This window comes from Chiloscyllium plagiosum, unplaced genomic scaffold (genome assembly GCF_037043375.1).
Source record: "Chiloscyllium plagiosum isolate Xiang-an unplaced genomic scaffold, Cpla_swu_hap1 HiC_scaffold_4, whole genome shotgun sequence".
Lineage (NCBI taxonomy): Eukaryota > Metazoa > Chordata > Chondrichthyes > Orectolobiformes > Hemiscylliidae > Chiloscyllium > Chiloscyllium plagiosum.
The window spans coordinates 74,938,787-75,060,682 of record NW_028270142.1 but is presented as its reverse complement, the minus strand read 5'-3'; the positions used below and the strand labels follow the sequence as shown (position 1 = coordinate 75,060,682).

The window sequence follows — 121,896 nt, the reverse complement described above, 5'->3', positions numbered from 1 at the left end:
GGCCTTCAGAACACTTGTGGTGTACCCCCTTGAAGTGTTGAGGCAGTCAATCTTGGACGCTCTGACCCCAAGCCTCACAAAGATAAAGGCAATGGAATCGGGATGGGAGGTTTCGCTGGACATTTACCAAATCCAAAGGTCTTAACCAAGTCTCTCAATTTTCCCACTGATGCTGAGCTCTTCTGCCTACTGCCATGGTCCCACCTTTCAAGGGTGCAAATGAAATTAGTGGGCGGCACGGTGGCACAGCAATTAGCACTGCTGCCTCACAGCGCCAGAGACCCGGGTTCAATTCCTGCCTCAGGCGACTGACTGTGTGGAGTTTACACGTTCTCCCTGTGTCTGCGTGGGTTTCCTCCGGGTGCTCCGGTTTCCTCCCACAGTCCAAAGATGTGCAGGTCAGGTGAATTGGCCATGCTAAATTGCCCGTAGTGTTAGGCAAGGGGTACATGTAGGGGTATGGGTGGGTTGCGCTTCGGCTGGGCGGTGTGGACTTGTTGGGCTGAAGGGCCTGTTTACACACTGTAAGTAATCTAAAGGATAAGTTCACCCTCACCCCTGAAGTTAAGAGCAGACACTTCTACGAAGAAGCATGTCTACTCAGATCCTATCCATAGCGCATGCATGTCCACAAAGTGAAGCACCATGCCTTTGAAACAATAGCCTGGTACATGCTCTTTTACCCTCAAGATCTCCAGCTGAAAAAGGGGCAAACAGGATAGCCACCTTACCAGAATTGGAGGCCAGGTGACTTAAAGACCCTTCTCTATCACTCCAGGAGGCACGTAGCTTTGTCTCCTGAAATAGTATGGGTTTCTTGCAGGAACCTCAGCGTGTACTTTCATTCCTTGAGGAGCAAGAGAATATGAAATCTGTGCTGGGCCTTCCCATTGCTGTTGACTTTGAGGCTAGCTGTGGATATCTTCATGACTGCAGTATATGCCATCACCACCAGTTAATACAATGAAACACAACTTAGTGAGCTTGGGAGAGGGACTCTTCACCCCTTCCACTCACTGAAGATGATGCAAAGGAATCCCTGGCACTGCCAGTTTACATTCTTGTCCGTTCCTAGGACCACCAATAGCTGCCAGTTAGACATGACTAGAAAGAGAGAGAATTCCACTGGCCCATAGCCAACTGGAGCCAAGCAGCACTTGGTCACTGAGACAAAGCCCTCGAGTTCCCAGATGCGAATGAGGGGGATCTTGTCCACGAGCAGCACAACTCTGCCTCATCTAACTTTTAGATTAGATTAGATTAGATTACAGTGTGGAAACAGGCCCTTCGGCCCAACAAGTCCACACCGACCCGCCGAAGCGAAACCCACCCATACCCCTACATTTACCCCTTACCTAACACTATGGGCAATTTAGTATGGCCAATTCACCTGACCCTGCACATCTTTGAACTGTGGCAGGAAACCGGAGCACCCGGAGGAAACCCACGCAGACACGGGGAGAACGTGCAAACTCCACACAGTCAGTCGCCTGAGGCGGGAATTGAACCCGGGTCTCTGGCGCTGTGAGGCAGCAGTGCTAACCACTGTGCCACCATGCCGCCCACACCCAGTCACCCGACACCCAGTCCTCCTCCAGGTCGCTGCCTCCAACCTCTGACTTCTCCCCCACATAGAATGTGGGGGTGGGTGATCTAGGGTCATTGGTTGGACATACCCTGCCTCAACCTCACCCCCAGGGTTGACAGCAGGAGGATCCTTTGCAGAGATCTCCAAGTCTTGCAATATACCAGACTCAACTAAAACATTGACTGAAATGATGGGCCTCCTGGGTGGCAGTAGTTCGGAAATCTGCTCCACTCCCAGCACCAGGCTATCTTCAATGTCTGGGAAAAAGTCCCCAGTAAGGGCAATGGTGCATGACATGAAGGCATTGGGGGGAAATCAAGGAGGTCTGCTCCTTCATCGCTATCATCCAGGGTGCCTTCAGGTTAGCTATCCCTACTGCAGTCCCCAGCCACTGCAGGTAGCATCTCGCAGCCTTCCAGTTCTTGAGGCATGTTCAAGACCTTAGTGTCCATTCCTACCTCAGCCTCTGAGGTGCCTGGCCCAATTGTGGAGGTCTGTGGGGGTGTTTCCCGTTCCCCGTCCTAGTGAGGGGGGAAAGTGTCTTCTAGGGCATGCTACTCCCTCACCATTTGTAGAGGTATTTTCAGTCGACTCTCCTGTCCCTAAGGAATTGTGCCCTTTTTGGGATAATGAGGGAACAACAAACACCTCCCCCCTAACAGTCCTCCCTTTTACTTTGTCCCTCATGGGTTTTGGGGCATGCAAGGGGGCAGGAGAATTAGATTAGATTAGATTAGATTTAGATTTAGATTTAGATTACTTACAGTGTGGAAACAGGCCCTTCGGCCCAACAAGTCCACACCGCCCCGCCGAAGCGCAACCTACCCATTCCCCTACATTTACCCCTTACCTAACACTATGGGCAATTTAGCATGGCCAATTCACCTGACCTGTACATCTTTGGACTGTGGGAGGAAACCGGAGCACCCGGAGGAAACCCACGCAGACACAGGGAGAACATGCAAACTCCACACAGTCAGTCGCCTGAGGCGGGAATTGAACCCGGGTCTCTGGCGCTGTGAGGCAGCAGTGCTAACCACTGTGCCACCGTGCCGCCCAATTAGGGGGCACCACCTGCTGACTCTCACTTTCATCATCAGTTGGGCTCCAAATCTCATACATTCCCGATGGGCCGAAGACCATTTTATTTGTAAGGAATCCTCCTCCCCATTGGCTGGGAGCCGATGATCTCAATGTCACCCAGAGAGTATTCTTGGGAGGCTGCACCCAAATGTTAGGTCTTCCTTGGGGCTTCTTCCCCTGCAGATGCTTTCAATCCATCTCATGTATGTCTGTAACCATGGTAGCTTCCTCCCAGGGGGCCAAGGGGTGTCGTGAGGGGAGTGGCGCTGCTGCCAGTTGCAGCTGCTTGGGTGCTGGCAGCAGCCTTTGAGGCAGGGCAGCTCCTCCTGAGGTACCCCACGTCCTTCTAGGCATGACACTGCACACCCTCCACTGACCAGAACACCCAGTAAGCAGCACCTTGTGCTCAACTGAGGAAGTGCCCTCTGTGACCTCCTGCTGGGCAAGTCAGATGAAAACCTATTGCTAGATGTTTTTCAGGCAGACCTTCTTCAGATAGAGCAGTAGCAGCACCACACCTGACCTCACCTTCCCAAGCTGGCTGAGGTGAGAGGAGAAGGAACTCAGATGGAATCAACAGTGGATGTTAAAAAATTACCATCTGAGCAACCACCTCCACAGAGATGAAAGGCAAGAACATCCCACCTTCTCCAGAGTAAGCTCCTTCTCCAGAGCAAGGTGCACCACCCACTCAGTCTTCAGGAAGAACTCTGCCTTTTTGTACATCTTCGATGCTGCGACAATAGTGGGGATGCCAACTCCCCTTGCCAAAGTTGCTGTACATGCCTCAATGGTCATATCAGAGTGAATACAGAGGATGCAACCACCCCTGCGTAGGAACAAATGGGCCCCACAATTGTTTTAGAGGATCTTGTGGTCACCAGCACTCACCCCTCACACAAATCACAAAGTCTTTTTCAGCTTTACCAGCCAGCACAGTCCATTAGGCTGTCATGTTCTAACCCACAGATACCAAATAACAGTTTGGCCAAAGTCCAAAAGGCAAGCTACTGGCAGAGGATATAGGCCACAGTCAGCTAGTAGTAGCAGGGAGAGGGCCCAGGCTCTGAACAGTTCTGGGTCCCAAACTCCAGGATGCAATCACTCACAAATAAATCTTTGGGCCTCAAGCAATTAGTGTCCAGACTAACTCCCCCAACTGAAGTAATAGCCCAGGCTCAATGAACAAGCCTCCCTAGCAGAAGACACAACAGAGAAGTCCAGGCTTCAGGAACGGATACTCCAAGGCACTGGTTGAGTAGAAATACAGGCCATGACTCTCCAGTCCCAGGTGCAAGTCTCTCCAGGCAAGCAGGTAGGTAGCAGAACCCAAGGACCCAATTTGCAGCAGCTTCGCCACCACTGGTGTCATAACAGTAGTTTTCAATTCACCACGTAGAAATGCAAGCCACCAGTATTCAAAGGTAGCAGCAAAGAATCCCCAGTTCAAATGCCTCCAGGCAACCAAGTCGGCTACAGTACCCAAGGTTGCAGGCTTTCATCCTCAATTAGCTTCAGCTGCCTTCAGTTGCAACAGGTGTTGTCACTTCAGCCTCAATGTTCCAATTACAACAGAGTGTAGACTCCTGATACACTGTCCTCTACAGGGAAAGCAATCACCACCACTCTATTTCCTGCCATTAATCCCATTATGTATCCAATTGGCAAGCTCACTCTGAATCCCATGTGACCTAATTTTACTAATTAGTCTACCATGTGCAACCTTGTTGAAGGCTTTACGAAAGCCCATGTAAACAACTTCTACTGCTATGCCCTCATCAACCTTTTTTTGATAACTTCCTCAGAAAACTCAACCAAGTTTGTAAGATACGATTTTCCTCACATCTATCCATAATCAATTTTTGCCTGTCTAAATGTCAATAAGTCTTATCTTTTAAAATCACCTTCAACAATTTACCCACAATCAAAGTCAGACTCACAGGTCTATAGTTTCCTGGTTTCTCCTTACAACCCTTCTGAAACAAAAGTAAAAAAATTAGCTACCTTCCAGTCATCAGGCACTTCACCTGTAGTTATAGATGATGCAAATATTTCTGCAAGAGGTCTCACAATTTCCTCTTTTACTTCCCACAACATTATCTGATCTGATTTAATGTTTCCCAGAGACTTAGTCACCTCTACATTCTCTACGACCTCCAGAACTTTGGATTATCTTTAACCTTATCTGTCAATGCTAACGCATATCTTCTCTTTGCCTTAATTTCTTTCTTAATGCTCCTACACTCTTTATATTGATTAAGAGATTCAACTGAACCATTTTGTCTATATCTTAAGTAAGATTCTTTTATTCTTGACTAGAACTCAATATCTTGAAATACATTGTTCCTTAAACTTACCAGCCTTATCTTTCATTCTACCAGGAATGTAATGCCTCTGAACTCCCATCATCACACTCTTGCAAGTGTACCACTTGTCAGACATCCTTTTACCTATGGACAGTCTACTCCAATCACCTTTTGAAAGTTCTTGTCTCATATTATTAAAATTTGCCTTACTCCAATTAAAAACTTTAATTGTTTTATGGAAAGCTTATTCCTTTCCATAACCATTTTGAAACTAATAGAATTATGATCACTAGACCCAAAGTGTTCCCACACTTTTACTTCAGTCACTTGCCCTGCCTTATTCCCCAAAAGAGGATCAAGTTTTCCTCCTTCTCTTGTAGAAACATTAAAATATTGATAAAGAAAATTTTCTTAAACATATTTGACAAATTCTTCACCACTCAAACATTTCATACTATGCAAGCCCCTACATATTTGCTCTCAATTTCCTTCTGGCCGTTGTCTGGGATGGGGGGGGGGGGGAGTGATCGTAATTGTACAATTATTGAACTTTCCTTTGTTATTTCTACCCATATATTTTCCCTGGATGACTTTCAGACATACCTTCTCCAGTTACAGCAACAATGTATTCTTTAATTAAAATGCCATTCCCGCTCCTTTATTGCCTTCTTTTCTATCCAATGTAAAACCCAGAATATTGAGTGGCCAGTCCTGTCCATCTCTTAGCCAGATTTCTGTAATAGCAATGATGTCCCAATCTCATCTTCCTAAAAGTCACCGAGTTCATCAGTCTTACCTACATGACCACTTGCATTGAAATAAATGCAATTTAGCTCTTCAGCGTTACTACATAACTCTGACACTCTTGTTGCTTATTATATAGTAGGAATAATGTAAACACAGTTAGTCCATCCTATGTTTTACTATTTGTTCATTTATTATTTGTTCATATATTATGCACATCTTGCAAGATGTGGAAAACATCTAACAATGTATTTGCTGCAGAATAAAACAGATTTTAACTTTGTTTACATTTGTGACTTTGGTTTTGGTAAGTATGACGACATAAATGGCATTTCAAATAACACAAATAATGTTATGCTTTGCTGAGTAATACATCACTGTATGGAGGTAATGCCCACCACTGTCTGGAGTTGCCCTGAAGAATGCAGCAAATCCAATAGGGATGATCATCAAATTAATCCTTGGATCAAAAGGCTGATAAGCAGCTTTACAATGGGCTATTATGTGAATGGAATTATGCTGGGTTATGCAGGTCTACCTAGAGTTAATACTGCAGGGAATCCGTAATTGCTGTCTCTTCCAAGTAAGGCATACATTTGGCCAAAACATTCAGGATTGGTCATGTGCATGGATAATTCCAAGTAAGGTATACACTTGCACAGAAACTTGTGGATAAAGAGTCTGAAGAAATTCCTTTGTTCAGCAGCACTTAGAAGATTTGCGTTGTAAGAAGGTAAGATGTTGAGCAGAGTTTCATCTTGGTCAGCTGCCAACTCTCTTGGGTAAAAATGTTTCGGGTTAGTTACAGAAATCAGGGTAGTGAAAGACAGTGATTGAGATATCAATAGACCTTAAAAAGCGAGTATTATTTGTTTAACTACTTAATAAATTAATTGCGTTTTATCAAGCTCTAAGTGTCTCCGCTATATCTTCGTCTATGCACGTACCATTGTCTCTCAGAGACGAGCAATACTAGAAGCAGTTTAGATAAGTTTAATAAGCTGTGCCTGAATCAAGATATTCTGATGGGACTTGACAGTGTAGATGCTGATAACATTTTCTCCAGTGGAAGAGACCAGAGATAGGGGACACAATTTAAAGTAAATGATCATCCACTGAAGACAAAGATAGAAGTACAATTTTTAATGTCCAAGGGTTGTTAAACTCTCATCGGAGAGCAGGTGGGAGGATCATTGAATATTTTTGAGACAGAGTTAGATTCTTCATCGACAGGGTAGTCAACAGCTATAAAGGATTCACATCAAAGTTATAACAGAATTGGGCTACAATCAGATCAGCTATGACCTTAATAAAATGGTGGGGCACGCTACAGGGACCAAATGGCTTATTCTTAATTTGTAAATATGGTTTACATGTTTTTACAAATTGTGGTGTTGCTTAACTGTAAGTCATCTATGTCAACAAGCAGATGGATAATAGATTAATAGAATGTAGGGAGCATAAGGACATTGAAAGAGTTTTAAATTATGTTAAAATTTTAAAGGGTAGAATGTGGGAGGTCAGTCTGGATTGTGTTGCTCTAGTCAAGTCCTGCAGTTTGAAGGTACCAATGAGGATTTCACCAGCAGAGCAGCTGAGGCAAAGGCAGATTCAGATGAGATTACACATATGGAAATAGGCAGCCATAATAGTGGTGCCAATATATGGTCAGTAACTCACCCTGGATCAAATATAATGCAGTCACACAATATATTAACCAATGCTGACCTTGCCCATAATTTTAAAAGATTTTCACCAAAACCTTTCAAACTTGCAAGCTCATTAATCACTTTAAACAAAATGTTCACCATCTGAACATCTTTGTTGCTATATGCAAAGATGCAATGCAGGAAAGATTCTTGTGCTTTCAACTTTATCCTCTGCTTTCTCCTAAATTTAACATACATCCTTGCAATCTTCATTGTTAAAAATGGTGAACTATCTTCACACCAGTCTACCATCTGACAATCTAAACAGTTACAATTGCAGATTTTACATTTGATTTTCTCAACATGTCATTATTTAAAAAGTATTGAAAAGTTTATTTAAGAAGTTTCAAAAGTTATTAGAATTAACATGTCACACCTTCTCCTGACTTCAATATTATCTCTAGATAATAATACACTTTATTGCCTGGAATAAAAGCATGAATAGCGGGCACTGCTGCGAAGCAATGGAGGAGGATTCTGGGAGGAGTCAGCTGACTCACCAGTGACTGCCCAGGAGCAAATAAAAGTGAGGTAAGCTATAGTGGAGTGGTCATTTTGAGAAGGGTTGCTTTGTGGTTGAAGTGCTACTGGAGGTTTAAGTTTGGGCTTTGGTGAATACCAAGCTTCAGTGAGGACAGCGATCAGCAATGAAGTAAGGCAGTTGGAGCAGGAGCAAACTACTGCTGCTGTTAACCATACACAACAGCACTAGCAAACACTCCCCCCAGGACACTGGTCCAGTCCTGCCTCATACAGACCATCCAGTTTGTACGGGCACCATTTGCCCCAGAATCAGGTTCTGATGTCCCAGGAATTTGAATCCCTCCCTCTTGTACCATCCCACATATTCATCTCCGCTATCTTGCCATTCCTACTCTGACTAGCACATAGCACTGGTAGCAATCCTGAGATTACTGCCTAACTCCTTAAATTTAGCTTGTAGGACCTCATCCCATTTTTTGTACCTATAAGCATATGATGTAATTGGGATCATGTAGATCTAGCTCCAGGGTGACCAAAGATGGGAACTCAGTATCCAGAGGTAATCAATTTTCAGGAAAGATAGATCGAAAGGAAAGGGAGGTGGGGAAGTATTGCTGGTTAAGGAGGAGATTAATACAACAGTAGGGAAGCACATTGCCTGAATGGTGTGGAATCTATATGGTGGAACTGTGGAACACAAAGGGAAAAAAAAATTCATGGGAGCTCTGTATAGACCACCGAATAGTAGTTGTGATTTTGGGGATGGCAACAGACTAGAAATTAGAGATGCGTGCAGGAAGGATACAGCAGTTATTATGGGTGACTTCAATCTGCATATTGATTGGACTAACCAAACTGGTAGCAATGTGACAGAGGAGGATGTTCTGGATTGTATGAGAGATACCTTTCTCGACCAATATGTCAAGGAACCAACTAGAGAGCAGGTCATCTAGACTGGGTATTGTGTAATGAGAGAGGATTAATTAGCAACCTTGTGAGAGATCCTTTGGGGAAGTCACCATAATATGGTTGAATTCTTCATTAAGTTGGAGAGTGGCAAGTTAAATCGGAGACTTGGGTCATGAACTTAAACAATGCTAACTTTGATGGTATGAAGCATGCATTGGCCAATATAAGCTGACCAAAGATACTTAAGAGGTTGATGCTGAATAGGAAATGGCGGACATTTAAAGAACGTATGGATGAACTTCAACAATTGTACATCCCTATCTGGTGCGACAGTAAAACAGGGAAAGGTGGCTCATCCATGGCTAACAAGGGAAGTCAGGGCTAGTGTTAAAGCCAAAAGAAGGTATATAAATTGGTCAGAAAATGCAGCAAACTGGGAGAAGTTTGAAATTCAACAGAGGACAAGGGTTTAATTCAGAAGGTGAAAATAGAATAAGCTTGCAGAAAACATAAAAACTGACTGCAAAAGCTTCAAATCGATATGTAAAGAGAAAAAGATTGGTGAAGACAAATGTAGGTCCCTTACCGTTATAATCAGTGAATTCATAATGGACAACAAACAGTTGGCAGACCAATTGGATAAATAACCCTCCATAAATGCTAAGGGACAGGGGGTCAAGCATGAAGGAGAACTGAAGGAAATAGTATTAGGGAAATTAATAGGATTAAAACCCAGTAAGTTCTCTGGGCCTGATGCTCTGCATCCCAAAGTACGAAGGAAGTAGTGTTCAGTGTTGGGAAAAATGCTGGAGTCAATTATTAAAGATGTAATAACTGAGCATTTGGAAAGCAGTGACTGGATTTGTCCAGGTCAGCATGGATTCACTAAAGGAAAACCATGTTTGACAAATCTGGAATTTTTCAGGATGTGATCAGTAGAGTGGACAAAAGTGAATCAGTGGATATTAGATTAGATTACCTACAGTGTGGAAACAGGCCCTTCGGCCCAACAAGTCCACACCGACCCGCCGAAGCGTAACCCACCCAGACCCATTCTCCTACATTTACCCCTTACCTAACACTACGGGCAATTTAGCGTGGCCAATTCACCTAACCTGCACATTTTTGGATTGTGGGAGGAAACCGGAGCACCCGGAGGAAACCCACGCAGTCACGGGGAGAATGTGCAAACTCCACACAGTCAGTCGCCTGAGGCGGGAATTGAATCCGGGTCTCTGACGCTGTGAGGCTGCAGTGCTAACCACTGTGCCACCGTGCCACCCACAAAGTCCAGATATTGTGTATCTGGACTTTCAAAAGGCTTTTGACAAGTTCCCAAATAAGAAATGAGTGAGCAAAATTAAATCAGAGATAATGTATTGACATGATGGAGAACTGCTGGCAGATAGGAAGCACAGAGTTGCAATAACTGAGTCCTTTCCAGAGTGGCAAGGAGTGATAAGTTGGGTACCGCAGGGTTCAGTATTGGAACCACAGCTGTTCAAAGTATACATTAATGATTTGCACCAAGAAACTGAATGCAGTATCTCCAAATTTGCAGATGATACTAAGCTAAGCCAGCAATGTGTCCTCTGAGGAGGATGCTAAGAGGCTGCAGTCTGTCTTGGATAGGCTGGTTGAGTAGGCAAATGCTTGGCAAATGTAATACAATTTGGATAACTGTGAGGTTATTCACTTTGTTGGCAAACACAGGAAGGCAGATCATTATGTGAATGATGACAGTTTTGGAAAAGGTGAGCTACAATGAGAGCTAGGTATCATGGTAGAACAGTCGCTGAAGGCTGGCATGCAGATGTAGCTGACAGTGAGGGAAGCCGATGGCATGCTGACCTTCATAGCGAGAGGATTTGACTTTCGGAGTAGGGACATCTTGCTGAAGTTATACCAGGTCACATCCTAGTATATTGTACAGTTTTGGTCTCCTAGTCTGAAGGAGGACATTTTTACTATTGAGGGGGTTCAGCAAGCGTTTACAAGACTGATTCCTGGAATGGCAGGAGTGGCATATGAAGAAAGACCGAATCAACTAGGCTTGTACTCACTGGAATTTAGAACAATGAGGGGGATCTCATAGAAATATATAAAATCCTCATGGGACTGGACAGGCTAGATGCTGGAAGGAAGTTCCCAATGTTGGAAAATCCAGGACTAGGGATCACAGTCTAAGAATAAGGGGTAAACCATTCAGGACTGAGATCATGAAGAATTTCTTCAGTTAGAGAGTTATAAATCTGTGGAATTCCTTACCATAGAAGGCTGTTGGCACCAATTTGTTAGACAGAGCCCTCGTGGATAAAGGCATCAAGGTGTATGAAAAGAAGGTAGGAGTGGGATACTGAAATTGCATAATCAGTTATGATCATTATTGAATGATGGTGCAGACTAAAAAGCCAAATGGCCTACTCCTGCACCTGTTTTTTATGTTTCTATCACATATCGCAAGCTTGAACTTATCTTTAGAAAGTAAACATGGAATGCAAATATTGCAATCTGATACAGACATTCTGATCACAGAGTTATACCAATTACTGTATATTATAACGCATGTACTTCCACAAATTTCACTTTATTGATTCTGCAGATCATGTCAATCCTTTTTAACTCGACCTTTGAAGTGATCCATAACGTTGAAAACACCAAAGTAGTGTCCAAGTAGAATTCCCAGTTTCACAGGAAGCAAACTATTTCAGAGGAAAAAAGATAGATTGATGATTATATGATTTTGTTATGGCAACATTTAACGAAGGAAAAAAAGGTGTAAAAAAAAAGTCCATGATTAGTTTGCCATACATTTTACCAAAACAAGAATTAAAACAGTACATAAAATGATTAGATAAGATCGTTTCAGCACAATCACTTGTTTCAATTGCAGCCAGTTCTTTAAACTTGACTTTAGTCTGATAAACATATTGGAGTTAAGGCCAAAAGAAATTTGGTTCTATCAGCTCTGGCCAGAGACCTCACTCTTTTTAAAAAGATTTTAGATGACATCAATGCCAATTTTTAGAGTCATAGAGATGTACAGCATGAATCAGCCCCTTCGGTCCAACTTATCCATGCCGACCAGATATCCCAACCCAATCTAGTCCCACCTGCCAACACCCTGCCCATATCCTTCCAAACCCTTCCTATTCATATACCCATCCAGATGCCTTTCAAGTGTTGCAAGTGTACTTGCCTCCTCTGGCAGCTCATTCCATACACATACTACTCTCTGAGTGTAAACATTGCCTCTTAGGACTCTTTCATATCTTGCCCCTCTCACCCTAAACCTATGCTCTCTAGTTCTGGACTCCCCCACCCTAGGGAAGAGACTTTGTCTATTTACCATATCCATGCCTCGCATGATTTTCTAAACCTCTAAGGTCATCCCTCAGCCTCCGACACTCCAGGGAAAACAGCCCTAGCCTATTCAACCTCTCTCTACAGCTCAAAATCTCCAACCCTGGCAACATCCTTGTAAATCTTTTCTGAACCCTTTCAAGTTTCACAATATCTTTCCAATAGAAAGGAGACCAGAAATGCACGCAATATTCCAACAGTGGCCTAACCAATGTTACAGTCGCAACATGACCACCCAACCCCTGTACTCAAAACTCTGATCAATAAAGGAAAGCATACCAAACGCCTTCTTCACTATCCTATCTACCTGTGACTCTACTTTCAAGGAGCTATGAACTTGCACTCCAAGGTCTCTTTGTTCAGCAAATGCTCCCTAGGACCTTACCATTAAGTGAATAAGTCCTGCTAAGATTTGCTTTCCCAAAATGTATCTAAATTAAAATTCATCTGCCATTTCTCAGCCCATTGGCCCATCTGATCAAGATCCTATTGTAATCTGAGGTAACCCTCTTCGTTGTCCACTACATCTCCAATTTTGGTGTCATCAGCGAACTTACTGAAAAACAACCCTCCACCACCACCCTCTGTCTTCTATCTTTGAGCTAGTTCTATATCTAAATGGCGAGTTCTCCCTGTATTCCACAAGATCTAACCTTGCTCAGCAGTCTCCCATGGGCAACCTTGTCAAATGTCTCAGTTTGCAAAACAACACAATTATCTCAGTTTGCAAAAGTTTTTACAGAGTCAAAGAAGGTGGCACTGGAAAAGCGCAGCAGGTCAGGCAGCAACTGAGGAGGACAGTTGATGTTTTGGGCATATATCCTGTTGAAAAGCTTATGCCTAAAATGTCGACTGTCCTGCTCCTCAGATGCTGTCGGATCTGCTATGCTTTGCCAGCGCCACCCTTTTCGACTCTGACTTAGAGTCATAGAGATGAACAATTTCGGGCATGAGCTCTTCATCAGGAAAGCTGATAGGGGGGGGCAAGCCACAACCTTGGTAATTATAGACCGGTGAGCCTTACATTAGTTATGGGTAAAATGTTGGAAAGGATTATAAGAGACAGGATTTATAATCATCTAGAAAGGAATAATTTGATTAGGTATAGTCAACAAGGTTTTGTGAAGGGTAGGTCGTGCCCCACAAACCTTAGAGTTCTTTGAGTAGGTGACCAAACAGGTGGATGAGAGTAAATCGGTTGATGTGGTATATATAGAATTCAGTAAAGCATTTGATAAGGTTTCCCATGGTAAGCTATTGCAGAAAATACGGAGGCATGGGATTGAGGGTGACTTAGCGGTTTGGATCAGAAATTAGCTAGCTGAATGACGACGGAGAGGGGTGCTTGATGAGAAATGTTAATTCTAGTGTTCAGTTACCTAGTGGTGTACCGCAAGGATCTGCTTTGGGTCCACTGCTGTTTGTCATTTCTATAAATAACCTCGATGAGGGCGCAGAAGGATGGGTTAGTAAATTTGTGGATGACATTAAAGTCAGTGGAGTTGAGAACAGTGTGGTAGGGAGTTGCAGGTTACAGAGGGACATAGATAAGTCGCAGAGCTGGGCTGAGAGGAGGCAAATGAGTTAATGCGGAAAAGTGTGAGGTGATTCATTTTGGAAGGAGTAACAGGAATACAGTGTACTGGGCTAATGGTAGGATTCTTGGTAGTGTGGACGTACATAGATCCCTGAAAATTGCCACCCAGGTTGATAGGGTTGTTAAGAAGGCGTACAGTTTGTTAGCTTTTATTGGTAGAGGGACTGAGTTTTGGAGCCACGAGGTCATGCTGCAGCTGTACAAAACTCTAGTGTGGCCACATTTGGAGTTTTGCATATAGTTCTGGCCTCCGCATTAGAGGAAGGAAGTGAAAACTTTTGAAAGGGTGCAAAGGAGATTTACTAGGATGTTGCCTGGTATGGAGGGAAGGTCTTCAGAGGCTGAGGGACTTGAGGCTGTTTTCATTAGAGAATAGGTTCAGAGGTGACTTCATAGAGACATTCAAGATGGTCAGAGAATTAGATAGGGTGGACCATGAGAGCCTTTTTCCTCGGGTTGTGATGGCTAGCATGAAGGGACATAGTGTTAAATTGAGGGGTGATAGATATATGACGGATGTCAGAGGTAGATTCTTTACTCAGAGTAGTAAAGGCACGGAATGCCCTGCCTGCAACAGTAGTAGACTCACCAACTTTAAAGGCATTTAAATAGTCTTTGGATAAATATATGGATGATAATGGAATTGTGTAGGTTAGATGGGCTTCAGATCAGTTTGGTAAAAACAGATCAGTTCAGGTCAGTGCAACATCGAAGGCTGAAGGGCCTGTAGTCTGCTGCATTGTTCTATGTTCCACCATGGACTCTAACAATTCTCTAAGGGACAGTAAATTCGAAAGCTAGTGAGCTGTACTGTAGAAGGTTAGGTGTCGCTGATGCATGGGAATTACACCACCTGCAAGTCACACACTATCCTGCTTTGGAAATACATTCCTACAATTTGAATATTGCTTGGTCAAAATTCTATTGCCTACACAACACTAACTGTAGCAGTTAAATAAGAGGCTTAACACCATCTTCTTGGCAATTAATAATAACATTGAAAGCTGGTCTTCCTTTCCATGAAGAAATTAAAAAAATAATTATTTTTATTTAGTTATTAGTTTGAAATTTTTGAGATACTATTATTTCTTTGTACTAATGAACATTTTTACTGAATGGAAGTGTATAACAGAAAGAAAATGAACTTTTATTCCTTGTCTATAAAATGCATGAAGTAGCCTAATAGTCATACTTTGTTTTCAGCATTATAAATTTTTTTTTGAATAAGTTAACAATGTCAAATTAGCCCCAAAACATTCACTGTAACATATTACTTGCATTTCCATTCATAATAAATTATCTTTCGACTTCCTTACAGCTTCTTTATATTTTTGTATGCATTCACACTCAACTGTAAAATCTACCTGCAATGTTGGCAGATGGGAATTATGTTAATAACAATGTGATGCTTTTTCTTATAATTGGTCAAAGTAGTGTTCAAAAATACAATGTTTCACTATTACAGAAATTTCTTCTGTAATGTGATGGCTGCAACCCTGTGTTATAGAAAAATTGCACTTTACAAAGTGCTTAAAGCGTTGGTGTGATAGTCATGTTACCTCCAACACACGTTTAAAGTTTGATCTGTGGAAACAGCATCCTAAATTCGTCAATCACATTACAGCGAATTTGTATTGACGAAACACACATTATAACAGAATGACCTATATATTTGTTTGTCACGCAGGATTTTTCTTCTACATGTAGGTTCATTGTATAAAACACAGTTGTTTAATAGAGATTTATTACATCCAAGACAAAAGACAATATAAAAAGTTTTACAATACAGACAGAGATAAATTATACTTACTTCTTAATAGCAAACATAAAATATAGACTTCTTGGCATCACAAGTAGTACTTGATCCCGTAAAATGGCATCTGTAATCTTTTTAGCAGCATAATTCACATCCAATATAGGAAGGAGGTGTGGCCACCTGTATAGAAATTAAATATAAATTGAGGTAAAAACCTGAGTTTGATTGCTTGCAATGTGTCCAACAATAAATTACATGTGGTTTGAACAGTTAGAAATGTCAGCCTCTTAAAATCGCTAACACAAATTTTCTCCAACGTTTTTCTTCAGGTCCTCCCTGTTAACAGTTAGACTTAAAAATAATCATAATAGCAACTGTCTGCTGTTTGCAATATCTGTAATAAATATCTGATTGTACTAGATCATAAATTTTCATTCAATGCAATGAAGGCTTCTCAGCACTTTCATTGGAATTGTGTCAGCCATGGCTTAGGTGATGACACATTCACTGCTAAAAGACAAGGCTCTGGCTTCAAGTACCAATCCAAGAATTGAAACTAAAAAATAAAACAAGGCTGATCCCCATGTGCAGTACTAAACATGCACCAGACTGTCAGAGTCTTTTAACGAAACATTAACCTGAAGCCCCATCTGCCTGCATAGATGGATCTGACAAAAAAAAACCCATAAAGAGGAGCAGGGAAGTTATCTTCAGTGTCCTAACACTTAGCCCTCAAACAACATTTAAAAATTTTTTTTTATAATAAGCATTTACTGTTTATGGGAGTTTGCTCTGTGCCAACTTTATAGCAATGATTAAAAGAGCCTAGAACAGGAAGCTGAACTGATTCTCAACGAGATTTTCAATCGAATCATCGAGTCCTTACAGTGCATACAGAGGCCATTTGACTCTCTGGTTCTGCACTGACCCTCCAAATTACATCCTACTCAATCCTCCATATTTATCACGGCCAATCCATCTTTGGACTGTGTGAAGCAATTGGGAGAAAGTGAGGACGACAGATACAGATGATCAGTCAACATATGTGGTGCTGGAAAAGCACAGCCAATCTGGCAGCATTCAAGAAGCAGGAGAGTCAACGTTTCAAGCATAAGCTCTTCATCAAGAGCTGACCAGCTATACTTTTCCAGCACCACACGTTTTGACGGTGGGAAGCAATTGGGACACCTGGTGGAAGCCCATGCAAACATGAGTTGAATGTGCAAGCTCCACACAGATAGTCACCTAAGGTTGGAATTGAATCCAGGTCCCTAGTACTGAGGCAGCAGCGTTAACCACAATGCCACTACAGGAGCACCAACGAGGCAAGCGGATTTACAGTAAACAAATAACTTGTCTATATGTTGTTTTGGACTGTTTCGAATACAAAGTCAGAAAAGGATTTTCCGAATGTTTTACCATTCTTGGTCCAGTTTTTGTCTGCTTTGGCATGTCTCTTGTGTAGGCAAGAGGGGCACAGGGGTTTGGGGGACAGTCATAATGCACCAGGAGTGTGTGAAGCAGGGTTGATGGAAGATTGGATTATTTTCTGACTGTAATTTTCATTTGATAACCATTTTTAAACTTTCAATTGCATATAAAAATGAACATATTGTTGACTGCCTTTAGAATCTCGAAAACCTCAAGCTCATCTTCATGCCAAACCTCCTTTCCTTTCACCTTACTCAAGGACAATAAATCATTCTAGCACGCTGTATTCCACTCATCAACACACCTGATGTTCTTGGTATTCCCTCAAAAGGCCAAAGTTCCTCTAGACCTATAAATGGACAGCGAAGCGGGTTATCTCAGATTACAACATGATCTTGACCAGATGGGCCAATGGGCAAAGAAGTGGCAGGTGGAGTTAAATTCAGATAAATGCGAGGTGCTGCATTTTGGGAAAGCAATTCTTAGCAGGACTTATACACTTAATGGTAAGGTCCTAGGGAGTGTTGCTGAACAAAGAGATCTTGGAATGCACATTCATAGCTCCTTGAAAGTGGAGTCGCAGGTAGGTAGGATAGTGAAATCGGCGTTTGGTATACTTTCCTTTATTGGTCAGAGTATTGAGTACAGAAGTTGGGAGGTCATGTTGCAGCTGAACAGGACATTGGTTAGGCCACTGTTGGAATATTGCATGCAGTTCTGGCCTCCTTGCTATCGGAAAGATGTTGTGAAACTTGAAAGGGTTCAGAAAAGATTTACAAGGAAGTTGTTAGGGTTGGAGGATTTGAGCTACAGGGAGAGGCTGAACAGGCTGGGGCTGTTTTCCCTAGAGCGTTGGAGGCTGAAAGCTGGCCTTATAGAGGTTTATACAATTATGAGGGGCATGGATAGGGTAAATAGATAAAGCCCTTCCTGAAGAAGGGCTTATGCCCGAAACGTCGATTCTCCTGTTCCCTGGATGCTGCCTGACCTGCTGTGCTTTTCCAGCAACACATTTTCAGCTCTGATCTCCAGCATCTGCAGACCTCACTTTCTCCCCTAAATAGATAAAGTCTTTCCCCTGGGTTCAGGGAGTCCAGAAATAGATAGCATAGGTTTAGGGTGAGAGGAGAAAGATATAAAAAAAGACCGAAGGGGCAACTTTTTCACGCAGAGGGTGGTACGTGTATGGAATGAGCTGCCAAAGGAAGTGGTGGAGGCTGGTACAATTGCAACATTTAAGAGGCATATGGATGGGTATATGAATAGGAAGGGTTTGGAGGGATATGGGCCGGGTGCTGGCAGGTGGGACTAGATTGGGTTGGGATAGCTTGTCGGCATGGGTGGGTTGGACCGAAAGGTCTGTTTCCATGCTGTACATCTCTATGACTATCTCTGCGCACTCTACCTTCCTCCAATTTTGACCCTACATACATTCCAATTTCCTTCACCTCTCTACTGATGACTCTGCATTTAGTTGCTGACAGCACACATTCTTGGAACTCCCTCCCTAAAGCTCCACATTTAATTCCTCTCAAAATTTCTTCCTTAAAATCTACCATTGCCAAACATTTGGTCGCTTGTCCTTATGTCTCCTTATGTGCTTCAGTGCCAACTTTGTCTGATAACATTCATCTGAAGTATCTTGGGATGTTTCAAAGAGTTGAAAGTTGATATATCAAACGCAAGCTGTTGTAATGCTCCTATTATGAAGGCACTGGGATGAACTTTTCAAGATTGGGGAAAAAAAAGCAATAATGTTTTTATTGATAAGGATATCAAAGAATAGACAAAGAATTGTAAATACATTTGACAAATTAATTACTTACAGTGTGGAAACAGGCCCTTCGGCCCAACAAGTCCACACCGACCCTCCGAAGAGCAACCCATTCCCCTACATCTACCCCTTCACCTAACACTACGGGCAATTTAGCATGTCTAATTCACCTAGCCTGCACATCTTTAGTGCTGTGGGAGGAAACCGGAACACCCGGAGGAAAACCACACAGACACGGGGAGAATGTGCAAACTCCATACAGACAGTTAGTGGGCGGCACGGTGGCACAGTGGTTAGCACTGCTGCCTCACAGCGCCAGAGACCCGGGTTCAGTTCCCGCCTCAGGCGACTGACTGTGTGGAGTTTGCACGTTCTCCCCGTGTCTGCGTGGGTTTCCTCCGGGTGCTCTGGTTTCCTCCCACAGTCCAAAGATGTGCAGGTCAGGTGAATTGGCCACGCTAAATTGCCCGTAGTATTAGGTAAGGGGTACATGTAGGGGTACATGTAGGGGTATGGGTGGGTTGCGCTTCGGCGGGGCGGTGTGGACTTGTTGGGCCGAAGGGCCCGTTTCTACACTGTAAATAATCTAATCTAAAAAAGTTGCCCGAGGTGGGATTTGAACCCGGGTCTCTGGCGCTGGGAGGCAGCAGTGCTAACCACCCGGCCCAAATCCCTCCAAACCCTTCCTATTCATATACCCATCCAAACGCCTCTTAAAGTTCAGCTATTATCTGATTTATTGGCATACTCCTGTTCCTGCAACTGGGATGTAATATTAATTTGAATATGAAGTTTAAATACTATTAGAGCAGCCCTTTCTCTATGGATCTATAGAACACTCATTTAAACAGAAAAAAAGTACTGCAATCTTAATCTTATGACTTTGGCTCTTAGTTGTTGGAGCTAATTTCCTGGAATTCCAGGAGCAATAATTCCTGCTTTATAAGCTGTTACATTGTTTTGGAACTTTGGGGAGAAAAAAAATCAAAACAAGAGCATCTTTAAAAGGAGGAAGGGAGACCAAGGCAGAGACCACGTGGTCAGTGTAGGAGAGAGACAAAGAAACTTGCATTGCTGAGTGACTCTGCACAGAGTGAGTGAATCTGCACAGCTACTGCCTTTGCTGTTTGAGTTCAAGTATTTCTGGACATCGGAGCATCTCTAAGAAAAATTAACAAACAGCGAAAATCACAGCTGACCTTGAAGAAACCTTTGTGGGAGAACTCACAGCACAGGAACACATAATTGCATGGTTTTTAAGTGTAACTTGGCTTTTTTGTTGTATGTCTACAATCGTGAGTAGAGTGGGTTATTTTTGATTTTATTGAGATCAGTCTCTGGATTAAAATTTAAAAATGGAAAATACAGGTACTAAGTTAACCTCGAACAGTGTTTTTTTTAAATTTCAGAGTCTGTAGATTGTTAAGGTGCAAATATGGCCTTTAGTACAGTGGCGTACTCTTCCCCTCAGATATGGAACATTAGGGAGAGTTTCCATGTTCTTGACGATTATGTCTGCAGTAAGTGTGCTTGGTTGCAAATTCTATCACATTGCATGGATTGGTTGGAGCAAAGCAATGAGGAATTTACAGGAGGTATGATGGATGGCAGTTAAAGGAAGGGGGAAAAACCTCAGGTAGATGGGTTGCCTCCAGGAAAGGTAGGAGAGGCAGGCAGGTCATGCAGAAGTCTCCCGTGGCTATCTCCACCTCAAACAAGTACAGAGGAACCTCAATTATCCAAAGGACACAGGCGTGCAGTATTTTGCTTGGTTAATCGCATTCCGGACAACATAGTTTAGCGGAGCATTGGGATATTGCGATCTTACTGGATAATTCGATAATCAGATAATCAAATTCCCGATAATCGAGGTTCCTCTGTAGGCTGTTTTGGAAAATCTACGGCGTGTTGGACTTTCATGGAAATAGTGCACAAACAGTCAAGTATTTGGTACCGAGACTGGCTCTAATGTAAAAAGAGGTACATCAAGTTCCAAGCGATCGATTGTGATAGGGGAGTTTCTAGTCAGAGGCACAGACGGACATTTCTGTGGCCCACAGTGAAAAATTAGAATGGCGTGTTGGCTCCCTGGTGCCAGGAACAAGGATATCTCGGAAAGGGTGCAGAATATTCTCAAAGGGTAGTGGGACCAGCAGGAGTTCATTTTACACATTGGAACTAACAATGTTGGAAGGAAAAAGGATGAGAATCTCAAGGGAGAACACAGGAAGTTAGGCAGGAATTTAAAATTAGGTCCTCGAGGGTTAGTGAGGGTAGGAATAAGAGGATATAGCAGATGAATGCGTGGCTGAGGAGCTGGTGCAGGGGAGAAGGGTTCACATTTTTGGATCATTGGAATCTCTTCTGGGGTAGAAGTGACTTATACAAAAAGGACAGATTGCACTGAATTGGAAGGGGACTAAAGTACTGGCAGGGAGATTTGCTAGAGCTGCTTGGGATGATTTAAACTAATAAGGTGGGGCAGGGTTATCAGTGAGATAGTGAGGAAAGAGATCAGTCTAAAACTGGTGAAATTGGGAAAAGGAACAAATCAGTCAGCCAGGGGAGGCAGGAACAAAGCAGAGAACAAGGCGGGACTGATAAATTAAACAGCATTTATTTCAACGCAAGAGCCCCAATAAGGAAAGCAGATGAACTCAGGGCATGGTGTGGAACATGGGACAGGGATATTGAATGGCAGCTGAAGGTTCCAGGATACAAATGTTACACGAAGGATAGAAAGGTGCAAGAGTAGATGGGGAATGGCGTTTCTGATAAGGGATAGCATTACGGCTGCACCGAAGGAGGATATTCTTAGGAATATGTCCAGGCAAGTAATTTGGGTGGAACTGAAAAATAAGAAAGGGATGATCACCTTATTTAAATTGGGTAATAGACACCACCCTCTCTCCTCCCCCCCCCCCCCAATAGTCAGCAGGGAATTGAGAAACAAATTTGTAAGGAGATCTCAGTTATCTGTAAGAATAATAGGGTTGTTAATGTAGGGGATTTTAACTTGTCAAATATAGTGTTAAGGGTTTACTTTTAGATTACTTACAGTGTGGAAACAGGCCCTTTTGGCCCAACAAGTCCACACCGACCCTCCGAAGAGCAACCCACCCAGACCCATTCCCCTACATTTACCCCTTCACCTAACACGATGGACAATTTAGCCAATTCACCTAACCTGCACATTTTTGGACTGTGGGAGGAAACCGGAGCATCCGGAGGAAACCTCACGCAGACACGGGGAGAATGTGCAAACTCCACACAGACAGTTGCCTGAAGCGGGAATTGAACCCAGGTCTCTGGCGCCATGAGGCAGCAGTGCTAACCACTGTGCCCATTAGATGGAGAGGAATTTGTTAAGTCTGTACAAGAAATTTTCTGATTCAGTGTATGGATGTACCTACTAGAGAAGGTGCAAAACTTGGAGGAGAAAGTGAGGTCTGCAGACGCTGGAGATCAAAGCTGAAACTTTATTGCTGGAACAGCACAGCAGGTCAGACAGCATCTAGGGAAAAGGAGATTCGACGTTTCGGGCACATGCCCTTCCTCAGGCATGTGCCCGAAACGTCGAATCTCCTTTTCCCTAGATGCTGTCTGACCTGCTGTGCTGTTCCAGCAATAAAGTTTCAGCAAGGTGCAAAACTTGACCTGCTTTTGGGAAATAAGGTAGGGCAAGTGACTGAGGTAACAGTAGGGGAGCACTTTGGAGCCAGCAACCATAATTCTGCTGGTTTTAAAGTAGTGGTGGAAAAGGATAGATCGGTTCTAAAAGTTAAAGTTGTAAATTGGAGGAAGGCCAATTTTGATGGTATGAGGCAAGAACTTTCCAAAGTTGATTTCAGGCTGATGGGAAAGGGACGACTGGAAAATAGGAAGCCTTCAAAAGTGAGATAATGAAAGTCCAGGGACAGTATGTTCCTGTTAGGGTGAAAGGCAAGCTTGGTAGGAGTAGGGAACGCTGGATGACTAAAGAAATTTAGGTTTTGGTTAAGAGAAAGAAGGAAGCATATGTCAGGTATAGACAGCAGAAGTGAATCCTCAGAAGAGTATAAAGGCAGTAGGAGTATACTTAAGAGTGAGGTCAGCAGGGCAAAAAGGGGACATGAGACAGTTTTGGCCAATAGGGTTTTAAGGAGAATCCAAAAGGATTTTATAAATACATCTAGGACAAAAAGGTAATGAGGGAGAAAACTCAACCCCTCAAAGATCAGTAAGGCAGCCTATGTGTGGAACAGCAGGAGAAGGAGGATATACAAATGGATATTTTGCATCAGTGCTTACTGTGGAGAAGGACATGGAAGATATAGAATGTGAGGAAATAAATGGTGACATTTTGAAAAATTACACCATATTACACAGGCAGTGGTGCTGGATGTCTTAAAACACAAAGATGCATAAATTCCCAGGAACTGATCAGGTGTACCCTAGAATTCTGTGGGAAGCTAGGGAAGTGATTGGTGGGCCCTTTGCGGAGATATTTGGATCATCGATAGTCACAGGTGAGGTGCCTGAAGACTGGAGATTGGGTAACATGGTGCCACTATTTAAGAAAGGTGCTAAGGACAAGCCAGGGAACTATAGACTGGTAAGCCTCCCATCAGTGATGGGCAAGTTGTTGAAGGGGATTTGAGGGACAAAATTTACATCTATTTGGATAGACAAGAAATGATTAGGGATCATCAACATGGCTTTCTTCATGGGAAAATCATGTCTCGCTAACTTGATTAAGTTTTTTGAAGAAGTAATGAATTGGATAGAGCAGTGCAAGTGATCTATATATGGCGTTCAACAAGGTTCCTCAGGGTAAACTAGTTAGCAAGGTTAGATAGCATGGATACAGGGAAACTAGCCATTTGCATGCAGAACTGGCTCAAAGGTAGAAAAGAGGGCGTTGGTGGTGGAGGGTTCCTTTTCAGACTGGAGACCTGTGACCAGTGGTGTGCTACAAGGATCGGTGCTGGGTCCACTGCTTTTCATTATTTTTACAAATATAACATGAAAGGAGGAGGTATAGTTAGTAAGTTTGCATATGACACCAACATTGGCGGTGTAGTGAACAGCAAAGAAAATCACCTCACAACAGGGTCATGGTCAGATGAGCCAATGGGCCAAGGAGCAGCTAATGGAGTTGAATTTAGATAAATTGAGGTACTGCATTTTGGAAAGCCAAATCAGGGCAGACCTTATACACTTAATAGTAAGGTCCTTGGGAGTATTGCTAAACAAAGGGACCTTGGAGTGCAGCTTCACAGAACATAGAACAAAGAAGAATACAGCGCAGTACAGGCCCTTCGGCCCTCGATGTTGCGCCGATCCAAGCCCACCTAACCTACACTAGCCCACTATCCTCCATATGCATATCCAATGCCCGCTTAAATGCCCATAATGAGGGAGAGTCCACCACTGCTACTGGCAGGGCATTCCATGAATTCATGACTCGCTGAGTAAAGAACCTACCCCTAACATCTGTCCTATACCTACCCCCCCCCCCCCTTAATTTAAAGCTATGCCCCCTTGTAATAGCTGACTCCATACGTGGAAAAAGATTCTCACTGTCGACCCTATCTAAACCCCTAATCATCTTGTACACCTCTATCAAGTCACCCCTAAACCTTCTTTTCTCCAATGAAAACAACCCCAAGTGCCTCAGCCTTTCCTCATATGATCTTCCTATCAGACCAGGCAACATCCTGATAAACCTCCTCTGCACCCGTTCCAGTGCCTCCACATCCTTCCTATAGTATGGCGACCAAAACTGCACACAATACTCCAGATGCGGCCGCACCAGAGTCTTATACAACTGCAACGTGACCTCAGTACTCCGGAACTCAATTCCTCTACCAATAAAAGCCAGTACGCCATATGCCTTCTTCACCGCACTATTTACCTGGGTGGCAACTTTCAAAGATTTGTGTACATGGACACCAAGATCTCTCTGCTCATCCACACTACCAAGTATCCGACCGTTAGCCCAGTACCCCATCTTTTTATTACTCTTACCAGAGTGAATCACCTCACACTTAGCTACATTGAACTCCATTTGCCACCTTTCTGCCCAGTTCTGCAGCTTATCTATATCCCGCTGTAATCTGCCACATCCTTCCTCACTGTCCTTGAAAGTGGAGTCGCAAGTAGATAGAATTGTGGAGAGAGCTTGTGGTCAGAGCACTGAGTATATGAGTTGGTGTGGTCATGTGGGGCTGTACAGGGACATTGGCTAGACCACTTTTGGAATATTGTGTACAATTCTGGACTCCCTGCTACAGGAAGGATGTTGCGAAACTTGAAAGGGTTTAGAAAAGATTTACAAAGAAATTGCCAGGACTGGAGGATTTGAGCTATTAGGGAAGATTGAATAAGTTGGGGCAGTTTTTTCGCTGGAACACGAAAGCGAAGGGGTGACCGTATAGAGGTTTATAAAATCATGAGGGGAATGGACAGGGTAAATAGACAAGGTCTTTTCCCTGGGTTAAGGGTGTCCAGAACTAGAGGGCATAGGTTTAGGGTGAGAGGGGAATATTTAAAAGGGACCTAAGAGGCAGGTTTTTCACACAAAGGGTGGTGTGTGTATGAAATGAGTTGCCAGAGGAAGTGGTGGAGGCTGTTACAATTATAACATTTAAAAGGCATCTGGATGGGTATATGAATAGGAAGGATTTAGAGGGAAATGGGCCAAGTGTTGGGAAATAGGGCTCGATTAATTTAGAATATCTGGGCAGCATGAATGAGTTGGATTGAAGGTTCTGTTTCCATTCTGTACATCTCTATTATTATTATTTTGACATGCTAATTTCTTTTTCTTTCATGTATAATATTAATCAATGCAACTTTTAAACTCCTTCTTCTACGGCATTTGTTATGGACTAAGCCAGACCCCTCAAAACATATTTAAGCAGATAGCCTACACGTCGCAGTTTTGCTGTTTGTTCAGCATTCCTGATGAAGGGCTTATACCCAAAACATCAATTCTCCTGCTCCTCAGATGCTGCCTGACACACTGTGCTTTTCCAGCAACACACTCTCGACTCTGATCTCCAGCATCTGCAGTACTTAATTTCTCCTATTTGTTTAGCTCAGTGTATAGTGGATAACCCCAGAGTAAATTAGCTGAGTCAACTGCCAAGTTTCACACAAACAAAATTTATTTACAAACTTATGTAACGAAACACCAAGAGCAGAAAACAGAATACCAGATAACTTATCTTCTTCAAACCCAACTTAATGATGCTGTTCTGAAAATACGTGCAACAATCCCAATACACATATCCCTGAGCACAAATAGTAAAAAAAGAATTAACAAACTAGAGCTTACAGGCTTGAAGTTAGGAGAGAGAAAAGCTTCCAGTTTCCCCTGTGACTCTAACTTAACACACTCCCACACTGAATCGAACTGCACAGCTAGAGAGCTGGCCACGCTCCCTTGACTATACCAGTTTTTGGAAAAGCGCAGCAGGTCAGGCAGCATCCAAGGAGGAGAATCGACATTTCGGGCTTGAGCCCTTCTTCAGGAATGAGGCAAGTGTGCCAAGCAGGCTAAAATAAAAGGTAGGGAGGAGGGACTTGGGGGAGGGGCGTTGGAAATGCGATAGGTGGAAGGAGGTTAAGGTGAGGGTGATAAGGTGAGGGTGATAGGCCGGAGTGGGGGTGGAGAGGTCAGGAAGATGATTGCAGGTTAGGAAGGTGGTGCTGAGTTCAAGGGTTGGGACTGAGACAAGGTGGGGGGAGGAGAAATGAGGAAACTGGAGAAATCTGAGTTCATCCCTTGTGGCTGGAGGGTTCCTAGCCCAAAGATGAGGTGCTCTTCCTCCAGCCGTCGTGTTGCTATGTTCTGGCGACGGAGGAGTCCAAAGACCTGCATGTCCTTGGTGGAGTGGGAGGGGGAGTTGAAGTGTTGAGCCACGGGGTGGTTGAGTTGATTGGTCCGGGTGTCCCAGAGGTGTTCTCTGAAACATTCCGCAAGTGGGCGGCCTGTCTCCCCAATATAGAGGCGGCCACATTGGGTGCAGATGTAGTATATGATGTGTATGGAGGTGCAGGTGAATTTGTGGCGGATATGGAAGGATCCCTTGGGGCCTTGGAGAGAAATAAGGGGGGAGGTGTGGGCGCAAGTTTTGCTTTTCTTGCGGTTGCAGGGGAAGGTGCCAGGGGTGGAGGTTGGGTTGGTGGGGTGTGTGGACCTGACGAGGGAGTCACGGAGGGAGTGGTCTTTTCGGAACGCTGATAGGGGAGGGGAGGGAAATATATCCCTGGTGGTGGGGACCGTACCCATATCCAAATGGACCCACCACCAGGGATATATTTCCCTCCCCTCCCCTATCAGCGTTCCGAAAAGACCACTCCCTCCGTGACTCCTTCGTCAGGTCCACACCCCCCACCAACCCAACCTCAACTCCCGGCACCTTCTCCCGCAACCGCAAGAAATACAAAACTTGCACCCACACCTCCCCCCTTACTTCCCTCCAAAGCCCCAAGGAATCCTTCCATATCCGCCACAAATTCACCTGCACCTGCACACACATCATTTACTGCATCGGCTGCACCCGATGTGGCCTCCTCTATATTGGGGAGACAGGCCGCCTACTTGCGGAATGTTTCAGAGAACACCTCTGGGATACCCGGACCAACCAACCCAACCCTTGGCTCAACACTTCAACTCCCCCTCCCACTCCATCAAGGACATGCAGGTCGTTGGACTCCTCCATTGCCAGACCAGAGTAACACGACAGTTGGAGGAAGAGCGCCTCATCTTCCGCCTAGGAACCCTCCAACCACAAGGGATGAACTCAGATTTCTCCAGTTACCTCATTTCCCCGCCCCCCCATCTTGTCTCAGTCCCAACCCTCGAACTCATCACCACTTTCCTAACCTGCAATCTTCTTCCTGACCTCTGCGCCCCACTCCCACTCCGGCCTATCACCCTCACCTTAACTTCCTTCCACCTATTGCACTCCCATTGCCCCTCTCCCAAGTCCCTCCTTCCTACCTTTTATCTTAGCCTGCTTGGCACACTTTCCTCATTCCTGAAGAAGGGATCATGCCCGAAACGGCGATTCTCCTGCTCCTTGGATGCTGACTGACCTGCTGCGCTTTTCCAGCAACACATTTTCAGCTCTGATCTCCAGCATCTGCAGTCCTCACTTTCTCCTATACCAGTTTTTCAAAAGACCTTTCAAGCTTTTGGTTTGAAGCATTATCTCTTAGCGTAAACAACAAGACCCCAATGAACCATTCAAACTTCAGACACGTTGGAGCCTGGCCAATTGCCCCACCTTTCTGAAACAAACCTCAAGGGCAAAGTAATCTTATACAAGACCAGCACTGTGACACATTATTGACTTTATTGATGACACTGGTTTCTTAGTTTTTTTGCCATACTTGCTACGAATATCTTCAGTTTGCAATCTCCTTGAAATGATTCTTGGCTTGAGCATTTAGAATCGTCATATGCATCAGTAGTCAGTGTACTTTTACTTGGCAGAATTCAGACTCATTAGTTAAGCTGACAAATATTAAATTATCTTGGAAAGAATAATTATTAGAATGCTACAACAACACCTATTTGAAATCATGTCATGCTGTTCAAGCTTGAATAAATAAATTTGCACATATACCATAGTAAATTTAGTGAATTAATGTGTACATACTTAGTTTTACAGCCATCAAACATTCCAGTGTTTATGAAGTATGGGCAAACGATCGTAGTCCTTACACCGTTTTTCCCTGAAACTAGCAATTCTAGTGCAACAGACTCTGCAAAACCAACCGCTGCAAATTTGCTTGCACAATAATCTGTAAAAGAAGAACAACGTCCATTCACCAAAAATACGTGGGAACTAGTTTGACAGAAGTCAACAGAATGAAATTTGCTGTAAATAGCTTAGCATTTAGTTTCCCTGGCTGAATTGGTTGAACATAGAGTGCATAAATACTTTTTATATGCAAAATACATGTTTTTTTTAAATAAACAAAACTTATGCCCTTCCCTTTGTTCCCTCAGGTTTAATATCTCAGAAAAAGCAGATGACAGTTATAGAAACTAACTTTGCTTGCAAGTCAATATGCATAATATGTAATGAAAACAGACGTTTCTGTTATCTCAGCAAAACAAAAATTAAAAGATGCTTGAAGGGAGGTAGTGGGCTGGCGGAAGTGTTACTAGACAACTAACCCAGAAACTTGGGTTAAGACCTGGGGGTGCATGGACTTAATTCCCATTATGATGGTGTGTGGAATTTAAATTCAGTTCATAAATCTGGACCCAACCATTGTTGATTGTCAGGTACACTAATATTCTTTAAAGGGGAGAAGTTGGTTCCCTAATATCTTTGAAAGGAAGAAGCTGTGACTCCAGATTCTCAATGATTTTGACTGTCTAGGTGTACCTAACACTTTGTGGAAACCTAGGCAAGTGATTGCCAAACCCCTTGCTGAGATATCTGTATCATCGATAGGCACGGGTGATGTGATGGAAGACTGGATGTTAGGTAACACGGTGCCATTACTTTAAAAAGGTGATAAGTAGTAGTCAGAGAACTGTAGACTAGGGAGCCTATCTGGAGGGGATTCTAAGGGACAGGATTTACATGTATTTGGAAAGGCAAGGGCTGATTAGGCATAGTCAACATGACTTTGTGCATGGGAAATAGCATCTCAGTAACTTGATTTGAGTTTTTGGAAGAGGTGACGAATAGGATTGATGAAAAAAGAGTGGTGGATATTGTCTATTTGGACTTCAGTAAGGCATTCGACAAAGTTGCGCCTGGTAGACTCTTTAACCAGGTTAGATCACATGGAATACAGGGAGAACGATGCAATTTTCTATCCAAGTGACTCTAAGGTGGGAGATACAGGGTGGTGGTGAAGGGTTGTTTTCTGGATTGCGGATCTGTGACCAGTAGTCTGCCGCAAAAATCAGTGTTAGGTCATCTTCTTTTGGTCATAAATTATTTGGATGCAAATGTAGGAGGTATGGTTAATAATTTTGCAGATGACATCAAGATTGGTGGTATAGTGGACAGCGAAGAAGGTTGCTTCAGATTACAAGGGACCTTGATCAGATGGGCTGAGGAGTTTAATCTAGATAAAGGTGGGGTGCTACATTTTGGTAGGGCAAATTAAGACAGATCATATACACTTAATGGTAAGGTTGTGGCGAATGAAGCTGAACAAAGAGACTTTGGAGTTCCAAGTTCATAGTTCCTTGGAAGTGGAGTCGCAAGTAGATAGGGTCGTGAAGGTGGCATGTTTGCCTTTATTGGTCAGTGCATTGAGTATAGGAGTTGGGAGGTCACATTGTGGCTTTATGGGACATTGGTTATCCCACTTTTGGAATATTGCATTCAATTCTGGTCTCTCTGCTATATGAAAGATGTTGTGAAACTCGCAAGGGTTCAGAAAAGCTTTGCAAAAATGTTGCCAGGATTGGAGGGTATGAGCTTTAGGGAGAGGCTGAATAGGTTGGGGCTGTTTTCCCTGGAGGCTAAGGGATGACCTGATAGAATTTTATAAAATCATGAGGAGCATGGATAGGATGAATAGTCACGGTCTTTTCCCCAGGGTAAGGGAGCCCAAAACTAGAGGGCACAGGTTTAAAGTGAGAGGGGAAAGATTTAAAAGGACCTAAGGGGTAACTTTATTATGCAGAGAGTGGTGTGTGTGTGCATATAGAATGAACTACCAGAGTAAGTGGAGGAGGCTGGTACAATTCCAACATTAAAAAGGCATTTGGATGGGGGTATGAATCAGAAGGATTTAGAGGGATATGGGCCAAATGCTGGCAAATGGGTCTAGATTAAGTTAGGATGTATCAAGGGTGGCAAGGACACAGAATGTTCTCTTGGGGGAGACTTACAAGTCCAACACCAGGAGTGACTCAGTTGCAGCACCAGTGACTAAATTGGCTGAATCTTAACAAATATAGCTGCTAGCATGGTTCTGCAGCAGTTGGCGAGGGATCCTGTAAGAGGTAAATTCTATTTGACTTCGTTCCCACCAAATCATCTACTAAGATCTGTCCGTGATAGTACGCACAGGAGTGACTGCTGCACAATTATGAAGATCTCACAATCTTAAGACCATAAGACATAGGAGTGGAAGTAAGGCCATTCGGCCCATCGCGTCCACTCCGCCATTCAATTATGGCTGATGGGCATTTCAACTCCAGTTACCCGCATTCTCCCTGTAGCCCTTAATTCCTTGTGACATCAAGAATTTATCAATCTCTGCCTTGAAGACATTTAGCATCCCGGCCTCCACTGCACTCTGCGACAATGAATTCCACAGTCTTGTTGAATTCTGAGGTTGTGACAAAATACATTGATGAAGGTAGAGCAGTGGATGTGGTTTACATGGATTTTAGCAAACGTTTGATAAGGTTGATAAAGTAACAATGCATGGGATATAGGGAACTTTGGCTGTCTGGATACAGAATTGTCTGGCCCATAGAAGACAGAGGGTGGTAGTTGATGGAAAGTATTCAGCCTGGAGCTTGGTGACCAGTGGTGTTTCACAGCAATCTGTTCTGGGACCTCTGCTCTTTGTGATTTTTATAAATAACTTGGATGAGGAAGTGGAAGAGTGGGTTAGTACTTTTGCCGATGACAAAGGTTGGAGGAGTGGGGGATTGTGGGGTTGGCTGTTGTAGGTTGCAACGGGACACTGACCAGATGCAGAGCTGGGTTGAGAAGTGGCAGATCGAGTTCAACCTGGAGATGTGTGAAGTGATTCATTTTGGAAGATCAAATTTGAGTGCAAATTACAGAGTTAAAGGCAGGATTCTTGGCAGTGTGAAAGAACAGAGGGATCGTGGGGTCCATATCATTATTTCCCTCAAAACTGCCACACAAATTGATGGGTTAAGAAGGCATATAGTGTGTTGGCTTTCATCGGCAGGGGGAATTAAGTGTAAGAGCTGCAAGGTTATGCTGCAGCTCTATAAAGCCCTGGTTAGACTACACTTGGAATGTTGTGTTCAGTTCCGATCGCCTCATTAAAGGAAGGATGTGGAAGCTTTAGAGAGGGTCAGAAGAGATTTACAAGGATGCTGCGTGAACTGGAGGGCTTGTCTTATGAAGAAAGGTTGAGGGAGCTAGGCTTTTCTCATTGGAATGAAGGAGGATGAGAGGTGACTTGATAGAGGTGGACAAGATGATGAAAGGCAGAGATAGAGTGGATGGCTAGAGATGTTTTCCCAGGGTTATTACAAGCAGGCATGATTTTAAGGTGATTGGAGGAAGATATAGGGGAAGTGTCAGAGGTGGGTTCTTTACACAGTGTGGTGGGTGCATGGAATGCACGGTCAGCAGTGGTAGTGGAGTCAGATACATTAGGGACGTTTAAGCGATTCTTGGATAGGTGCATGGATAATAGTAAAATGTGGGGTATGTAGGTTAGTTTGATGTTAGTGTAGGATAAAAGGTCAGCACAACATCGAGGGCTGAAGGGCCCTTACTTTGATGGACTGTTCTATGTTCTATAAAGCCCTGTCTTATACTGATATGCCGGATGGCATCTTCAAAACTGGACATCCATGAGGCATAAGGCATACCTACACTAGGTACACCATCCAGGAACAACACTAGACATCCCTTCAAATCCCTACAAAATGAGGTTTCAATGTGGTGAAGTAATATGAAACATTTTGAATCGTGGACACAGCATGCATGCAACAAAGAGTTAAGTGATCCCACAACTAACATATTAGACACCAAAACTCTGCAGTCCTGTTATTCAGTTCCTCATCTCGTTACAGCCTAGTGAAAACTTGGACAAAAGATTTGAACACCAGAACTGCCTTGGTGTTTCCTACATATCTACAGCCATGATAGAGAAAATGGGCTCAGAATGAGGTGTCAAAGGAGCCTTGGTGAGTCGCTGCAGTGCATCTTAGTAGAGGATACACACTGCAACCACCCTGTGCATTGATGATGAAAGGAGCCAATGTTGAAGGTAATGGATGGATGCCAGTCAATTGGATTGCATTGCTTGGAGTGTTGATGGAGCTGTGCTCATTCAGCCAGCAGATTACTCCATCACACTCATGACTTGTCATTGTAAACTGTGGACAGGATTTGGAGAGTTGCTCCCACATAATTCCAGTCTGTGACATCCTCTTGAGCTACAGTTTTTAAGATGGTTGGTCCAGATCAGCTTCTGGTCAATGGTAACTATTCCAAATGATGATAGTGATGTTTCCGCGAATGGAAATGGTACTGAATGTCAAGATGGCTGTGGTTAGACTCTCTCTTATTGGAAATTGTTATTTCCAAGCACTTGTTCATCATAAATGCCACTTGTCACTTATCAACCCAAGACCTGCTGTTCAGGTCTTGCTGCACAGGGACAACAACAGCGTCAGTATCTGGGGAGTCATGAATAGTTCTGGACATTTTGCAATAATCATCAAGCATCCCCATTTGTGACTTTACGATGGAAGATTATTGATGAAGCAACTCAAGATGGTTTAGCCTAGGGCACTACTGAGGAGCAATCATAAACGGCTTCCTCCCTGTTGGATATGACTCAAACTAGTGGAGAGTTGTCCTCTAATTCCCTTTAAATCCAATTTTGTTAGAACTCTTGGATGTCACACCTGGTCAAATAATGTCTTGATGAAAACGGCAGTCATTCTTTCCTCAGTTCTAGCGTTCAACTCTTTTGTCCAAGTTTTCACTAGACTGTGATGAGATGAGGAGCTGAGTGACTGGACTGCAGAGCTTAAATATCTGATATGTTAGCTGTGGGATCACTTAACTGTTTGTAGAACACCAGTCCCTCAAGGTAATAGAGATAAGTGGATAAAATGGTTAAGGTGGCATATGATTTATTAGCCTTGATTAGCTGAGGCAGAGAATTTAAAAGCAGAGAGGTTATGCTGGAACTTTTTATTTGTTTGTGAGAAGTAGACATTGTTAATTGGCTAGGATTTATTGCCTGTCCCTAGTTGCCTTGAAAACCGTGGTGACAGGTTTTCTTGAATTGCTGTAACCCACCCGCTGTGGGTTGATTCACAAGGCCATAAGGGTAGGAATTTCAGGATTCTGGCCTAGCAACATGATGGAAAGGGGATATATTTCGAAGTCAGGATGGTGACCATCTTGGAGGGGAACTTGCAAGTGGTGGTGCTCCCATGTATCTGCTACTGTTGTCCTACTAGATGGAAATGGTCTTGGGTTTAGAAGGTGGTATCTGAGGATCTTTGGTGAATTTTTACTATGCATCTTGTAGATTGTACACATTGCTACTACTTAGCATCAGTGGTGAAAGGATCAAACTGGCTGCTTTCTCCTGAATGGTGCTGAAAATGTATTGCTGGAAAAGCGCAGCAGGTCAGGCAGCATCCAAGGAACAGGAGAATCGACATTCCTGAAGAAGGGCTTATGCCCGAAACGTTGATTCTCCTGCTCCTTGGATGTGCCTGACCTGCTGCGCTTTTCCAGCAACACATTTTCAGCTCTGATCTCCAGCATCTGCAGTCCTCACTTTCTCCTCGAAGATTTTGTCCTGAATGGTATCAGGTTTCTGTGCTGCACCATCCAGGCAAATGGGGAGCATTCCATCACAGTCCTGACTTGTGCCCTGCAGATGGTGGACAAGGTTTGGGGAGTCAGGGAGTTAAATTACTCCATGTTGAATTTCTAGCCTCTGACCTACTCTTGTAGCTGCTGTATTTATATGGCAAATCCAGTTGAATTTCTGGTCAATGGCAATCCCAAGGATGTTGATAGTGAGGGAGCCCATGATGGGAACACCATTGAATGTCAAAGAGCGGTAGTTAGACTGTCTTATTGTTGATGTTCATCACCTGGCTTTAGTGTGACTCTTAGCCCAAGTCTAGATATTGTCCAGAAAGTGTTATGAACATGAACTGCTTCAGTATGAGGAGCCAGAAATGGATTTGTGCATTGCACATTGAACATCTCCACTTCTGACCTTGATGAATGGAAGGTTACTTATGAAGCAACTGAAGGTTATTAGGCCTTAGATACCTGCAGAAATGACCTGGAGTTAGATAAGCTATCTCCAACAACCATGATCATCTTCCTCTGTGTCAGATATGACTTCAACTAGGGGAGAGTTTGCTCCCGAATAATGAATGATTCCAGTTCTGCTTGGGTTCCTCGATGTCACACTCATTCGAATGCAGCCTTGATGTCAAGGACTACCACTCCTACCTCTCTTCTGGAATTCAGTTGTTTCGTCCATGTTTGAACGAAGACTGTAATGAGGTCAGGAGCTGAGTGGCCCTGGCTGAATTCAAACTGGGCATCACTGAGAACGTTATTACTGAGTAGGTGCTGCCTAATACCACTGTTGATGACACCTTCCATCATTTAATTAATGATTAAGAGAAGACTGAGAGGGTGATACTGGCTAGGTTGGATTTGTTCTGCTTTTTATGTATCAAACATACCTGGGCAATTTTCCACATTGTTAGATAAATGCCAATGTTCTAACTGTAGAGGAAGAGCTTGGCTAGTGGAGCAGCAATTTCTGGAGCACAAGTCTTCAGTACTATTGCCATCATGTTGTCAGGGCCCATGGTCTTTGCAGAATGCAGTACTTCCAATTGTTTCTTGTTGTCCTTTAGAGTGAATCAAATTGGCTGACAACTGGTATCTTGGCATTTCTGGCTGAAGATCGCTGCGAATGCTTCAGCCTTATCTTTTGCATTGTCGTGTTGAGCTCTTCCATCACTGAAGATGGAGATATTTGTGGAGCCTCCTCCTCCTCCAGTGAGTTGTTTAAATGTCCACCACCATTCACGAATGGATGCTGCAGTACTGCAGAGTTTAGATCTAATTTTTTGATCGTGGGCTCATTTGACTCAGTCATTTGCTGCTTATAAAGTGTAGCATGTAAGTAGTTCTGTTCAGTAACTTTATCAGGTTGACACCTCATTTTTAAATATGCCAGGGATTGCTCCTGGGATCTGCTCCTGCACTTTCCATTGAACCATGCTGGATGGTAACGGTTAAATGGGGAATACATTGAGCTATGAAGTTGAAGATTGAGCTAGAGTACAGTCTTGAGTTGCTACATCTGTTCAAAATCCATCCCATTTAGCATAGTGACAGTGCCACACAAAATGAATATGAAGGTTGAATTTCATCTCCACTGCGTGGAGGTCACTCTTACCGACATGATCATGGACAGATGCATCTGCAGTTGGTAGACTGGCAAGGATGAGGTCAGCTATGTTTTTCCCTCTTGTTGTTTCCTTCACCAGCTGTCACAGACCCATCCAAGCAGCTATCTCCTTTGGAACCTGATAAGCTTGATTAGTAGTGCTGCTGCCAAGCCACTCCTGGAGGAGTATTGATTCACCAGGGGAGGAAGGATAGTACATGGTAACCAGGAGGTTTCCTTGCCCATGTTTAACCTGAAGCCATAAAATGTCCTGGGTTCCAAAGTCAATACTAAGGCATCTCGGTTCAACTTCCTCCTGACTCTGCGGCCAACTCTGCTAGTTCTGTCCTGCCGTTGGGGCAAGACATGTTGAGGGATGGTGGTCTCTGGGACATTTGTCTGTAAGCTATGGTTCAGAGAGTATGGCTGACTGTTACTTGTCTAGTCTGTGAGCCAGCTCTGCCAATTTTGGCACTAGCACCCAGATATTAGGAAATAGAACTTTGCAGGGTCAACAGGGCTGTTTCTGCCAATGCCTTTACTGGTACCTTAGTCGATGCCAGGTGAATTGTCCAGTTTCATTCTTTTTTGAGACTTAAAGCGATTAATACAACCGAATGGCTTGCTAGGCCATTTCAGAGGGCAGCTGAGAGTCAACTGCATTGCTGTTAGTCTGGAGACCAGGTGAGGATGGCAGATTTCGTTCCCTGAAGGATATTAGTAAGCTGATGGGTTTTTCCGACAATTGACAATGGTTTTGTGGTCGCCAGGAGACTCTTAATTCCAGATATTTTAAAATAAAATTCAAATTCTACCATTTGCCATGATAGGATTTGAACCCAAGACAATTGTTGAGTTTCTGAATTAATAGTCCAGAGTTAAAAAAACTAGACCGTCACCTCCTGTGTAAAACATTGGTTCAGCCACAGCTAGGGTATTGCGTGACTTCTAGAATCCATATTATAGAAGGGATGTGAGAGCACTGGAGAGAGTGTGCAGAGGGGACTTACCATTATGCTGTCTGGGCTAGAGAGTTTCAGTTACAAAGATAAATTGGATAGACTGAGGCTGTTTTCCTTAGAACAGAGGAGATTTGAGAAGGTACATGATTGGGATGTGTAAAATTATGATTGTGTATAGATAGGCTAGACAGGAAGAGGTTCTCCCCTTGATGGAAGGATCAATAACCAAGGAAATAGATTTAAAGGTAAGAGATAGAAGATTTAGAGGTGATGTGATGAAAACCTTTTAGCTAGAGGATGGTAGGAATCTGGAACTCATTGCCTGTAAAGGTGGTAGAGGAAGAAACACTCATAACAATCAATATTTAGATGTGCACTTGCAATACCAAGGTATACAAGGCTACAGGCAAAATGCTGGAAAATGGGATCAGAATAGTTAGGCAGTTAGTTTTGGCCAATATTGATGCAATGGATCAAAGGGGCTCTTTCTGTGATACAGATCTCTAATGACTCTGACTTGCATCAAGCATTCGTGAAAAATACCTGCACACAGTGCATGTTTTTGGATTTAAAAATGTTTCTCATTATTAACATATGCAGTAGTTTTTTGTAGAGCAATTAGAATTGTTAGATGCCACCTAAAGAAAATCTCCACCAATGTCTAGGCAGTTATGATTAGATTAGGTTAGATTCCCTACAGTATGGAAACAGGCACTTCGGCCCAACAAGTCCACACCGACCCTCTGAAGAGTAATCCCCCCAGACCCATTCCCCATATTTACCCCTGACTAATGCGCCTAACACTATGGGCAATTTAGCATGGCCAATTCACCTGACCTGCACATCTTTGGACTGTGGGAGGAAACCGGAGCACCCGGAGGAAACCCATACAGACACGGAGAGAATGTGCAAACTCCACATGGACAGTCGCCCAAGGTGGGAATCGAACCCAGGTCCCTGGCGCTGTGAGGGAGCAGTGCTAACCACTGAGCCATGATCCCCGTGAGGTAAAGAGAGAATGCTAATTCCTTACTGTTGATTGCAAAACCTAGCCCTGTGTATATTGCATAATGCATGTATAAATTCCATATACATTCAAGGAAAGAGCTTTTTGTTCATTTTTTTGAACTTAATATAAAACTAACATAGAAAACAACAGCAATTTGTAGCTAAGTATAGCCTGAAGCATTGTACACCATACTTCATCTAAATATGATGAGCATTGAAAATTTCTAGAAACCACAGAAGCTATTCTTACCCGCCAATCCATTGACTGGGAACAGTCCTGCTGTGCTGGCAATGCTAACCAGATGGCCGTGGTTGCTGGCTATCATGGCAGGCAGGAAAGCTTTATAGGTCTAAAAACAGATAATCCACAGAATTACCAATTTGACTATAACTGATGGCATGTTGTTTTTCACTTGAAACCGCAAGTACTACTACTAAAAAATAAGACAACATTTTTGACAATTTCACTGGCAATTCAACTCTCTCCCTCACCGCTCCCTCCCTGTATAGCAAATTTTCCCTGATTACTCACATTCATTGCTTGTAAATGAAATAAACCAAAGATCTTTAATGAAAATAAAGGAATAAAAATTGTTGACAGATACCGAATGCAAGAATCCACTAAAAACATGAATAAAATTGAAAGCCAGCAATTACATCTCAGACATTTTGTATCAGTTTTTAAGCATACCGTACTCATAATACATCGAAGGTAAAACAATGCAATAAATCCAGTGCTAATTTTATTGCCATTTTTGCACTGACAATGTTCAATGCTATTCAGGTCAAAAATCTGAATTTCAGAAGGCATTCAATAAGATGACATGAGGTTATTAAATGCAATTAGGGCTGATGGTATTGGGTACAACATTTAGCATGGTTTGGAGATCGGTTAATGAATAGAAAATGGAATAGGAATAACTGGATCACTTGTGGGATGCCAGGTTGTAAACATAGGTTTACATTGCATTTCAGGGAGCCAGAAGAACTAGTATTTGGCCTTCAGCTGCAAAACAATGGCTTAGATTCGGGAAGCAAGTGAATAAAGCTCAGCAAGCCTGACAGCATCTGTAGAGAGAAATCAGAGTTAAAATTTCGAGTTCATCAGAACATCTGATGTGTAGTGAGAAACAGACGGTGATCTAGAATAGGTAGGTGGTTATTTTTGACCGATACAGACATCAGATACAGACAAAGGGTTTTTTCTATATTACAGATAGGTCAAGTGACAGCAGATGGAATATAATATATTAGATTAGATTAGATTAGATTAGATTAGATTAGATTACTTACAGTGTGGAAACAGGCCCTTCGGCCCAACAAGTCCACACCGCCCCGCCGAAGCGCAACCCACCCATAACCCTACATTTACCCCTTACCTAACACTACAGACAATTTAGCATGGCCAATTCACCTGATCTGCACATCTTTGGACTGTGGGAGGAAACCGGAGCACCCGGAGGAAACCCATGCAGACACGGGGAGAACATGCAAACTCCACACAGTCAGTCGCCTGAGGCGGGAATTGAACCCGGGTCTCTGGCGCTGTGAGGCAGCAGTGCTAACCACTGTGCGACCGTGCCGCCCACAAAGAGACATCTTGATAGAAAGAATGTTGTACATGTACAATGTACACCTATAATTAAGACTCTACAATACTGACTTACATCAAGGCATAAGGTTATGGGCCATATACTGAAAAATGGGATTAGAATAACTGTATATCTTTTGACTGTGGAAGTAAACTGGAGCATATGGAGGAAACCCATGCAGACATGGGGAAATGTGCAAACTCCACACACAGTTGCCAGAGGGTGGAATCAAACACAGGTCCCTGTACTGTGGGGTAGCAACGCTAACCACTGAGACACCGTGCTGCTCCATTTGAATGGTAACACTGGCACAGTTGTTAACACAGCTTTTAGATTGTTAAATGCATTCTGACACTTTTCTGTCCCCTGAAATTTCTGCATTTCAACAGGTCAGTCAGTGCAGCAGTTACACTGCTAAACTTTGGTACAAATTTTCAATAAAAACACTCAGTCCCAGGAACCATGGTACTTCCCTTTTCATCAATGGTATGGGAAATTCCTCAATAACCTGCTTTCACATCCCATCAAGCCATTAGTTCACGTCCAAAGACATGGTCCAGGAATGTGACGTGGGTTTTTGTGAACTCACTTTTAGCCAGGTCTATCACCAAGCCTGCCTCCTGAAATGGATTGAATAATTCAGCTAGATGCACCAAATGACCCTTCCACATTTGACTAAAAACCACCAGATCGTCTAAGTACACCACATAATTTGGAAATCCTGACATGACCTTATTTTGAAATGTGTCTGGCGCATTTTTCAAATGGCATGACTTTAAACTGGTACAGGAGAAAGTGAGGCCTGCAGATGCTGGAGATCAGAGATGGAAATGTGTTGCTGGAAAAGCGCAGCAGGTCAGGCAGCATCTAGGGAACAGGAGAATCGACGTTTCGGGCATCCTGAAGAAGGGCTAATGCCCAAAATGTCGATTCTCCTGTTCCCTAGATGCTGCCTGACCTGCTGCGTTTTTCCAGCAACACATTTCCATCTTTAAACTGGTACAGTCCATTTGGTGTTACAAAGATGTAAATTTCCTTTGCTCTTTCTGCCATGATTCTCTGAGTAAGTTCAACATGGAAATATAAGTTGTTTGTGCCACCATCTCAACACAGTCTTCCAATGTGGAATAGGATATAAATCAGTTTTTAAAACTGCATTGACTTCGCGGTTGCCCACACATAATCACTGGGTACCATCTAGTTTTAGCACCATTCGCTGCAACTCACTTAGATTAGATTTTTTAGATTAGATTAGATTACAGTGTGGAAACAGGCCCTTCGGCCCAACAAGTCCACACCGACCCGCCGAAGCGAAACCCACCCATACCCCTACATTTACCCCTTACCTAACACTATGGGCAATTTAGTATGGCCAATTCACCTGACCCTGCACATCTTTGGACTGTGGGAGGAAACCGGAGCACCCGGAGGAAACCCACGCAGACACGGGGAGAACGTGCAAACTCCACACAGTCAGTCGCCTGAGGCGGGAATTGAACCCGGGTCTCTGGCGCTGTGAGGCAGCAGTGCTAACCACTGTGCCACCGTGCCGCCCACAAATTCAATAATTACATCTTGGAATATGCTTTCAATTTTTTTTTTGAACCTGTGCTGATTTTAAAAGATGAAGTCCAAAAGAAGATTGCATAATTGGAACAGCATTTCCTAAATGTACATCATGCATAATGAAATTAGTACTTCCTAGATATTTCCCACATAACCTCGTGTGATATTAACTCTTTCAGTTCCTTGATTTTCTTCTGGAATGTAACTCAATAATTTATCCCAATTTTTGAGAAGTTCCTCATTGAACAATTTAATTTGAGGAATGTCCCATTTAAGATCATCTGAACTTGGTTTTTCACTGTATTGTAACCAGTAACAGTCTCCTTTTGCTTTCTTTCCCTATCAAAATACTTTTTAAGCATACTCACATTACACACACAGAATTTATTTCTATCTAGTATTCCATTAAATAATTCAGCTTGCTTAATTTCCTTTTGATTTAATAAGGCCCACTAAACCTTCCTTTTAAAGGGGCGGCACGGTGGCACTGTAGTTAGCACTGCTGCCTCACAGTACCAGGGATCCAGATTCGATTCCAGCCTTGGGTGACTGTCTGTGTGGTGTTTGCACATTCTCCCAGCGTCTGCGTGGGTTTCCTCCCAGTGCTCTGGTTTCCTCCCACAGTCCAAAGATGTGCCGATCAGATGAATTGTCCATACTAAATTGCCCATAGTGTTAGGTGTATTAGTCAGACAGAAATGGGTCTGGGTGGGTTACTCTTCAGAGGGTTGGTGTGGACTTGTTGGACGGAAGGGCCTGTTTCCACATTGTAGGGAATCTAATCTAATTCACCCACTACAAGAAGTAATACTAATACTTTATCTCCACACACAAAATCATGAAATTTTGATTTCTTGTCTGCTTCCTGTTACATCACATGCTGTGCTACCTTCAAATATGATCTAGCCAACTCACCCACTCTATTTAAACTTTCCCTCAAATTTGACATAGTCCAAACATGTGGTCTCTCAACTCACCAAGTTCTCCTTAATTTCAGTGGTCTTCTCAACTCACATTCCTGATGAAGGCTTATGTAGGTCAGGCAGCATCCTGTTCCTCAGATGTTGCCTGACTGGCTGTTCTTTTCCAGTACACTTTGATTCTCTCCACATGCCCAGAAACTAATTCAAATGGACTGAATGTAGCTGATTCATTTAGTGCATCCTTAATTGCAAAAAGTACAAGTAGAATTTCTTTATCCCAATCCTCTGGATAGTCTTGACTATACACCCTCAACATTGTCTTTAAAGTTTGATGTCATTGTTCTATCACTCTCTTTGTTTCTGAATGAACTTGAATGATTTTATTCCCAAGCTATCCATAAATTCCTTGAATAGATTTGAAGTAAAATTTGATTCTTGAGTCAATTGTATTGCTGTTAGTAGTCCATTTACTAGAATCTGGTAAAAGAAATGTTGATTAACTCTTCCACGATCCTTTTAGCCATGACACTGCGCAATGGTATGGCCTCTGGAAATCTGGTAGACATATTCATTATGATCAATAGATACTGATTCCCACTTTTTGTTCTAGGCAGAGGTCCTACACAATAATTTAAGAATCTTGTAAAAGCTTCTTCAAATGCGGGAATAGGTATTAAGGATGGTTTTATCACTGCCTCAGGTTTTTAAATTATCAGACATATATGACATGTCTGGCAAAATTCAACCACATGCAGTCCAAGCCTAAAAAGTATTTTTCTGTAATTGGAGTTGAGTTTTCCCTACTCCCAAATAACTCCTACTGGTACTTCATATGCTACTCACAATACCTCCTTTCTATTACTCACCATTAATATAACTTGATGAACTTCTGCCCTATTTTCATTTGCTTATGTGATGGTCTCCATTTCCTCGTCAAGACTTCATTTAATATTCTGGGTTGCACTCAGATTCTTATTCTGTGTAAGCTGTTTGATAAAACTGCTTCAGTTTTTCATCCTTCTGTTATAATTCAGCCAGCTTCTCTGAACTAAAAATATCCACTTTGTCCTCCACCTGTTCTAGTTTTCCTCCAAACATTTGATCAAACGTAATCTCTGATAATTGAACTTCAACTTCCTTATCTTTGCTCCTTAATTTTTCTTCCTGCTTCAACCCGTGGCTTTGTGACCTTATTACCACATAGTCCCGAAAACCTCCGGGATATACTTCCTGTAACACATCAATTACCCAATTTTCCACTAGCTTTTCAACCACAGTAGGCATCGCTCCCACCTGTGATCTACTTGTGATATTGTTACCAAGGAAAAACTGTATTACCAGAAATGAGAATTTCTCTATTACTCCGACCATCACTTCACAACTTTTCACCGGACTCTCGAATCTCACTTAGAACATAGAACAGTACAGCACAGAAGAGGCCCTTCAGCCCACAATGTTGTGCCGACCACTGATCCTCATGTATGCACCCTCAAATTTATGTGACCATATGCATGTCCAGTAGTCGCTTAAATGTCCCCAATGACCCTGCCTCCACAACTGCTGTTGGCAACGCATTCCATGCTCTCACAACTCTCTTGTGTAAAGAACCCGCCTCTGACATTCCCTCTACACTTACCTCCAATCAGCTTAAAACTATGACCCCTCGTGTTAGTCATTTCTGCCCTGGGAAATAGTCTCTAGCTATCGACTCTATCTATGCCTCTCATTATCTTGTATACCTCAATTAGGTCCCCTCTTCTCCTCCTTTTCTCCAATGAAAAAAGTACGAGCTCAGTCAACCTCTCTTCGTAAGATAAGCCCTCCAGTCCAGGCAGCATCCTGGTAAACCTCCTCTGAACCCTCTCCAAAGCATCCACATCTTTCTTATAATAGGGCGACCAGAACTGGACGCAGTATTCCAAGTGCGGTCTAACCAAAGTTTTATAGAGCTGCAACAAGATCTCACGACTCTTAAACTCAATCCTCCTGTTAATGAAAGCCAAAACACCATATGCTTTCTTAACAACCCTGTCCACTTGGGTGGCCATTTTAAGGGATCTATGTACCTGCTCACCAAGATCCCTCTGTTCCTCCACACTGCCAAGAATCCTATCCTTAATCCTGTACTCAGCTTTCCAATTCGACCTTCCAAAATGCATCACCTCGCATTTATCCAGGTTGAACTCCATCTGCCACCTCTCAGCCCATCTCTGCATCCTGTCAATATCCCACTGCAGCCTACAACAGCCCTCTATACTGTCAACGACACTTCCAACCTGAGTCATCTGCAAACTTGCTGACCCATCCTTCAATCCCCTCATCCAAGTCATTAATAAAAATTACAAACATTAGAGGCCCAAGGACAGAGCTGTGTGGAACACCACTCACTACAGACTTCCAGGCAGAATATTTTCCTTCTACTACCACTCGCTGTCTTCTGTTGGCCAGCCAATTCTGTATCCTGTATCCCATTCCTCCTGACCTTGTGAATGAGCCTACCATGGGGAACCTTATCAAATGCCTTGCTGAAGTCCATATACACCACATCCACAGCTCAATCCTCATCAACTTCTCTAGTCACATCCTCAAAGAACTTGATAAGGTTTGTGAGGCATGACCTGCTCCTCACAAAGCCGTGTTGACTGCATTTAATCAAGCCATGCTCTTCCAGATGGTCATAAATCCTATCCCTCAGAATCCTTTCTAACACCTTGCAGACAACAGACGTGAGACTTACTGGTCTGTAATTGCTGGGGATTTCCCTATTTCCTTCCTGAAGAGAGGAATTACATTTGCCTCTCTCCAGGCCTCAGGTACGACTCCAGTGGACAGCGAGGATGCAAAGATCTTCGCAAGTGGCGAAGCAATTGCCTTTCTCTTTTCCCAAAGCAGCCGAGGACAAATCTGGTCTGGGCATGGTGACTTGTCAATCTTAATGTTTGACAAAATTTTCAGCACAACAGCTTCCTCTATCTCTATCCATTCCAGCATGCACACCTGCTCTTCAAAGATTTCATTCACTACAAAGTTCGTTTCTTTCGTAAAGACAGAAGCAAAAACTCATTTAGGGCTTCCCCTACCTCCTCAGACTCCACACACAAATTCCCTATGCTATCCCTGATCGGCCCTACTCTTTCTTTGACCATTCTCTTATTCCTGGCATAAGTGTAAAATGCCTTTGTGTTCTCCCTAATCCGTTCTGCCAAGCCTTTCTTGTGTCCCCTCCTGGCTCTCCTCAGCCATTTTTGAGCTCCTTCCTCGCCTGCCCGTAATCCTCTCGAGCTGAGCTTGACCCTAGCTTCCTCCACCTTATGTAAGCTACCTTTTTCCTTCTGACGAGAAGCTCCACCACTCTCGTCATCCAAGGTTCCTTTATCTTACCACTTCTTGCCTGTCTCAGAGGGACATATTTATTCATCACTTGCAACAACTGTTCCTTAAATAGTCTCCACATCTCTATAGTGTCTTTACCATGGAACAATTGCTCCCAATCCATGCTTCCTAACTCATGTCTAATCGCATCATAGTTTCCTCTTCCCCAATTAAATATCCTCCCATATTGCCTAATCCTCCCCTTCTCCATAGCTATGTAGAATGTGAGGCAGTTGTGGTCACTATCACTAAAATGCTCTCCCACCACAAGATCTGATACCTTCCCCGGCTCGTTTCCGAGCACCAAGTCTAGAATGGCCTCTCCCCTCGTCGGCCTGTCAACGTACTGAGTTAGGAAACTTAATATAATGGAACACTCCTCTTCTCACCACATTACCACTGTTTCTGGTAATTAGCCTTCTGAATCACACATCTCTTCATTTCTCACCAAAGGCTGACTTGTTCCCGAATCTCTTAAAATTTTAACTTTTTCCAACTTTTCCTCTGGGCATACACGAGTAAACCATAACCACATAAGTTCTTTAAAAGAGATCTGGCACTTCCTTCTTCACCAACCCCTGATCAAGCTGTACATTGTTTTGCAGCTGTTTAGCTTCCACTGTGCTTTCCATTAGATTAGATTAGATTACAGTGTGGAAACAGGCCCTTCGGCCCAACAAGTCCACACCGACCCGCCGAAGCGAAACCCACCCATACCCCTACATTTACCCCTTACCTAACACTACGGGCAATTTAGTATGGCCAATTCACCTGACCCTGCACATCTTTGTGATGTGGGAGGAAACCGGAGCACCCGGAGGAAACCCACGCAGACACGGGGAGAACGTGCAAACTCCACACAGTCAGTCGCCTGAGTCGGGAATTGAACCCGGGTCTCTGGCGCTGTGAGGCAGCAGTGCTAACCACTGTGCCACCGTGCCGCCCCATTACCACCAACAAAATTTACCGGCTTATCCTATTATCCCAATCCATCTTCCCATTGCATATTTTCTAAACTACCAACACTGCGACTTCAAACGGCTTACTTTATCACAGTGAAAACACCTGAGCTTTTTTACTTCTGTTTTTCCCTCATGCATTTCCTTTTTAACTCGGGGTAAACCATCTTTACTATCGTCACTAAGATCTCTTTTTCCCTTACCACTTGAAGATGTCTCTTTTCCACGATTCGTATCCCTCACAGATTGAAACTGCTATTGGAAGCCAAACTTTGATTTATGAACCAACCCAATCATCCACCATCTCCGCTGCTAATCTTGCAATCTTAATTCTTTGCTCTTCCACATTCACTACTTCAGGAAGTGAATTTTTTGAACTCCTTCAAAATAGTAGCCTCTCTCAGAGCATCATATGTTTGATCCATGTTATCCAACTGTCAAAGTTACTTTATTTGATTCTTTCCAATTCTATGTACATCTGACCAGGTCTCCTCCTTAGATTTTGAAAGCGTTGTCTGTAGGCTTCTGGCATTAGTTCATATGTGAGGTGTTGCATTTTGGAAAGGCAATTCAGGGCAGGACTTATCCAATTAATGGTAAGATCTTGGGAGCAGTTGCTGAATAGAGAACTTGGAGTGCAGGTTCATAGTTTCTTGAAAGTGGAGTCATTGGTAGATATTCTAGTAAAGGCAGCATTTGGTATTCTTTCATTTATTGGTCAGAGCATTGAGTATAGGAGTTGGGAGGTCATGTTGCGGCTGTACTAGACATTGATTAGACCAATGTGTTGGAATATTGTGTGCAATTCTGGTCTCCCTCCTATAGGAAGGATGTTGCAAAACTCGAAAGGGCTCAGTAAAGATTTACAAGGATGTTGCCAGGGTTGGAGAGTTTGAGCTGTCGGGAGGGGCTGAATAAGCTGGGATTGTTTTCCCTGGAGCATTGGAGGCAGAGGTGTGACCTTAGAGGGTTATAAAATCATGAGGGCTATGGATAGAGTAAATGGAATGGGGGAGTCCAGAACTAATGGGCATAGGTTTAGGCTGAGAGGGGGAAGATATGAAAGGGGCCTTAGAGGCAACGTTTTCACACAGAGGGTGGTGCATATATGGAATGAGCTGCCAGAGGAAATGGTGGAGGCTAGTGTAATCGCAACATTTAAAAGGCATCTGAATGGGAAGGCATATGAATAGGAAGGATTTAGAGGGATATGGGACTAGGTTCATCTAGGATATCTGGTCAGCATGGATGAGTTGGACCAAAAGGTCTCTTTCTGTGCTGTACATCTCTATGACGCAAGATGTACGCATGATGGCTTTTTTCATCTCATCATACTCTTCTGATAGTGATGCAAACACCTCACTAGCTCTGGATCAACAATACCCACATGGTCAGTGGCCATTTCATTTGTTTAGCCACTTTCTCAAATCAAATGAAAAAGGTTTCTTCATCCTTTTTGAACTTAGGTAACACTTGGACATATTTAAACAGATTCCCACGAGGCTTTTGGCTACAATGGGATTGTTCTCCCTCAGTGCGATCATCAGTACTCCTAACTTTCATCTCTCCCTCCACAATTTTGAGGCAACTTTGAGTTTTCAGTTCTAGCCTCCCAAGTTCAAAAATTGTCTTTCTCCCTTTCTTTTGCAAGCGCCTTCCTTTTCTTTTTTTTTCCCCACTGGCTAGTGCTATTCTGTCTTTCTACTTTTGTTCTGCTATCAATCGCAATTCAAACTTTCTCATCTCAGTTTCTCTTTTTCTTTTGCCTCTAATTCAAGCTGCTTCATTTGCAATTGAATTTTAGCCATTACCAAAGATTCCAATGGCATTTCTGGCAAGCACGTTGAGCTATATTTGCACTCAAAGGCAACCCCAACTCCGGCTAATGTCAATTCCTAAAGCTATGTCTTGTTTTTGTAAAACTCCCAATGTGACTTCAACTCCAAGGAAACTCTTAGTGACCGAAAGAGCCACTTCTACACAAGGCCTACCCTATTTCAACTAATTGAATTAATTGAAAGAGAACTCAAGTGTTTTGCTATAGCAGGGAGGCATGTATAGCAGCTTCCAAACCAAAACAGCTACTGAAAGTTAATCTAAAATCTTTGATTGGTGGGAACTTGCCCTCACCCTTTCAAGCTGCTTCTTTGGCTCCAACTTTGAAAACAAAACCTCAAGGCCTCACAAGCTGTTTATTTTATTATGTACATTTTAAAGACATTATATTCTTAGGCTAGTATCATTATCATCAAAGAAGGAAGGTTAATATAAATGATTAGATTAGATTAGATTACAGTGTGGAAACAGGCCCTTCGGCCCAACAAGTCCACACCGACCCGCCGAAGCGAAACCCACCCATACCCCTACATTTACCTAACACTACGGGCAATTTAGCATGGCCAATTCACCTGACTCTGCACATCTTTGGACTGTGGGAGGAAACCGGAGCACCCGGAGGAAACCCACGCAGACACGGGGAGAACGTGCAAACTCCACACAGTCAGTCGCCTGAGGCGGGAATTGAACCCGGGTCTCTGGCGCTGCGAGGCAGCAGTGCTAACCACTGTGCCACCGTGCCGCCCATAACCAAAGACATTAATAATTAGCCATACATTCAACATGACAAACAGCTTCCAAAAATTAACACAAACTGGCAGGTTGCCAACCTTGAAATGTGCATAGGATACATGAATTAGAGCTGGAAATAGCAACCTTGAATTTAACCCTTCCGTTAAGCACATGTGAAAAAGAAAATCAACTATCAAATAATACACGTTAACTGCAGAATTTAACATTGATTAATTAACTCAAAGTTAAGAAAGATCTGGATTCTTAGGCACAAATATGCTTTTGTCCAGTGTGTTGAATCTAAGTATTTTGAAAATAATTGAGCTTGGCGGAATAAAAATTCTTAATAGACTTTAAAAAAGCAGTTAATAAAATTGTGAATAATTATAATTCAGAGTGACTGCAAATGTAATAAGGAGCCACTGTGGGATTGATGGACTGAATATCTTCTGCCTGAAATTGCTTCCATGTAACTAAGAACATTTATACTTATAAATCTAAGAAAAAACAAAACTCATTCATTTTTCTTATCTCCCTCTTTTTGGGGGAAGAGGGAATATATTTTTAATATCGCTGAATAGTAATACTGAGGAGAGAAAGTGAGGACTGCAGATGCTGGAGATCAGAGCTGAAAATGTGTTGCTAGAAAAGCGCAGCAGGTCAGGCAGCATCCAAGGAGCAGGAGAATCGACATTTCGGGCATGAGCCCTTCTTCAGGAATGAGAAAAGTGTGTCCAGCAGGCTAAGATAAAAGGGAGGGAGGAGGGACTTCGGGGAGGGGTGTTGGAAATGCGATAGGTGGAAGGAAGTTAAGGTGAGGGTGATAGTGGAGAGGTCAGGAAGAAGATTGCAGGTTAGGAAGGTGGTGCTGAGTTCGAGGGTTGGGACTGAGACAAGGTGGGGGGGGGGGGGAGGGGAAATGAGGTAACTGGAGAAATCGGAGTTCATCCCTTGTGGTTGGAGGGTTCCTAGGCGGAAGATAAGGCGCCTCTTCCTCCAGCCGTCGTGTTACTATGGCCTGGCAATGGAGGAGTCCAAGGACCTGCATGTCCTTGGTGGAGTGGGAGGGGGAGTTGACGTGTTGAGCCACGGGGTGGTTGGGTTGGTTAGTCCGGGTGTCCCAGATGTGTTCTCTGAAACGTTCCGCAAGTAGGCGGCCTGTCTCCCCAATATAGAGGAGGCCACATCGGGTGCAGCGGATGCAGCAAATGATGTGTGTGGAGGTGCAAGTGAATTTGTGGCGGATATGGAAGGATCCCTTGGGGCCTTGGGGAGGGAAATATATCCCTGGTGGTGGGGTCTGTTTGGAGGTGGCGGAAATGACGACGGATGATACGATGTATATGGAGGTTGGTGGGGTGGTAGGTGAGTACCAGTGGGGTTCTGTCCTGGTGGCGGTTGGAGGGGCGGGGCTCAAGCGTGGAGGAGCGGGAAGTGGAGGAGATGCAGTGGAGACCATCGTCAATCACATCTGGGGGGGAATTGCGGTCTTTGAAGAAAGAGGCCATCTGGGTTGCTCGGTATTGGAACTGGTCCTCCCGGGAGCAGATGCAGTGGAGATGAAGGAATTGGGAGTATGGGATAGCGTTTTTACAGGGGGCATGGTGGGAGGAGGTGTAGTCTAGGTAGCTGAGGGAGTCGGTCGGTTTATAGTAAATGTCCGTGTTGATTTGCTCACCCGAGATAGAAATGGAGGGGTCTTGGAAGGGGAGGAAGGAGTCTGAGACGGTCCAGGTAAATTTGAGGTCGGGTGGAAGGTGTTGGTAAAGTGGATGAACTGTTCAACCTCCTCATGGGAGCACGAGGCAGCGCTGATACGGTCATCGATGTAGCGGAGGAAAAGGTGGGTGGTGGTGCCAGTGTAGCTGCGGAAGATGGACTGTTCCACATATCCTACGAAGAGGCAGGCATAGCTGGCGCCCATGGCTACTGCTTTGGTTTGGAAAGAGAAGTTGTTCAGGGTGAGGACCAGTTCAGTCAGTCGAAGGAGGGTGTCAGTGGAAGGGTACTGGTTGGTACGACGGGAAAGGAAGAAGCGGAAAGCTTTGAGGCCTTCGTGATGAGGGATGGAGGTGTATAGGGACTGTGTCCACTGTAAAGATAAGGCGTTGGGGACTGGGGAAACAAAAATCATGAAGGAGGTGGAGGGCGTGGGTGGTGTCCCGAACATAGGTGGGGAGTTCTTGGACTAAGGTGGACAGTACCGTGTCGAGGTATGCAGAGATGAGTTCAGTGGGGCAGGAGCAGGCTGAGACAATGGGTCGGCCAGGGCAGTCAGGTTTGTGGATTTTGGGCAGGAGGTAGAACCGGCGGTTGTGGGACTATGAGATTGGAGGCGTTGGATGGGAGATCCCCTGAGGTGATGAGGTTATGGATGGTCTGGGAGATGATGGTTTGGTGGTGCTGGTGGGGTCATGGTCAAGGGGGCAGTAGGTGTCCGCGAGCTGGCGTTTAGCCTCAGCGGTGCAAAGGTCGGTGCGCCAAACTACCACCGCGCCTCCCTTGTCTGCCGGTTTGATAGTGAGGTTGGGGTTGGAACGAAGGGAGTGGAGGGCTGCATGTTCCGAAGGTGAGAGGTTGGAGTGGGTGAGAGGGATGGAGAGGTTGAGGCGTTTAATGTCGCGGCGGCAGTTGGCTATGAAGAGATCGAGGGTGGGTAAGAGGCCAGCACGGGGTGTCCAGGTGGATGGGGTGTGTAGGAGTCAGGAGAAGAGGTCGTCAGAAGGTGGGCGAGAATCCTGGTTGAAGAAGTAGGCGCGGAGGCGAAGGCGGCGGAAGAATTGTTCAATGTCTCGCCGCGTGTTGAACCCGTTAATCCGAGAGCGTAGGGGAATGAAGGTGAGGCCTCTGCTGAGGACTGATCTTTCATCCTCAGAGAGGGGTAGTTCTGGAGGGATGGTGAAAACTCGGCGGGGCTGGCAGTTCGGACCTGGTGTGGGGTTGGAGCTGGGAGTGATACTGAATAGTAATACTGAGGCCCATTCTAGTATCCTGGTGTCATGGATTCAAATCCCATCACAGCTGATGGAATTTAAATCCAAATAAATACAAATCTAAAATCAAAATTAATGGTGACCATGAAACTCTTATCGATTGGATAGAAATCCATTGGAATGTACTTCAGGAAAGAAAATCTGCAATCCTTACCCAGTCTGGACAAGATGTGATTCAGACCCTCAGCAATGTGGTTGATATTAAAGTCCTTCTGAAATGGTCTACTCAGTTCAAGGGTAAATAAGACAGGAACGAATGCTGATCCTGTTGGTGAGGTTCAGGTCCTCATGAAAAAAAAAATCCCTTCAAGAGGCTATATTCTATTTTAGACAAATTATTTTTGACAATGTAAATTACAATTCCACACCTGGAATGTCAATTCCAAAATTGTTATTCACAGTTAGGAAATGCGTAGGCAAATTAAAATGACTTGTTAAAAACTAGCTGATTTGGAATCCAACATGGCGGTGATCTAGGAAGATCACCACAGTGTAAGTGGGACAAAGTTTTAACTCGCTCTACCCAGACCAGTGTGATATCCTGGGACTCCAGAAAGGCTGTGGAGTCCCAGGAAACTGTCAGAGAGCAACTTACCTTGGTTTTCGCCATCCGGGAATGCCGAAGAAGGGAGGAGATACATCCGAGGCCGGGTCCGCGGTCCAGCCTGCAGGATCCTCGGACTCTATTTCCTACCAGGTCCTGGTAAAGGAGTTCGCGAAATCTCGCGAGAGGTTGGGCAAGCAGATAGAGGAGAAGCTGGCTCTGATCTCTATCATGTTGCAGAAGCATGAACAGCAGCTGGGAGACCTGGAGAAAAGGACGGATGAGATAGAACACAGGGTCGTAGTGGTACAAGCTGATACCGACTTGTCCAAGAATAGGATCTAGATGCAGGTCTGTAATTTGCTTGACCAGGTTGATGATCTTGAGAACAGTGGCAGAAGAAAAAATATTTGGATTGTTGGTCTGCCGGAGGGTAAAGGAGCTGAACCACTGGTGGAATTTATTGAGGACTGGTTGCTGAAATTCCTTAACTTGGAGACTGGAATGAGAAGTTTGAAATTGAGAGGGCTCACCGGGTCATGGTGCGGAGGTCAGGTCTGGACCAACATCCTCGTCCTAGCTTGGTGCAGTTTCGTCACTATAAAGTGAAGGATAGAATCATGGAAGCTTCCAGAATCCAGGGGAAGGATCCAAAGAACCTAGTCTACAAGGGCTCTAAGATCATGTTCTTCCAGGACTTCTCAGCAGCAGTGATCCGGAAAAGAAAATCCGGTGATGGCATCAAGAAAAGACTGAGGGAGCTTGGGATCCACTACTCTGAGGTATCAGACTGGATTTGTCCATCTCTTTGACACATCGGAGAAAGCAAGAGATCAATTTTGAGTCCCAGCATATCATTATACGGATAGATTTTAATTGTCTTATGGATCCCACGAAGACAGGTTGCCCAAAGGCCCTGCGATGCCCTCTGTGCAAACTAAACAATTAATGGATGTGTGTGTGGAGTTAGGGTTGGTGGACGTGTAGAGGCAGCTCCACCCTACAGGCAGGGATTTTATGTTTTTTTCTAATGCCACACAGATGTCACACCAGGATTGATTTTCTTTTCTGACTCCAATGGCAACCCTGGAATTGGTGGCATTCTGTATGATTGGTAATATTAATATTACCATCTCCGATCATGCTCCAGTGTACCTGTTAGTTAACATTAAGGACGCTATAGTGGGCCTATAAGAGGTGCAAGAGGCTGTGAAACAGCTTCAGAGTGAAAGGCGCCCAGTCCCGATGGACTTCCCAGCAAATTCTATAAGGAATTCATATGCATTTTGTTAGGCCTGATGCGCAAAATGTTCAATGACACATACATCGCTCACCATCTGTAAGAGTGCCCAATATTTCACTTATTCTTAGGAAAGGGAAGGTCCCGAAGAACTGTGCTTCTTACAGGCCTATTTTACTCTTAAATGTTGATTTTAAAATCCTAAGATTCTTGCGTTAAGGCTGGAGGCTAAGTTACCTTCTATTGTTAAAGAGGACCAGACAGGCTTCATAAAGGGTCACAGATCCTCCAATAACGTTAGAAGGCTGTTTAACAACAGTCAATACAGGGATTGATGATTTCTCTAGATGTAGAGAAGGCATTTGACTGAGTGGAGTGGCTGTAACTTTGTTATACTCTAGAGTGGTTTGGCTTGGGCGAAACCTTTATAACATGGGTAAAAGTTCTCTGCAGTGACCCTCTCGTTGCAGTCATCACCAATGGGGTACGATCAAGCAATTTTAGTATTTTTAGTATTTAGTATTTTAACGAGCAGTTGACAGGGCTGTCCCCTTTCGCCATTGCTTTTTACATTGGTGATTGAACTGTTGGTGGAGGCCATTCGTGGGGATTCCAATGTATCAGCTCCAGAGATGGGGACAAATTACATAAGATTTCATTGTATGTGGACGATGTCCTTTTTTTGTCAAATACAGCAGTTTCTCTGCCTCACCCGATACAATGCATCAACTCATTTGGCACCTTTTCGGGGTACAAGTTTAATTTTGCAAAACCAAGGCTATGCCTATGGGTGCATACAAAGGTGCTAGGTCTTAAGTGGTCACGGGGGGGGATATATATTTGGGCATAGTGATCCCTCCAGTTCTTGATCAGTTGCTTAAAGCTACTTTTATTCAATTATTCAACAAAATCAAACAAGACCTTCAAAGATGGGAGGCGCTTCTGGTTTCATGGTTAGGTCAGATACCTCTTATTAAGATGAACATTTTCCCCTGTTTGTTGTACCCTATATGGATGTTTCCCCAGTTTTCGATAAGCAAATGTTCAGGAGACTGAACGGCTGGTTCATTTCTTTTATTTAGCATCTTAAGTGGGCTCTTATTACATTAGTTGCACTGCAATTGCCTCACAGACGTGGGGACGTTGATCCCCCAGACATTAAAAACTACCAACCAGGCTCGCTTTTATCTTACGTGAGTGATGGGCTTGTGGGGACCCTATTCCAATATGGCTAGATATCGAAACATCTCGGGTAAAGTGTCCCCTTACTAGTTTTCTGTTTTTGGACAAAATGAGTACAGTTAAGGAATATTGCCATAGCCCAATAGTTATCAATACTGTTAAAGCATGGAGGGAAGTTTGGTAGAGGGAACAATATTGGCAAAACACCTTTCCTTACACCTATAGTAGGTATGCCAGGTTTTCAAGCTGGATTCAGGATTCAAACATTGGGCGGCTAGGGCTGTCGTGCATGGGTGATTTATCTGAGGGGGACACAATGATGTCTTTTGATCAGTTAGTGCGGAAATATGAGCTATCTAGCAGGGACCTCTTTAGTTTTTTTTCAAGTTAGGGATTTTATTCAAAAAGAGACTATAGTTTTCACAGATCCCTACAAAATCTGACAGAGAGGAGGGCGCTCAGTGCTAAGCGTACACTTTCTGTCAGCAGTTTATATCATCAGTTTGGGGGGGGGGGGGGGCAGCCCCTCAGATGAGCTCCATTGACTTTGCAGGGTGTGGGAGAGTGAGCTAGGCGTGGGAAGGTATTTGGGAAAACGCAAGAAAGATATAAATTTGCAATAGGACTCATGCTTTACAGTTGAAGATTCTCCACAGGGTCCACTTGGCTACGGATCATTTGTCAAAGTTTAAACAAGGGGTATCTTCAACTTGCCCCAAGTGTAAAGTTAGTACGGGCATGTTTACCCATTGTCTCTGGTCCTGTGGTAGGCTTCAAACATACTGTAGTGCTGTGGCAGGTGCAAAGGAAGGGGATGTTGGGTGTAAAGGTGGAGAAGGACTCTCTCTCTTCTTCTTGGCCTGCCCGGTGTATTGTCTGGATTAGTGGTGCTGGAAAAGCACAGCAGTTCAGGCAGCATCCGAGGAGCAGTAAAATCGACTATTCCTGATGAAGGGCCTTTGACAAAACGTCGATTTCACTGCTCCTCGAATGCTGCCTGAACTGCTGTGCTTTTCCAGCACCACTAATCCAGGATCTGGTTTCCGCATCTGCAGTCATTGTTTTTACCCAGTGTATTGTCTGTAGATGCGCATAAGAAAAGCTTTTCAACATCCTCACTTTCTGAGCAAGAAAAAATATCTTGTGAGGTTGGATGCCCAAAAATCCCCCGGACCTGTCGGGTTGGCGTAAGATTGCTATGGAGCACATTCCCCATGGATTTGTTTTACAAGTATGGTACACCACAAAACCGAGAGTTTCTATAAGACATGGTGGCCCTTTTTGGAATACCTGGACACAGATTTGTCTGCCACAACAATAAGGGCTTTTATATAACTGTAACGATTGTGTTTTACGAGTCCAATATCCAGAGAGGGGGACCTGCGAACGTGTGAGAAAATTGATGTTCTCAACATTCAGAAGTTAGTGTTTTGTTTTGCTGAGCTAATATTATTTATTAGTTTGTTGTTAGTTATTATTTATTTAGTTAAGTAGTTAGTTGGGTTTTTTTTTACACTTTTTATATATTTATACATTTGTACACGAGGGCAGTTTGGGTTTTAAAATTTTTTTTGGTGTTCTTTCTTTGTATTGTTTTGATTGTTTTGTATTTGTTGTAATATTAAAAAATCTACTTTTCAATAAAAATGTAGTTTAAAAACTAGCTGAATTAAAAATAACTTTCTGGATTGTTTTCAATATTTGGTGTTGAAATTGCTAAGTTGTTCTAATTCTGCTAAAGCATTTGCTTAAATATGACACATCCCATCTTATTTAGGATTAGAAACAGGAACCAATGCGGATTTGCAGATATACTTAAACTGCTGAGTTCCTATTCAGTTATTCAGTGCAAAGGACAAAATGAAAAGTCATAAACCTCCAACAAAATGAGAAAGGAGGAGGCAAAATTAAACAGGGCTTTTTGTTGATTTATTTTAGGATTTAAAGAAAATTTAAAGAAAATATATTTAAACAAAAGGAATACATTAAAAGTTATTTGACACTAAAATAATCCAAATTATTCACATTTGCAAAATGTAATCTCAGTAATAATTATACTTTAATACTGTAAAATGCTTTCTCTTCCGAAGCAATGCTTTCATAATTTTTAAATTAAAGTATGGAATGAACATCGAGCAGAACCTTTACAAAAGACTTAACAGTTTTCCGCATGTTCTTTAAGTTCAAAACAAAATCTATAAAACAAGTAATACAGTAATACAGAAGTAATACAGAAGTAATATACTGAAGGTAGAGGAAATTTCACATTCAAAAAACAGAATATGCTGGAAATACCTTATGGATCTGCAGACAGAGAGAGCAAAAGAGAGAAAGAAAGAAGAGAGAATAGAGAGAGAAAACCATTTGAAAGGTCCTGCCAAACATTCAAGTAGATTGGATACATATTTGGTGACATCTACATTTACCAAGTCACGTTTTGCTTTATTATTCTATATGTAATTCAATTCTAGCGAAAAATCTAAAAAAAAAATCATTGGCCATTTATAACAAAGGTTGAAAATGAGAGAAATCACAGCTAAGCATCGTGAACAATCACTGGTTACTTTTTACTGATAATTGAAGTATAATTTGCTAGATATTTATATAACTATAAAGAAGCCTGTGTACTGTGGATTTCCTTGGTTCTGCAATGGCACTGATTTTGTAGATTCAAAGGGCTATGGGGTTTAGAACATAGAACATAGAAGAATACAGCGCAGTACAGGCCCTTTGGCCCTCGATGTTGCGCCGATCCAAGCCCACCTAACCTATACTAACCCACTATCCTCCATATACCTATCCAATGCCCGCTTAAATGCCCATAAAGAGGGAGAGTCCATCACTGCTGCTGGCAGGGCATTCCATGAACTTACGACTCGCTGAGTGAAGAACCTACCCCTAACTTCAGTCCTATATCTACCCCCCCTTAATTTAAAGCTATGCCCCCTTGTAATACCCGACTCCATACGCGGGAAAAGGTTCACACTGTCAACCCTATCTAACCCCCTAATCATCTTGTACACCTCAATCAAGTCACCCCTAAACCTTCTTTTCTCTAATGAAAACAGCATCGACTGACATCGACAAGCTGCAGACATGAACATTATGAAGTGGATATTACAATATGCAGTGCAGTGGCTACTGAATCTGTGTCTTCGAAAAAACAGATGTTAACATATGACACGAGCCTTCATATTGTTTCTTCTTGTGTGTGGTCTTGAAGGTGACTTTGGGGGGGGCTAAGACCCAGTAATGCAACATACATTTAAAAGTGATCTGAAAGGAGATCATTGTCAGTTATCTTGAGTACAGAGGTGCTCATCACCGCTGAGGGAAGATATGACTTTTTGAAACAGAAACTACTGACTTACATCTGCTGTTTTATTGTTTTTCAGCAGACAAACTGTTTTAATTGATAGATTTTGCTTTGAACGGAGGTCTAATTACACTCATTTTGGTCACTTGGGGTTGTCTACTGAAAATGAAAGGGAAGGGCACTCTAAAGGGTACTGATGGCAAATGAAATTACAAAGGACCGCAACAAGAAATATGGCTTTTACTGTGCCCCACTAAGACAAACTAACGTGTGCAAGAATGCACCCTTCCTTTTGAAGGAGACATACATGTTCAATCGGGTATCTGTTATTGCCTCTTACTATGCTAGTACCAGAACGGGTTTATCAATAGTACCAGGGTCAAAAGAGAGAGAGAAGGGTGCCATGGCTCATGGTCTGACAAAAATGATACAAGATCTTCAGAAAATATTGTCTGTGCTGCAACCCTCTTTGGAAATTATTACATTGGGAGAAAGGCCAATTTGTAAGTGAGTGTTCAGAAAGAAACAATGGCATTATCAAGAATACATATTAAACCATTTTTGTTTAATTGACATATTTGAAATCATTATTGCTAAACAAATTTCTAATAACAATAGTTGAAGCACAGCGGATGCTAGAAATCGAGAACTCTGGCAGGATTTGGGGAGACAGAAACCGTTCTAAAGAGTCATACTAGACTCAAAATGATTCTCTCTCCACAGATGCTGCTAGACCCGCTGAGTTTCTCCAGCATTTTCCTTTGGTTTTAAAACATTTCACTTTGGTTACATCATGTGAAGAGGGATTTCCTAATAACATGAAAAATTTTAATGTCAGAAACAGCTCAAACAAATTCAAGGATTTTCAAAGGAGGTTAGAGAGCTGAATATGTAAAGAAAATTAAGAGAAGTTTCTGGGAGTTTCAACAAAGATATCAGAAACAGTAGAGATGACTTAGATCCAAACAAAGATCTTTTTGTTCCAGTGTGGTATCAAGCCAAATATTAAAAATGCTTAGGAGTGTGATGGCAGTGGAAACTGCTTTGTATCTGCAAACAACTGGCAACATACGCTTGCATACAACATAACCAGAGCCTTAACTGAGGGGACAGATGTGAAAATCACTGTTGAAAGCTTGGGGATCTATTCCATTTTCAGTAATGTCTGCTATGTCCTTGCTCCACTCCTTTCTTTACTAATCTGGCCAAACAATGAAATGAAATGCCAAGGATGTATTTTTTAATCTCACTTTATTGAAATCCACTATCGGTAGTTCTCCTATAACACACATTTATTAAATGTGATTTAGCTGTAACATGATATGCGAATTGCAGCCTTTTTTTTGTGAAGCAAACACCCATTCGCTGTTACGTGATTCCATGCCTGGCACTACCTGAACAACAAAACCAAGCCTCAAGATCCTCTGTCTGCAAAATGCAGTATGTCCAGCTAAAACAGGAATGTAGTCAGCTCTGCAAGCCTTAAAACTTATTGCGAAAATGGGAATTGTAATGTACACTTAGAAAGAACTTTATTTCAAACCCAGGGAGAATCTTGAGGAAGACTGGACTTCCGCATTGGAACACTGGTCAGTCGGCTTGCACGCTTTCTGGTGACGAGCTTCTGGTGAAAGGTACAGTGCTGCAGTCAGTGATTTTGGTGTTAAACTGTTAAATTTACTGTTTTATTTCATTCAAATATATGATTTAAAGATTTACTTAGACTGTGCTATCATTTATGTTAGGCTAACTACTATTTTAATCTAGACTTTTACTGATAGTGGTTTGCCATAACCCAGTTTTTCCCACAGATCTCATTACTTTTATTGTGCAATTTTCTAAACACTGCACCACACGGGTCCGCAACTATTATAGGAGAGCTACCTGTGGTATTAGGGTTTACCAGCTTGCTGAGTTCTAATTCAAATCGTCCATTAATAAGTTAACAGTACTGAAATGCTTACCCAAAAATGTGCAAGGCTGTTCACTTCCATAGTTTTCTCCAGCAAGGCATCTGGTGATTCCATAAATTTTTTTCCAGTAACAATACCTGCATTGTTTATCAAGATGCTGACATCTCCAACCTCTTTTTTCACCTGACAAAAGACAAGCACATTAAATAGCAACACATACACCAACTCTTCACCTTCATCGGTATTACATAAATGAGCATTGTCTTGTACATATTAGAATTATTCCACTGTTCACTTATATTCTAATTTATGAAGCTGTAAGTAGATTACTTAGCTCTAAATATATTACCTTATATACTCTAAATCAGAAATATAAAATAGGAAATAAAACCCTTCCTCAACAGCCTATCATCTTGGATGCACGTAACATAGAACATAGAACAAAACAGCATAGGAACCGGCCCTTCCGCCCATGATATTGTGCCGAACAAGACACCAAATTAAATTAATCCCTTAAGTCCATATCCCTCCTTTCCTTGCATATTCAATGCGCTTATCTAAAAGTCCCTTAAAAAGTTCCACCACCACCCTTGGCATGCCACACTCCTACCACTGTGTTAATAAAATCTACACCCTCTCAGTGTAATGCATGCTCTCTAGTTTTAGACATTACAACTCTGGGAAAAAGTTTGACTGTCAACTCCATCTATGCATCTCATAATCTTAGAGACTTCTTTAGAGTCTCCTCTCAGCCTCTGCCACTCCAGAGAAAATAACCTGAGTTATTCTAGCATTGGTGTAATCTGAATGCACACCAACTTGAACTGATCGATTGAGCTTCATAACTGCTGGTTCATCTTGAAACATCATCTTTTGGGGATGATCTAGCACAATTCTCCAGAACAGTAGTATCAGTAGTCTTGTGGATTCAAAATTATTCCAGATTTACCCAGATTAATATCTAACCCTAGCCTTGAAACCCTACTCCTAGTTTTATTTTCTACACTAACCTTAACAACTGGATTTGTTAAAATTCCATAAAACCTTTCATTCCATATAATTAAATCAGACCCACAGCAATGTTAACAGCCTAACATGCAATTTGGAATGAGCAATGAACGCTGTTTAGTCAAGAACACATACACATCACATGAATAAAAAAAACTGATAAGCAATGAATAATCCATTCCTATTAATACCTTGAAAACATTGATCAAATCACCTCCATTGTCTGAACTGCACGGAACACAATCCCAGTTTATGCAATCATTCTTAATCATTTACCCTTGAAATTTAGGTATCTGTTAAACTTAAGTTGCACCATCTTGAAGACTAATATATCTTTAAAGTGTGGTGCCCAGAACTGTGCTCAAAATTAAAGATGACATTTAACTAAAGTTTTGTATAACTAATGGACAGGTTCCACCCTCTCATATTCTAGTCCTCTAGAGCGGCACAGTGTCTCAGTGGTTAGCATTGCTGCCTCAGGACACCAGGGTCCCAGGTTAGATTCCAGTCTTGGGTGACTGTTCGTGTGGAGTTTGCACATTCTCCCTGTGTGTGTGTAAGGTTTCCTCCCACAGTCCAAAGATGTGCAGGTCAGGTGAATTGGCCATGCTAAATTGCCCATGCTAAATTGCCCATAGTGTTAGGTGCTTTAGTCAGAGGGAAAATCGGTCTGGGTGGGTTTCTCTTCGGAGGGTCGGTGTGGATTTGTTGGGCCGATGGGCCTGTTTCCACACTGTAGGTAATCTAATCTAACAGCCAAATATGCCAGTGATTATTTTCTGAATATTTTCTGTACCTATTCACGGCACATTAATCACCTGTGACCCCAAGTCCCTTTGGACTACTACGGTTTCTAGATTATCATTTAGAAAGGATCCTCCTCTACATTTCTTTAAGTTCAAAGTGGACTTTACATTCAACTATTTTGAAATTCACTTGTCACACTCTTGTCCATTCACTTCATCAACATTGTCATTTTGTGTTTCGTCACCTCCTCAAAGAACTCAATAAGATTTGTGAGGCATGACGTGCCACTCACAAAGGCATGCTGACTGCCTTTAATCACACTATGCTTTTGCAAATAGTCATAAACCCATCCCTCAGTTCTTTCCAAAACCTTGCTGACCACAGACGTAAGACTGACTGGTCTGTCATTGCCAGGGATTTCCCTATTCCCCTTTTTGAAAAGAGGGACAACATTCGCCTCCCTCTAATCCTCCGGTATGACTCCCGTGCAGAGTGAGGAAGCAAAGATCTTCGCCAGCTTAGCAACCTCCTTTCTCACTTCCCAGAGCAACCTAAAATAAATCTGTCTGGCTTTGGGGACATATCAATCTTAATGTCTGATTAGCAATGCTATACCCTCTCCTCTTTCTCTCCCCTCCTTGTTCTTTTTAAATGTTGAATTGTAGTATTTCTCTCTTTGGAGACAGTATAGGAAATTCCCCATACTCTTCAGGACTTGAAGAAAGGTTACACCAGAAGCATTGACTTCTCCACCTCCTCATGCTGACTGGCTTACTGTGTTCTCCCAGTTTCCTGCTTGTCTACCTTATTACTCAGCCCATGTCCCAAAGTCAGTCAAACAATTCCTATAGATTCTCCAACTATTCCTTCCATGTGGGAGTAAAAATCACTAGATTGTTGATGTACACCACCCAATTAGGAAATCCCAAAATGATTTTATTGGAAATGTGACTGGCACATTTTGCATACCAAAAAGCAGGAGTTATAACTTGTGTAGTCCACTTGGTGTCACAAAATTTCCTTCCCTCTTTTGGATAAAACTACCTGCCAGTATCATCGAGTAAGTTCAACTCATAAGGAACATACGATTTGGTTCAAACACCTTCTCAAAATAGCCTTCCAAACGTGGAACAGGATATGAATCAGATTTTGTAATTGCATTGACTTTGCGATAATCCACACATAATTCTTGGATACCATGTGGTTTTGGCACCATTATTATGGATGAGCTCCATTCACTGCAACTCACTACAATTATATGATCTTTGAACATGCGATCAACCTCTTTTTGAACCTGTGCCAACTTTAAGAGTTAAGTCTATATGGGTGTTGCTTAATTGGAACAGCATTCTGTATATCTGCATCATGCATAATCAGATTAATACTTTTCAGATATTTCTCACATATGTCCCCATGTGATTTTCATAACTCTTTCAGGTCATTTCAATTTTCCTCTGCAAGATAACTCAGGAATATATCCCAATTTTTGATAACCTTTTCATTGGACAATTTAAATAGAAAATCCAATGCAGAATCATCTGAACTTAGTTCTTCACACTGTGTCGTAACAAGTCACACATTCTCCTTTAGCGTTGCTTTCCTTTCCTATCAAAACACCATGAGAGATTTTGGTTCTATCTGGAATTCTTAATAAATAGTGTTTAGATCAGAGTGGTGCTGCAAAAACACAGCAGGTCAGGCAGCATCCGAGGAGCAGGAAAATCGCGTTTTGGGCAAAAGTCCTTCATCAGGAATAGAGGCAGGGAGCCTCCAGGGTGGAGAGATAAATGGCGGGGTGGGGGTGGTGTGGGACTGGGGAGAAAGTAGCAATGAGTACAATAGGTAAATGGGGATGGGGATGGAGATGATAGGTCAGAGGGGAGGGTGGAGCGGATAGGTGGGAAGGGAGATTGGCAGGTAGGACAGGTCATGAGGACAGTGCTGAGCTGGAAGGTTGGAACTGGGGTAAGGTGGGGGGAGGGGAAATGAGTAAACTGGTGAAGTCCACATTGATGCCCTGGAGTTGAAGTGTTCCAAGGCGGAAAGATTATATTAGATTACTTACAGTGTGGAAACAGGCCCTTCAGCCCAACAAGTCCACAACGACCCGCCGAAGCGCAACCCACCCATACCCCTACATTTACCCCTTACCTAACACTACGGGCAATTTAGCATGGCCAATTCACCTGATCTGCACATCTTTGGACTGTGAGAGGAAACCGGAGCACCCGGAGGAAACCCACGCAGACACGGGGAGAACGTGCAAACTCCACACAGTCAGTCGCCTGAGGCGGGAATTGAACCCGGGTCTCTGGCGCTGTGAGGCAGCAGTGCTAACCATTGTGCCACCGTGGCGTTCTTCCTCCAGGTGTCGGGTGGTGAGGGAGCAGAGGTGGAGGCGGCCCAGGACCTCCATGCCTGCAGCAGAGTGGGAGGGGGAGTTGAAATGTTGGGTCACGGGGCGGTGGGGTTGATTGGTGCGGGTGTCCCGGAGATGTTCCCTAAAGTGCTCTGCAAGCAGGTGTTCAGTCTCCCCAATGTAGAGGGGACCGCATTGGGAGCAACGGATACAATAAAATACATTGTTGGATGTGCAGGTAAAACTTTGATGGATGTGGAAGGCTCCTTTAGGGTCTTGGATGGTGGTGAGGGAGGAGGTGTAGACGCAGGTTTTGCAATTCCTGCGGTGGCAGGGGAGGGTGTCAGGACGGGAGGGTGGGTTGTTGGGGGGGGTGGGGCATGGACCTGACCAGGTAGTCAAGAAGAGAAAGGTCTTTGCGGAAAGCGATGGGGAGGGAAATATATCTCTGGTGGTGGGGTCAGTTGAGGTGGTGAAAATGTCAGCGGATGATGCGGCTAATGCAAAGGTTGGTAGGGTGGATAGTGAGGACTGGGGGGAGGGTTCTCTCCTTGTTACGGTTGGAGGGGTGGGGTTTGAGTGAGGTGGTGCGGGATGACTACCTGGTCAGTTCCATGCCCCCCAACAACCCACCCTCCTGTCCTGGTACCCTGCCCTGCCACCGCAGGAATTGCAAAACCTGCGCCCACACCTCCTCCCTCACCACCATCCAAGGCCTCAAAGGAGCCTTCCACTTCCATCAAAGTTTCACCTGCACATCCACCAATGTCATTTATTGTATCTGTTGCTCCCAATGCGGTCTCTTCTACATTGGGGAGACTGGACGCCTCCTCGCAGAGCACTTCAGGGAACATCTCCGGGACACCCACACCAATCAACCTCACCAACCTGTGGCCCAACATTTCAATTCCCCCTCCCACTCTGCCGAGGACATGCAGGTCCTGGGTCTCCTCCACCGCCGATCCCTCACCACCCTACGCCTGGAGGATGAACGCCTCATCTTCCGCCTCAGAAAACTTCAACCCCAGGGCATCAATGTGGACTTCACCAGTTTCCTCATTTCCCCTTCCCCCACCTTACCCCAGTTCCAACCTTCCAGCTCAGCACTGTCCTCATGACCTGTCCTACCTGCCAACCTCCCTTCCCACCTTTCCGCTCCACCCTCTCCTCTGACCATTCACCTATTGTACTCTTTGCTACCTTCTCCCCTGTCCCATCCCCATTTATCTCTCCACCCTGGAGGTTCCCTGCCTCTATTCCTGATGAAGGGCTTTTGCCCGAAATGTCGATTTTCCTGCTCCTCAGATGCTGCCTGACCTGCTGTGCTTTTCCAGCATCACTCTGATCTAAACTCTGGCTTCCAGCATCTGCAGTCCTCACTTTTGCCTATTCTTAATAAATAGTTCACCTCACTAAATTTCCCTTAAATTTGATAAGGCCCATTAAACCTTGTTTTTAACAGGTTCACCCACCACTGGTAGTAATACTAACACTTTATTCCTGCTTGTGAAACTGTGAATTTTTTATCTTTTGTCTGCTTCCTGTTGCATCGCATGCTGTGCTACTTTCAAATATTGTCCTAACTCATCTGCTCTATTAGATCTTTCCCAAAAATGTGACACTGTTTGAACTCCGACTCATCAATTTCTCCTTAATTTCAGTGGTCCTCTCACTTCATATACAAAAACTAATTCAAATGGACTGAATGTAGCTTAGAGGGTGGTGGGCGTTTGGAACGCATTGCCAGCAGAAGTGGTAGAGGCAGGCACGGTAGATTCATTTAAGATGCGTCTGGACAGATGCATGAGTAGGTGGGGAGCAGAGGGGTACAGATGCTTAGGAATTGACCGACAGGTTTAGACAGTACATTTGGATCGGCTCAGGCTTGGAAGGGCCTGTTCCTGGACTGCAAATCTTCTTTGTTCTTATTCATTAGGTGCATCCTTAATAGCAAAAGTACAAATGGACATGGTCTTTCAAGTGTGACACCACTATTCTAATGCTCCCTGTGATTCTGGATGGTATGCAGTGGATTTGAATTGTTTTGTTCCTAAGCTATTTATAACATCCTTGAATAACTGATGTAAAATCTGATCTGTAATCTGATTATTTCTGAGGGTAGTCTGTATCGAGTAAAATAATTTGTGTAACTCTTCCACAATCCTTTTAGCTATGATCCTGAGTAATGTGAAAATCAAATAGACACATCCATTATGCTCAACAAATATTGATTCCTACTTTTTGTTTTAGGTAGGCATCCTGCAATAATTTAAGACTCTTGAAAATGGTTCTTTAAAGCTGAAATGGATAATAATGGTGTTGGTTTTATTGCTACCGGGAATTTCCAGCTACCTGATATGGAAGTTATGTCCGGCAAAACTCAATCACATCTTTTTGCAGTCCAAATCAATAAAAATATTTTTGCATTTTGGCTTGAGATTGCTTTACTCCCAAGTGACCTCCTATTGATAATTCACACATTATCCGCAACACCACCTTTCTATATTCCATGAATGAACATCTGCCCATTTTTCATCCACCTGAACATCTGACGGTCTCCATTTCTTTATCAAGACTTCACTTTAAGAGAGTAATATACTGGGATATATTCAGATTCTTCTTCTGTATGATTTTGGATATAACTGCTGTAATTTTTCATCTTTGTTATAATTCAGCTGATTCCTCTGAATTAAAAACATCCACTTTATTCTCCACTTGTTCTTATTCTTTTTTCCTCAACCATTTGATCAAACATAATCTCTGATAATTGAACTTCAATTCCTTACTTTTGTTTTTTGATTTTCCCCCCGTTTCCAAAGTAGTTTTGTGATTTTGTTACTACACAGTGCAGAAAAATCCCAGGATATACTTCCTTCAACATTTCGGTTGCCTGATTTTCCATTAGTGTTTCAACCACAGTAGTCACCATTCCCAAGTGTGACCTATGTTATTACCATGGATAAACTATATTTCCAGAAACAAGAATTTCTCTATTATCCCTACCAGCACGTCACCATTTTTCACTGGATTGTTCAAACTTATTATATAATGGAACACTGCTCTTCCTAGGAATTCTGTATTCCCACTCTTTCTGGCAATACTCCTTTTGAACTACACATCACCTCATCTCTCACCAAAGAATGATTCAGAGATGCCGGTGTTGGACTGGGGTGTACAAAGTTAAAAATCACACAACACCAGGTTATAGTCCAACAGGTTTAATTGGAAGCACACTAGCTTTCGGAGCGACGCTCCTTCATCAGGTAATTGTGACAATCACCTGATGAAGGAACGTTGCTCCGAAAGCTAGTGTGCTTCCAATTAAACCTGTTGGACTATAACCTGGTGTTGTGTGATTTTTAACTTTGCTCACCAAAGAATGATTTGTTCCCATATGTTTTAAAATCTTAATTTAGTTACCTGCTCCTCCTGGCATACATATATAAACCTTAGCCACACAAGTACATTCTTTAAAGAGATCTAGCACTCCCTCTCAACCAACCACTGACCAGGTTGCAAATGAATTTTGAACTTCCACTGTGCTTTCCTTTACCACTTCAACAAACCTAACTGACCTATCTTGTTTTCCCACATCTATCTTCCCAATGTTTTTTCCAAACCACCAACTATAAGTGGCCCATTTTATTCTCAGCTCCATACTTCAGTCAGCTCTTCAAAAAAAATTATGAAAGTATGAAATACCTCTTTGAATGAAACATTGTTTAAAAAAAAACTTCATAGTTGATCTGTCACTCCAATCTTAATGACAGGCACTTTCCCACCAACGAGGATAATTGCTCAATAATTGACTGATTTAAATCTGTTACCCTATTGTTTAAAAAAAAGTGAAGTGACATAAGCAACTTGTTTAATACAAAAGAACAGATTTCAAATCAAAATAAATTTGGATCCACATGGTTAGGGCAGATCACATCCATGCCGAAGGAGTGACCAACAAAGCAGCAGAGAGCAGTGTGGTAAACATTGTCTACGAAGAATTTAGCAAGACCTTTCTCAAGGTACCACTTGGTAGGTTGGTTGAATAAGGTTAAATCTCACAGGATTCCAAGGAGGACTAGCCAATTGGATACAAAATTGGCTTGACGGTAGAGGGTTGTTTTTCAGACTGGAGGCCTGTGACCAACAACGTGCCACAGGGATCGGTGCTATTCATCATTTATATAAATGATTCGAATGAGAATTTAGAAAGTAAATTTTTGGATTACATCAAGATTGATGGTATAGTGGACAGTGAAGAAGATTATTTGGGAATGCAGCAAGATCTTGAGCAATTGGGTCAGTGGGCTGAAGAATGGTCGGTGGAGATTAATTTAGATAAATGCAAGGTTTTACATTTTGGTCAGGCAAAGCAGGGCAGAAAATCAGACTTCCACAATCAATGGTAGGGCCCTGGGTAGTGTTATTGAACAAAGAGATCAAAGTACAGATTCATATCTGCTTGAAAATTAAGTAGACTGGGTGGTGAAGGCAGCTTTCAGCATGCTTGCTTTCATCGGTCAGAGCACGGAGTATAAGAGTTGGGACATCTTAATGCAGCTGTACGAGATGCTGGTGAGGCCACATTTGGAATATTGCATGCACCCCACTATGGAAAGGATATTACTAAACTAGAAAGGGCAAAGAAAAGATTTACTATGATGCTAGCTAGACTGGAAGGTTTGAGTTATAAGGAGAGGTTAGATAGGCTGGGCATTTTTTTCCTGGTGCGTAGGAGACTAAGGGGTGATCTTATAGACACAAAAGGCATACATAAAAGTAGATAGCTGACAGCTTTTCACTCCAAGGGCCAGGTTGGAGGAGGACATTCGTGTTGCAGATGTAGGGGAATCTCAAAACAAACGGCATAGCCCATAGGTTTAAGGTAGGGAGGGGACAAATACAAATGCGTATAAAGGGCAAATTTTTTCACACCAAGTCTGAGTGTCTGGAACAGGCTGCCAGGGGTAGTAGTGGAGGCGAATTAATCTCCACCGACCATTCTTCAGCCCACTGACCCAATGTTTATTATTTAAACATTTAGAGGTAATGGATGGAATAGATATGGAGGGACATGGACCAAAAACAGGCAAATGAGACTAGTTTAAATTGTGAAAACTGGGCAATATGGGTAAATTGGGCCAAAGGTTCAGTTTCCCTGCTGTAAACCTTTATGAGTGGTATGTTGTACCAGCAAAGACAAACATGGGGAAGTGGTTTAGTCAACTTGATTTAGCCAGTTTCAGTGACTTTATGCAAAAAATAATGGGCATTACAGGAGCCTAAGTTAATTCGAATTTTTTTAGATTAGATTAGATTAGATTAGATTACTTACAGTGTGGAAACAGGCCCTTCGGCCCAACAAGTCCACATCGCCCCACCGAAGCGCAACCCACCCATACCCCTACATTTACCCCTTACCTAACACTACGGGCAATTTAGTATGGCCAATTCACCTGACCTGCACATCTTTGGACTGTGGGAGGAAACCGGAGCACCCGGAGGAAACCCACGCAGACACGGGGAGAACGTGCAAACTCCACACAGTCAGTCGCCTGAGGCGGGAATTGAACCCGGGTCTCTAGCGCTGTGAGGCAGCAGTGCTAACCACTGTGCCACCGTGCCGCCCAATTTTTGATTTGATTATATCCCAATTTGTTAATCCTTATGCAATTTTATCCATCTGAACATCTGACAGTCTCCATTTCCTTATCAAGAACTTTTTTGCAAATACACACTGCTGCGACCGAGCATCGGTGGTGGAGGGAGTGGATGCTTGTGGAGGTGGTGCTAATCAATAAGTTGCTTTGTCCTGGATGGCATTGAGCTCTTGACTGTTGTTGGGACTGCACTCATTCAGGCAAATGGGGAGTAATTCATCACACCCCTGACTTGTGCCTTGTAGATAGTGAACACACTTTGAGGAGTCAGGTGGTGAGTTACTTGCCACAGTATTCCTAACTTCTGACATACCCTTGTAGCCAATGCATTTATGCAGTGAGTACAGATGAGTTTCGCGTCAATGATAACACCCAGAGTGTTGATAATGGGGGATTCAGTGATGGTAACACCGTTAAACGCCAAGGAATAGTGGTTAGATGGTCTTTTATTCGTGATAGTCATAGCCTGGTATTAGTGCGGCGCAAATGTTACTTGTCACTTGTCAGCCCAAGCCTGGGTATTGTCCTAGTCTTGTTGCATTTAAACATGGACTACTTCAGTATCTGAGGAGTTCAGAATGGTGCTGAACATTGCGCAATCAGCGAACATCCTTAGTTCTGACCTTATGATAGAGCAGAGGTCATTGATGAAACAGCTGAAGATGGTTGGGCCAAGGACACAACTCTAAGGAACTTTTCCAAAGATGTTCTGTAACGGAGATGACTGACCTCCAACAACCATACCATCTACCTCAAACTTTGCATCAAATTATCAAGTGATTCCAGTTTTGCTAGGGCTCCCTGATGCCATACTCGATCGAATGCAGCCTTGATGTCAAGGGCTATCATTCTCATCTCGCCTCTGGAATTCAGCTCTTTTGTCAGTGTTTGGACCAAACCTGCACTGAGCTGAGTAGCCCTGGCAGAATCCAAACTGGGCATCACTGAGCAGGTTATTGCTGAGCAGGTGCTGCTTGATAGCTCTGTCGATGACACCTTTGATCACTTTACTGATGATCGAGAGTAGACTGATGAGGCAGTAATTGACCAGGTGGGATTTGTCCTGCTTTTTATATACAGGAAATACTTGAACAATTTTCAATTGCCAGGTAGATGCCAGTGTTGTAACTGTACTGGAACAACTTGGCTAGGGGAATGGTAGATTCTGGAGCACAAGTCTTCAGTACTATTGTCAGAATGACCCATAGCCTTTGCACTATCCAGTTTCTCCAACTGTTTCATGGTATCACATGCAGTGAATCAAAATGGCTGAAGACTGGTATCTGTAATGCTGGCAACTGCTGGAGAAGACAGTTGGATCATCCAAATTGGTACTTCTGGCTGGAATTTGCTGTGCTCAGCCATATGTGGTGCGCTGATGTGCTGGGCTTTTCCATCATTGAAGATGGGGATATTTATGGAGCCTCCTCCTCCAGTGAGTTGTTTAATCATCCACCACCATTTGCGACTATACGTAGCGCGATTACAGATTATAGATCTGATTCGTTGGTTATGGGATCACTTAGCTCTGCCTATCACTTGCTGCTTATGCTGTTTGGCATGCAAGGCATCCTGTTTGGTGACTTCACTAGGTTGACACCTAATCTTCAGGTATGCCTGGTCCAATCTTGCACTCTCCTTTGAACCAGGGTTGATCCCCTGGCTTGATGATAATGATAGTGGGGGATAGGCTGGGCCATGAGTGCAATTCTGCTGCTGTTGATCATCCACAGCACCTCAAGGATGCCCAGTTTTGAGTTGCTAGATCTGATCAGCGTTACCATTTAGAGATCTGTCCCATTTGGCACAGTGAAGGTGCCACTCAACATGATGGACGTTATTCTCAACGTGAAAATGGGACTTCATCCCCACAAGAACTGTGCAGTGGTGACTCCTCTCGAATCTGCCACAAGCATATGCATCTGCAGCTGGCAGATCGATAAGATTGAGGTCAATTATGTTTTTCCCTCGATTGGTTCCCTCGCCACCTGCCAGAGACCCAGTCTCGCAGCTGTGTCTTTTAGGACCCGAACAGCTCAATCTGTAGCACTTCTGCCGAGCCACTCTTGGTGGTGGACATTGAAATACCCCTTGAAATACTTCCTTGAAGAAGCTCTCCTCCTCCCTATACAAGGATTTCAGTGAGTCCCTCTCTCACTACACCCCCCAGGAATCCTCTTGCATTGAAATACCCCACCCAGAATACATTTTGTGCCCTTGCCATCCTCGGTGCTTCCTCCAAGTGTTGTTCAACATGGAGGAGTAGCAATTCATCAGCTGAGGGAGGAAAGTACGTGGTAATCAACAGGAGGTTGCCCATATTTAACCTGGACCCAGAGTCAAATGTTGATGACTCCCAGAGCAACTCCCTCCTGACTGTATACCACTCTGCCAACACCTCTGCTGGTGAGATAGAACATGTCAGAGTCAAAACGTGTGGCACTGGAAAAGCTCAGCAGATCAGGCAGCATCCGAGGAGCAGGGCAGTCGATGTTACGGGCATAAGCTCTTCATCAGGAATGTGGAGGAGGAAGGGCGCTGAGAGATAAGTGGGGGTGCGGGGGAAGGTGGGATGATGATAGGTGGATGCAAGTGGGAGATAACTGTGATAGGTCGGTTAGGAGGGTGGAGTGGATAAGTAGGAAGGAAGATGGACGGCACGGTGGCAGTGGGCGCCACTGTGGCACAGTGGTTAGCACTGCTGCCTCACAGCGCCAGAGACCCGGGTTCAATTCCCGACTCAGGCGACTGACTTTGTGGAGTTTGCACATTCTCCCCGTGTCTGCGTGGGTTTCCTCCGGGTGCTCCGGTTTCCTCCCACAGTCCAAAACATGTGCAGGTCAGGTGAATTGGCCATGCTAAATTGCCTAAGAAGGGGTAAATGTAGGGGTATGGGTGGGTTGCGCTTCGGCGGGTCGGTGTGGACTTGTTGGGCCGAAGGGCCTGTTTCCACACTGTAAGTAATCAGTAAGTAATCTAATCTAAATGGACAGGTAGGGCAGTGCCGATTTGGAGGGCTGAATCCAATGAGACCGGATATATCCAGGGATAGGGATAGGGATGGGGAAGGGGATGGGGCGTCTGGGACATTGTAAGGTATGATTCCTTAAGTATGAATATGTCAGGCTGTAGTTTGACTAGTTTGTGAGACAGCTCTTCCTATTGCAGCAGTGACCCCCAGACGTCAGTGAGGAGGACTTTACAGGGTCAACAGGACTGCTTCTGCCATTGTTTTTTCCGGTGCCTTGGTCGATATGAAGTGATCGGTTTGGGTTAACTTCTTTGAGACTTTGTAGCGATTGGTACAACTGAATAGCTTGCTAGGCCATTTCAGAGGGCAATTAAGAGCCAACCACTTTGCTGTGGATGTGCAATCACATGTAGGCCAGACAGGTGAGGATGGCAGATTTCCTTCCCTCGAAGGACGTCAGTGAACCAGATGAGTTTTTCCAACAATTGACAATTATTTCAAGGTGATCAGTAGATTCTTAATTATTTTTTAAATTGAATTCAAATCCCACCATCTGTCATAGTGGGATTAAAACCCTGGTCCCCAGGACATTAGCTGAGTTTCTGGCTTAATAATATAGCTATTATACCACTAGGCCATCACCTACCCATATAGTTTCTTGATGAAAGAGTAGACCGATGAGTAGTAATTGCCTGGGTTGAACTTGTCTAGATTAGAGTGGTGCTGGAAAAGCACAGCAGGTCAGGCAGCTTCCGAGGAACAGAAAAATCAACGTTTCGGGCAATTTTGAGGACCTTTTTAGGTTACTTACTTACAGTGTGGAAACAGGCCCTTCGGCCCAACAAGTCCACACCGACCCATTTCCCTACATTTACCCCTTCAGCTAACACTACGGGTAATTTAGGAGAAAGTGAGGACTGCAGATGCTGGAGATCAGAGCTGAAAAATGTGTTGCTGGAAAAGCGCAGCAGGTCAGGCAGCATCCAAGGAGCAGGAGATTCGACATTTCGGGCATAAGCCCGTCTTCAGGAATGAGGAAGGTGCGCCAAGCAGGCTAAGATAAAAAGTAGGGAGGAGGGACTTGGGGGAGGGGCATTGGGAATGCGATAGGTGGAAGAAGGTTAAGGTGAGGGTGATAGGCCGGAGAGGGGGTGAGGGCGGCGAGGTCGGGGAGAAGATTGCAGGTCAAGAAGGCGGTGCTGAGTCAGAGGGTTGGGACTGAGATAAGGTGGGGGTAGGGGAAATGAGGAAGCTGGAGAAATCTGCATTCATCCCTTGTGGTTAGAGGGTTCCTCGGCGGAAGACGTCGTTCCTGGCTCTTCCTCCAGGCGTCGTGTTGCCATGGTCTGGCAATGGAGGAGGCCAAGGACCTGCATGTCCTTGGTGGAGTGGGAGAGGGAGTTAAAGTGTTCAGCCACGGGACAGTTGGATTGGTTGCTGCGGATGTCCCAGAGGTGTCCTCTGAAACATTCCACAAGTAGGCCACCTGTCTCCCCAATGTAGAGGAGGCCACATCGGGTGCAGCGGATGCAGTAAAGGTGAATGTGTGACGGATGTGGAAGGATCCCTTGGGGCCTTGGAGGGAAGTGAGAGGGGAGGTGTGGGCGCAAGTTTTGCATTTCTTGCAGTTGCAGGGGAAGGTGCAAGAAGTGGAGGTTGGGTTGGCGGGGGGTGTGGACCTGACGAGGGAGTCGTGGTGGGAGTGGTCTTTCCGCAACACTGATAGGGGAGGGGAGGGAAATATATCCTTGGTGGTGGGGTCTGTTTGGAGCTGGTGGAAATGACGAAGAATGATACGATGTATCTGGAGGTTGGTGCGGTGGTAGGTGAGGACCAGTGGGGTTCTGTCCTGGTGGCGATTGGAGGAACAGGGTTCAAGGGCGGAGGAGCGGGAAGTGGAGGAAATGCGTGGAGAGCATCATCAACCACGTCTGGGGGGAAATTGCGGTCTTTGAAGAAGGAGGCCATCTGGGTTGCTCAGTATTGGAATTGGTCCTCCTGGGAGCAGATGCAGCAGAGTTGAAGGAATTGGGAATATGGGATGGCATTTTTACAGGGGGCAGGGTGGGAGGAGGTGTAATCTAGGTAGCCGGGGGAGTCGGTCAGTTTATAGTAAATGTCCGTGTTGAGTTGGTCGCCCGAGATTGAAATGGAGAGGTCTCGGAAGGGGAGGGGGGAGTCTGAGACGGTCCAGGTAAATTTGAGGTCGGGGTGGAAGGTGTTAGTAAAGTGGATGAACTGTTCAACCTCCTCGTGGGAGCACGAGGTAGCGCTGATACAGTCATCGATGTAGCAGAGGAAAAGGTGGGGAATGGTGCCAGTGTAGCTGCGGAAGATGGACTGTTCCACATTTCCTATGAAGAGGCAGGCACAGCTGGGGCCCATGCGGGTGCCCATGGCTACTCCTTTGGTTTGGAGGAAGTGGGAAGATTGGAAAGAGAAGTTGTTCAGAGTTCAGTCAGTCGAAGTAGGGTGTCAGTGGAAGGGTACTGGTTGGGTTGGCGGGAAAGGAGGAAGCGGAGGGCTTTGAGGCCTTCGTGATGGGGGATGGAGGTGTACAGGGACTGGATGTCCATGGTGAAGATAAGGCGTTGGGGGCCAGGGAAACGAAAATCATGGAGGAGGTGGAGGACGTGGGTGGTGTGCCAAACGTAGGTGGGGAGTTCTTGGACTAAGGGGGACAGGACAGTGTCAAGGTATGCAGAGATGAGTTCAGTGGGGCAGGAACAGGCTGAGACAATGGGTCGGCCAGGGCAGTCAGGTTTGTGGATTTTGGGCAGGAGGTAGAAACGGGCGGTGCGGGGTTGTAGGACTATGAGGTTGGAGGCGTTGGATGGGAGATCCCCTGAGGTAATGAGGTTATGGATGGTCTGGGAGATGATGGTTTGGTAGTGGGAGGTGGGGTCATGGTCAAGGGGGCAGTAGGAGGAGGTGTCCGCGAGCTGGCGTTTAGCCTCAGCTATATAAAGATCGGTGCACCAAACTAGCACCTTGTCTGCCGGTTTGATAGTGAGGTTGGGGTTGGAGCGGAGGGAGTGGAGGGCTGCACGTTGCGAGGGTGAGAGGTTGAAGTGGGTAAGAGGGGTGGACAGGTTGAGGCGGTTAATGTCGCGGCGGCAGTTGGCTATGAAGAGATCGAGGGTGGGTAAGAGGCTAGCACGGGGTGTCCAGGTGGATGGGGCGTGTTGGAGGCGGGAGAAGGGGTCATCAGAGGGTGTGCAAGAATCTTGGTTGAAGAAGTAGGCGCAGAGGCGAAGGCGGCGGAGGAACTGTTCGATGTCTCGCCGTGTGTTGAACTCGTTAATCCCGGAGTGTAGGGGGATGAAGATGAGGCCTCTGCTGAGGACTGATCTTTCATCCTCAGAGAGGGGGAGGTCTGGAGGGATGGTGAAAATACGACAGGGCTAGGAGCTCGGACCTGGTGTGGGGCTGGAGCTGGGAGTGGGGGCGGAGTTAATTTACGGGTAATTTAGCAGGGCCAATTCACCTAACCTGCACATCTTTGGCCTCCGGAGCACCCGGAGGAAACCCACGCAGACACGGGGAGAATGTGCAAACTCCACACAGACAGTTGCCCGAGGTGGGAATTGAACCCGCGTCTCTGGCGCTGTGAGGCAGCAGTGCCATCCTCACCTGTCTGGCCTACATGTGATTGCACATTCACAGCAAAGTGGTTGGCTCTCAATTGCCCTGAAATGGCCTAGTGAGCTATTCAGTTGTACCAATCGCAATTTTGCCAGATATGTTGATTTTCCTATTCCTCGAATGCTGCCTGACCTGCTGTGCTTTTCCAGCACCACTCTAATCTAGACTCTGATCTCCAGCATCTGCAAACCTCACGTTTGCCTGTGTTGAATTTGTCCCAGTTTTGTGTGAACAAGACATAGCTGAGCAATTTTTCAGATGATCAGGCAGATGTCAGTTGTTCTAGGTGTACTTTAACAGCTTGGCTAGGGATTAGATTACAGATTACATTACAGTGTGGAAACAGGCCCTTCGGCCCAACAAGTCCACACCGACCCGCCGAAGCGAACCCACCCATACCCCTACATTTACCCCTTACCTAACACTATGGGCAATTTAGCATGGCCAATTCACCTGACCCTGCACATCTTTGGACTGTGGGAGGAAACCGGAGCACCCGGAGGAAACCCACGCAGACACGGGGAGAACGTGCAAACTCCACACAGTCAGTCGCCTGAGGCGGGATATAGTAAGTTCTGGAGGACAGTGCTTCTAGACAATGCTCTTTGAAGGATTTGAATTTTTACTTAAATTAGAATTGATAATTATGTATAAAAAGGACCTAAAGTATTTCTTAATCAAAACTCTAAATACAAAAAGGTAAAACTTAGATTTCAGAACTATCCAAAAGTCACCTTAACTGACCTTTCACCTCCTCACTCGACAATCACAGAATCCTTACATTCCAGATAGAAGCCATTTGACCCATCATGAGAAGAAACCAGAGTACATGGAGTAAACCCACACAGACACAGGGAGAACATGCAAACTCTACACAGTCAAGGCGAGGATAGAACCCAGTACCCTGACACTGAGGTAGAAGTGCTAACCACCATACCATCATGCAGCCAATGAGTTCATGATTGCACTACACTTTTCCCTCCAGGCCTATTTACTTAAATAGTGCAGCCTATCCAAACTATAACACATATGCAGAGACTGGTGGGTTAGTTAACTCAGTTGTCATTGATCATTGCATTGGCGCCACCTCGTGCTCCCGCAAGGATGTTGAGCAATTCATCAATTTCACCCACACATTCCACCCCGACCTGAAGTTCACCTGGACCAACTCTGACACCTCCCTCCACTTCCTGGACCTCTCCATCTCCATTAATGATAACAGACCTGACACTGACATTTTTTACAAACCCACCAACTCCCACAGCTACCTGGATTACACCTCTTCCCACCCTATCTCCTGCAAAAATGCCATCCCATATTCTCAATTCCTCCGTCTCTGCCCCCAGGACGACCAGTTCCACCACAGAACACGCCAGATGGCCTCCTTCTTTAGAGACCGCAATTTCCCTTTTCACGTGGTTAAAGGTGCCCTCCAACGCATCTCATCCACATCCCGCATCTCCGCCCTCAAACCCCACCCCTCCAACCATAACAAGGACAGAACCCCCCTGGTATTCACCTTCCACCCCACCACATAAACCACATCATCCGACGACATTTCCGCCATCTCCAAACGGACACCACCACCAGGGATATATTTCCCTCCCCACCCATTTCTGCTTTCGGCAAAGACCGTTCCTTCCGTGACTACCTGGTCAAGTCCACGCCTCCCCACTCCCCAACAACCCACCCTCCCTTCCTGGCATCCTCCCATGCCACCACAGGAATTGCAAAACCTGTGCCCACACCTCCTCCCTCACCTCCATCCAAGGCCCCAAAGGAGCCTTCCACATCCAAAGTTTTACCTGCACATCCAGCAATATCATTTACTGTATCCGTTGCTCCCAACGCGGTCTCCTCTACATTGGGGAGACTGGATGCCTCCTCGCAGAGCACTTTAGGGAACATCAACCCCATCGCCCTGTGGCCCAATATTTCAACTCCCCCTCCCATTCTGCTGGGGACATGCAGGTCCCATGCCTCCTCCACTGCCGCTCCCTCACCACCTGATGCCTGGAGGAAGAACGCCTCATCTTCTGCCTCGGAACACTTCAACGTCAAGGCATCAAAGTGAACTTCACCAGTTTATTCATTTCCCCTTCCCCCACCTCACTTCAGTTCCAACTTTGCAGCTCAGCACCATCCCCATGACCTTTCCTACCTGCCTATCTTCCTTTCCACCTATCCACTCCACCTTCCTCTCTGACCTATCACCTTCATCCCCATCCCCATTCACCCATTGTACTCTTTGCTACCTTGCCCCACCCTCCTCTCTGACCTATCACCTCCATCCCCACCCCCCATTCATCTACTGTACTCTTTGCTACTTTCTTCCCACCCCCACCCCCTCTCATTTATCTCTCCACTCTGCAGGCACACTGCCTCTATTCCTGATGAAGGACTTTTGCCTGAAACATCGATTTTCCTGCTCCTCAGATGCTGCCTTACCTGCTGTGCTTTTTCTGCACCACTATAATCTGGACTCTGGTTTCCAAAATCTGCAGTCCTTGTTTTTACCTAGTTGATTTTAACCCTACTGCGAATCCTCTTGCAAGGATGCCTGCATTGAAGAAGTTTCCCTCCTCTCTCTACAAGAATCTCAGTGAGTCTCTCTCTCTCACTGCAGCCCCCAGGGCATCTCCTCTGCCCTGAAGCTCTTCAACCATGTCCTGAAACAGACTTGCTACCACAGCCACATTTGCTTCCTCAGTGCCTGCCTCCGTAACCAACTCATCCCACACGGACTTCGGATTACCGTTAAACCAGCAGAGCTCGGAACCGAACCGGATAAATAGTACAGACTACAGATTCAAAAACACCAGCAACGGTTCTCCTTCCAGATCCTCCACTCCACACTCGCAACCATGTGCCGGCACCTAACCTCTCTACAAGTCAGCCCTGCCTCAGCTAAGGGCCACACACACTCAGAATTGCAAAGGACCACTCCTTTACTATATTCCAAGAAGAATTCATACTCTCAACAAACAGTATTTCAACACCATCTCAAAAATCAAAAACCGTTAAGTACAAGAAACTTTCATATACCCACCTCCATAACCAGCACTCCTCAAACATTACAGAAAATTCCCCCAGCCTCTGGAAATGGCCCCTCACAATGCCTCATGTACCACACGTGATATCACTTCTGCCCCTCGCATCATCGCTGACATCACACGCTCAGTGACTTCCGCACCCCTACTGCCGTGTTCACCACCACTTCCGTCCCCGCCAATCACCTGCATTCTGCTGACACGCCCCCCCCGCCCACAGATCCCATTGACACCACCCCCGACCCCAGAACTGAGGGGAACACGACCCCTTCTCATGACTCCACTCCCATTCCCCTACCACCACACCCACTCGTTACAGGCTCCGTCCCCACTCCCAGCTCCACACCTACACGAGGTCCTAGCTCCCAGCCCCACCAAGTTTTCCTCATTCCCCCTGACCTCCCCCGTCACTGAGGAGGAACGATCAGGCCTCAGCAAAGGCCTCACCTTTATCCCTCTCCGCCCACGCATCAATGAATTTAATAAATGCCGTGACGTTGAACACTTCTTCCGCTGCCTCCACCTCTGAGTTTACTTTTACAACCAGGACTCCCACCCACCTTCCGAGGACCCCTTTGCCCGCCTCCCACACATTCCATCCACCTGGACACCCCGTGCTGGCCTATTACCCACCCTCGATCTCTTCATTTCCAACTGCCGTCGAGACGTTAACTGTCTCAACCTGTCTACCCCCCCCACTCCAACCTCTCACCCGCATAATGCGCAGCCCTCCTTTCCCTCTCCCTCAGATAAAGGGGGTGCAGTGGTAGTTTGGCGCACTGACCTCTACACCGCTGAAGCCAGACACCAACTCAAAGACACCTCCTCCTACCGCCCCCTCGACCATGACCCCATCCCCATCACCAAACCATCATCTCCCAGACCATACAGAATCTCATCATCTCAGGAGATCTCCCACCCACAGCTTCCAACCTCATACTCCGGGAAACCCGCACCGCCTGATTCTACCTCCTTCCCAAGATCCACAAGCCTGACCATCCTGGCCGACCCATTGGTGGGGCAGGAGCATGCTGAGACAAACTCATCTCTACCTACCTCGACACTGTCCTATCCCGACCAGTCCAGGAACTCCCCACATACGTTCGAGACACCACCCACGCCCTCTACCTCCTCCAAGACTTCCATTTCCCCGGGCCTCGATGCCTCATCTTCACCACGGGTATCCAATCCCTCTACACCTCCATCTGCCATGACCAGGGCCTCCAAATCTCCATTTCTTCCTCTCCCAACGTCCCCTTCCACCGACACACTCATTTGTTTGGCTGAACAGGTCCTCACCCATAACAGTTTCTCCTTTGAATCTCCCATTTCCTCCAGACCAAAGGGGTAGCCATGGGCACCCGTATGGGCCCCAGCTATGCCTGTCTCTTTGTTGGCTATGTAGAACAGTCCATCTTCTGTAGTTACACCGGCACCACTCCCCATCTCTTCCACCACTACATTGATGACTGCATTGGTGCCACCTCGTGCTCCCGCAAGGAGGTTGGGGAATTCATCAACTTCACCAACACATTCCATCCCGACCTTAAATTCTCCTGGACTATCTCTGACACTTCCCTCCCCTTCCTGGACCTCTCCATCTCCATTAATGATGAACAACTTGACACTGACATTTGTTACAAACCCACCGACTCCCACAGCTACCTGGATTACACCTCGTCCCATCCTACCTCCTGCAAAAATGCCATCCCGTATTCCCAATTCCTCCGCCTCCGCTATATCTGCTCCCAGGCCGACCGGTTCCACCACAGAATACACCAGGATGGCCTCCTTCTTTAGAGACCACAATTTCCCTTCCCACGTCATTCACGATGCCCTCCAATGCATCTCATCCACATCCCGCACCTCCACCCTCAAACCCCACCCCTCCAACCGTAACAAGGACAGATACCCCCGGTTGCTCACCTTCGACCCTACCGACCCTCACATAAACCACATTATCCGACGACATTTCCGCCATCTCCAAACATACCCCACCACCAGGGATATATTTCCCTCCCCACCCATTTCCGCTTTCAGCAAAGACCGTTCCCTCCGTGACTACCTGGTCAGGTCCACGCCCCTCAACAACCCACCCTCCCGTCCTGGCACCCTCCTCTGCCACCGCAGGAATTGCAAAACCTGCGCCCACACCTCCTCCCTTACCTCCATCCACAAGGCCCCAAAGGAGCCTTCCACATCCATCAAAGTTTTACCTGCACATCCACCAATATCATTTATTGTATCCGTTGCGGTCTACTCTATATTGGGGAGACTGGATGCCTCCTAGCAGAGCACTTTAGGGAACATCTCCGGGACACCCGCACCAATCAACCCCACCACCCTGTGGCCCAACATTTCAACCCCCCTCCCATTCTGCCAAGGGCATGCAGGTCCTGGGCCTCCTCCACTGCCGCTCCCTCACCACCCGACACCTGGAGGAAGAACGCCTCATCTTCCGCCTTGGAACGCTTCAACCCCAGGGCATCAATGTGGACTTCATCAGTTTCCTCATTTCCCCTTCCCCCACCTCACCCCAGTTCCAACCTTCCAGCTCAGCACCGTCCCCATGACTTGTCCTATCTGTTGATCTTCCTTTCCCACCTATCCAATCCACCCTCCTCTCTGACCTATCACCTTCATCCCCACCCCTTTTCAACCTTTGTACTCTTTGCTACCTTCCCCCACCCTCCTCTCTGATCTATCACCTCCATCCCCACCCCATTCACCTACTGTACTCTTTGCTACTTTCTCCCCACCCTACCCCCCTCTCATTTATCTCTCCACTCTGCAGGCACCCTGCCTCTATGCCTGATGAAGGGCTTTTGCCCGAAACATCGATTTTCCTGCTCCTGGGATGCTGCCTGACCAGCTGTGCTTTTCCTTCACCACTCTAATCTAGACCTTGTTTTTACCCTGTTTTACAGCAGTTTTCTAATGCAGTGAGATAATTTGAGGTCAATATTTGTGTTTGCCTTTTTCAACTGCACCATTCTCCTGCGGTCTGGTTAAATTCATCACCGGTGGCCTTTAGTGAGAGGGGGCAATCTAGCGTCCGCCTCTTGACAAAAAAAAAATCAGACCCCATGTTTTGTATTTAATTCCTCTTCCTCCCAACCCTTCAGCAAACAATGTAAGTTTTCACTGCTCGAGAAGGAATGCTTGGCCGTTACCTTGTCAGCTACTTCATACACCGATGTTTGTTTGCTGCAGTCACAAATGTAGGTGTACACCCTGGAGGCTCCTTTCTCTCGGGCCTGTCGGGCAGTCTCCTTGTTGCCTTCCTCACTGATATCCCAGAGTACTAGTGTGGCGTGCAGGCGGGCGAATTCGAGAGCCAGGTGCCGCCCGATGCCACTGCCAGCTCCGCTCACGAGCACAATCTCCCCGCTCACATTCTTCCTGCGCACCGGCACCACTAACAGCACCAGTGCTTCCAGAATGTAGTACAGCGACAGAAACAACGTGACAAGCGATTCCAGAAAGAAATTCATCTTTGCGTTCTCGTTTGCTCGCAACCTGTTGCAACAGAAAGCCAACGACCTTTGCCCGACACCACCCAAAACTGACTTCGCAATTGGGCGGATTAAGATCACGTTCCTGTTTTGATGATAAATTCCATTATCGGCGCCCCAATACTGCCATCTACAGGTTTATGTGGACTGAAATCTGACATTGTGGTGTGGTGTAATAATAAGTTAACCATTTCATAAAAATATCTTTGCTGATATGGTTGCTTAATATATGATGTGATCGAAAACTAAAATATCGGGATAAAAATTGTTTTGTATCAATTTTTTGAACTGTGAATGCTTGAAATCAAAAACAAGAATAGAAAATAGAAATGTTGGAAAAACTCATCAGCTCTGCCAGATTCTGTGAATACCAAGCAGAGTTAACACTTCGGGTCCACCTTAAGTCTGCTTGGTTTACTCAGAGCTGCTGAATTTTCTTTTCAGCAATTTGATTTGAGTTCGATCTCAGCATTTGCTACAAAAAGTCAACACATATGAAGAATTGGCATGCATCAACAAAATAAGAGCAAATCACTGGATATTCCCTCTGATCTTTCCTACCTGATCTGCCATATTTAGCCTGCCACCAAAATGTTAATAGTTACCCCTACCAGTTGTGTTGAGGAAGTTCATGCGTATCATTTCAGATCTCGGATAGTTTCTCATTCATGCAAGGCCCTCAAACTTCACACAGGAACCACTACATTCCAAAGTAAGTTGCCTCAAAGGAATTAATTGCATAGTCCATCAAAATAATTAAATAATTGAAATTGCACTATTTGCATTTCAATGGTGGTCTATCATCATAACACATTCCAAGTTGCTTCATAGCAGCATAATCAGACAAAAAGTGCCATCAAGTCAAAGATAGAAATATGACTGATGACTAAAGCATTAATCAATAAGATAAAATTTAAAAAGCATTTTGAAGGAGGAGAGTATAAAAGTTGGCAAGTCATGTTGCAGCAGCAGCCTCAGAGGTTGGGGACATTGTGATAGAAGTACATAAAATCATGAGAAGCATGGATTGGTGAGTAGTCAGTCATTTTTCGCCGGGTTGCTACATCAAATAATAGGGGACATAGGTTTAAGTTGAGAAGGGGGAAAGTTTGAAGGAGATGTGCAAGGCATGTTTTTTCTATGCAAAGGGATGTAAGTGCCTGGAACACATTGCCAGGGGAGGTGACAGAAGCAGATTCAATAGCAAAGTTTTAGAAGTATTTAGGCAGACACATCAACGGGCAGTGAAAAGAAGGATATGGTCCATATGAAGGCAGACGGATTACTTTAGAATGACATCATGGTCGGCACAGTCACAGTAGGCCGACGGGCATGTTTCTGTACTGCATTGTTCAATGAAATATGAGAGTGAGTTGAAGAGTCAGAAAAGGTACAGTTGTGAATTCCAGATCTTAGGTCATAGCTAGCTAAAGATTTGTCTTTTGATTGTATGCTGGCATGTCATCAAGAAGCAAGAGTAGTCTACCACAGAAATGGAGGATGCACAGGAGGTTATGTTGATGGAATGCAGGGTTTTGGAGAATGTAGGGCCAATGGAGCTTATCGAAATAAGGAGGAGGCAAAGCCATGGGTGAATTTAAACACATGATTGAGAGTTTTACAGTTGTTGTTGGACTGGAACCAATGTGTATTAGCAAGTACAGAGATGATAATAGGTAAACAGGACTTGGGGTGAGTTGAGTTTTGGATGAGCTCATGTTTCTGGATGGTGCAAGATGATAGACTGGCCAGGAAAACATTGGAATAATCAAATTTAGACCTGGGTCATCTTATTTTTCTTTTAATTTGCTTGGAGTGAATTAGGTAAATTTTAGAAGCAATCCCTTAACAGGGACAGTTGTAGTTCTGATTTTGCTTCATTGACACAGGAGGCACAGACTTACATCAACATGTTGGGTGCCATATCAAGAGAATTCTATGACCTACATTTTCTTTTCCCAGTCATTTTAAGCTTCAATGACTGCAGTAGAGAAACCATGATAAAGACATAGGTTCTTCAAGGATTGCTGTCAGTTTGTGTTTTAAACATTTATTTTTGGGGATTTTTGCAGCAGTAGCTTTGGTCTTTCACACTTTGGTGTCAAACTTGATCTGTTGGTGTTTCTTTTCGAGTTGGGTTTTATTCCCTATTCATATAAAATTGATCATTCTGTGCAATGACTTCAACATGTGTAGTATACAGCTGTGTGATCCTGAAGTACTGTCAGAAAACTGTGTGCCGATGTCCTCACTCCCAATTTAAAAAAGACACTATGTTCATAGCTGTCATTAGCAACTCTACAGATCAAATCCCACATAGATACACCTGGTTAAGGACTGTTAAGGTTGAACTCAGGCCTCCTGCCTCAGAGATGGGTCACTACCTCTGCACAGAACAGCCATTATCTTGAGAAGTATATTTTCCCAAAAAGCTGGAAAATTTCCATCAAATAAGTGGGGCTGTAGAACAAAAATCTTAAAATTCAATCCAGTACTCATGACCATATAGTAATGACTGTATTTCTGTGCAAAGGAAGTCACTGTTTTCTAACACAATCTGCAATAGCTGTCCAACTTGGGTGAAATGTGACTGGTGAGAATAAACAGCTCAGTTGTCATTAGCTTCAAAATTAATATTGTGTCCAAATTTTGCATAGAGCTGGACATTAAGATCTGATAACACCTGTTGAATTGGCTTCATGCTACCAGTGCCCTCCATCTTGTAGATGTTTTTCTTATCAGTGTGTTCAGAGACATAATTACACGCTTTTGTAGCAAGTGGGACTTGAACCCAGCCCTCCTGCCTCAGAGATAGGATCAGTATCATTTACCAGAAGAGCTGAATCTTTATAATGTATATTATGAAGAAAACTCATTCAGAGATGTTATTACAGTAGGTGGAATTTGAGCTCACGTCTCCAGGCCCAGAGTTAAGGATACCGCTAATGCACCACAATGGCCTGTCATCTTGAGAAGCTATTTCATTTTGATCACCAGCAGCCTGCTGTGGGTTGCTGTCTGCTAGGGCTCTCCCATGTGGCTCAGGCATCAGTTTCACATTGATATTTTCTAATCAACGTTTTAGATGTTTTGACAGATGACGCCTGAACCCTGGATCAGATGACGCCTGAACCCAGGCCTTCTGTTACACAGGGAGAAAGTGAGGACTGCAGATACTGGAGATCAGAGTCAAACAGTGTGGTGCGGGAAAAGCACAGTCAGTCAGGCAACATCCAAGGAGCAGGAGAGTCAATGTTTCAAGAATGACATGGAACACGTGGGACTTGAATCCAGGTGTCGCAGTCCAGGAGAAAGGACAGTATCACTGTGCCACAAAAGCCCTTTGCTTGATCCTTCTGTTTTGTTTGTACCTGTTCAGAGATGTTATTACACCCCACTGGAACATGTGGGACTTAAACCTGGGCCTCTCAGACCATGGATAGGAACTCTACCTTTGCCGCACATGAGCTCTCATCTTAGAATTTCTCCAGGAAAAGCTTTATGTGATCTGAAGAGAAACCAGAGAACATTTTATTACCTCTCAAACAAGTGGGACTTGAACCCAGGTCTCCTGGCTCAGAGGTAGGGACACTACTATTGTACCCCAAGAACCCCTAACCTTAGAAAGTAATGCAGATTGCATAATGAAAACACATGATGGCCATTGATAGACTGCCAGGATGTTAATTCCTGTGATTAAGCAAATGAAGAAAGACAGAGAACCTGGGTTTTGGTCTTCTCATCTTGGAAGGTAAGTGATTGAGTGATGATTTAATAGAAACATGTGAAATAGTAAATTAGCTAGAAAGGTAGACCAGTAAGCTTACATGAATGTTAGATGTAGAAAAACTAATAACACTTGCATTGGCATGATATCTTCACCAAAGTAAAACACTCAGACGTGTTACCATAAGAAAACAAATTGACACCAAGATATTTAAAGAGCATATTAGGAGGCAGAAGAAGAACTGGGCTGAAAAATGTGTTGCTGGAAAAGCGCAGCAGGTCAGGCAGCATCCAAGGAGCAGGAGAAGTGACGTTTCGGGCATAAGCCCTTGAAGAAGAAAAACTAGCACAAAGAGATAGGCTATATGAAGCATATTAAAGCAGCAGAAAGAGATAGTTAGGAACCTAATTACAGAGCCTAGCACAGAGGCAATTGAAAACCTGGCCGTCAATGATGTTGTGGAATGGCACAGTGGCTCAGTGGTTAGCACTGCTGCCTCACAGCACCAGGTTCCCAAGTTCGATTCCAGCCTCGGGTGACTGTCTGTGTAGAGTTTGCACATTCTCCCCGTGTCTGTGTGGGTTTCCTCCGGGTGCTCTGGTTTCCTCCCATAGTCTGAAGATGTGCAGGTCAGTTGAATTGGCCATGCTAAATCGCCCATAGTGTTAGGTGCATTAGTCAGAGGGAAATGGGTCTGGGAGGGTTACTCTTCGGAGGGTCGGTGTGGACTGGTTGGGCCAAAGGGCCTGTTTCCACAGTTTTGGGAATCTAATCTAAAATCGTGTCAAAATTGGAGGAGTACAGAGAGCGGTAGGACTGGAGAATGTTACAGCTTTATGATGGATGAAGCCATAGATAGATTTGAAAGTTAGAATGAAAAATGTAAATCTGAGGCACAATGTAAGTCGGTAAGCTGAGCAGTAAGGGTAAACAGGATGTATCACCAGTTATGAAATGAATCATTTTATGAAGGTTGAACAATGAATGGCCTGGTATGAGAACACTGGAGTAGTCAAGTGTAGATGTAACAAAAGCATTGATGATTATTTTGACAGCAGATGAGCTGAGGCACGGTTAAAGTCAGGTGATGTAACAAAAGTAGGATATAGATATGTATAGATATGTGTTTGTAAGCTCAGGGTCAAGGCAACAAGGCCAAGCAAGAAAAATTTTAGACTCACATAAAGCGTATTGAACAGATAAAAATAAATGTGTATGAGAAAAATCTCTGGAATAATTTAGTATAATAGTGGTTGCTGTAATAGTGAAACTGTAAGATCTTTATGGATAGATGGGCTAGGATTAATCTTACTGTCTAAATCTACTGTGTCTGGTGATGTGGTTTATGGGATGATATGAAAATTTAGATGGTGAAACTGTGTTTTAAGTTGAAATGTATCTGTTGGTTAGTTGCAGATGACCTTACAAAGTTAAATAAATGCCACTGCCTTTGAAAGAAAGCTATCAACATATCTGTGCAATAACTGTTATAAAATATATTAATGATTTGCAATTGGAGCTTATGGAACTTCAAAAGATAAGTAATGGCACCAAGCAAAACATGATTAAGTTAATTTAAGTATGAATATGAGTATGGACATATGGAAATTGACCTGTAAACCAATGAATTTTTTTAATTGCATGCAACATCTTTGATCTAGCATGGACTTCAATCCTTACGATTATCTACAATTGTATCTCTGAGTCAATTCACTGCCACATGATACTACTGTGATAAAAAATAAACGCGAACATTGCCAAACTGTTTAAACATCGAGCAAGGTTCATTGTTAATATTCATAGCAATTTCAAAATATATATTCAACTTTTTGAGTTCTTCTGAACACTTTTGATGTTGAATGAAGCACTTTTAAATATGGCAATGACTGATCCTGCTATGTAAACAATTTGTAAAAGAAAGCACACTATAGGATATAGAGTGATTCGTTGTGATCCATTTGACAGATTCTGAAGTTCACAGATATTATGTAATACGTTCTAAGATATGCTGATCAGGTAGGAATTAAACATAAATGTATTGCCTGATTCAACTTGCATGCCAATTCCAGGTTGGATGAGATCTTTTAGATTCTCAACATAATTTGTCTTTATTTATATTATCTTTTAAAATTGGTGTTGGCTTACTAATCATTTTTAGTGCTGACTGTTAAGAATGTGTACTAATTTTATTCTTATTGTAGAATTGCTACTTTTTTATGTAAAATATGAAGCAAAAATGTTTTTGACTGTATTTCAGGAATTTTTTCAAACTTTAAATACATAAATACGCTGCTGGAACAGTTGTTTGAGGCATATATATGTCAAATAAAAGCTTTGAAATGAGTTCTTTTCTGTCTTATAATATATGTTTAACCAAAGGGTTCCACGTTTTTCAGTAGGAGCAATAACGTGACTGTACTAGTAACTAATGTTCACCAGACATGGATTCAAATTCCATTATGTCACTTGGAAACATTTGAATTCAATAAAATCTGAAATTTAAAGCAACCAGGTTATCACTGTCAATTGATTTAAAACAGATCTAGTTCATTAATGTCCTTCAGGGAAGGAAATCTGCTGTCTGTATTTGGTCTGGTATACTTGTGACCCCAAGCCCCAGCAATATGGTTGAGTCTTAACTGCCCTCTGAATGTCTTAGCAAGCCACTTAATTGGATCAACTGGTAAATTGCCAAACCAAAGGAGTAGAACTAGATGGACCACTTGGAATTAATCTAGGCATTACAAACAACAATGACAACATGACCTGTTAGCCCTGCAAAGCCCACCTTATCAAAATCCGGGGCTTGTGCCAAAGTTGCGACAGCTTCATGCAGACTAGCCAAGCAACTAGTCAGAATCATACCTTACAATGTCCCAAACATTACATAACTGTCATCTGGATATTTGTTGTCCCAGCAGCAGGACAGACCCACCAGAGGTGGTGGCACAGTGGTATACAATGTATTATAAAGCGAAATACACTTGTAGAATTAGCAAACAGGTAAAATAGTTTAACTAGGATAATAAGAAAGTTCAGTCCCCTTTCAAACTCCAATTACCTTATTTGCAATTTCATTTTTTTTCCAACTCCACAGCACTTGACTGTTTCTGGACACTGTTACAATTTCAGCTTTCTTATTAAATAAATCTTTCATGCACTGAATCTGTCCAAATGCCAACAAGAGCCCCCAATCTCTTATAAAGTGGAAGTTGAGCACCCAAAGTGTTGCCCTTGCCTTGCTCTTTAATCTATGAAAAGTGGTGTAACCTGCCTTTCAGGAACTTCTAGTGTTTAAATGAAAACAAATTCCTGACATTCACTTTAAAATCAACAAGTAGCAGTTTATTTATCTAACAGTGAACAAATTAACTAAACGATTAACAAAAACCAAACCAAATAAATCCCTTGTAACTAATAACTATTCCCAAATGAAACAAGATTCTAATGGCATGCTGTTCCAATAAACACAAGTCCCACTCATATAACAAAAATAGAATTTAGTGTCTCGAAATTAAAGTAAGGTTCCGTGTCTTCCAAAATGTTCTGTGCCTTTTCCATCGATTCTTCCGTCATTGGTAATATTGTTATTTAAATGGCGTTTTCTTTTAGACATTGATGAGCCTATGAGGGCCTTTAGTTCTGGTGGACGGCAGCTTGCTCTGGGTTACAAAGGTCTTACTGCCCTCTTCTTTTATACCAGTGATGACATATCAATATTTCTTACATTAAGATTTATTACACATTATTCATTCATGGGGTGCGGGTGTTGCTGACTAGGCAGCATTTTATTGCCTATCCCTAATTGCTCAGAGGGCAGTTAAGAGTCAACCACATTGCTTTGGGTCTGGAGTCACATGTAGGCTAGACCAAATAAGGATGGCAGCTTCCTTTCCTGAAGGACATTAGTGATCTAGATGGGTTTTTCCAACAATCATCCTATGTTGTCAAAGCCATCAGAATCAAATTTAATAGGTTTTTGATATCTAAGTGCCTAGTTCAAATTGATTGGCTAAATTCAAAGCCGGTTGTCTTGGTAAAAACTGCTGCTTGGCCTGATAGCTGTATGGCCTTTCAATACAATGTTTTAGTTCAGGCTGTCTGTGTATCTGCAAACCTTTAAGCTGCTTTTCACAGCCATCCATTTTATATCTCTAAGCATCGAAAAAGCACCATCTTTTAAAAGGACCGTGCAATGCTTTCTCCCTAGCATTTTATAATTTTACAAATACCAAGTTCTAACTTCCTACCTTCCAAACTACAATTTCTCTACGCAACTTTGCAACATCTGAAGAAAAAAATGAACCATCATTTGGAAAAGATTGCTTCTTTTTTTTAATTCTTTTAAAACGTTAACTCCATTATATTACTAAATCCATAGCTCATTAATCTAGTTACACATTTTATACTATTTCTATTTATATATAACATTGAACATTACCATTTCTATCTTACATAAGCATTTTTCTTTAAACTCATGACAAAACATCCATGATATTATTTTCATGACTCGCCAAATATACAATCTGTAAATGAAATGCTTGTATTATGAGACTCCATGAAATAATCTGGTGGTCTTGTCCTTAAATCTTTTCAGAAATGGTAAAGGATTGTGATCAGTATACACAATCGTCTCTGATGCTTTGTTTGCAACGTAAACATTAAAATGTTGTAAGGCAAACTCAATAACTATTTTTCAATGGTTGAATATTTTTTCTGGTGGATATTGAGTTTTTTGAAAAATAACCAATTGGTCTTTCAATTCTACAATCATCCTCCTGTAACAGCACAGCTTTAAACCTACATCGCTTGCATCAATGACAACTTTGAAGGATTTCAAAAATATTTGTCATGACTAAACCTGTAGAATTTGCTCAATTTAAGATGCTCAAATCTTAAAAATCGTAACACTTCCTTCTTAGAGGATCCCATGATGTGGAGGTGCCCGTGTTGGACGAGGGTGGACAAAATTAAAAATCACTCAACATAGAACATAGAACATAGAACATTACAGCACAGTACAGGCCCTTCGGCCCTCGATGTTGCACCGCCCTGTCTTACTAATCTAAAGTCCATCCCACTTACACTATTCCATGTACGTCCATATGCCTGTCCAATGACGACTTAAATGCACTTAAACTTGGCGAATCTACTACTGTTGCAGGCAAAGCATTCCATACCCTTACTTCTCTCTGAGTAAAGAAACTACCTCTGACATCTGTCTTATACCTATCTCCCCTCACTTTAAAGTTGTGTCCCCACATGTTTGCCGTTTCCATACTTGGAAAAAGGGTCTCCCTGTCCACCCTATCTAACCCTCTGATTACAACATCAGGTTATAATCCAACAGGTTTATTTGGAAGCACTAGCTTTCAGAGTGCTGCTCCTTCATCAGGTAGCTCATGGGGCAGGATCATAGAACACAGAATTTACACTAAAATATCAAAGTGTCATACAACTGATGTGATGTATTGAACAAGCTAGAATGCTGTTAAGTCTTTAATCACTTAAAGGGTTGCAGGTTTCAGTTCATTAATATGCAAATCCAGAATTTCTCTCAAGTCACATTCCCAAAATAACTTAAGATTTAGTATAAAAAAAGGTGACAGCTCATCTCAGACAATGAATTAAACTGGCTTGTCTGACTTTGTCAATACAGTCCTTTAATCTAGGAATTGGACATGAGTCCGATATGAGTTCAATTTTGTAACAGCATTGACCTTCCAATAATCCATGCAGAATCATGGAGATCCCATCTAGTTTGGGAACTAAGACGACCAGCAAACTCCACTCACTCTGGCTTGGTTAGATGATGTCCTCGTCGAGCCTGGCCTTCACCTCCATCTGAACCTGTCTGGCTAATAGGGAAGTTGTTTTGTCAGAGCAGTGTTCCCTACATCTACTTCATGTACAATAGCCTTAGTACTCCCCATCTGATTCTTATGTATGTCCTTATAATGCAGTAACAAATCTTTCAACTGCATTCTATGCTCCTGAGACAGATAGTTTACTGACCTTTCCCACTCCTCAAGGACTTCTTCATGTTTTTGAGGCACATCAAAAACCGCATCATCTGGATTTGATTCCTCACTCTGTGGGGCAGTAAGTAACACCTGCTTCTCCAGTTCTTTCTCTCTAGCATAATACGGTTTTAACATGTTCATATGACATACCCGATACCTTTTTTTCTATCTGGCATCTTTACTAAATAATCCACCTGACTCAACTTTTTCTCAATATGATAGGGACCACAAAACCTGGCTTTGAAGGGATCTCCTATCATTAGTGACAGTACTAACACATCATCCCCTGAGGAAAATGTCTGAGTCTCTGCTTCATTCTACACTGTGCCCTCTTTAGGTGCTGTTAAGTAACTCACCCACTCTATTTAGTCTCTCCGTCACGTCTGATACATAATCTAAAAGTGAGATGTCTGACTGGTCCTGTCAAATTTTCTTCAATTAATTTCAAGGGGCCTCTCACTTCATGCTCAAATATTAAGTTCAAGGGAGTGAACTGAGTAAATTAGTTTGGGGCATCTGTAATGGCAAACAATACGAATGGGATACCTTTATCCTTATCATTCAGGTAATCTTGACAGTCTGTTCTCAACATGATATTCAAGGTCTGATATACCTTGCTAAAGCTCCCTGGGATTCAGGATGATATGCACTGGATTTAAAGTGTGGTATACCTAAGCATTCCATAACCTACTTAAAAGCATAGCAGTAAAATTTGACCCTTGGTCTGACTGAATCTCTCTGGGTAGCACATACCATGTGAAGAAAGCTACTAACTCCTATACCACCTTTTTTGCCTTGATTCTCCTTAATGGAATTGCCTCCAGAAATCTGTTCGACACATCCATTATGGTTAACAAGTATTAGTTCCCACTTTTAGTTTTCGGGAGGGGACCTACACAATCAATTATAACTCGCTTGAAAAGTTTGTCAAATGTGGGAATTGGCAACAAAGGCGATACTTTTATTACCGCATATGGCTTACCTATCATTTGGTATGTATGACATGTACGGCAAAAGTTAACCACATCCTTGTGCATTCCAGGCCAATGAAAATGTTTTTGTAACTTAGCCTGAGTCTTTCATACTCTGAGGTGACCTCCTACAGATAGTTCATGTGCTACCCATAACACCTCCTGTGTGCACGCTCCCGGCAACACAATCTGGTGCACTTCAGCTCATTTCTCCTCTGCACTAACCTGCTGTGGTCTCCATTTCCATCTCAGGATTTTATCTTTCAGATAATAATCCTCAAGAATTTTCTCTGCCTTCTTTTCTGAGTATGTGTCCACATATATATCTTTTATCATAGAACATAGAACATAGAAAAGTACAGCACAGAACAGGCCCTTTGGCACATGATGTTGTGCTGAGGGTTATTCCTAATCTAAAATAAACTAATCTATGCACCCCTCAATTCACTGCTGCCCATAGGCATGTCCAGCAGTCACTTAACCGTCCCTAATGATTCTGCTTCCACCACCAACATTTGCAAAGAATCCCGTGCATTCACAACTCGCTGCGTAAAGAACCTATATCTGATGTCTCCTCTGCACTCTCCTCCTAATATCTTAAAACTATGACACCTCATGCCAGGCAATCATGCTCTGGGGAAAAGTCTCTGGCTATTGACTCTATCCATGCCCCTCATTACTTTGTATACATCGATAAGGTCACTTCTCTTCCTCTTTCTATCCAGAGTGAAATAGAACAAAGAACAAAGAAGAACAAAGAAAATTTACAGCCCAGGAACAGGCCCTTCAGCCCTCCAAGCCTGAGCCGATCCAAATGTACTGTCTAAACCTGTCGGTCAATTCCTAAGCATCTGTATCCCTCTACTCCCCACCTACTCATGCATTTATCCAGACGCATCTTAAATGAATCTACCGTGCTTGCCATTACCACCTCTGCTGGCAATGCATTCCAAACAACAATCACCCTCTGTGTGAAGTACTTGCCGTGTGTATCCCCCTTAAACTTTCCACCTCTCATCTTGAAAGCATCACCTCTCATTACTGAATCCTTTACCCTGGGAAAAAGCTTGCTTCTATCCATCCTGTCTATATCCTTCATGATTTTAAAAACCTCAATCAGGTCCCCCCTCAATCTCCTTTTTTCTAATGAAAATAAACCTAACCTACTCAACCTTTCTTCATAGCTAGCACCTTCCATACCAGGCAACATCCTCGTCAACCTTCTCTGCACCCTCTCCAAAGCATCCACATCCTTTTGGTAATGTGGCGACCAGAACTGTACACAATATTCTAAATGTGGCTGAACCAATGTCTTGTACAATGTTAACATGACTTGCCAGCTCTTATACTCAATACCCCATCCAATGGAGGCAAGCATACTATATGCCTTCTTGACCACTCTATCCATCTGTGCAGCAACCTTCAGGGTACAATGATGGAAATGTGTTGCTGGAAAAGCGCAGCAGGTCAGGCAGCATCTAGGGAACAGTAGAATCGACGTTTCGGGCATTAGCCCTTCTTCAGGAATGAGGAAAGTTGGTCCAGCAGGCTAAGATAAAAGCTCCCTATCTTTTATCTTAGCCTGCTGGACCAACTTTTCTCATTCCTGAAGAAGGGCTAATGCCCGAAACGTCGATTCTACTGTTCCCTAGATGCTGCCTGACCTGCTGCGCTTTTCCAGCAACACATTTCCATCTCTGATCTCCAGCATCTGCAGACCTCACTTTCTCCTTCAGGGTACAATGGACCTGCGTTCCTAGATCTCTCTGCCCATCAACTTTTCCAAAGGCTCTTCTGTTCATTGTATAATTTGCTCTAGAATTAGTCTTGCCTAAATGCATCACCTCACATTTGTCTGGATTGAAAGCCATCTGCAACTTTTCTGCCCAACTGTCCAGTCTACCTATATCCTCCTGTATTCTCTGACAGTCTCTTTTGCTTCCTGCTACTCCACCAATCTTCATGTCATCTGCAAACTTGCTGATCATACCTTCCAGATCGTTTATGTATATTACAAACAACAGTGGCCCCAACACTGATCCCTGTGGAACACCACTGGTCACCTTGCCCCATTTCGAGAAACTCCCCTCAACTACTACTCTCAGTCTCCTGTTGCTCAACCAGTTCTTTATCCACCTAGCTAGGACACCCTGCACACCATATGACTTCATTTTCTCCATTAGTCTACCATGGGGAACCTTATCAAATGCCTTACTAAAGTCCATATATATGACATCAACAGCCCTTCCTTCATCTACCAACTTGGTCACTCCTCGAAGAACTCTATTGTTGGTAAGGCATGATCTCCCCCGCACAAATCCATGTTGCCTAAGACCATGTTCCTTTCTACATATAAATAGATCCTATCCCTCAGTACCTTCTCCAGCAACTTTCCCACCACCGACATCAGGCTCACTGGTCTGTAGTTACCTGGAATATCCCAACTACCCTTCTTGTTTAGGGGGACAACATGAGCAACCTTTCAGTCCTCCGGCACTTCATCTGTATTTAAGGATGCCACAAAGATATCTGTCCGGGCCCCAGCTATTTCCTCTCTCGCCTCCCTCATCAACCTGGGATAGATCCCATCCGGTCCTGGGGATTTGTCCACCTTAATAACCTCTAGCCTACCCCACACATCTTCCCTACTTATGTCAATGTGATCCAGACTAATCAAACTTCTTTCTCTAATCTCAACATTCGTCATGTTCCTCTCCTCAGTGAACACTGATGCAAAGTAATCATTCAGAATCTCACCCATTCTCTCAGGTTCGACACACAGCCTTCCTTTGTTATCCTTTAGTGGACCAATCCTTTCTCTAGTTACCCGCTTGCTTCTTATATAAGAATAAAATGCTTTGTGATTCTCCTTAATTCTGCTCGCTGAAGCTATTTCATGACCCCTTTTAGCCCGTTTGATTCCTCGTTTAAGACTTGTCCTACTCTTCTGATATTCCTCCAGGGCCCGTTCTGTTCTTAGCTACCTAGACCTTATGTATGCTTCCCTTTTCCTCTTGGCTAGTCGTACAATTTCTCCTGTCATCCATGGTTCACGAATCTTGCCCTTCTTATCCTTTGCCTTTAACAGGACATGCCTATCCTGCACTATCTTTAACCTATCTTTGATAGCCTTCCACGTCTCAAATATGGACTTCCCTTCAAATAGCTGTGTCCAATTCACATTTCCGAGCTCCTGCCTAATCTTGATATAATTGGCCTTTGCCCAGTTTAGTACTCTTCCCTTAGAACCACTCTCTTCTTTATCTACGTGTATTCTAGAACTTACAAAATTGTGGTCACTGTTCCCGAAGAAATCCCCCACCACATCTTCTACCACCTGTCCTGGCTCGTTCCCCAGTACCAGGTCCAAAATGGCCCTTCCCTCGTCGGTCTATTGACATACTGCTCTAGAAAACTCTCCTGGACACTTGTTGCAAATTCTACCCCATCCAGACCTCTGACATTAAGTGTATCCCAGTCAATGTTGGGCAAATTAAAATCTCCCATCACCACTACCCTATTGCCTCTACATCTTTCCATAATCTGTTTATCTATTTGTTCTTCTACCTCCCGTTCACTGTTGGGAGGCCTGTAATACAGCCCCAACAGTGAGACTGCACCCTTCTTATTTCTCAGCTCCACCCATAACGCCTCACTACCCAAGACCTCCATAGTGTGCTCCTTTAGCACAGCCGTGATATCATCCTTGACTGGCAATTGAACTCCACCCCGCACCACTCCCCCCCCCTTTACTTCCCTCCCTGTCCTGTCTGAAGCATCTATATCCTGGAACATTTAATTGCCAATCATCATACCCTTCCTTCTCTGTGATTGCAATAACATCATACTCCCAGGTACCAATCCAAGCCCTAAGTTCATCTGCCTTATCCACTATACTCCTTGCATTAAAGTAGATGCATTTCATGCCATCAGTTTTTTTGCACTCTTCTGCTCTCTGCCTACTCTTCCCTTTATTAATGCTTTCTTCATAATTCTTACAGTCTCCAGTCTCCACCTCGCTGCCTACTTGTTTTCTCTTCTGGTTCCCAGCCCCCTGTCACATTAGTTTAAAACCTCCCCAACAGCAGTAGCAAAAGCTCCCCCAAGGACATTGGTTCTGGTAAGGTTCAGATGGAGACCATCCAGTTTGTAATAGTCCCACCTTCCCCAGAACCGATCCCAATGTCCAACAAATCTGAACCCCTCCCTCCTACACCATCTCTCAAGCTACGTGTTCATCCTGCCTATTTTTTCATTTCTACACTGGCTAGCATGTGGCACTGATAATAATCCCGAGATCACTTCCTTTGAGGTCCTTCTTTTTAACTTCTCTCCTAGCTCCCTGAATTCTTCTTTCATCTCGTTTTCTACTTATATCATTGGTGCCTATATGCACCAAGGCAACTGGCTATTCATCCTCTCCTTGTAGAATGGAAATGTGTTGCTGGAAAAGTGCAGCAGGTCAGGCAGCATCCAGGGAACAGGAGAATCGACGTTTCGGGCATAAGCCCTTCTTCAGGCTTATGCCCGAAACGTCGATTCTCCTGTTCCCTGGATGCTGCCTGACCTGCTGCGCTTTTCCAGCAACACATTTCCAGCTCTGATCTCCAGCATCTGCAGACCTCACTTTCTCCCCTTGGAGAATGCTTTGCAGCCGATCAATGACATCCTTGACCCGAGCACCTGGGAGGCAACATACCATCCGGGATTCCCGTTTTCGGCCACAGAACCGCCTATCTACTCCCCTCACAGTAGAATCCCCTATGACTATGGCCCTACATGTCTTTTTCCCACCCTTCTGAACCGCAGTGCCCGCCATGGTGCCATGATGCTGGCAACTGCTGCCGTCCCCTGGTGAGCCATCTCCCCCAACAGTATCCAAAACGGTATACCTGTTTTGGAGCGAGATGACCGCAGGGACTCCTGCACTGCCTTCCTATTCTTTTTCTGTCTTTGGTCACCCATTCACTATCTCCCTCAGCAACTCTAACCTGCGGTGTGACCAGTTCACTATACGTGCTATCCACGACCTCGTCAGCATCGTGGATGCTCCACAGTGAGTCCATCCGCAGCTCCAGAGCTGTCATGCGGTCAAACAAGAGCTGCAGCTGGACACACTTCTTACAAGTGAAAGAGTCAGGAATATCAGACATGTTCCGAAGCTCCCACATCAAGCAAGAGGCACATGCCACGGGTCTGAGGTCCCTGCCATTGTAAGCTTAGCTTTCTATGAACTAACTAAACCCAAACAATGCACTTAAATATATGAAAAAGAAAGATAAAGAAAAAATAAAAGCCTTACCTTACTGAGTCTTTTTCTTCCGGTTGGGGGGCGGGCGGGAGATACTACACGTGTAGTATCTCGGGTTTAGCCACTCCTCGATGCTCTGTCAAAATATTGTTTTGTCTTGCTGTTTCAAGTCTCTAGCCTTTCAGGGGTAAACACCTCTGCCTGTTCAGAATTTTCCTCCACCATCACGTCAAACAGCGTGTCCGCTAACTGAGCCTGAGCTCCTTCATCTTTCTCTTCACTTTTCACTTGCAGTGACTTATGATAGCAGGATCTGGTTACCACACAGTCTGGGAAAATACCAGGATATTTCTGTTTTTACTCCTCAGTTTCCTGGTCTTTCTTGGGCTTCTCCACAACAAGGGTGTCACTCCCACATTGGATCCTGTCAAATCATCACTGGGGCGGCACAATGGTTAGCATTGATTAGATTAGATTACTTACAGTGTGCAAACAGGCCCTTCGGCCCAACAAGTCCACACCGCCCCGCCGAAGCGCAACCCACCCATACCCTTACATGTACCCCTTACCTAACACTACGGGCAATTTAGCATGGCCAATTCACCTGACCTGCACATCTTTGGACTGTGGGAGGAAACCGGACCACCCGGAGGAAACCCACGCAGACACGGGGAGAACGTGCAAACTCCACACAGTCAGTCGCCTGAAGCGGGAATTGAACCCGGGTCTCTGGCGCTGTGAGGCAGCAGTGCTAACCACTGTGCCACCGTGCGGCCCACTAATTGCTGCCTCACCATGCCAGGGACCTGGGTTTGATTCTTGCCTCAGGCAACTGTCTGTGTGTAGTTTGCATATTCTCCCCGTGTCTACGTGGGTTTTTCTGGGTGCTCTCGTTCCCTCCCACAGTCCAAAGATGTGCATGTTAGGTCAATTGGCCATGCTAAATTGCCTGTAGTGTTAGGTGCATTGGTCAGGGGTAAATGTAGTGGATTGCTCTTTGGATCAATAACCCTTCTTAATAACCCTATCAACCTGGGTGGCCACTTTCAGGAATCTATGTACTTAGACACCGAAGTCTCTCTGCTTATCCACACTACCAAGAACCTTACCATTAACCCAATACTCTGTATTCCAGTTACTCCTTCCAAAGTGAATCAACTCAGACTTTTCTTAATTGAACTCCATTTGCTACCTCTCAGCCCAGTTCTGCAGCTTATCTATGTCTCTCCATAAGCTGCAATATCCTTCCTCATTGTCCACAACTCCATCTGCAAATTTTCTAACCAATCCATCTATGACCCCATTGAGGTTGTTGAGAAAAATGACAAACAGCAGTGGACTCAAAACACCACTAGTAATTGAACTCCAGGACGAATATTTCCCATCAACCACTACCCTCTGTCTTGTTATAGCTAGCCAATTTCTGATCCAAACCATCAAATCAGCCACAATCCCATGCCTTTGTATTTTCTGCAATAGCCCACTGTGGGAAACATTAATCAAAAGCCTTACTGAAATCCATATACACCACATCAACCACTTTACCCTCATATACCTGTTTGGTCACTTTCTCAAAGAACTTTGTGAGGCACAACCTATGTTGACTATCCCTAATCAAATTATTCCTTTCTCTTATAATCCTTTCCAACATTTTACCCAGAACTGAAGTAGGCTCACTGGCCTATAATTACCAGGGTTGTCTCTACTCCCCTTCTTGAACAAAGGGACAACATTTGCTATCCTCCAGTCTTGTGGCACTATTTCTGTAGAAAATGATGATATAAAGATCAAAGCCAAAGGCTCTGCAATCTCCTCCCTAGCTTCCCAGAGAATCCTAAGATAAATCCTGTCCAGCCCAGGTGACTTATCTATTTTCACACTTTCCAGAATTGCTAATATCTCCTCCCGATGTACCTGAATCCCATCTAGTCTAATAGCCTGTAAGTTAGTATTCTCCTCAACTACATTGTCTTTTTCCTGTGTGAATACTGACAAAACAATATTCATTTAGTGCCTCTCCTATCTCCTCAGACTTCACACAAAACTTCCCACTACTGCCCTTGACTGGCCTTAACCTCAGTATAGTCCTTCTTTTACTCCTGACATACAGAAAGATTTAGGATTTTCCTTGATCCTATCTGCCAAAGACTTCTATGTGCCCTCCTTGCTCGCTCTTTAGGTCCTTCCTGCCTAACTTGTAACACTCAAGTGCCATAACTGAGCCTTCCCGTCTCATCTTTACATAAGCCTCTTTCTTCTTCTTGAAAAACGATTCAACTTCCTTAGTAATCCACGGTTCCCTGACTTGATCACTGCCTGACAAATATATACCTGTCAGGCAGTGATTTGAACTGGGGGTGGCACAGTGGCTCAGTGGTTAGCACTGCTGCCTCACAGTGCCAGGGACCCGGGTTCAATCCCAGTCTTCACTGTCTCTGCGAAGTTTGCACATTCTCCCCGTGTTTGCATGGGTTTCCTCCAACAGTCCAAAGATGTGCAAGTTCGGCGAATTGGCCATGTTAAATTGCCCATAGTGTTCAGGGATGTGTAGGTTAGTTGCATTAGTCAGAGATAAATATAGGAAAAATAGGGTGGGGGAATGGGTCTTTGAAGAGTCATAGAGATGTACAGCATGGAACAGACTCTTCGGTCCAACCTGTCCATGCCGACCAGATATCCCAACCCAATCTAGTCCCACCTGCCAGCACCTGGCCCATATCTCCCCAAACCCTTCCAATTCATATACCTATCCAAATGCCTCTTAAATGTACCAGTCTCCACCACTTCCTCTGGCAGCTCATTCCATACATGTACCACCCTCCATGTGAAAAAGTTGCCCCATAGGTCTCTTTTATATCTTTCCACTCTCACCCTAAACCTATGTCCTTTAGTGCTGGACTTCTCGACCCCAGGGAAAAGACTTTGTCTATTTATCCTATCCATGCCCCTCATGATTTTTTAAACCTCCATAAGGTCACCCCTCAACCTCCAAAGCTCCAGGGAAAACAGCCCCAGCCCGTTCTGCCTCTCCCTATAGCTCAAATCCTCTAATCCTCCAATCCTTGTAAATCTTTTCTGAACCCTTTCAAGTTTCACAACATCTTTCCGATAGGAAAGAGAACAGAATTGCACGTAATTTTCCAACAGTGGCCTAACCAATGTCCTGGTCGGTCGCAACGTGACCTCCCAACTCCTGTACTCAATACTCTGACCAGTAAAAGAAAGCATACCAAATGCCTTCTTCACTATCCTATCTACTTTTGACTCCACTTTTAAGGACCTATGGACTCTGCACTCCAAGGTCTCTTTGTTCAGCATCACTCCGTAGGACCTTACCATTATGTGTATAAGTCCTGCTAAGATTTGCTTTCCCAAAATGCAGCACCTCGCATTTATCTGAATTAAACTCCATCTGCCACTTCTCAGCCCATTTGCCCATCTGGTTACGATCCTCTTGTAATCTGAGGTAACCTTCTTCGCTGTCCACTACACCTCCAATTTTGGTGTCATCTGCAAACTTACTAACTGTACCTCTTATGCTCACATCCAAATCATTTATGTAAATGACAAAAAGTAGAGGACCCAGCACCGATCCTTGTGGCACTCCACTAGTCAGTGGAGTGTTTTTTCATTGCCCTGTCAGCAGCTCCAGGTGTCAGCAAATAGAGTTGCCAACCTGTCAGTTACCTCTTGGGCAATTCATCCTACACCAGTCAGTTACCTCTTGGGCAGTTCATCCTACACCTGTCAGTTACCTCTTGGGCAGTTCATCCTACACCTGTCAGTTACCTCTTGGGCAATTCATCCTACACCTGTCAGTTACCTCTTGGGCAATTCATCCTACACCTGTCAGTTACCTCTTGGGCAATTCATCCTACACCTGTCAGTTACCTCTTGGGCAGTTCATCCTACACCTGTCAGTTACCTCTTGGGCAATTCATCCTACACCTGTCAGTTACCTCTTGGGCAATTCATCCTACACCTGTCAGTTACCTCTTGGGCAATTCATCCTACACCTGTCAGTTACCTCTTGGGCAATTCATCCTACACCTGTCAGTTACCTCTTGGGCAATTCATCCTACACCTGTCAGTTACCTCTTGGGCAGTTCCTAGCTGGTAGTGATTTATTTTGTGTTTGAAATGACACTCGTACTGAGAATCCCAAAGTGGTCACTAGAAGTGGCAAGTACTTTCAACAAGGTGAGCACAAGATAGCCTGAGAGTAATGCATGTCTTCCTTGAGAGGAAAGAGCAGCTGGAATGAGGTGAAGATCCCTCATGTCTCAGTCACAAGCAACAGAGTATGAATCTGTATTTATATCTGGCAATCACTTAGTGTGCTGGAATTGTATCTCCATAGAGTTAGACAGATTCTTGTACATAATGAGGTGAGCAGTATTAAATTACATGAAATCTCTACAGGTCACAGAAAAAGACTCTTAATCAAACTTCCCAAAATTGACATTTAGCTGACTTTCAGCCCAGACGTTTTATAGGTTACAGATTATTTTTGTTACTATCCAGTTGTGCCAACAATCTTTGCTGTTTGACATTGTGCTGCAACTGAGATCTCCACCAATAACAGGGATTCAACCTTTTTGTTGGCACTGGGACTAACACCAGAATGACAGATAAAGATTCAAGGCCACCATCCATTAACAAGAATGATAGTTATTTCTTATGATAGAAAGTGAAGGTTGCAGCAACCTTATTTCGATCATAGAGTGATGTAATTTTTATAATACTATTATGTCAGTTATCAATTTATGTTTTAATCACTTTGTATCAACAAGTTAGCTTTTTTTAAAATAAAATTCTTTCATATTGACTGTATGAATTGCCTCACTGCCACTTCACAGGATTCACAAAAGAGATGCAAAATTTGCCATTCATGGTTCTATTAAGTAAGAAACAGACTGGGATATGAAATCTGTAATTTGACAAAAAACAAAAACAAAGACATCCTCTGAGATTGTGTCAAGTATTATTTTTCTGAATTCTCACGGATGGTGCTGTATTACATTTATTGAATATCATATTGAATCTCTATCCCTGTGGTACAGACTGATATCAGATTAGATCCCAATTTACAATACAATAAGTTTTAAATCACAGATATGTGGACATAAGTTAAGGAAATTGGGAAAAAAAATTAAAAGTAACATAAGCAACAGTACCTCATCACCCAGTTGACAGTTGTACTTCGATTTGAGTGGAAACTGTTTGTACTGGGTTTGCAAATAAAAAAACACTTGTTACAATAATTTTTATTTCTTTCTCCATCCTGGCATTTTCTGGAACTACAGTGCTTCTACCATGTGCCTGTATTAGCTTCAAATATATGTCACTAGACTTTAACAGGATGCTGTTATTCACAAGAGTTACGATTTTGCTGGATGTTTTTAAATTAGTGAAACTTTATTAACTTGGAATACATAATTGTATTTTACATTGTCATAGTTCTACTGCTAAATATAACTTTTATAGTGTTCAGGAGGTAAAGGAGGCTAAGGAAATTTGGTATGTCCACAAAGACTCATAACAATTTTTATAGATGCACCATGAAAGCTTGTTATCTGGATGCATCACAGTGTGCTATGGCAACTGCTCTTCCCAAGACCACAAGAAGCTACAGACAGTCATGAACACAGCCCAGTCCATGACTCAAACGAGCCTTCAATCGATTGATTCTGTCTACACTTCTTGCTGCCTCAGGAAAGCAACCAACATATTTAAAGAACCCTCCCAGCTCCACCTATACCCCCTTCCACCCTTTTCTATCGGGCAGAGGATGTAAAAGTTTAAACAGATCTCTCAAATGTTAATGTTAATGTTGATCTCTCTTTCTCTGCACCTTCTCTGTGGCTGTAACACTGTATACTGCATTCTATTCTGCTACCTGATACACGTTTGCACGGTATGATCTGCCTGTACAGCACACAAAACAACGCTTGTCACTGTACCTTGTACATGTGACAACAATAAATCAAAGCAGAGCAAATCATTTTATATATATTTTATATATATATATATATATATATTACAAACAACAAAGTTCCTACCATTGATCCTTATGGAACCCCACTGATCACAGACCTCCAGTCATAAAAATGCACCTCCACAATTACCCTTTGTCTTCTATGACCAAACCAATTTTGTACATCTGACTTGCCAACTCACCATGGAGTCCATGAGACTTAATCTTCTGGAATAGCATACCATGCAGGAGCTTGTCAAATGTTTTTGTAAAGTATATGTCATCTATTAACCTACCCTCATTAATCATCTTTGTCACTTTCTCAAAGATCCCAATCAAGTTGTGAGACAAAACTTCCCCTGCATTAAGTCAGACAACTATCTCTAATAAGCTCATTCTTCTCCACAAGCGAATCAATCCTGTCCTTAAAAGTCTTCACCAATAATTTCACTATTACTGAAGTATGGCTCACTGGCCTAAAATTCACTGGATTAACCCTGTTGCCATTCTTAAACAACCTCAGCAAACTCTTTCTGTGTTTGAATTGATTGTTACTATGACTGATGAGAAAAACAACACAGCAAACCTTCAGATAGAGTGTGAAGAAAATCATCAAGAAGATGTCAACAAAAGAAGAAAAAGTCCAGGAAAGAAAATTATTCCATCTACACTCGAGTGATGAAGCATCTCCTCCATGAGCATCTCAAACTTGTTCGTCAATGATATTTTTGAGCACATCACAGAGGAGGCTTCCCACCTGGCCCATTCTAACATGCATAAGGCCATCACTCCTGGGAGATCTGGATTGCTGAGCACAATTGCTGTCCGGGGATCTGGCCAAGCTTGCTGTGTCAGAAGGGAAAAAGGCAAATGACCAAGCACACCAGTTCCAATTGAAATACCACACTGTACTGAAAGGAAAACACCTTTAATAGCTGAAAATGTGTTGCTGGAAAAGCGCAGCAGGTCAGGCAGCATCCAAGGAACAGGAGAATCGACGTTTCGAGCATAAGCCCTTCTTCAGGAATGAGGAAAGTGTGTCCAGCAGGCTAAGGTAGGGAGGAGGGACTTGGGGGAGGGGCGTTGGAAATGCGATAGGTGGAGGGAGGTCAAGGTGAGGGTGATAGGCTGGAGTGGGGTGGGGGCGGAGAGGTCAGGAAGAAGATTGCAGGTTAGGAAGGCGGTGCTGAGTTCGAGGGATTTGACTGAGACAAGGTGGGGGGAGGGGAAATGAGGAAACTGGAAGAATCTGAGTTCATCCCTTGTGGTCGGAGGGTTCCCAGGCAGAAGATGAGGCGCTTTTCCTCCAACCGTCGTGTTGCCATGGTCTGGCGATGGAGGAGTCCAAGGACCTGCATGTCCTTGATGGAGTGGGAGGGGGAGTTAAAGTGTTGGGCTACGGGGTGGTTGGGTTGGTTGGTCCGGGTGTCCCAGAGGTGTTCTCTGAAACGTCCCGCAAGTAGGCGGCCTGTCTCCCCAATATAGAGGAGGCCACATCGGGTGCAGCGGATGCAATAGATGATGTGTGTGGAGGTGCAGGTGAATTTGTGGCGGATATGGAAGTGTCCCTTGGGGCCTTGGAGGGAAGCAAGGGGGGAGGTGTGGGCGCAAGTTTTGCATTTCTTGTGGTTGCAGGGGAAGGTGCCGGGAGTGGAGGTTGGGTTGGTGGGGGGTGTGGACCTGACGGAGTCACGGAGGAAGTGGTCTTTTCGGAACGCTGATAGGGGAGGGGAGGGAAATATATCCCTGGTTCATCCACTTTACCAACACCTTCCACCCCGACCTCAAATTCACCAAGACCGTCTCAGACTCCTCCCTCCCCTTCCTAGACCTTTCCATTTCTAGCTCGGGTGACCGAATCGACACGGACATTTACTATAAACCGACCGACTCCCACAGCTACCTAGACTACACCTCCTCCCACCCTGCCCCCTGTAAAAACACCATCCCATATTCCCAATTCCTTCGTCTCCGCCACATCTGCTCCCAGGAGGACCAGTTCCAAAACTGTACAACCCAGATGGCCTCCTTCTTCAAGGACCGCAATTTCCCGCCAGACGTAGTCGGTGATGCCCTCTGCCGCATCTCTTCCACTTCCCGCTCCTCCGCCCTTGAGCCCCGCCCCTCCAACCACCACCAGGACAGAACCCCACTGGTCCTCACCTACCACCCCACCAACCTCCATGTACAACATATTGACTGTGTGGAGTTTGCACGTTCTCCCCGTGTCTGCGTGGGTTTCCTCCGGGTGCTCCGGTTTCCTCCCACAGTCCAAAGATGTGCAGGTCAGGTGAATTGGCCATGCTAAATTGCCCGTAGTGTTAGGTAAGGGGTATATGTAGGGGCATGGGTGGGTTGCGCTTCGGCGGGGCGGTGTGGACTTGTTGGGCAGAAGGGCCTGTTTCCACGCTGTAATGTAATGTAATCTAATCTAATATCTAATCTAATCATAAGGTGCTCAAGTGGGCGGCACGGTGGCACAGTGGTTAGCACTGCTGCCTCACAGCGCCAGAGACCCGGGTTGAGCAATTGTAGAGCAATTAGAATTGGCCCTTCTGCCCAACAAGTCCACACCGCCCCGCCGAAGCGCAACCCACCCATGCCCCTACATATACCCCTTACCTAACACTACGGGCAATTTAGCATGGCCAATTCACTTGACCTGCACATCTTTGGACTGTGGGAGGAAACCGGAGCACCCGGAGGAAACCCACGCAGACACGGGGAGAACGTGCAAACTCCACACAGTCAATATGTTGTACATGGAGGTTGGTGGGGTGGTAGGTGAGGACCAGTGGGGTTCTGTCCTGGTGGTGGTTGGAGGGGCGGGGCTCAAGGGCGGAGGAGCGGGAAGTGGAAGAGATGCGGCGGAGGGCATCATCGACTACGTCTGGCGGGAAATTGCGGTCCTTGAAGAAGGAGGCCATCTGGGTTGTACGGTTTTGGAACTGGTCCTCCTGGGAGCAGATGTGGTGGAGACGAAGGAATTGGGAATATGGGATGGTGTTTTTACAGGGGGCAGGGTGGGAGGAGGTGTAGTCTAGGTAGCTGTGGGAGTCGGTCGGTTTATAGTAAATGTCCGTGTCGATTCGGTCACCCGAGCTAGAAATGGAAAGGTCTAGGAAGGGGAGGGAGGAGTCTGAGACGGTCTAGGTGAATTTGAGGTCGGGGTGGAAGGTGTTGGTAAAGTGGATGAACCAGGGATATATTTCCCTCCCCTCCCCTATCAGCGTTCCGAAAAGACCACTTCCTCCGTGACTCCGTCAGGTCCACACCCCCCACCAACCCAACCTCCACTCCCGGCACCTTCCCCTGCAACCACAAGAAATGCAAAACTTGCGCCCACACCTCCCCCCTTGCTTCCCTCCAAGGCCCCAAGGGACACTTCCATATCCGCCACAAATTCACCTGCACCTCCACACACATCATCTATTGCATCCGCTGCACCCGATGTGGCCTCCTCTATATTGGGGAGACAGGCCGCCTACTTGCGGGACGTTTCAGAGAACACCTCTGGGACACCCGGACCAACCAACCCAACCACCCCGTAGCCCAACACTTTAACTCCCCCTCCCACTCCATCAAGGACATGCAGGTCCTTGGACTCCTCCATCGCCAGACCATGGCAACACGACGGTTGGAGGAAAAGCGCCTCATCTTCTGCCTGGGAACCCTCCGACCACAAGGGATGAACTCAGATTCTTCCAGTTTCCTCATTTCCCCTCCCCCCACCTTGTCTCAGTCAAATCCCTCGAACTCAGCACCGCCTTCCTAACCTGCAATCTTCTTCCTGACCTCTCCGCCCCCACCCCACTCCAGCCTATCACCCTCACCTTGACCTCCCTCCACCTATCGCATTTCCAACGCCCCTCCCCCAAGTCCCTCCTCCCTACCTTAGCCTGCTGGACACACTTTCCTCATTCCTGAAGAAGGGCTTATGCTCGAAACGTCGATTCTCCTGTTCCTTGGATGCTGCCTGACCTGCTGCGCTTTTCCAGCAACACATTTTCAGCTATTAAAGGTGTTTTCCTTTCAGTACAGTGTGGTATTTCAATTGGAACTGGTGTGCTTGGTCATTTGCCTTTTTCCCTTCTGACACAGCAAGCTTGGCCAGATCCCCGGACAGCAATTGTGCTCAGCAATCCAGATCTCCCAGGAGTGATGGCCTTATGCATGTTAGAATGGGCCAGGTGGGAAGCCTCCTCTGTGATGTGCTCAAAAATATCATTGACGAACAAGTTTGAGATGCTCATGGAGGAGATGCTTCATCACTCGAGTGTAGATGGAATAATTTTCTTTCCTGGACTTTTTCTTCTTTTGTTGACATCTTCTTGATGATTTTCTTCACACTCTATCTGAAGGTTTGCTGTGTTGTTTTTCTCATCAGTCATAGTAACAATCAATTCAAACACAGAAAGAGTTTGCTGAGGTTGTTTAAGAATGGCAACAGGGTTAATCCAGTGAATTTTAGGCCAGTGAGCCATACTTCAGTAATAGTGAAATTATTGGTGAAGACTTTTAAGGACAGGATTGATTCGCTTGTGGAGAAGAATGAGCTTATTAGAGATAGTTGTCTGACTTAATGCAGGGGAAGTTTTGTCTCACAACTTGATTGGGATCTTTGAGAAAGTGACAAAGATGATTAATGAGGGTAGGTTAATAGATGACATATACTTTACAAAAACATTTGACAAGCTCCTGCATGGTATGCTATTCCAGAAGATTAAGTCTCATGGACTCCATGGTGAGTTGGCAAGTCAGATGTACAAAATTGGTTTGGTCATAGAAGACAAAGGGTAATTGTGGAGGTGCATTTTTATGACTGGAGGTCTGTGATCAGTGGGGTTCCATAAGGATCAATGGTAGGAACTTTGTTGTTTGTAATATATATATATATATATATATAAAATATATATAAAATGATTTGCTCTGCTTTGATTTATTGTTGTCACATGTACAAGGTACAGTGACAAGCGTTGTTTTGTGTGCTGTACAGGCAGATCATACCGTGCAAACGTGTATCAGGTAGCAGAATAGAATGCAGTATACAGTGTTACAGCCACAGAGAAGGTGCAGAGAAAGAGAGATCAACATTAACATTAACATTTGAGAGATCTGTTTAAACTTTTACATCCTCTGCCCGATAGAAAAGGGTGGAAGGGGGTATAGGTGGAGCTGGGAGGGTTCTTTAAATATGTTGGTTGCTTTCCTGAGGCAGCAAGAAGTGTAGACAGAATCAATCGATTGAAGGCTCGTTTGAGTCATGGACTGGGCTGTGTTCATGACTGTCTGTAGCTTCTTGTGGTCTTGGGAAGAGCAGTTGCCATAGCACACTGTGATGCATCCAGATAACAAGCTTTCATGGTGCATCTATAAAAATTGTTATGAGTCTTTGTGGACATACCAAATTTCCTTAGCCTCCTTTACCTCCTGAACACTATAAAAGTTATATTTAGCAGTAGAACTATGACAATGTAAAATACAATTATGTATTCCAAGTTAATAAAGTTTCACTAATTTAAAAACATCCAGCAAAATCGTAACTCTTGTGAATAACAGCATCCTGTTAAAGTCTAGTGACATATATTTGAAGCTAATACAGGCACATGGTAGAAGCACTGTAGTTCCAGAAAATGCCAGGATGGAGAAAGAAATAAAAATTATTGTAACAAGTGTTTTTTTATTTGCAAACCCAGTACAAACAGTTTCCACTCAAATCGAAGTACAACTGTCAACTGGGTGATGAGGTACTGTTGCTTATGTTACTTTTAATTTTTTTTCCCAATTTCCCTAACTTATGTCCACATATCTGTGATTTAAAACTTTTTGTATTGTAAATTGGGATCTAATCTGATATCAGTCTGTACCACAGGGATAGAGATTCAATATGATATTCAATAAATGTAATACAGCACCATCCGTGAGAATTCAGAAAAATAATACTTGACACAATCTCAGAGGATGTCTTTGTTTTTGTTTTTTGTCAAATTACAGATTTCATATCCCAGTCTGTTTCTTACTTAATAGAACCATGAATGGCAAATTTTGCATCTCTTTTGTGAATCCTGTGAAGTGGCAGTGAGGCAATTCATACAGTCAATATGAAAGAATTTTATTTTTAAAAAAGCTAACTTGTTGATACAAAGTGATTAAAACATAAATTGATAACTGACATAATAGTATTATAAAAATTACATCACTCTATGATCGAAATAAGGTTGCTGCAACCTTCACTTTCTATCATAAGAAATAACTATCATTCTTGTTAATGGATGGTGGCCTTGAATCTTTATCTGTCATTCTGGTGTTAGTCCCAGTGCCAACAAAAAGGTTGAATCCCTGTTATTGGTGGAGATCTCAGTTGCAGCACAATGTCAAACAGCAAAGATTGTTGGCACAACTGGATAGTAACAAAAATAATCTGTAACCTATAAAACATCTGGGCTGAAAGTCAGCTAAATGTCAATTTTGGGAAGTTTGATTAAGAGTCTTTTTCTGTGACCTGTAGAGATTTCATGTAATTTAATACTGCTCACCTCATTATGTACAAGAATCTGTCTAACTCTATGGAGATACAATTCCAGCACACTAAGTGATTGCCAGATATAAATACAGATTCATACTCTGTTGCTTGTGACTGAGACATGAGGGATCTTCACCTCATTCCAGCTGCTCTTTCCTCTCAAGGAAGACATGCATTACTCTCAGGCTATCTTGTGCTCACCTTGTTGAAAGTACTTGCCACTTCTAGTGACCACTTTGGGATTCTCAGTACGAGTGTCATTTCAAACACAAAATAAATCACTACCAGCTAGGAACTGCCCAAGAGGTAACTGACAGGTGTAGGATGAACTGCCCAAGAGGTAACTGACAGGTGTAGGATGAACTGCCCAAGAGGTAACTGACAGGTGTAGGATGAACTGCCCAAGAGGTAACTGACAGGTTGGCAACTCTATTTGCTGACACCTGGCGCTGCTGACAGGGCAATGAAAAAACACTCCACTGACTAGTGGAGTGCCACAAGGATCGGTGCTGGGTCCTCTACTTTTTGTCATTTACATAAATGATTTGGATGTGAGCATAAGAGGTACAGTTAGTAAGTTTGCAGATGACACCAAAATTGGAGGTGTAGTGGACAGCGAAGAAGGTTACCTCAGATTACAAGAGGATCGTAACCAGATGGGCAAATGGGCTGAGAAGTGGCAGATGGAGTTTAATTCAGATAAATGCGAGGTGCTGCGTTTTGGGAAAGCAAATCTTAGCAGGACTTATACACATAATGGTAAGGTCCTACGGAGTGTTGCTGAACAAAGAGACCTTGGAGTGCAGAGTCCATAGGTCCTTAAAAGTGGAGTCAAAAGTAGATAGGATAGTGAAGAAGGCATTTGGTATGCTTTCTTTTACTGGTCAGAGTATTGAGTACAGGAGTTGGGAGGTCACGTTGCGACCGACCAGGACATTGGTTAGGCCACTGTTGGAAAATTGCGTGCAATTCTGTTCTCTTTCCTATCGGAAAGATGTTGTGAAACTTGAAAGGGTTCAGAAAAGATTTACAAGGATTGGAGGATTAGAGGATTTGAGCTATAGGGAGAGGCTGAACGGGCTGGGGCTGTTTTCCCTGGAGCTTTGGAGGTTGAGGGGTGACCTTATGGAGGTTTAAAAAATCATGAGGGGCATGGATAGGATAAATAGACAAAGTCTTTTCCCTGGGGTCGAGAAGTCCAGCACTAAAGGACATAGGTGAGAGTGGAAAGATATAAAAGAGACCTATGGGGCAACGTTTTCACATGGAGGGTGGTACATGTATGGAATGAGCTGCCAGAGGAAGTGGTGGAGACTGGTACATTTAAGAGGCATTTGGATAGGTATATGAATTGGAAGGGTTTGGGGAGATATGGGCCAGGTGCTGGCAGGTGGGACTAGATTGGGTTGGGATATCTGGTCGGCATGGACAGGTTGGACCGAAGAGTCTGTTCCATGCTGTACATCTCTATGACTCTTCAAAGAGCAACCCTCCCAGACCCATTCCCCCACCCTATTTTTCCTATATTTATCTCTGACTAATGCAACTAACCTACACATCCCTGAACACTATGGGCAATTTAACATGGCCAATTCGCCGAACTTGCACATCTTTGGACTGTTGGAGGAAACCCATGCAAACACGGGGAGAATGTGCAAACTTCGCAGAGACAGTGAAGACTGGGATTGAACCCGGGTCCCTGGCACTGTGAGGCAGCAGTGCTAACCACTGAGCCACTGTGCCACCCCCAGTTCAAATCACTGCCTGACAGGTATATATTTGTCAGGCAGTGATCAAGTAAGGGAACCGTGGATTACTAAGGAAGTTGAATCGTTTTTCAAGAAGAAGAAAGAGGCTTATGTAAAGATGAGGCGGGAAGGCTCAGTTATGGCACTTGAGTGTTACAAGTTAGGCAGGAAGGACCTAAAGAGCGAGCAAGGAGGGCACATAGAAGTCTTTGGCAGATAGGATCAAGGAAAATCCTAAATCTTTCTGTATGTCAGGAGTAAAAGAAGGACTATACTGAGGTTAAGGCCAGTCAAGGGCAGTAGTGGGAAGTTTTGTGTGAAGTCTGAGGAGATAGGAGAGGCACTAAATGAATATTGTTTTGTCAGTATTCACACAGGAAAAAGACAATGTAGTTGAGGAGAATACTAACTTACAGGCTATTAGACTAGATGGGATTCAGGTACATCGGGAGGAGATATTAGCAATTCTGGAAAGTGTGAAAATAGATAAGTCACCTGGGCTGGACAGGATTTATCTTAGGATTCTCTGGGAAGCTAGGGAGGAGATTGCAGAGCCTTTGGCTTTGATCTTTATGTCATCATTTTCTACAGAAATAGTGCCACAAGACTGGAGGATAGCAAATGTTGTCCCTTTGTTCAAGAAGGGGAGTAGAGACAACCCTGGTAATTATAGGCCAGTGAGCCTACTTCAGTTCTGGGTAAAATGTTGGAAAGGATTATAAGAGAAAGAAATAATTTGATTAGGGATAGTCAACATAGGTTGTGCTTCACAAAGTTCTTTGAGAAAGTGACCAAACAGGTATATGAGGGTAAAGTGGTTGATGTGGTGTATATGGATTTCAGTAAGGCTTTTGATTAATGTTTCCCACAGTGGGCTATTGCAGAAAATACAAAGGCATGGGATTGTGGCTGATTTGATGGTTTGGATCAGAAATTGGCTAGCTATAACAAGACAGGGGGTAGTGGTTGATGGGAAATATTCATCCTGGAGTTCAATTACTAGTGGTGTTTTGAGTCCACTGCTGTTTGTCATTTTTCTCAACAACCTCAATGGGGTCATAGATGGATTGGTTAGAAAATTTGCAGATGGAGTTGTGGACAATGAGGAAGGATATTGCAGCTTACGGAGAGACACAGATAAGCTGCAGAACTGGGCTGAGAGGTAGCAAATGGAGTTCAATTAAGAAAAGTCTGAGTTGATTCACTTTGGAAGGAGTAACTGGAATACAGAGTATTGGGTTAATGGTAAGGTTCTTGGTAGTGTGGATAAGCAGAGAGACTTCGGTGTCTAAGTACATAGATTCCTGAAAGTGGCCACCCAGGTTGATAGGGTTATTAAGAAGGTGTGTGGTGTGTTAACTTTTATTGGTGGAGGATTTGAGTTTCAGAGCAAAGGTCACGTTGCAGCTGTACAAAACTCTGGAGTATTGCATACAGTTCTGGTCACCACATTGTAGGAACGATGTGGAAGCTTTGGAAAGGGTTCAGAGGAGATTTACCAGGATATTGCCTGATATGGAGTGAAGGTCTTATTATGAAAGGCTGAGGGATTTGAGGCTGTATGCATTGGAGAGATGAAGGTTAAGAGGTAACTTAATAGAAACATACAGCATGATCACAGGATGAGATAGGGTGGACAGTCAGAGCCTTTTTCCTCAGATGTTGATGCCTAGCATGAGGGGACATAGCTTTAAATTGAAGGTGTGATAGATATAGGACAGAATTCAGAAGTAGTTTCTTTACTCAGAGAGTAATAGCGGTATGGAATGTCCTACCTGCAATAGTAGTAGTCTTGCTAACTTTAAGGACATTTAAATATTTATTGGATAGGTATATGAATAATAACGGAATTGTGTAGGTTAGAAGGGCTTCAGATTGGTTTCACAGGTCGGTGCAACGTTGAGGGCCGAAGGGTCTGTACTGCACTGTAGTGTTCTATGTTCTACGTTCTGTTTATTATGACTACTGTGAATGTATTCTGAACCTGCCCAAGCTTGAATCCCTGTTCCACTACTCATTCCCTGTCTTGTCTCATGCAGGCACTTGTGGCATCCACCCAGTTGCTGCCATGAAGGGACCAACCTCTTCAGACCAATGTTCTTTCATATTTTCCTGCCATTGCATAGACCTTCAAGTTTCTTGTTTGCAGCGGCTTCCATAGATGGCAGCTATACATCGGCACACCATAGAGTCATAGAGATGTACAACCACCTGCCAGCACCCGGCCCATATCCCTCCAAACCCTTCCTATTCATATATCCATCCAAATGCCTCTTAAATATTGCAATTGTACCAGCCTCTACCACATCCTCTGGTAGCTCATTCCATACACAGTTGGCATATTGAACACTTCCCAGCATCTGCACAGCCCTGTAGCTTAGAGAGAACAGACATCTTCGAGGAAGTTACAGCAAGTATTTTTCTTGTAATTTCCACCAGTTGGGGGCATATTATGGTGAGCATATCACAGCCATATCTCTGCTGCTGGTTAAGGAGGAAATGCTCCTCGGTCACTGGCACTCAGAGGGCCATGCACAAACACAGTCCCAGGCAGGCGAGGACCTCATAGTGCCAGCCATTCACAACTTTATCCAAATGGGCAAGCAGACACAGGAGCAGCAGGCTCGTTTGTCAACAGCATTTGGGAAACTGGCTTGAAAATCGGTAGACATCACCAGTGTTAACTATTCCCTGCTGCCTCTGGTGTACAAGAGGCTGGCTGACTCTGTGGAAATCCAAATCCGGCACACTAAGTGTCTGTCAGGTTTACATCCAGATTTGCACTTCCTTGCTCCTGATGAGACATGAGGAACCTTGACCTCATTCTAGCTACTCTTTCATCTCAAGGAAGAGAGGATGATGTCAGCAGGCACCCAGCTAGAGGAGGAATCATGTACAGACACGGCAGAAGTAATCTCTCAGGACATTACAACAGTGCCAGCCTCTCCACCTTCACCTTGCACTCCACAATCCTGTGGGATTTCAAACTAGACAGGATACACTCTCACCAGGTTTGACCAACCAAATCTTTAATGTGTACAGACTCCATGATAGACAGGTTCCCATCACAATAGTTGCATAGAACATAGAACATTACTGCTCAGTACAGGCCCTTCGGCCCTCGATGTTGTGACGCCCTGTCATACTAATCTGAAGCCCATCCCATCTACACTATTCCATGTACGTCCATTTGCCTGTCCAATGACGACTTAAATGCACTTAAAGTTGGCGAATCTACTACCGATGCAGGCAAAGCATTCCATACCCTTACTACTCTCTGAGTAAAGAAACTACCTCTGACATCTGTCTTATACCTATCTCCCCTCACTTTAAAGTTGTGTCCCCTCATGTTTGCCATCCTCATAAGGCTCTCCCTTTCCACCCGATCTAACCCTCTGATTATCTTATATGTCTCTATTAAGTCACCTCTCAACCTTCTTCTCTCTAATGAGAACAGCCTCAAGGCCCTCAGCCTTTCCTCGTAAGACATTCCTTCCATACCAGGCCACATCCTAGTAAATCTCCTCTGCACCTTTCCAAAACTTCCACATCCTTCTTATAATCCGGTGACCAGAACTGTACACAATACTCCAAGTGTGGCCATACCAGAGCTTTGTACAGCTGCAGCATAACCTCCTGGTTCCGGAACTAAAGGCCAAAATACTGTATGCCTTCTTAACAACCCTGTCAATCTGGGTGGCAACTTTCAGGGATCTGTGTACATGGACACCGAGATCTCTCTACTCATCTGCACTCCAAAGAATCCTATCATTAGCTCAGTACTTTGCATTCCGATTACTCCGGCCAAAGTGTATCACCTCACAATTGTCCACATTAAACTCCATTTGCCACCTCTCAGCCCAGCTCTGCTTCCTATCTATGTCTCTCTGCAACCTACTACATCCTTCGTCACTATCCACAACTCCACTGACCTTAATGTCATCCGCACATTTATTAACCCACCCTTCTAAGCTCTCATCCAGGTCATTTATAAAAATGACAAACAGCAGTGGACCCAACACTGACCCTTGCGATATGCCACTAGTAACGACACCAAGATGAACATGTTCCATCAACTACAACCTTCTGTTTTCTTTCAGCAAGCCAATTACTGATCCAAACTGCTATATCTCCCACAATCCCATTCTTCCGCATTTTGTATAATAGCCTACTGTGGGGAACCTTATCAAATGCCTTGCTGAAATCCATATACAACACATCAACTGATTTGCTCTCATCTACCTGTTTGGTCACTTTGTCCAAAAACTCAATAAGATTCGTTAGGCACGACCTACCCTTCACAAAACCATGCTGACTGTCCCTGATCAGATTATTCTTTTCTAGAGGCACTGGAACGGGTGCAGAGGAGGTTTACCAGGATGTTGCCTGGTATGGTAGAAAGATCGTATGAGGAAAGGCTGAGGCACTTGGGGTTGTTTTCATTGGAGAAAAGAAGGTTTAGGGGTGACTTGATAGAGGTGTACAAGATGATTAGGGGTTTAGATAGGGTCGACAGTGAGAATCTTTTTCCACGTATGGAGTCAGCTATTACAAGGGGGCATAGCTTTAAATTAAGTGGGGGGGGGGGGGGGGGGGGGGGGGGTAGATATAGGACAGATGTTAGGGGTAGGTTCTTTACTCAGCGAGTCGTGAGTTCATGGAATGCCCTGCCAGTAGCAGTGGTGGACTCTCCCTCATTATGGGCATTTAAGCAGGCATTGGATAGGCATATGGAGGATAGTGGGCTAGTGTAGGTTAGGTGGGCTTGGATCGGCGCAACATCGAGGGCCGAAGGGCCTGTACTGCGCTGTATTCTTCTATGTTCTATGTTCTATGTAGATGGTTATAACTCCTCTCTCTTACAACCTTTTCCAACACTTTACCAAGAACTGAAGTGAGACACACTGGTCTGTAATTACCAGGGTTGTCTCTACTACCCTTTTTGAACAAGGGAACCACATTTGCTATCCTCAAGTCCTCAGGCACTATTCCTTTAGATAGTTGCAGACCCTAAAACTTCACCAAGAGATAGTGGGATGTTTCCATTCTCTGGCCCCAACCTGAATCATTGAATATAATGCATGATTTTATTGCAATAAAAGTCAGCTTTTCTTTCCTGTCCGGGAGCAGCGGGAGACAAAGAGGAGGTGACGTTGGAGACAAGGAGGTTGCTAGGAAGGTAAGAGGACAGTATAAATTCTTACCTTCGAAGCCCGTGGCCTTTTTCCTGTCTGCAAGCAGCGGGAGACAGAATGGAGGTGACGTGGGAAACGAGGAGGTTGCCGGGAAGGTGAGAACTTAGGATAAATTTGGGCAGCAGCTAAACCCGAGATACTACACGTGTAGTATCTCCCTCCCGCCCACCCTCCTCTAACCAGAAGAAAAAGGACTATATTTTTTTCTTTTTTTTCATATATTGTTTGGTTTTAGTTAGTTGACATAAAGCTAAAGCTTACAATGGCAGGGGACCTCAAATGAGGTCCTTAAAGCAGATTTCAAGGAACTAGGAGAGAAGTTAAAGAGGAGGACCTCAAATGTAGGGCCACATGCTAGCCAGGGTAGAAATGAAAGAATAGGCAAGATGAACACGTGGCTTGAGGGATGAAGTAGGACATTGGGACCAGTTCTGGGGAAGGTGGGACTATTACAAATTGGACGGTCTACACCTGAACCAGACTGGAACTAATCCAGACTGTCCTTGGGGCAGTTTTTGCTATTGCCTTTGGGGAGGTTTTAAACTAATGTGGCAGGGGGCTGGGAACCAGAAGAGAAGACTACTAGACAGTGAGGTGGAAACTGGAGACTGTAAGGATCACAAAGTTAGCATTACCAAGGGGAAGAGTAGGCAGAGAGCAGATGAACACAGAAGAACTGATGGCCTGAAGTGCATATACTTTAATGCAAGGAGTATAGTGGATAAGGCCGCTTGGATTGGTGCCTGGGAGTGTATACAACCTTATTGCGATCACAGAGACTTCGTTGAAGGAAGAGTGTGATTGGCAACTAAATGTCCCAGGACATAGATGCTTAAGACAGGACAGGGAGGGAAGTAAAAGGGGGGAAGGAGTTGCATTGCTGGTCAGGGATGATATCACGGCTGTGCTAAAGGAGGACACTCTGCAGGGGTTGAGCAGTGAGGCATTATGGGTGGAACTGAGAAATAGGAAGGGTGCAGTTATATTGGTGGGGTTGTATTACAGGCCTCCCAACAGTGAGCGTGAGGTAGAAGAACAAATAGGTAAACAGATTATGGAAAGATGTAGAGGCAACAGGGTTTTGGTGATAGGAGATTTTAATTTTCCCAACGTTGACTTAGATCAGAGGTCTGGATGGGACAGAATTTGCAAAGAGCATGCAGGAAAGTTTTCTAGAGCAGTGTGTCAATAGTCTGACAAAGAAAGGGGCTATATTGGACCTGGTGTTGGGGAATGAGCCAGGCCAGGTGGTAGAAGTTGCAGTGGGGGATTTCTTTGGGAATAATGACCACAATTCTCTTAAGTTTTAGAATATTCGTAGACAAAGATGAGAGTGGTCCGAAGGGATGAGTATAAATCTGGGCCAAAGCTAATTATATCAAAATTAGGCAGGAGCTGGGAAATGTGGATTGGACACAGCTATTTGAAGGAAAGTCCACATTTGATGTGTGGGAGGCTTTCAAAGACAGGTTGAAGATACCGTAGGACAGGCATGCCCCTTTGAAAAGAAGGAATAGGAAAGGCAAGATTCATGAATCGTGGAGGACAGGAGAAATCATGTGACTAGCCAAGAGAAAAAGGGAAGCGTACATGAAGTCCAGGCAGCTAAGAACAGAATGGGCCCTGGAGGAATATTGGGAGAGTAGGACCATTCTTAAATGAGGAATCAAACAGGCTAAAAGGGGTCATGAAATAGCTTTGGCGAGCAGAATTAGGGAGAATTCCAAGGCCTTTTATTCTTTTATAAGAAGCAAGAGGGTAACCAGAGAAAGGGTTGGTTCACTAAAGGATAAAGAAGGAAGGTTGTGTGTCCAACCTGAGAAAATGGTTGAGATTATCAATGATTATTATGCATGAGTGTTCACTAAGGAATGGGAGGTGATAAACTGGAGGGTTGCTCATGTCGTCCCTTGAAAAGAAGGGTAGTGGGGATATTCCAGGTAACTACAGACCAGTCAGCCTGATGTCAGTGGTGGGAAAGTTGCTGGAGAAGGTACTGAGGGATATAATCTACTTACATTTGGAAAAGAATGGGCTTATCAGTAATGGGCAACATGGTTCTGTGTGGGGGAGATCATGCCTTACCAACTTGAGAGAGCTCTTTGAGGAAATTAAAAATCACACAACACCAGGTTATAGTCCAACAGGTTTAATTGGAAGCACGCTAGCTTTTGGAGTGACACTCCTTCATCAGGTGATAGTGGAGGGCTCAACCCTAACACAGAATTTATAGCAAAAATTCACAGTGTGATGTAACTGAAATTATACATTGAAAAATTGATTGTCTGTTAAGTTTTTCATCTGTTAGAATACAGTGATAGTTTCACTTCTTTCACAAAACTTTTTTTAAAAAAGTTGCGTTCTCGGGTTAGCTGTTAAAATGGTGATAGCTCGACAATATGTTGAAGGTGTTGTCCCCCTGTGTTCTCTGTCTATGCCATGATGTTTAGATTGATTCTAATCTAAAAAGTGAGATAACGGAGTTTTACATAAATTCATGCAGTTTTTGAGCTCTGAGTTCTACATGAATACATGCAGTTTTTGAGCAAAGTACAATGTAACCCTGCAAGTACAAATTCACCCCACAAAATATATGTGTGCATGTGGGTCTTTGTCTGTGTGTGTGTATGTCCGTCTGGGTTGGGGGTTGTGAGTGTGAGAAAGTGTATGTGTGTGTGTGTGTGTGTAGTGAGTGCAGAGTGTCTTAAGCCTATGAGGGGGTGCATGTGTGAGTGTTTGAGTGTGTGTGTCTGTAAGGGTGTGTGTGGGGGTCTGTGTGTATGTGTGTATAGGAGTGCCTGTGTGTGTGAGAGTGTGTGTGTGTAGGAGTATCTGTGTGTGTGTACAGTACAATGGTGGTCATCTGTAATATGACATGAACCCAAGGTCCCAATTGAGGCCCTCCCTATGAGTACCGAACTTAGCTATCAGCCTCTGCTCGGCCACTTTTCTCTGCTGTCTGTCCCGAAGTCCACCTTGGAGGATGGTCACCCGAAGGTCCGAGGCTGAATGTCCTGGACCACCGAAGTGTTCTCCAACTGAGAGGGGACCCTCCTGTCTGTTGATTGTTGTGCGGTGCCCATTCATCCATTGTTGTGGCCTTTGCTCGGTTTCCCCAATGTACCATGCCTCCGGGCATCCTTGCCTGCAACGTATAAGATAGACAACGTTGGCTGAGTCACATGAGTACCTGCCATGTACAAGATGGGAGGTGTCCCCATGCGTAATGGTGGTATCTATGTCCAAACTCTGACACGTCTTGCAGCATCTACCATGACAGGGTTGTATGGAGTTGTCCTGAGAGCCGGGCAGCTTGCTACGAACAACGATCTGTTTGAGGTTTGGCGGTTGTTTAAAGGCAAGTAGTGGAGGTGTGGGGAAGGTCTTGGTGAGGCGCTCATCCTCATTGCTAATGTGTTGCAGGTCACGAAGAACATGGCATAGTTTCTCAGCCCATGGGAAGTACTGAACAACGAAGGGTACCCTGTTGGTTGCAGCACATGTCTGTCTCC

General features: G+C 44.0%; 1 protein-coding gene across 4 annotated transcripts; it reads right to left on the bottom strand.

Annotated features, from left to right (window-relative positions):
* Nucleotides 1-5,890: 5,890 nt before the first annotated feature.
* sdr16c5b (short chain dehydrogenase/reductase family 16C, member 5b) lies at nt 5,891-83,005 on the bottom strand. 4 transcript variants are annotated; one of them, XR_015756984.1, is made up of 7 exons: nt 82,628-83,005; nt 60,069-60,200; nt 38,100-38,199; nt 28,397-28,541; nt 15,593-15,718; nt 11,091-11,524; nt 5,891-6,498 (listed from the first exon to the last, which is right to left on the bottom strand). XR_015756984.1 is itself a non-coding variant. In XM_087986370.1 (7 exons), the coding sequence occupies exons 1-6, from the start codon at nt 82,946-82,948 to the stop codon at nt 11,431-11,433; spliced, it is 918 nt and encodes a 305-aa protein (XP_087842496.1). In that variant the 5' UTR covers nt 82,949-83,005; the 3' UTR covers nt 5,891-6,498; nt 11,394-11,430. The 4 variants fall into 4 exon arrangements, 3 of the variants coding, with proteins under 3 accessions (XP_087842496.1, XP_087842494.1, XP_087842495.1); XM_087986370.1 differs by having other exon boundaries at nt 11,394-11,524; XM_087986368.1 differs by having other exon boundaries at nt 11,451-11,524.
* Between the last annotated feature and the right edge of the window lie 38,891 nt (nt 83,006-121,896).

Excerpts from the sequence above, each read along its gene's own strand:
- sdr16c5b (XM_087986368.1), bottom strand. The coding sequence starts at position 82,948 with ATGAATTTCTTTCTGGAATCGCTTGTCACGTTGTTTCTGTCGCTGTAC. Across the intron at positions 60,201-82,627 it reads TGTATGAAGTAGCTGACAAG|GTGAAAAAAGAGGTTGGAGA; the intron begins GTAACGGCCAAG and ends GTCTTTTGTCAG. Across the intron at positions 15,719-28,396 it reads TTTGATGGCTGTAAAACTAA|GTGGCCACACCTCCTTCCTA; the intron begins GTATGTACACAT and ends ATTTCTATACAG.